The sequence below is a fragment of the Camelus ferus genome, chromosome 15, assembly GCF_009834535.1.
Source record: "Camelus ferus isolate YT-003-E chromosome 15, BCGSAC_Cfer_1.0, whole genome shotgun sequence".
Taxonomy (NCBI): Eukaryota; Metazoa; Chordata; class Mammalia; order Artiodactyla; family Camelidae; genus Camelus; species Camelus ferus.
The window spans coordinates 6,838,194-6,972,738 of record NC_045710.1 but is presented as its reverse complement, the minus strand read 5'-3'; the positions used below and the strand labels follow the sequence as shown (position 1 = coordinate 6,972,738).

The window sequence follows — 134,545 nt, the reverse complement described above, 5'->3', positions numbered from 1 at the left end:
TACGGTGGGGCACTGTATGCTTCTGTTCCTGGCTTGGAAGCCTCCTTCCACATTCATAACCAGTGCCTTACAGTCCCGGCGGAAGTCCAGTGGCCACGACTTCCCTGGGGTCTGGGGTGGGTGTCACAGGCCATCCGCCATCACTGCACAGTCGCAACTTTCACCGATGTCTGGGAGTCGTCTACTGTCTGAGAATTATTCTAGAGCACATCTATCAAGTTTCAGAAAAAATTTTTAAGCCTCCAATTCTGAAGAGTAAACAGAATTTCAGTATTATACAAGGAGAGCAGGGAGCATTTATTGAGTTCCTGGTTTATTCCTCAATACTGAGTTGCTTCACTTGTGCTATTTAATTTGATTCTTAGGACCCATGGAAGAGGCTTGCTGGGACAGCCTGTGACCCAGCCCAGGCTAAGAGCATCCCTGCGAACCAGCTCGGTCAGCACCGTCCGATCCGCGCGTAATGAGAGGGGCTCCAGCCTCCCCGCCAGCCATGCACACACACTTTAAACCATCTTGCTCTGTTTGAGTCTCGGTTCCAGGCTCAGATTCTGCTTGGTTCTGGTCCCAAGGGCCCACAACGGACTGATTGCTTTGTAACAGACGAACCAAGGCCAAGGCAGATGCCCATTATTTCTATTTTTACAGGTTTGTTTTAAGGTAATGAAATTGCCATGTGGTTTTAGGCACAATTGGATATCTGCTGTCCCAGATTCAATAGGTCCTGTCTGCATTACATCCCCACCTCCTACCCAGCCTGGCCTCCAGTAAACCAGGCAAGAACAGAACAGGCCTCTCTGTGAGTCATTCCAGCCACAGCAACAGCTGCCAGGGAGGCGGCCTCGCTCGGGCTGTTGTAAGAATGTGGCCTGATGGGCGGCAGTTGGGACAGAACCCTCACAGAGCCGAACCGGCAGGACAGAACCAGAGCGGCATTTAAGTGGAGGAAAAGGAGTTGGGGGGCAGGGGCTGGGGAGTCAGAGCAGGAGGGGAGGAGGAAGGAGAGAGGCAGAATCAGAAACCTGGGTTCCTGCGCTAGGCAGCAGGGACATCCATCATCTAAGCCAGTGTTGGTGACATTGAATAAACTCCACGGGCGCCACGTGGATGTCTAATATCTGTCAAGAGACAGTTGGAGAACAGGTAGACCTGCTGTACTTATTCAATGGTTATTCAAGTACACATCACACCTGAAGAGAGATTTACAAAGGTATCCTCCTGACAGTTATTTAATTAGGGCTCAGCTATAAATATGCACTCAAATGGTGGCTGAAATTGCATCTCCCATCAGAGCTTAATGGCACTGTTTCACTACAAACAAGGGTAGAAACTCTGACGGCCGCCATCACCAGCAAGACATCAGAGATGATGATGAGAAACTACCAGTTTGACAGAGAGTCCAGCAGACAGGTGGCTGCCCTGGGGACAGGGATAAGGAGGGGAGGGGTGACAAAGGGGCCTGGAAACTACTGATGGGTGATGGTCTCAGAAGCACACACACGTCTAACACATCCAGGTGTGCGCTTTGAACACGTGAACTTCGTGACCTTTCCATCAAGTTGAAGACGGCCAGCCAGCTGTCATGGGGGCTGAGCCCACTTCACTCCTGCTCCACAGTAAGCTGTCTTCAAACATTTTGTGACCCCAAATAGACTCGAGCATTCAAGTGTCTTAAAAAAAAAAACCGTTATATTGTTTAAAACTTGTATTAATGCAAAAGTCAGGGAGAGGAAGGGGAGCCACAGCTTTGCAGATATCCTCTGATGTGACGGTCAGAGCAGCTGGGAGCCCAGGGGTGTTTACTTCCATTTTACAGGAGACGTGTGGCAGCGCTGAGATGGGACAGAGCGTAAGTGGTGTCTGGTGGAGCCAGTCTGACAAATAGACTCCCCCTGTTTATTCCGCATCCCATGCTGGGAACTCCTTAGGGAGCTACAAAAGGCCGCACTGGCCCCTTGTTCCTACCAGCCTATTAAGTTCTGTAATTCGTGTCTGTCTTGCTAAGGCTTCGGCACACTGTGGTCGTGGGGTCAGCATAATCCTGCATTCTACCATTTTCATGTCACACTGTTTGTAAACATCTCCCCATGTTGCTCTGACTTACCACTTTGAAAACCTCCATAAACCCTATGGGGTTGTGCGTCATACTTCACTTAATCCTCTTGTCAGACAACAAGATGGTTTCCAGTATTTTGCTACCATAAGTTACGTTGCAACCAGCTCATCCTGCCCGAGACAGTGTTAGGTCGTAGATGAGAATACAGCCCTGCAGTCACACTGCCTGGGCTCAAATCCCAGAACTGCCACAAAATAGCTGTGTGGCTTTAGGTGGGTAGCTTAACTTCTCTGTGCCTCTGTTTCTTAATTTATAAGGTAGGGACAACAATAGCACCTTTCTTGGAGGCTCTGGGTGCCTAGAACAGGGAGGCCCAGCTCTGTTCACCCAGAGTCCTTGGTGCACTGCTTTCTCTTTTCAAGCAGAAACAGATTTGGTCCTTTAGAATGCTCCTCTGAGATGGCAATGTGCATTCGTTTTCCCATGGCCGCTGTGACAAATCAGCACAGACTCAGTGGCTTAGAGCAACACAAACTTACTATTTACTGTTCTGTAGATTAGGGGTCCAACACAGGTCTCAGTGGGCTCAGGGGAAGGCACGTTCCCTTCCTGGAGGCCGAAGGGAGAAGCTGGTTCCCTGCCATTTGCAGCTTTTAGAGGCCGCCTGCTTGGCTCACGGCCCTTCCTCCGTCTTCAGAGCTGATGATGTCGCTCCTCTCTCCGCTTCTGTCTTCGATTCTCTCTTCTGTTTGTAAGAGCACAAACTCACCTGGATAAGCCAGGGTCATCTCCCTGTTTTAAAGTCAGCTGAGTAGAAATCTTAATTTCATCTACAACCTTCATTCCCTTTGGCCACATGGCCTAGCGTATTCACAGGTCCTGGGGGTGAGGACGTAGCTCTCTTTGGGGACATCATTCTGTCTACACACTGATGAGGCTGGAAGCCTATCAATCACATGTCCCAGGCTCCCTCGCCTGGGTTCCAACTCCAGCCTGCCAGCAGGAGGCCCTGATGCCAGATCAGAAAGTGGGCAAAGGTGTAAACTCTCGTGCTCCTGGTGGTGGCGCTGGGTCAGCAGCAGCCCGGGTCCAAAAGCACTGGGGCGAGCTTGGACTGTGGCCCCAGCCCAGGGTGCTGATGCTTCCTTAACTCCGAGCAGCACCTCCTCCCCACTGTGCATCTCCACCTGGAAGTGGTAGCAGCAACCTGGTCTCTAGGGCTCACCCCCTCCAGCACCATTGTTACCAGCTCCTGCCCACAAGGCTGGGAGTCATACAGCCTCCCGGTCACCTGTTAAGCAGAGGTAACCACACCTCATCATGGGACTGCCGCAAAGATGAGATGGGGTGGCATGTAAGTGCCTAGTGCACTTAACACGTTATCGCCATATATGGTTTTAAGTTTTAGATTTTTGTTGGCTTTTGCTATACTAAGGATTCAATTTTCAATGATAGTCAAATACTCTTTTCCATTGAAATTTCTTCAATTGATTCCATTTTGAAGAAGCTAGCATCTCTCTGAAGTTGAGAGAAATATTCAAATCTATTTTTAGCACATTTCCCTCGAATTTTACGTCTTTAAAGTTATTTAACTCCTTGAAGCATCTGGAGCCTATTTTGGGAGCACGAAGTTAGATGTAGATCTAAATTAAATTCCACATCTCTATGCAATTAACCTAACTTCATTTAATAAATAGCCTTTTATTTCCCCCGTGGCTGCTGGTGCTTATTCTAGTGCATATTAGGTAACGGTGTCCATGGGGGCTCTGATCTGCGGATCCACACAGCCATATAAGGACACTCTGCAGGTCTGAGAGCATCGTTCTGCAGCCTTGGATGTGAATGGCAACTTGTTTGGGAGACTAATTCTCAGAGCACATGGTTTTCTGCCGAGCTAGGGCTTACAGATCGATTTCTTTTGTCTTTGGGAAGTTAAATTATTGAAGAAATCAAAGGCAGGTATGATTCACATCCTTTCATTGTAACCTGCCTTTTCTGCTTGGGTGGTTGCCAAATTCTATCTTTCCCCTTGTCACTTATAATTTTTATGAGACGCACTATCTTGGTAACTGTCTCTGATTGTAAATTTCCTCTCAGACTCTATGCACCTGCTCTGTGTGCAGCCTTGGTTCTTGTTTTTTTCAATATTCCCCCTCCCCTGCTACTCTCCTGATTTTATCTTCTAGTTTGATTATTCTCCTGTTTTCTAAAGCGACTTTAATTGATCAATTGTGATTTTTATTGCATGATTTTCTTTTAAATAATAACCACCATCCTGCTTCATTCTGATTTATTTGCTTGATGCTCACTTTTATTTCTTTGAGAAGAGAAGCCAGCAGCTCTCTAAACTCTTACCATCCTGTCTGATGGAAACGTCAGGGTGTGTAACTTTGGAGAGCTTACTGTTGTGCACCTCCGTGGGGTCCACACTTTGCTGGCAGCCATCACGTCTTTCTGCTCTGGTGGCTTAAAACAACAGAAATCTGTTGTCTCACAGTTCTGGAGGCTAGAAGTCTGAAATCAAGGTGCCGGCAGGGCCGTGCGCCCTCTGAAGGCTCTGGGAGAGGATGCTTGCTTGTCTCCTTTAGCTTCTGGTGCCGCTGGAAATCCTTGGCGTTCCTTGCCTTGCCACCCTCCTCCCCAAAGAACTCATCATGACTAAATCCATCTGCAAAGACCCTGTTTCCAAATAAGGTCATATTCACAGGTACCTGGGGTTAAGACTTCAGCATATATTTTGGGGGGACATGATTCAACCCACAGCAAGCACCATGTCACACGGCCACCCATAGCACCAAGGAAGCCCAGAAGACTGAAAAGCAAGTCTACTTACCTTGACACCCTAACATGTTCCCCTAATTAGGGTTCCTCTAGTGAGTAAAATTGAGGATCGTGCATCTCGCCGGTCATGCAGGGAAGCTGGAAGCTCAGTTCTGCAACCTCCTGTTTACCCAGAAATCAGACTTGTCTGGCCCTCTGCAGCTTTCTGGTTATGGACGTGATCCAGGAAGATCTCCGTGCAGCCGAAACCTCAGTGCCCAGGTACACGGGAGACCTCTCTGGCCCTCACTCCTAGAGCACCTTATGTTTCATATTTTTAACAGGTTTGATTTCTGATGTTGCAGCTTACACTGGCAGCCGAAAAATCCCAGAAATTAGTAACAGCAAGAAAAGCCTATTGTTTCTTATTGACAGAAAGGAGGAATAAAATGAAACACCTGATGGGAGGCAGAGGTGTGTGTTCGAAGCCCTTTTTCTAAGTGATCCAGGGAAAGCAAGGCAGTTGGGGCCACTGAGCACAAGGTGCAGCCCACCCACTCAGGAGCCCCAGGGGAGGCGCCCTTGCCCTCGGACTGTACCGCGTCATTACCACTGACAGCGCAGGGTGCAGGGCACCAGTGAGGCAACAGGAAAAGATATGTTCCTCCATGATTTGTTCTGTGCAAACTCCCACCAAAATCTTAAAATCGAGGGTTTCACTTCTTAAAAGGGTAAACCAGTCATTTGAAAATCTTAATTATGCAAAATAGCTCATTTTCTAAGTTGATTAGAGACAGGACTGGGTTTAAACACAAGCTCTACCCTACACTGGGGTGTATGGTAAGTTTCTTGACCTTAAACCTCTCTGAGCCTCCTTCCCGCCTTAATGGAACTGAGGTATAACTGCTCCTCTCTTGTAAGATTCAGGCATCATGTTCCCAACTGCCTGCCTGATGTCTCTGCTCAGATTCTCAGCAGCTTCTGTGTGTGTTTCTCTCCCAGCTGCCCCTGCCTTTGGGATATCAACGTCTGCCCCGAGGTCCGGGCAGAAGTCTACACGTGATTCTTCATCTCTCTTTCCCTCTCCTCGTCCACAGCAAGTTCTGTTAGGAGGAAGTTCAACTTCTAATAGATGACTGTTCTCCACATCTACTACCATAAGCCTACCCTTAATTATTAAGAGTCACTTTAAAGAAGGTAATCAATTAACTAAGGAGCATCTCATTGGCTCCCCTGGTCACTGCAAGAGCATCTCCACCAGTCTCCCAGATTCCTTCTCCACACAGCTGCAAAAAGTGATTTTTCATATGTTTATCAGACCACGTCTAACACTGACTTAATCAGCTGAGATCTGGCCCCTTCCTTCCTCTCAGTCTTTCCTCTCCCAGCTCCCCTCCCTGACTGCACACTCATCACAGCCATCTTCCCTCGGTTCTGTTCCAGCTTCGGACCTGTGCCTTTATCCTCCTGTTGCTCTGATCTCCTGCCCCGATGATGAGCTCAGGAGGGAAGGGATGGTGCTGAGGACGGTGACGGCTCCAATCTGATGAGTCATCAGGCCTGTTCTGGTGCTCCCTGCTCACGTTGAGTCATGAAATTAATGAGCAAATTAACTGGGAACTGATTATTCCACAAATAAATTATAGATTCAGCTTCTTTCTTTTGGCTTAAAGCCTTTGAAGTCCCACAACTTTTCCTGAGGAGAATGAAATGAAAAGAGACATTTGCAATTTTAATTTTTATGTCACTTTTATATAAAACTACAAAAGAAAGAATAGGAACTATCAACATGATCAAAGGAAATGGGAAAATTACAAAGAGGAGGAGCAGTACTATTTTGCCATTTTTTTACAGCCTATTTGGGAAGACGTGAATAATACATAAGAAATCTTACAGACTAGTTCAGGAAAACAGAAAGTTTGCACTTAATTATTGTGGATGCAGAATGTAGGTGGGATGGGAGTCCAGAAAAAAAATAAAGGTGCTTAGTCAGTGCAAAGAAGACAGTTCAGGGGAAGCGGCCAACCTACTCACCTCCTGTGAATTAGGAAACCATGAAACCAAACTGGACAGATGACATAGGAAGTAAGGGTTCGTTCTGAGGGTCTCCCCTCTTGGGTGATGTTTATGAGTGTTGTGACAGATATTCCAGTTTCCTGGAGTCTTCTTTGCTTACTTCTGACTTTGCGATGGTATTTCAGAGACTTGAGGTTGCTGGAATGTCATCTAGAGTCCTAGATCCCAGGATGTGGGCACGGCTTTCTCTTTCCCCCCTTTTGTGTAGTGAATTTCATTCTCAGACTTTCCCCTCTTCCTTTCTGCCCAGGGAAAGAAAGGACCCCTCTTACTGAAAATGAAATAGAGAAGTCCAAGCTGAACAGAAAGAGAAGTGTATTGCATGTGCACAGTCCGCTCAAGAGGAGAGCCTTGTGGACACAGGAGCACCTGGACTTTGAGGCTGGCTTCAGAGAGGGTCTCTCAACCCTGTGTCATATGCACAGCCTCATGGCAGTGGCCTCTTTGGAGGATGGTGGGTCACCATCCTTTAGGAGATTCATCAGATCCTCTAGGATGATGCCAGAAATAACAGATCAAGACCCCCAGCAGAGCAGAGGACTCACCCTTTCCTCTCTCTATCCATCATCCACCCACCCACCCACCCATCCATCCATCCATCCTTCTATGATCTACCTTCTTCCAGAAAAGAGGAGAAATCTTGTAAAGATAAAAATAATACTTCAAGAAAGATACGTAAAGTTAATAATAAGAAAGACACAGAAAAGGTACTATAAAGTGCAGAAAAGTAACCTGAAGCCAGGAGTGAGACTATTGTCCAAAATACATGCGTCTACATCCTAAGCACCTACTAGGGATAAGACGCATCCTGGCTCTGAGCTTTCTAGCGGCCAGTGGGAACAGGGAAACAGGATAACATGCTTGTTCCCTTGACTCTCAGTGTCTGTATGGTAAAAATAAACCCATCGCCAAGGAAAAGCATGGCCCTAACTGACTCCAAGACCAGTGAGAATTTTCCTGGGGCTTTTGTAGAAGAGGAGGGTTGAGGTTGAGCCAGGAACAGGCTCCTGGGCTAGTGAGAGATGCCAAACCCCTGTCAAGGGGAGATTGTAGTGCTAAGTTACTTAAACAAAGAGGCCATCAGACTGGGGTCTGTAGGGAAGGGATGGGGTCAGAGGACGGGGACAGCTCTGACTTGGAGAGTCCCAGGACTGGCTGTGGTGCCCTGGAGGGCCAGGTGGAGGTCTAGGGGTGTGAAGTTGCCCAGCATCCCGAGGTCGTGCTCTCAGCATGGTGGCCCTCTTTGGGGTTCACCAGCAGGACCATGGCAAGAGGCTGTATTGCCTTAGTAGCCCCACGTAAGAAACCAAAACCTAAGCCTGCAAAGCTCGGCTGCTGACTCGGGTGTTATGGGACCTTGCGCACGGATTCATAACTCAGCGTGTTCCTATTGTTTGTTACCGCTTCCCTGCCTCACATGGCTACACAGACATCTGTGTGTCCAACCATCCCCTTCCCCGTAGGAAGCTCTTCATCACTTCCTCCCTATGGAGCTCTTATTTCAGTTTCCTGATTAGCTCATCCCACAGTTCTGCTATAGTGCATCTTATTAAGAGGCTCCGGGGAAGAATGCAGGATGTCCCCTCCTCCCAGGAAACAGACATGGCTGCATCTGCAAAACGCACTGCTCTTTGGACAGAGGTCATTTGTGTGGGAGAGAGAAGATGGGGGCAGAGACAAACCAGAAGCCACCCAGCAGCCCTGGGCCCAGGTTCCTGCCCGAGGCTCACTCTCCCTCCTCTATCTCTTCAGAAACACGGAAACTTGCTCATCATTAATTGACATTTGAAGTTTAAAAAGAAATGCTCTACAAATCAAAGTTTATTATTAAAGTTCAAGCTTTAGTATTGTAACGGAGGGGATTTTTTTTAAAAAAAATTAAATTAAAATATGAAAAAAAGTAGGGCAGCCAGGACCGTCTGACTCAGTGACTATTGTTAACTACAGACCTTGGATGGGAAAAAAATGTCTGGCTGTAGATCAAATTATTTGTAAGAGAGAAACCTTTCTCCAAAAATACAACTATCAAAAATAACAGGTGAGGTCTTCCACTTTAAGATGGAGCAGACACAGTTTACCCTCTTCTTCCCACTAAGTACAGCTAAACCTCTGGATGTTAGATATAAAACAAACACAGAAATGATCTGAAAGGTGAAGAGAAGGAGGCAGACCAGCTAGGGACCTCAGAACTCAAAGGCTGTTGCCCCAGGATCATACCCCTTCCCCTCCCTCAAATGGAAACCAGTTACTCTAATCTAAGTTTCAGTAGGAAGCTGCAAAGAGAAAAAAAAAACAAAAAACAAGACCTGGTTAGAACCAATTCGGCCCAAGATGGCGGAAGAACTGACTTCTAGTCGACCTTGAGCCTCATCATACACTCACTGTAATACATTAGCATGCTAAGGGACACACCCACGAGCGCCATGACCCTTGATGGTTGCCATGACAACAACTAGACAAGCCCATACAAAGACTGAAAAGGAGCGCTCCATCAGTTCTGGATCCAAACCACACCCCTGTTCTTGGATGAAAGTCATGACTCTTCCTCCCACTCATTCCAATTCCCTCCCTTTTACCTCGAACCTCCTGTATATTTGATGTCTCCTCCTTCCTGAATTGGGTTGAGAAATTGACTTGTGAACTAGGTTCCCACTTCTCCATTCTTTGGCCATTGGATAAAGCCTGTACTGTTCTACTCTCTGCTTCGATTTTTGTTACCGGCTGTGTGAATCTGACCAGAGAAAGAGCCTCCCTGGCCAAGTCAAGGGGTCTCAGCTCGGGTACAGTCAACCAGTTCAGTAACAGAGACACAGCAGTGAGTTCCCTGGGCTCACTTGTTGCCTCACGTGTCCCAGACTCGGAGCAGAAGAGGCCAGAAACACCAGTGAGCACAGACAATGAAAGACCCAACAAAAGCCTGGTCTTTAGAGCCAATGACAAGGAAAGGGGCAGCCTGGCAGGATGGACAATGTCAGACAGTAATCCTCCAACTCCGGCAGATGTCACAAAAGACACGGTGCCCTAAACCTACCCGTCAGCAAAGGCCAGCTGAAGCACCAAACACCCCCTTTGTGGCTGTCATGGGCACCTTCCCTTCCTTTGGGGGGAGAAGGACACATTAGTTGTGGGGGTTGTGGGATAGGAAGACCTGAACCAGAAAACTCCACTTTACATCTAAGCAAGATGTTCTGGAAACAGAGATCTCTTAAGATTGAGCTCTTGGTTTGGGCCAGGCTTCCCTCAGGTCCAGCTCCGTCCCTCTGACCACAGCCCAGAACATTCTTGTGTGTCTGCTCTCCCCAGAGGAACCAGTTTGAGAGCTCTAAAGTGGAGAGGAGATTGGGTGAGGGCACGTGTCTCCCAGAGGGGAGGTCAGGCCGGGAGCCAGGCCCACTCGGTTATGAGTGGATGTTGTGAAAACCCACCCCCGAATTTTGTGACATTTACCCTTTCTGCAGCACAGACTCCTTGAATACTGCTGCAAGAAGGAGACAGGTGTGCATGAACAAAACCTGTGAGCTTGAGACAATTCTGAAGGCTGTCCATCAACAAGAAGGCTTTCTGGGTTTTGTTTTATTTTTCTTGTTTGCTTTCAAATAACAGAACAAATCAACAGATGCGTCCGGCAGATGATGCCCTCCCAGCATTTAGCAAAATATCAAGCAGCACTTGGGTGCCCAGCAGATTCCCTGGTTCTGCAGGCAGTCTTCAGGGATGCGGCTTCTGGAACCACAGGAAGAGTCGGAGCTTTGTCTCTCCACCGAGGGCCCCCCAGGAATGTCTGGTTCACCCCCTGCTCCAGACCACCTGCCACTGAAACTTCTTGGTCTCATCTTAAAGACACTCTAGTGTCTTCATGTGGACAACTGGGATAGGGACCGACGGTCTCCAAATGTCAGTGAAAATCTTTTGATTATGCACTTCCAATATATGTCTAGTTCTCATTGAAATATTTATCTATTCCAGTCCTCCTTTAGTAATACATTATGTACAAAAATGTAAATTAAAAATGAATCAGATAAAAATAAAGTACAAATGTACTGAGTTGGATAACATTCCCTCAAAATTCATGTCTGTCCCGGAACGTCAGAATGTGACCTTATCTGGAAATAGGGTCTTTGCGGATGTAATTAGTTAAGAAGAAGTCACACTGAAGAAGAGGGGGGCCCTTAATTCAACAGGGCTGGGATCCTCAAAAGAAGAGGAGAAAACATACACACACACAGGGCGTGGACCAGGGACACAGAGACTGGAGGGATGAATCTACAGACCAAGGAACACCAAGGATTGCTGGCAACCCCAGATGCTGGGAGAGGTAAGGCCGCGTCCTCTCTTAGCGCTGTCAGGGAGACAGCGGGGCCGCGCTGACACCTTGGTTTCAGACTTTCAGCCTAGCTGACAGCATCATGTTCTCTGGCGGCTTGTCTCCCCCAGCCCCAGGCATGGTCAGCGCTGACACCGTTCACAAAGATTCCCAAGCCAGAAGTCTGAGTGTCCTTCTGATGTCCCTGCTCCCGCAGCCTCAGCAAGTCCTGTTGCTGGTGCTTCTCTAACTCATTCCCCCCAGATCCTGAGTCTCTGTCTGCACTGATGATAATCACCTCCATGGATAACAGGAGTATCCATCTCTCTGGCCTCCAGTCGCGTCCTCCTATGGTCCATTCAACGCAGCTATAGGGACCAGTGACTGTCACTCACTCTCCAGAATATACAGGATGAAGTTCAACCTCCTAGCTCAGCAAGCAAGGACTGTGACAAATACTGTGGTTTGGCCACACAAAAGCTCTTTCCAACTCCCTGTTGTGTTTTATTTGTTGCATTCTTCTTCTCTAGGGTCTGGAAAGCTAGACACCTTCCTGTCAGAGGTGACCATATGACCCTGTTGTGGCCAATAAGATATAAGTGGAAATCTACTGGAGAGGGCTTTCACTCCAAATAAAAAAGACAAAGACTTGAAAGAATGAGGGGCTTTTGTTTCTTCCTAAGTGGAAAACCCATGTGATGTCCGGAAGTGCAGCAGCTATCTTGTAACCAGGGGGACAAAGTCCTCTTTGGTGTAAAGATGTAAGGATGGTGGAGGAGAAATGCAGAGAAAAGACTAGATCCCGTGTGGCTCTGTGGTGCAGCCACACTGGCCCTGGTTAGCTCGCCCTTGAGTTACATGACAAAGACAAACCCTTACTTGTTACACACTGTCAGTCATGCTATCTCTTGCTTCTAGAAATAGCTTTCTCAACCAGTGCTGGGACATTGTAGTTACTCAGTAAATGTAAGTTCCTTTCCCCTTCTCCATCTTGCTTGCTGCCTGACTTATTCATCCTCTCTGCTTTCTTAGGCTTTTTCTAGAATTCTGGGGGAAAGTTTATTCTGCTGGCAGACAACTGCATGGTAAACAGTAAGATCTTTGTAGGTGAGAAAATCCCTCTTTGAAGTGCCCTGTGTCTAACTCTTGACAAGGGCTCAGGAATGTTTGTGGATGCAAAATCCCAAACTGTTTACTCCCTTCTTTGGCAGAAGTCATCAACAGCACAGCCTTGGGCAGACATCTGTGTTTCACCAGCCCCCGACCCCTACCCCAGGAGTAACCCAAGCCATCTCACCAGCTGAGGGAGAGGGCCCTGGTCCTCCAGCTGTGTGCCTTCCAGCTGCCCCTGCAGGGCTGCCAACCAGCACTTCAGCTCCTTCCTCCCCCGTTTCCTGGCCCCAGCCCTCTGCTGCTTCTTACTTTCCTTCCTGGACGCCCACACCAAATCAGCACTTAAGCCCTGCTGATTTTACCTCCCGTGGCTCTGGGGTCTGTAGTCCCCGCTGCCGCTACCTTAGCTCCTCTGGCCCCTGCCCTACCCCACCTGCCACGGTACCTCCTCTCCCTTCCCTCGGAATCTGTTTCTTGTCACCCATCGTCAGCTCTGCAGCCTTTAAACAGGCAGCCCGCAAGTCAGTCATGCTCTGGAAACAGATTTTGATCTATGAAGCTGCCCTCACTGTATTTTACATATTTTAGAATATTATTTGCTAACATTAACAAACCAGATCTTTCACATAAATATTCCAATTTCTAGGTTCTTTTGAAAATTCAGAGGCTCTGCCAATGATGGGCTGAGATCTCTTACAGGAGAGTGGTTGGTGCTGAGAAGGAGTTGCCCCCTTGGGAGGAGCACGCGTCCTCCAGTTCCCATGACCCGCCACTCCCTGGCTCCTCAGACACGGACCTGCTCTGATATGAAGATCACCCCTACAGGCTCCACTAGCCATTGGAGTTTGCAAATTCTGCTTTGTAACCTTCCAGTACAACCAGCTGATAAGGCAATCCGGCTCGACAGGGCATTCACATGAAATGATCTTCGTTTTCCCCAGCCCCTGGTCAGATCCAGTCTCTGTGTTGGCAGATATCATAACTCCCCAGGACACTTTCATTCTTTAAAAGATCAGTCTGGTCCAGGGTTTTTCGCATTCACATTATGGCCCATTAGAGGCTCATGAAACCTGTTCTGTAAATCACAGCCTGCATTTTTGAAAAGAAAAGAAAAAAATAGAATAGGATAGAAAATAGATTGTTTTGTATGGAGCCGAGGGGAGAATTGTTTTGTGAAACTTGTAAAGCACTGGGTTGCGATATACATGTATTTCTTATTGTGGGTCCTAGTCTCTTGGTCTCTTCTCTTTAAAATGCCCCCCAACCCCAAATTCCAAAGAGCTGGAGAAGGGACATGGGGAGGGTGCAGGGGGAGTGAGCAGGGGGTCAGGCTTGCCCCCTCACTACGTTGGAGGTGAGGGTTGCTGTGTTCTCCTCCAAGAATGGCTCCTCCCCCAGTTCTCAAGGGCTAATCCCTCTGGGGTTGCAATGAATAAAACTTCTTGTTTTAAAAGCTGAGGTCTTCCACAGCCTGGGCTGGATTTTCACCACCCTTCTCCATGAAGGCAACCCTACCCTATGCCTTCCATCAGTTTATTTTGAATGTTAGTGGCTATTATTTGAACGAAGTCTTGGGCTATAGCAAGTTTGGGCAATGCTGGACTTAACAAGTAAATGAAATTCTTGTCTGTAGGGCTTCTCAGCCTAAGAATTCGTGACGTAGCAATCTCTGGAAAATGCTGTGGGAAATGCACAATTAGAGGTTAAACCTCAAGGTTCTTAAAATCTAAAAGAAGTTGGGATTCAAATCTTGAAAAGAGCCTGCAGATAAGTTGGTTTCACTCCTTCCCATCCACCCAGTGAAAAATTCTTCTTTATTGTCTTCATTCAACAAGCACACAGGATAATTTGACATTGATTCTGCCCTCGATGGGCTAACAGTCTACAGATGTCATTGGATGATGACAGCAGTGGCTATAATGTGAGTTAGCAGGTGCCCCGTCTCAAAGGAGAGGACAGGTCAAAGCCAGAGGGAGAGCTCCGGTCCCCTCGGCTCCTGTCCACCCAGGGGACCACTCACTGATCTGCAGACACCTGGTTTGTCTTTAAAGGCTGTAGGAGACACCCATTCATGCAGAGGGGGTGGGGCTAGGAGGCTTGGCAAAGGGAGAACCTGGCAAAAACAAAGCAACAGTGTCTGGGCCATTGTCACCTCTCAGAATGAACGCTTCCAGGGCAGACTGTAAATAGAAAGCAGAAAATACAGTCTGGACCAGATGTTGGAGAGCTTCCAAAAAGGTCCTCGAGGTTTAACACTGTTGGGCAAAAGGGTCCATGGAGGGTTTGTGGCAGTGACAAGGGACCAAACTTGTGCAGGCCAGAGCCACTGTCCTGTGGCCAAATAATGTTGGGACCCCTCCTTGCGGTGGCCCCGGGCTGCTGTCCTGTGACCAGCATCACGACAGGGCAAGGGTGGGACCAAGCCCCTGTGGGCCTCTGAAAGTCTCCAGCTGTCAGCACTGGAGCCTGGTCACAGCCACCACCCGCCAGTGGCCTTCCCCAAGGCTGGGCTGCCAAGATGAGCAGAACCCGCAGACGCCCCTCCCTTACGAATGGACACGCCTCCACGGACAGTCACCAGACACCTGTCGTGGTGACTGTGTGGCAGATGCTTCCTCTCTTGCCTGTAAAACAGCACGTTCTTGGAGAAAAGGATTCCTGTCCACAGGCCAAGCCAAATGCTGCGCCCGGGACCGGCTCAACCCGCACTTCCAAGAGGACTTCTCTGTTTCAGGGACTGAGAGCTCACAATGTTTGGGCCCAGAACAGCCCAGAGGGGCAGCTGGTGGGGACTGTCTCCCAGCCTGAGCACAGCATCCCCCTCATGAGACCCTCGGAGGAGCAGATGCTCCAGCCGGACTTGTCTCCCAGGAGAGAAGCTGTCTCGTTTCCTGGATTTCTGGTCTCCCAGAGCTGGAAGGGTCCCACAGCCACCCTTCAGTCTGGCTCCTTGCCTTGAACCAGAAAACATCTAAGGGACCAGCTGGTGCTGAATGCCGGCCCAGATCCAAGTGGGAAGCTGAGTGGAGGAGCCTGGGGAGGTGAGGAGACAGCGCTTGGTGGGAAGGGAGGGGAGCTGGCACCAGGAACACCTGTCCCCGGTGAAGCCCCAGCTGGGAGGTGCAGGCGGCAGGAGCTGGAGCCCAGGGCCAGGTTACATTAGCCCATTTTTAAGAGGAAGCCTGTGTGAGGTGCCTACATTGTAGAAAAACCACAGGATGTGAAATCAGATTGAATCTCTGAGATGTTTGCACCTCTAAGCCACAAATTCCTGTAAGTGGAACCTACTGAAAATCCTAGGGTTGTTTCAAGTTATTATTTCAATCAGAAGGCACTCGACTCCAAAGGTAAGAGCAATATTCTGAAATTTGAACCTTTATTGGTGAAATGATTATTGGGTTGAAAAACCTCATAAGGTCAGTAATCACTGTGAAATCACCACGTGTGTTTCATCGCTGAGCTGTCCCCTCACTTCGCATCTACTGAGAAATAAAAATAAGACTCTAAATCGGTTGTTCATATTATTTTATGCACAAATGGGTCCTAGCTTAGAAAGACAGTGACATCATCCCAGTGAGAAAGCGACAAAGTTCATCAGCAGATGGGAAAAGCAGAGCAGGGAAAAAAATCTCTAAAGTGGAAACTGAGGTCGCCTGATCCGAGAGGCCAGGAGGGAGGCTCTGCAGATGTGCCCTGCAGACACGGAACTGCCTGCCTGGCTGGGTCTCCTGAGGGCCCTGGGCCCACGTGCAGACCACCAGGCCCACATGTCCAGATACACAGGAGGCTGTTTGGACCCAGACCACTGAGTACATGGTTACCCAAGGGTGTTACCCAACCTGGCACCAAACACCTGGGTGTGGTTGTCACGTGAAAGTCACAACTTCCAGCTGGGATCTGTGTGAGGCACCTGGCACCAGGAGGGGCTGGGGGCTGTTGGAACCAGGACTACACAGACACTTCCCTGACTTGGAGACCAGGTCATTCGTTCCCTGCGAGCTGCGGTGGTAACTGCAGGCTTCCACTAGATGTAGTGCAAAGAACTCGAGTTCTGGTGCCTTGCTGGATTCAAATCTTGGCTTCTCCATTTGCCAGCTGGATGAGCTCAAACATGTGATCATGTACTTTGGGCCTGGGTGTTTTCAGTCATGAGATGGGATTAACAGGCGTGAGACCAGAAATACCGCATGTGACACGCTGAGAGCAGGGGCACCTTGTAGGCACTCAGAACAAAGGAGTATCGCTCTTCATCCACAGCGCCCAGAGAAAGATGCCGGGACTTTCTTTGGTGCCTACTAGAAACACATGGCAGACGCTGTCTGTTTGTCCTTCTGGGTTTCTTCCCTGTGTCTAATCTGTGCAGAAATTCAAAGCGAATAGACTTGATAGGCTCCTAAAACCCCTGTTAGGCACCAGTGACCGAGGCGTCCCTCCATTGCCCTCACAGGTCTGAATCTTTTCTGAATGCCTCCAGCTGTCGGAATGGGTACCAGGAGCCGACAGCCTGGGGATGGGCCGATGTGGAAAGCCTTGGGCCCTGGTGATGGATGTGACTTCTCAGGTGGGGCGGAAGCCAGCAGGTGGAGCCAGGGCCAGGAGCTGGAGGTAGATCAGCGGGTCAGTTGGGAGGATGAAGGACAAGCAGGGGTTCTCAGTCTTGGCTGCACATTGGAATCACTGGGAAGGCATTCAGAACTCTTACTGCCTGGGTCCCGCCCCCAGAGCTAATGAATTAATTGGTCTGAGGTGTGGCCTTTGTGGTAGAGTTTTTTAAGTTCCCCAGATGACTCTAATGTGCAGTCAACGTGAGATCCAGGATGCAGAGAGCCTGGCAGCTGGAGATAAAAAATAAGTGGTGAGGTTGGCAGCATCTGTCAGGCCTCTAGATGTGAGAACACCCAAATGTTTAAAGGACATAATAAGACCGGCTCCTGGAACACAAAACCTTAGCCGGAAAAGACTGGCAGGAGCCCCATTTCCTGGGATTTGATTGAAAGTTAAAGGGAGTTTGTTCTTCACACTGTGGGCTCCCCAAGCATCCTGTGCCAGTCTGAGCCCTGACCTCCCCGCACTGTAGTTAACTGATTATGTGTCTCCCAGGCTGCAGAGAGATTCTGAAAGGCAGAGGTGCTGCCGTTTATATATTATTAAATCTATACAATGCATTAAGCATCCCCGGTAACGCGCACCACGCCCAGCCCCGGTGGGTGTGTGGTGAACAGAGCAGATGCCATCGTGATGACTTGTTTGACAGGTTTGCAACCCTGATGCTTCCAGGTACCCCCTCCAGACAGAAGCTGCATCGGCCCTGTGCCTGGAGGGAAACAGCCTGTATCACAAATCAAGTAGTTTCATTGGGAGAAGAAGAGGAGCCTGGGGTCCCATAGGACCAGATACCCTCTCTGATTATTTGCCTAAATGAAGACTTTCTTTAATAAAAAGTAGGATTTCTAGTCACCATGAACTGTTTTAGTTTAAGCAGGACATTAAGCAGCTATTACATTTTACCAAGTGTTTCCTTAATCTGATTTCTTTTTTAATTTTTGGCTTGTGCTCATGAGCCACTAATTGCTGGGCCAGGGTGACGTTAGCAACCTTCCATTTGGGAGGGGAGGTGGTGGGAAGAAAAGGAACTTCGAACTGCTTTTCTGAGTCTGAGTTCAGTCTGTCAGCTTTGACCTTTCCATTCTAACTCAATGCCTATTCAACAAAAACCTTGACATTTAAAAAGGCGGCGCATCCAGCCCACATCTTTATCTTACAGGCCGACCACTTTTCAGAGCCTCCTTGTTTCAGAGCTACAGCCAAAAAAGTAGTTTGGCATTTCTGCTTCTTCTGTTCCCTAGCTTTCTGAAAAACACAGGGGAGACAGGAGGTTGAAAGATAAAAGTGTCTGTTATCCAATGGCCGTTCCCTGAACGTGTTTGCATTTGCTGGTGGGTGTCTGTGTGTGTGTCTGCACACAGCTTTATTTTGCTTTGAGAGGGGTAGGACTGCAGGTGTCAGGAAGCAAGAAGAGACAGGTGGAAACCTACTTCAGGACACCTATTTTTAGTTCAGGTTCTATTTAAGTGGAAGTGATAACTTCAAGCTAACCGGCAAGAGAAAATGAGTCTGTTTGCACAGTAATCGTTTTGCCTAAAAAAGGAGTAACCTCTTTAAGGTATTCTGAAGGCTGAGTGAAGGGAAAAGCAAAACAGGTCACTCAGAGAAGAACCTTTAAAGAAACAGGAGGCCCTCTAAGGGAATCAGTGGAGCCAGAAAAAGATCGGATGATGGATAATGAAATCTCTGACTGAGTCAGGAGCAGCAGTGGGACTGCTGCGTTATCTTCCTCTCACACGTGGGCTTTAAGTGCCCCAGCAGGGAAAATTACTCCTTAGGGAGACTGGTCAGTGCTGGAACTTATCACCACCCAGAGGAAGGCCACCACAGAAAGCCTGAAGCCCAGGGTCCACTCTGATCACAGTCTCTAAACTCCCGGATCCGTTGCTCTTGCTGCTGTTACAGCTGCACGTTGATCGCTTGGAGACAACACCCCCGCCTCTCTTCTGTATCCCTCCTCCTCATCTTTGCTTCCTCCCTCGCTGGTATGGGCTCCATGGCACGTTGTTAACCAAATTCTTGCCAAGACTCTCAACTGCCTTGCTCCCAACAACTTTCTTTCCAGGGAAAAACTCCCTCGCTGTGCAGGTTGATGTCCACAGGGCACACTCTTTCCAGCAGTCTGGCCTTTCCTCCTAGATGAAGGGTGACAAGAGAGCGAGGGTCTGCCTCGCCCACCTCGGGGACTTCCCTCGGCCTAGCCCAGTGCCTGGCACAGAGCAGGTGCTGGAAAGTGTGTGTTGAGAAGCTTCTCTTTTTTCGTAGCAAGTGGGCATCCGGGCAGAATTGACGAGTTCTTTTGTCTCTGCCAGTGTTTGCTGTATGGCGTGGGATCGCTCTCCCAGTTTGCTTGAGCACATCAGGGAAGGAAACACTGGCACAAGGAGGGTTAATGGCATTGACGGTGACATAGGATGAGCAAAGACAGGAGCATGGACCACTCGAAGACAACAGCCCAGCGTGATCATGGGTTGACTACATGCCGTAGGCAAGATGTTTTTGTGGGTTCTAAAGACGGTGAAAGCCCACCCTAGCCTGTCTCCAGGGCTCGTCATGTGGTTGGAAGGAAGAGGATGGGGGGGGGTGGGGATGAGACAAGCAGAGGCTGCACCAGAGGGGAGGGCAGGGCGCGTGTTCAAGTGAGAGCCCTGAACTGGGAGGAGGGCCCTGGGCTCCCAACGTGGCTCCACTGATTCTCTGGGTGATTCCAGCAAGTACCCTCTCCTCTTTCTACTTCTTTTTTTCCCCAATAAGATATGGAGTCGCCTTGGTCCCTTTTGGCTCTGACCCCCACAACTGAAGCCGCATCAACTGGGGAGTGGTCAGAACTTCTTCCCCGGGAATCAGAATGTGCTTGGATGGCATGGCTTTCCCTGGTTCCCTCCACCCGCTCCAGAAGGGAAACTTTCCAGAGTCTGAGGGGAGAGCAGTAGAGAGAACATTAAATTGACTTCAGCACGTGCTCTGCACCGGCTCTGCATTGAGGGCAGCATTTTGAGAATGAAAATCTGGAGTTTGGGGCCGAGCGAAGCAAGATGAATCTTATTTTTCTTTTTGGGATTTTCTTTCTGGCAGAAATATATGTTCTCTCCATCCCTCATTTGTAAAAGCAACCTAACAATAATAATTAATAATAATAATAATCGTAAGCATGTCATTGTGCTGTGGCAAGCACTGCGAGAAATTGCAGGAAAGCCCTGGAACACTCCAGCTGGGCAGCGAGTTCTCTGCTCTTACCTTCATCATCCCTCCTGCCATTTGCCTTCCCATCTCGCTGAGTTCTGAGAAAAGTCTCCTAGCTTTTCTCCCGGGCTTAGCCACTTCCATGACTTTTGCTTTGAATTCAATTGAATTAAAAAATATGTATTTCCTATTCTGCTATTGCGTCTCTTAACTTTCAAAGAATTGCACACAAGTGAATGCAACCTTGGCGGCCATATTATATTTCAAGAAAATTAAAAAGAAATGTTATTTGAAAATTATGGAAAATTGGCAGGTAATGGCGCGCAGCTCTGATTCACACTCAAAATAGATTCCCTAACTCACTGGAACGGGCTTGGCTGGGGGAGGGCAGGCAGAAGGATTTGGAAGGCAGAGGAATGCCTTGAAATTCGTCTCATCTACTTTTTGGGACAATTGAGAACCCCCTTCTTTCTTTTTAGGGAAAACATAATTTTAAAATAGTATGCCTCCTTTTCAGGAACATTCTAAAGCCATTGGAATAGCGGATTCTTTTTTGAAATGACCTGTGTTTTAATACTACGAAAAGAGCAAAACTTGAAACCCCCAATTTCCCAAAGATAAATGATAGTCGTTCATTACAAAAGCATTGACTGTTTTCAGCAAACGAGCGATCAGTTTGGGAGGAACTGTCATTTGTGAAAGTAATCATAATGTTCAACTTACAGCTTTTCAGTGAATCACAGTAAAGGACTACTTTAGCCCACGTTTAATATTTTCATGAATTGCTCACAACCTTGAGTGAGGATCAGATTTGCCTAAATGGATAATTTAGGCCCAGAAAGATCAGGCCTGCCAGGGAGCAGGGATGTTTTTGTGTTTTCTGTCGCGGGATATTGGATGGCAGCTCTCAGCCTCCTTCTGTGTGGAAGGAAAGATCGCGCTGGATTCTCCTCCTCTGGGTATGTTTTGCTTTGCCATCAATTTCAGGTTTGAGACCAACCTTTGAAAACTTGGTCATTTTCTCCCAGGCATCATGTCAACAAGTCTTGTACTTGTCACCTGGGGATAACAGAAAGAAGATGGAACTTCTGGCCCCAAACTGCCTTCCTAAAGGTCACTTAGCACATAGCTGATTCCCTCTGACAGTTACGCACCTTCTGACCCAATACTCTTTGCAATCAAATGACAAGTCATAATAGGAACAATTTTTAGAGTTTCTAAATAAGAGTGTCTTTAAATAACTTTCTAATGTTTCTTTCTCTATTTTTGTTTGTTTGCTTTGTCCCGCAAAGGTAATCATATATTTTAACGATTGTTTAGAAAATGCAAATTTAAAAAGGAAAAATGTAGAAATTGCTCCAAATCTTTCTACCTGGTGATAAACAATATGAGTATTTTGGTGGTTGCTCTGCGTGTGCGTGTGCATGTGTGTGTGTGTACACGTATTAGCATTAGGTCATCTATTCACCCAGTAAGTATTTATCAGCACTCATTTATCATATGCTTAGCCTATTTTTAAAAATCCTGCATTATATGGAATATACCTTTTTGAAATATAATATCCTTATATAACAGTAAATATCCTTCCATAACAGTAAACAACCTCTTTCAAAATCATTTTTAATGATTTCATAGTATTTCATTGGTGCAAGCATACCTGTTCGTATCGAAGCAAGGTGTTTCTTGAACTAATTAATGAATACTTAAACATTTATTACTTCAATATGGCTTAATATCGTTTCCTGCTCTAATCAATATATTATTATTTGTATTAATAGCATTATAATTATAACAGTAATGGGATCAACAATGAACATTTATTTGGTACTTACCTTGTGTCAGAGACCGATTAATGCTTTACGTTCACTATTGTCTCTAGTTTGCACAATAACCCTATGAGGTACCTGCTAGTATAAATATTACCTATCAGATCATAACATTCACCCTAAATTCTCAGTTCCCGTATGCACTGGGGAAACTGGACTTTTTTCTCTCGGTGTCTTTTAACTGTACTTCAGAGTCTTTGAATTGTGACTCTCTAAAGTCAGAGAGAGATGATAAAATACTGATTATTTTAAAAAGCAATGAATGTACATGGAAATATAAATTCAAACAGTACATAATACTGTATGTATTATGTATTTCAGAGGTTAAAAAAAAACACACATTTGCCTGTTTTTGTTTTGTTTTATCTTAATACTATGTTTAGGTCTCTCTTTGGCTTTATTAATTTGAAGCAATATTTATTGACTCCCATCCATGAAGGCTAATAACTTTGATCACTTTCACTGCCCCCCTACCTCCTTCCCTCAAATCCTCCTTGCAATTTTAAAGTAATATTTATACTTCCTCTTGGGTTACCTAAGAACCTAATGGTTACCTACATAAATTTAGACATTGCATATAAACCTTTATTCATCGATATGCCAATTATAGGAAGTGTCTGTTCCTCTCCCATCATGTGAGATGGCTAATTCGTGCCCCTACATGTCTCCCCACCTCTGCTCATTGCACCCACACTCCGGCTTTTTATTCTGCCATCGCTTTTATATTGTCATCCTTCAAACATTGCTATTCTGTCTTGTACTTCTAATTGTTAAAGTCTTCCCCGATTTTCCTGTGTGTTGAACATTGAAACCAAATAAACAGTGCCTATCACATAGCAATGGTGTAAATGATATTCAACATAGAACCGGTCAATAGAGAAGAAATAACAACTACATTGCTAATTCTGGGATGCTGAAAGGAAATATTCTAAATGAATTTTCTTTACTTACATCCTCTCAGTTGCTCAAAATCATGTCTGGTTTCATTATTGCTTTTGCATTACGAGATGGCTCACAATGCGTCTCACTTTCGGGTTTTCATGCCCTGTGTGGTCCCTTCCCTCACTCAGTAAGGGTTGGCCCATGTGACCAAGAAAATGTTATGGAAGTGACAGTGTGTTATTCTGAGGCTAAGCCACAGAAGACATGGCAGTTTGCTCCTGGACTTCTCTGGGATCACTCGTGCTAGGGGAAGCCAGCTGCCATGTTGTGAGGATGCTCAAGCCGCCCTGTGGAGAAGACCACATGGAAGGAACTGAGCCAGCATCAGCTCCCAGTCATGAGAGGGGGCACCTCGGAAGCAGCTCCTCCAGCCCCAGGTAAGTCTTCAGAAGACTGTGGCCCAAGCTGACCCTGAAATGCAGTTTCCTGAGAGACCTGGAATCAGACCCACCTAGCCAAGCCACTGATGTCCTGACTTGCAGAAACTATAGGAGAAAAAGGAATGTGTAGGATGGTATTGGCCAGAGGACAGACTGTGGCAGCCAGCCTCCCAGGGGGCCCCCAGTGAACTTCACTCTGTGATGTCATGCCCTTGGGTGGTCTCTGCCCACGGTGGAATACGCTGGCCTGCCTGACCCGTAAAATCCAGCAGGAGCGACAGTGTGTGACTCTGAGGGCCTCTCTTGCTCTGGAGGAAGCCAGTCACAATGTCATGAAGATGCTGCAGCAGCCCTGGGGAGGGACCCATAGAGAGAGGAGCTGAGGCCTTCCACCAAGAGCCAGCATCATGCTCCCAGCCATGTGAGCGAGCCACTGTGGAAGCGGACGCCCCAGCCCAAGGCAAACCTTCAGATGCCAACATCTCACCTGCAATGTGCCAATCAGAACCACCCACACAACTGCCCCCCATTCCTCACATATGGAAACCAGGAGTGATAACAAGTGTTCATCGTGCTTTTAAGCCACAAATTCCTGTGTAATTTGTGACGCCTCATAGATCAATAACACACCTTTCTATTTGTGTCGTGCCTTTTGGGTGAAGCTGATTGTCTTTGCTGGCGTTCAGAAAAGAATCTCCTTTTGGTGTTAACAGAAGAAACATGCTTTCTTCTGATATTTTGGCTTCTTAGTCAAATTCTTTTTGGAATGATCGGGTCTGGGCTTTTTAGTCTGGCCGCATAGTTATTGCCCGTCAATCATTTATCCAAGAAATATTTATTACTCCTGAGTGCCAGGCCTTAGGGATACAGTGGTGACTGTGGTGCCAGACACACAGGAGGTGCTCAGTTAATGATGGTTTCGTGGCCTGGAGGCAAGAAGAAGTGTCTGCAAGGAAGCATGTGTGACAAGAGCAGAGAGGAGGATTCCAAACCAGAGAAAATGCTGGTGAAGCGCCCTAGAGTGGGGTTTTTCAGGAGCAGTGATGAGGCCAGAGCAGGTGATGAAGTGAGGGGAGAACAGGAGGTGGTGAGGGCAGAGGGATGGGGTGGTGGGCAGATCCAGTGGAGCCACAGAGGCCACCCTAGGACTTGGGCAGTGAGCACAGGAACTTTTGCTGCACTGTGTTCACGGCTCCAGGAATGGTGACCGGCACATGACAGGTGCCTGTTAACATTTGCTGAACGATGGAATAAGCTGATACGTGATGTGTCTTTCCCAGTCTCTGCAGCAGGCAAACTCACTTCCAAAATCTATCTGCTTAGAAAAAAACGGGGCATGTGGTCATCAGGCTCCTCTCCCTGAAGTGCGGCATCGACTTCGTGGCTGTCCCTCAAGGGCCTTTTCAGACTTTTCCTATTAGCACCTACCCCTGTGAAACTTTCATATGACAGATTCACTGCCTATCTGCTTATGCCCTATGTCTTCACTCCGTGCTTCACACATAAAAAGAGTAAAAAATGTTCACCCTGAGAACCAATTTTGGCCCTCTTGGGGGTACTATCACTTGTGTTGGGTGATTTAACAGCAGAATATTCCAAAACAATTTTGAAAGAATATACAGTTTCAAAAACCAGAGCTGTGCAGCAGTGTTGCGGTAGAACAGGGAAATTAGTCCTCTGATTTGAGGACAAGTCTGAATTCTGTGCCATTAACCTTACTGTCACCCTTGTGCTGTTAGCCCCCTCCTGACAGTGAAGCTGAGCACAGAGCTGGCAAGTAATCTGGCCAGATTTCAGGGCAGCTCTATCCCAGGATTGCCCTCTGGGAGCATCTGTTCAGCCCTGGGCCTCAAGGACCACTCTGTGAGACAGGAAGCCAGGGTCCCGCCCATGGCAGGAGTCAGTTCACACATACAGATGGCCAGCATCTCAGAGCCCAGTGACTTCACACAGAGATGCGGGTCAACCAGGAGATCGCTAATCCTTCAACCTAAACACACCGCCTCCCCCTCCCCTGAGGTCCCCCTGATGCCCCAGCCAGAGACAACCCCCAAGTCCTGAGCCCAGCGTCGCCCTGACCACGCATCTGGCACGGTCATTGCCATATGACGTACTGGGCTCTTTCATGCTGTGTTTCTTCTTCTGGAGGGTGTGTGCTGTCCTCCCTGGCCCTGGCCCAGTGCTCCAAGCACAGTGGGCTGTCGGCTCACGTCTGAAGCAGGAACTGTGGGGCCCGGGCCAGTACATGGCAGTTAATGACTTCTCTGTCTACCTCTGAGAGAAGGTGCTAATTAGATACGTGGGGATGCAGGGAAGCCACACCTGACCCTGAGTGAATCAGGTTTAGATCATCCATTATTAAGGAACAACTGGACAGCTAATTGTCTGTGGAATACCCGTTGTATCAAATTATGCGCTGATTTGAAGGAACCGATAGCCGCTCATTACTGAGTCTTCCTGCGGAGGGGAGGGACTCTCGCTGAGTCTTTTAAGTGGCTTTTGGAGTCCCTGTCCAAGATGCTCCTCTTGGTCACCCAGGTCATCCCTGCAGCCCCGGGCAACCCGTCCCATCCTGCAGCCCAGGAAGCCCACCCCAGAGTCCCAGGGGTGAGGGTAGGCCAAGGGGAACGCGTGCTTCCTTCCTGTGGCGAGCTCTCTCATGGGCTTCAAGCCTTTGACCCATTGTCTTGGCCTTTTGGACCCATCACGTAGGATGGGGCCTCCCCTCTGTCTCATGTGAAGAAAAGCATTGTCATAGCCGCTGGCAGCAAGAGGAATAAGGAAGGAGGCTGGCTCGTCTGGGCCTGGGGACTCCAACTGTGGCAAAGCCTCTCGTTGGCTAGAGCAGCTCACCTGGACTGGAGCAGAGCTGGGTGCATGAGGGCTTGTGTGCCGCTGGGGTCCAGAAACACCAGGCAGAACCGCTCTGGCTGCCCAGGAGCCTGGCCCTCTGGTCTTGCCCTCAAATCAGCCCCCTTCCCTGCAGCTTCTCACTCGCCAGCCAGTCACGGAGGCTCCATGATGGTGCAGCCCCCTTGAACGTGCTGCGGGGCAGGCCCGCCCTTCAGACTGTGGGGCCTGGGACAAACAGGGGCTCTCACACCATGAGTCTAAATATTTAAAGGTTCTATGCCGAGCTAACAGACTGTTAGATAAAATACGTCCCATCCTATTACCTTGACCAGTATACCTTTATAATCTCAAAACAAGAAAATATGTGTGATGATACAGCTTGTATGCCTGGAATTTGGTAATCCATGGAAGATGTCGGAATATAATATTTTCTATGTCTGGCTGCTGATAGGGTGAAACTTTTCTCGCTGGGGGCCCTGTACATGCTCAGCCCCCTGCCTGGGATTCTGACCCTCAGTCTCTGTTGGGGTGGCTCCCCCTCACCTCGAAGTCGCACCCTGATCACCCAACTCTACCTCACCCATCACCTTTGGTCAAGTTCCTTCTTAGAACTGTTGGAAATAATAATACATATTTTTTTTTACCTGTTTGCTGGCTGCCTTCTCCACGAGGAGAGCTCAAGGAGGCAGGGACATGGTGCACGATGCTTGTAGCTAAATGCCCAGCAGCAAATACAGAGCCTGGCTGGTACTTAAACATGCATTGAGAAAATGAATGAATGAATGAATGATGGACAATCAGTGGTATGAAGACTTTAGAAATTGCTAGGTGAACAGAAAACTGGTCCAGAAGGAAAGCATCAGAAACTTAGGAGCAAATGTAAGCTGCTTAAAACAAGTTCTATGCTTTCACTGAAGATAAGAAGTGTGGGAAACAAACACAGAGAACAAACTTATGGTTACCAGGGGGTAGAAGGGGTGGGAAGGAATACACTGGGAGTTCGAAATTTGCACCCCTTGGGAAATGATGGCTATGTTAGCTGTCTTGATTGTGATGGTGGTTTCATAGCTGTGTACATCTATCAAAATTCATCAAATTGTATATCTGAAATATGTATAGTTGACTGTACAGGAATTATACCATAATAAAAGTGTTAAAAATAAAAATTAAATTTAAAAAACCATAATCCAATATATTGTATAGCACAGGGAATTATATAGCCATTATCTTGTAATAACTTAATGGAGTATAATCTGTAAAAATACTGAATCACTATGTCGTACACCTAAAACAAATTAGTATTACAAATTGACTATACTTCAATAAAAAATAATAATCTGAAAATAAAGAAGTATGGGAAAGAGAAAATCTGGAGAAGACATTGAGATACAGACTTCAGCGTAACACTTCCATGGTGGACAACGTGGGGACAAGGAGCGGGTGGCATCCCAGTGACAACTATTTCACTTCTTCTGGGAAAAACCCCAGTATCCTCCGATGGGCTCCCTGTAGCCATGGCAAGGGTATGTGCCCCTGTCTGCTGGACAGAATGATGGGCCTGGGGCTGTACACCTGTCCCAGGCTGGGTCCACTTCCCGACACCCTGCCCTTCTGCCACAGTTAATCCGTCCCGAGGCATGTGATCTGCCTAGAAAAATTGTGAAACTCTGAAACGTGGGCAAAAACTGATTGGAAGTCCTTTCAGTAGGCTGCTAGACATTGCCTAGGGGACAGTTTCGGGGTAACTCATTCTACAGGGGTCTGTGTCTTTCATTGTCTTTGATTATTATTCAACTTTTTAAAGATGAAAGTTCACTGTGGAGAGCTGACGTCGATGCAAGTTATTTCTGTTCATAGAAATGCAAATAGTTTTGTTCTGCCAAATTGCAATTGATTACCACCCCATGTGGAAGAAGACAGTTGTACATTTCTCAGCAAACTCATTTTTGCATTCCTGACTGCATGTAGGCACACATATACACACATCTCTCTCTCTTCTTTGGCTTCTTTTTTAAACTTGGCTTTTTTTTTCATCCTACTGGATCTTTCATTAATTAATTAGTTAAAGAAAATCTTTGACCTGTATCATTTCTTATTTCTAGAAGAGTCACAAGTTTACTCTTAAAAAGAAAAATCAGTCCTTTAAGGAAGGGTATATAGCTCAGTGGTAGAGTTCATGCTTAGCATGTATGAGTTCCTGGGTTCAATACCCAGTGCCTCCATTTAAAAAAAATCAAATAAATAAAAACCTAATTACCTCCCCAAAAAAAGCCCCCCAAATTTTCTTGTTCTTAAAAAAAAAATTAATCCTTTGGCAGATCTAAACAGAATTGGGGTTTAGGGATTTTGGTTGCCACATTGCCCTGAGGCAGTTAGAGGAAAATAAAACTGACGCTTTGGGAGAGTCAGAGATGAGAGAGAGAAAATTATGGAGGCTCTTGGCACCTGCAAGGTCTGGCCATAGCCCCCGCTTCCCTGATGGCCCGAGTCTTGCCAGCAACTCGGCTTTTATCTAACCTACTTCAAGTTGGATTTTCATCAACTGCAACCAAAAAAAGAAAGGAAAAAAGCCAAAAGAGGGCTTGCCAATGGAGCTCTCGCCTTGAGAGGTTGATAGAAGAAGACAGGTGGAGTTTTAAAATCCAACTTAATCTGCTTGAAAGTAATAGACAACAGACCCTGGAGGAAGCAAACCCAGGACCCACGGCATGCAGAAAGGGCAAGGAGAGAGGGATGTTTCTGCTGGCACTGAAGGGGCGAAAATCACTTGGAGTCTGGGGATTCATAACCTGGGGACCGGCAGGTTTGAGGAGGGAGCTCAGAGCCCAGGGCAAGATGGTCGCTGACGTTCTGAGGGCCTTAAACGTGCACGTGGTGCCGAGGGCAGTGAACGCCATCCTCTATCTGTGCCTAATGGACAGACCCCTCCCCTGGAAACAAAATACCTGGGCCTAAGGAGTTCCCAGCCAGGACAGACCACAGCCAGCACAACTGCCCTGCCCTGGACATATGAGTGGGTACCCACGGGGGCTTTATTGACAACTAAGCATTTTACACCCATCGTTGAAATGCAAGATGAAAGAGTGAAAGACACTGTGAGAGCCAGCCAGGTGCTTAAAATCCTGTTATTTTTAGAGCAATTGTGAATCTTTAAGAAGCTGCATCTTATCCCCTTGTAAAGACACCAAGTGATTCATGGGGTGAGGAAATAGTGGCCAAACGTTTCCAAGTTACTTTTTAAAATACTGTTTATTGTGCTTTGAGATGCCATTCCCTGATGCTGCCTATCATGGAAATTAGCAATGGAAGGGCAAGCGAACAGACTCTGAGTCCAAGAAACTTGGGTTTGAACCCTGGTTCTGCCATTAATCAGCTAAGTGACCTTGAGCCTTGGGTTCTTCATGCAGAAGATGGGCTGCCATGTGGCTATGACCAAGCACACCAGTGCCCTGGTGGGGACGAAGGTCTCCATGCGCTGCAGAGGTTGGACACAGCGGCCTCTGAAAGGAAATGGGGTCCCTGAAAACTCAGTCTTTCCTGATAGTCCCCTCTCACTTCAAGCTTCCAACCTGGGGGGCAGGCAGGAGGATATAATTCTTCAGGCACATCCTTTCTGATATTTTAACTTGAACTAAATTGACTCCAATCTAGAACAGGACCAGTTGGAAATCTATTCCAAGGGCTGGTCCCACGCAGCTGTGAACAGGAAACAGCCCCTGTGAGGGGATTTCAGAGGCGCCTTGGGAAGGCTGGCCCTGCCCCCGCGCCTTCTTCCAGAAACTGCACCTTCATCCCTTGGTCCTAAGCTCTGTCACCACCCCAGCTAGGGACCAGGGCACACCTGGAGCTGCAGCAGTTTGATTACAGCTCAGAAGTGACTCATCTCAGAAACGGCAGGAGCTTTAGAGCCCAACAGCCGGGGTGGGAAGTGTCTGCTTCACCCACCAGCTCCCAGCGGAGGGCGAGTCTCAGCTGCAGAAGGAAGAGTTGTGGCCGGGGCTCAGTGAGATGATGCACCGAATCACTTGCCATTTCCTTGTCTCCATTATTATTATTATTATTTTATTTAGGTGCTATTTCTCTGACCAGGCCAGAGTGACAGGGGCAGAGGACACCACTTCCTGGGGGTCTGAGAGGACGAGGGCACTGTGCACAGGGAGAAAGTTCTAGAACACGGCACTTGGCATTCTGGGAAGGGCTGGCCCTGCCAAGACCACATATCCTGGCACTTGGTAGGCCCTTAACGGCTTGTGTCTCCCTCGTCAGGGTTCCCAGCGTGGTGCCTGTCACGAGTCAGTGAGCCCACTGTGGGGGACAGAAGTGCCACACGCCCTGTGAGGAGGTACTCGCTTCCCCTTGTGGCTGATGAGCCCAAGGGCCCTTTCTCCCCAGACCCCACCCTGCCGCAGCCCCTCACTCACTGAGCCCCGGCCACCAGCGCCCTGTGAGCTGTGTGGGTGTCAATGACTCAAAATGTAGGCAGAACTGTAGAATGAGCATCAAGTCAAAGGGAGGTTGGACCTGAAAACAATTTGTACTCCTCACCCCACCCCTCCTCCCAGAGACTCAAGACCCGTCACAAATGGAGGAACGGCATTCACTTGCTCTTACACCTGAGAGGTGGCATCTTCGAAGTACAGTCTTCACCGGGGAGTCCCCGTTACCTGTGTGTGCTGGAACCACTTTCTCCTGGGACGCCCTTTCCTGATGTGTCTGCGGGATGCAGCACAGAGGACCAGCTTCAGGTGCCTTCCCTGAGCTCAAGGGCTGTGCAGTTCTGCTTGCATGACCCGCTGCAAAGGCCCATGTGGGTCCTCACCTGTCTCCCCACCTCCAGGCTGTGAGCTCCAGGCGGGCAGACCCCAGGATCGCACAGGGAAGGCGCTGAGAAAGGGCGAGCGCCCAGCACGTGGGTCTCTGTCTCTTCTCTTTCCTCCATCCTTCCCTCCCTCTTCTCTCTCTCTCTCTCTCTCTCTCTCTCTCTCTCTCTCTCTCCACCTGGAGCAAGTGTTCGGTCTCTCTGAGCCTCAGTTTCTGCGCAGAATTGAATGTAACGGTATCTACCTGTGCTCTCCTGAGTATTAGGTAAGACACGTGGGAAAAGGCACAGTTACACTCGTGAGTCATCCTCACACATCCGCTCCCACGGTCTCCTACTCGTACCTCCTGCTTCTGAGGGCGGCAGATTATGGGTGCACGTGGGGTCAGGGGAGCCAGTGGAGCAGGTCGGGCCTCCTTCTCCCGGTGGCTCCCTTCCTTGCTATCTAAGGCCCCTCCTTGTAAGCAGCACGGCAGGCAGCAGTGTGGGGGGGGTGACAATGGGCAGGTCATCTCAGCAGGCAAAGGGGCCCCAGAGTGGACAGGGCCCTCAAGGACTGTCCAGGACACACTGTAAACTGAGGACATCAGATCAAATGGAGGTGGCGTGAGTCAGGCTCTTGTGGACGGAGCAGAAATGTAAAGAGGCATCTCGCTGAGACGTCCTCACGCCTGGGTCGGGCTGTCCTGGAAGAGTCCCCGCCCCATGGCAGCGCTGACGAGGGATGGGAAATCAGGGCAAACGCTCTTGTCCAGGCCACTTCCTTTGATCCTGCAGCTGTGCAGAGAAGAAGCCCTTCAACCTCTGTTCTCTCCCCCAGGGTCATGGGTGTTAACTGACCGTTGAAGGGCAGGCGAGACTTTGGCCTGGGTGAGGTCAGAACACGCCTGGAGGGAAGACGTGACCTATGGACAGAATCTGGCTTTTTACTATGTTTCACCTCCTCCCACTGCAGGGGCAGAGGGGCTGCGTGGGGCCTCCCCAACACTGACTGATCGCAGGTGCCACTCTGGGAGACCTGTACGGAGTGTCACACCCTGCTGTGACCACAGGACTTTCCTCCTGAAAACTCTGCTCAGGATCAGAGTGTAACTGAAATAATAGTCACGAGACCTCTCTTTTAGGAAGAACTGCCTAGGCAGCTGCAGAAGCCTGCGGGCATTTGAGAGTGTGGACAGGGCAGCCAGGATGTGGTCACACAGTGGCTAACTCCAGGCGTCCAGTTAAAGATGCCACGAGGCATGCTGTGTAAGGTTTAAGTGTCTGTTGATTTCTGTGTCTAGACACAAATCAACCCAGACAAGACTCCTGGGCTGTGTGACTCCATGAACTGGCCTCTCTCTTTCTCAAGCCACATCTATCCTGCAGTCCCCTTCCTCTGCTGCGATGGTCTTTAGAAACTTCCAGTCTGCCCGTGTCCCCTCTGCAGCCGTCTCTGGAGCGTCCCCCTCACCCCGTGATGGTGGCCAAACCTCTCAGTTGAGCGTTCTAGGCCCTTGTCTGTCTGATAGGTCTCAGCTCACAGCACACATCACATCCCCAGGGGCTCCGGCCCTGCATCCCAGTGTCTTCTGCATGGTTTGCGGTTCCCTAGTCTCGGCTCAGAGCATCCATTGAGTCCAGGAGGCCGTTCTGCTCCAGCCTTATTCTGCAATGGGGCCGCCAGAATCAAAATCCTGTTCCCTGGTAGGAGGAGGCGGGGTGGGGAGGGATAAATTAGGAACTTGAGATTAGCAGATACAAACTACTATATATAAAATAGATAAATAACAAGGTCCTACTTTATAGCACAGGGAACTATATTTAATATCTTGTAATAACCTACAATGAAAAATAATCTGAAAAAGAATACATACGTTTATAAATGTATAACCAAATCACTTTGCTGTTATCAGAAACTAACACAACATTGTACATGAACAATACTTCAATTAAAAAAAACCAAAAAACCCTGTTCTGCCACTTCCAATTCATGTGACCTTTGTCAAATGGTGTCACGTGACTGTGCCCCAGTTTCCTCCTCTGTCAGCTGATAGGTAATACTAGCCCTCGCCTGATGAGGTGGGGAGAGGGTAAATGAATTTAAAAGTGTTAAGTGCCTGGACCAGTTCTGGGCACAAATGTTATCGACTGTTGCTCGTTAGTCTCAGCAGCTGATCCGGTTGCTCTTTCTTCAACGTCCAGCCTGAATTCTGCCTCCTCCACAACATGCTTACAGATGCCCTCACCAGGCTCCCGACCATGACCATTTCTCATTTCTCCCTCTCCCAGAGCCCATGGTCTGTGAGCCTCTATTTTAGCCTTATCACCATCTGGCTGGTCCTGGGTTATTTTTGTATGAATCTGACTCCCAAACTAAACTATGGGAAGGACCAAGCAGGCTTATCCCCCAGCACCTGGTGCAGGGCGAGCAGCCCCCAGCAGGTGGCCCAGAGGGCGGAAAGAAGCCAGGCTGAAGTGGACGGGGCAGATTGCACCTGCAGACATCGGGGCTCCCAGGAGGGAGGTGAAGAATAAGACACGTGCCAGGTGACCCTGGGCCCAAGCGAAATCCCGATGCAAGACCACTTAGCACAGTGCCTGACACCCAGTAAGGCCTGACGGGTGTTTCCTTCTTCCCTTCCTGTCTCCCATAAGACAGCCATGAAACCTGCAGCTTTTTTCTCTTTATCTTTTTTAAGGTCGTTCAAATTCAGTGTCAAGACCAAGGAATCTCAGGACCCTGAGTTGGCTCCCTGGGCGTGCCCTCTTGTGTTCTGCAAAACTACAAGGTCTCAGGAGAGTGATGAGGGCTGGAGTTTGTCTGAGGACCATGTGGGAACCCATTCCCCAAAAGGGGCAACCAAAGGGCTTCCAGGACCCAGACTGCAGGGAACCAGGAGGCCCTTCCCCCCAGTACTGGAAGACTCTCTGTTCCTGGATGTTGGAGGGGTGGCCAGGCCCAGTGGGAAGAAGTCTAAGGCAGGTTTGGGCTCTGTCCCTGTCTGGGATCCCCAGAAGCAACCTTGAGACAGGGCTCAGTTCGAGGAAATCATTAGGGAAGTGATCCCAGGAAACAGGAGAGCAGCGAGAACAGAAGAAGGGAAGGGAGGGCAGCAGTGAGGACACGTCACCAAGTACGTCCCCACTGTGGGCAACTGAGGTTCATCCTGCAGGACCCTGGGGCCCTTGCAGGACACACATCTGAGCTCTCACCCTGGGAGGGAGTGGGGGTATGTATCCTACTCCTATCAGTCATTGGTTGAGGTGCAGAGAGCTGGGGGTGTTAATTTGCCTGCATTCCTGGATACTGGCCGTGGCAGTCAGCAGAGTGCAGTGCCCTGGTAAGATCTGTGGGCTGGGCACCACTAGCATCTGTGAATAAGACTGTTGAAGCCCTTAAGATTGCTGTGAGGGAGTGGGCTCCCAGTGACTAGAACTATTTCCAATACAGCAGGATAGTCTGAATGTGACATATGACAATGATTAGCATATATAAGCCTATGATGTAGGTACAAAAACCGCCCCATTTTTACAGTTGAGGACACTCAGACACAGGAGGGTGAGTGACCTGCCCCAAATCACAGTGTGTCCAGCTGTAGAGCCTCAAGTCCCATGTGCTCATCTCTGAACCGCAGGCCCAGGCGAGTCAAACCACAGGGCCTGGAACTCTCCCCTTGGTCCGGGTTCTGGGCCGAGCCCTCGAGGCGGAGAACGCAGAGGCTGAGCCTGAACCTGACAAGGACCCAGGGCCCAGCAGCCCCGCGCCTCATTCCCGCCATCCCGGGATGTGGGGCTTAGTCCTGATCTGAACCGTGGTGGAAGCTTCTTGATTTTATTTCTTCTTTTGCACAATCTACCATAGCTGGAAGACACACTCATTTTTTGCTTATTTTTATACCAGCAAAAAGGCAGAACGAATGCGTTCATAAGCAATCTGGTGCATTCCGTTTCATTGGAAGATGCTGCCAGCCCCCAGTAGAGGATGAGGGTTGATGGTGTTTCTCTCGGCACCTGCAGCATCTTGGATGGTCGTGCCCAAAAGCTTTCCTTGTAATATTTTGTCACAAGAAATCACATGTTGTTCATGTTCGCCAGAAACGCAATGTTGTCTGGACCACAGTGCGAATGTTATGGTGATTTTTTTTTGCTTTGTTTTGTTTTGAAATGCTGGAAATCGTCAAAGTGCCTAATTCACTGTGTCAGACTTAGGAAGAAAGAGAGTTACTCCTTAGTGTGTAGCGACCTGTTTCCTTTTGTGACTTTGCCCCTAGCAGGAAGCACCATCAACAGCCCTTCACTGACTACGTTCTTAATGAATCTGTGGCTGAGTGTGGCAAATGGCTTTCTTTCCTCCCAAATGGGGAGGAAGTCTCAGAATTATGCTAATTGCCTAAGGCTTAATGGATAAATTTAAGAACAGTCCCACATGTCCAATGAGCCAGGACGACGCTGCCTAAAGGGACATATTTGGATGGGGTAATGTTACCCAAACTAAAAGCCCAAAGGAGAAATTAGCACCTTTGGAGGGAGTTAGACAAAAGGAGAGATGGAAATGGTAAAACGCTTAATACCTGTGTTTCTGGGGGAAAGACAAGAAGACTTGCTCATGCCGGCTGAGGGGCAGACTGTGGTGGGATTGCGGGTGGCAGAACTGGGGACATGAAACCTCCCAGGGATCCAAAGGCAGGGTGTAGAACAAACAACAAAAAGACAAACAGCCAATTAACAAATGGGCAAAGGATCTGACAGATGCTTCTCCAAAGAAGATCTGCAAATGACCAATAAGCATATGAGTGGAGGTGCAGCATCCTTAGTTATCGGGGAAATGTAAACCAAAGCCGCAATGAGGTATCACTTCACACCCGCTGGGATGGCTGTAATCAAAACAACAAAAAATAAGTGTTGATGAGGATGTGGAGAAACCAGAACCCTCACGCGTTGCTGGTGGAAATTAAAATGAGGCAGCTGCTGTGGAAAACAGCATGCAGTTTCCACAAAAATTTCAGCATACAGTTACCATGTGACCCAGCAATTCCACTCCTGGCATAAATGAAAACATATGTCCAAAAAAACTTGGATACAAAGATTTGAACAGAGTCCTTTGTAATAGCCAAAAAGTAAAAACAATCCACATGTATATGAACAGATGCAGGAATTGAAAAAGTGTGGTGTATCCATGCAGGGGAGTATTATACAGCTGTAAAGAAGGATGAAGTCCTGATACACACTACAAAAAGGATGAAACTTGACAACAAAAAAGGAAAAGGCCACACACATATTGTGCAATGTCATTTATATGAAATGTTCAGAATAGGCAAATCCAGAAAATAGATGAATGGGTATCAGGGCCTGGAAGGAGGGAAAAATATAGAGTGAATACTTAATGGGGTAGGATTCCTTCTTAGGGTGATGAAGATGTTCTGAAATGAGACAGTGATAATGGTGGCATAACACTGTGATTGTATTAAAGCCACTGAGTTGTATACCTTAAAATGGTTGAAATGGTGAATTCTATGTTATAAGAATTTTAGTTCAATAATAATTTTAAAACAAGGGCTGTATTCATCAGGTATAATTTGCAGGGCCCAGGCAAAATGAAAAAACAAGGACTCCTGTTCAAAAATTGCTAGGAATTTTAAGACAGGGCAGCAGCAGAGAGTTAAACCTATGTGACTGTGCAGGTCACACCTCCAGAGGCAGGAGCGGGCGCCCATCCTGGGAGCACCTGGGGTCTCTGCTGCGGGAGCCGGGATTCCCAGCTCCTTGGGGCATGGGTCTGCCCTTCTGGGGGCCCCGCCTGCTTCTTCCTCAGGCCCCAGCTCTGTCCCATGGCTTGTCTCTCTTTGGATCCTGTCACCATCACTTCCCACTGCTGACTGTGGATGTAGGAATTGTATGATCCAAAGCCTGAGGCTCCTGCAACAAGGGTGGGGTGGGACCACACCCCGTGGTTGGGACGGAGACTACATTTGGAATGTCTGCTATTCCCAAGGCATCACTCTCACGTTGAGTTTTATCCCCCTAAGAAAAGGTGCCTCTTTCTCTTGGATTCTAGGCAGCTCTGAGCTGTGGTTCTGTCTGGAAATCCCAGTGGATGGCAGGAGAATCACCATCAGAACCACCTCCTCGGACCAATGGCCCACTCCTCAATCTGCTTTCATCTCCAGATACAAATGATTCAGAGCTTTCTGTCAGTGCTGCCGTGAGAGCGAGGCCATGGCCTCTCTGAGGGGACCCGCCAGGACAGAGGGGACTATGGGGGCTGTGAGGACGGAGCCAAGCCATCCCCCTCCCCGGAGGAGCCCCAGCCCTCACGCTGACTCCTCGTTCCCTCCGAGGCCATCACTTCCTTCCGGCGCTGGCTTCCCACGACGCATTACCTCTTTTTTTGCCATTGCAGCCTTCCTGCCAGCTCCCACCCGACTCACCGAGCCCGGACCATGGCCACCAGACACTTTCTCTCCATGACTGTCCATCCAGACTTGACCACAGCCAACAAAGCCACAGCCGGGGAGACTGCGGAGACCTGAGATTCTACATCCCGCTGGGACTTTGGAGCCCATCTGGCCCCTTACTTTAAAATAAGTTCCCCAGTTTCACTCATTTTTCCCGAGTGGAGATTTGGTGACTGACGTGCTGCTTTAGCCCCTTCTGTCGGGGGTACCTGCACCCATAAACTGGCATTCTCTCCGCATCTATGACCTTTATGAACCGACGTCTCAAAGAGAACCTTAGGACAGTAGACTCAGCTATAGTCAAAGTGGAACATTCTTTCTCTTAAATAAAAATTGCTTAAAATAAAAATTGTGTCTTGTTGCAAAGTAATAAATATTCATTTCAGAGAAAAATAGAAAACGTTGAGAACCAAACAGTAGAAAATAAAAATTATTCCCTTGAGATTACTGCTCTCCTCATATATACAGTGTTTCTTTCTATGCATAAACGTACTAAAAAAATAAATCCAGGCTTATAATGAATACATTACTAATTTGTAACCTGCTTTTTTTAACCTAACTATGTACAATAACTTCTCTCTATTTTACTGAACATTCACCTACATATTATTCATATACATATGAATAATACACATATATGAATGATATATATACACATATATTCTCCTATTATTGTCTCTCTTCTATATTATTTTAATAATCACATAATATTCGAAGTGGTATGAAATCAATCCTCTATTTTGTCCACTTTTTCGGGTGAACGGTACTGCTACAAATGTCCTCACAGCGAAGACTATATATTCGTGATTATTTCCTTGGAATAAATTCCTAAAGATGGACTTACTGGGACAAAGGGTATGCAAAAATTTAGATTTTTCAAATGCATTACCAAAATGCCTCCATAAAAGTCATATCCATTTCTAGACTCAAGAGTAGTGTATTTAAGAATGCCAATTTCTCTGCACCTTTACTCACCAATTATTGCCAGCTGAAAGATAAGGCAAAATAGTACTTCGTTTGGCATATATTTGATCAATATGCAGTTGAATATGTATTCATATATTGGACAATTATATCTCTTCCTGTGTGATATCTTTCCACGCCCTTTTATTTTTCTCTTCTCGACTGATCTTTAACAGCTACTTACATTTTATGGCGGTTGAAGCTCTAACCAGCCTTACATATTATAAATGTGTTCTCCAAGGTTGTCGATTACTTTGGTCATATTTATGACCAGTTTGGGGAGGAGAGCTGTTCTCCTTTTATGATCAAATCTATCAATTTTATTTTTTATTTATGACCAAATATATCAATTGTATCTATCATTTATTTTTTGAGAGTTTCTACCTTTGGCATCACATTTTAAGAATCTTTCACCTTCACAGTATATAGATACTAAATCAGGTTTTCCCCTTGTACTTTAACAGGTTTTTTTTTTTAACACGTAATGTTTAATCCAACTTGACTTTATTTAGTTCTATGGTAGGAGTTTATTTTATTTTGTTCTACTTATTTGAAATGGAGATAGCATGTTTGAGGTTATATGTCTTTTTCCCCTCCAGCTGTCAGGTATCTTCTGCTCTGATCGCTTATCCAGTTTTCTGTTATTGTTTGAGAGTCAACTCTGGTTTATGCAGCCGATTCCCCCGCCCCCCACAACCCCCCGGCCCCAACCCCAATCTGATGCGAGCCACGGCACATGTTACGACCGACCCCCAGGAGGGCGCGAAAGGGGAGAAGCGACACCGTTTATTGCATGTTATCTATGGGTTAGCTTCTGTGCTTTGGGTCATTTTGGGGTTCAGTCTTCAAACAACCCAGCAAAGAGTTATTATTCCATTTTACGAAGAGGAAGCATTGGACTCCACAAGATCCCATAACTCACGACAGCACCACTTCAAGTAAATAGCAGAACTGAAGTTCAAATCCAATCCTCCCACTCTGAAACCCACAAAATTCACGACTTCACAGTCCAGCCTCTGGGGGTGGGGGGGGAAGGGGAGCAGGCAAACTCTCCACCTGGCGGGTAGACCCCTGGAAGGCTCCTTCCAGCCAGGAGGAAGGGGCTCATCTGACCCCAGAAACTGACATGGGCTGAGTGCTCCTCAAGACAGAGACGTGCCCCTCGGAAGAGGGAAATGTCATACTAAGGATGCAGCTTGTTCCTCAGACCTGACTTTCCTCTGCAGGAAGGGGGCATGTCTATAAATTCCTTATCATTGCAGGGTGAGAGAGAGAAATGAAATTCCAGTGGGGAAGTGAGAAAGATCGGGGAGGCCGTCTGCTTGGTGATTTTGTACCTGGTTCGTTCCCCTGGAGTCAGAAAGTTTCCACAGTCACTTTGCAATCTTCTTGGTGAATCCAACCAAGGACATGAAAACGTCCACGCATCCCCTTGAACCGGGCGATTAGCTGCTTTGATTTTATCTCTGATTTCACAGGGGTCCTTGCCCATCCCAGAGGTGGAACGCACAGTGAGGTCACCTTGGATTGTGGGGGGGGGGGTGAGCCCAGGGGCTCAAAACAGGTGAGATGCAGGAGTATCCTTCCCATTCAGTGAAAGATTGTCCTCAGAGCTGTATCTGCCGTATGGCTGCACATTTCCACGTTCTTAAAGCCCACGGTGATGAATGATGACGGAGAATTCCTATAAATGAGGAAATCTCCTTCTCAAAAAAGGGGGGCTTATGGATTTCAAGTTGGTAGAATCCAGTGCTTTTCCTTTCAGTCTTTCAGTCATCCAGTCAGTCAACAAAGACCCACCAATCTCTCCTCTGAACCAGGCTGTGGCCAGAGACCAATAATGCGTGGCTTCTGTCCTCAAGGAGCTCACAGGCTGGCTACCTGTGTACACAGAGATGCTGCCAAAAGCTGAGGGACAGGTGAGCAGGGGGAACTTGGGGTGGATGGCAGAGGGCACCCAGGCAGCCTGGGGAGATGGCCAGCCATCAGGAAAGGCTTTCTGAAGAGGTGGCCAATAGCAGCCCCCAGGGAATATGCATTGGGTCCAACGAATGAAATGCCCAGAAAGGGGAAGAAGGAGGGCAGGGCAGGCTGAGCCCTGTGGGTAGCAGCAAGGAAGCCTGTGAGGAGGGTGTGGTGATGAGGAGGGTGTGGTGAACTGCGCACACCCGGATCCCTGGGGCACAAGTCCAAGAGAGAGAGCGGTGGAGGTGAGGCTGGTCTGGTCCCCAGAGGCGGACCTCAGACGTGACTGAGGCTGACCAGACGGGAGCACAGAGGGGAGAATTGTAAGTGCCCCAGGGGAGAGAGGAACTTGGGAGGGGCTGGGGATGGTGGGAGGACACCTGCCAAGGAGGAAGCAGGTGTGGGGAGCTCCTCAGGGAAGGAGATGCATACAGGGACATTGAAAGAGCCCAGCTGGTAACCCTAGTGACCACAGCCAGCCGCGCCACTCCTCCTGCCTCTTCCCTGACACCCACTAAAATGGCCCCAGCCTCCATCCCAGGGCAGTAGGTGTCCCTGCAAGGAAGTCCTCAGACTTCTAGGGGGCTCAGATGGTCTCAGCATGACTCCTTGGCCAAAATTCCCAGCCACCCTGCTCATTCACCCTTTCCTGTAACCCTGCTCCCTCCCTCCCTGCCTCATCCGTGTGTGGGTGACCCCTCTTCCCCAGTCCCCAAAGCTCTGCTAGTTCAAGGGTGGTGAGCAGGCTTTTCAAACTCTTTCTTATACATTTAGAAAGATTATTTATGCGGATAGTGACTGAAAAAAAAAAAGTACAATGTGAGAGTTGTGAGTTAAGTTTTATTTGGGGCAAAATGAGGACTACAGACTGGAAGACAGCCCCCCAGACAGCTCTGGGGAACTGCTCCGAAGAGGTGGGAGGAGGTCAGTATTATATATGATTTTAGTGAAGGGGGCCCGGGCAGTCGAGTACACATTTTTGCAGAAAGTTGCTGCTAGTCTTCTGAAGGTTACTGCTAGTCACGAGGAGCAGATGTCTCCATTAATGATTTTAGTGCTTTTCTAGATGTGAGGAGATGCAAGAATTTGGGCTCATAAAATCTTCTGAAAATATCTAACTATGTGAAGTCCTGTTCTGCCAGTTTTTCCCGGAGCACAGAGCGCCTCATTCCTGAGCTCTGCCCTGAACTTTCAGGGCGTGGTGAAGGTCAGCAGCTGCAGTGGCTCATGATCGAACCTTTGTAGAGGCAGGTGGCACAGAGGAGAGAGAGGTCTGATCACCTCCCATGCCTCCGACACTCACCAAGTCACTTATTCAACCTTTGTTGAGTAAACACCCATCGGAGCTTGATATCAGGAGTAAAACAGACACCCGCTGTGCCCTTGGGAAGCTCCTGACCTAAATGTGGAGACAGAGAAGCAAACGTGTCCATGCTACCGTGGAGGAGGCTACGAAACGCGCCTGGGATGGCAGAGTGGGTAGCAGGTTGGAGTTGGTGCACGAGTCACTGGGAACTAATCACTAATCCCTCAGAAGATGCTTAGCCAAGGCATTAAATAAATAACTAAAATTTCCCTGGCAAAAAAGAAGAGCGACTGGCAGTCCAAGCAGGAGAAGCTGCAGACGTAGATGCACATAGAACATGGCGAGTTGGGGAGCAGAGGGCTCTGAGCTCAAGGTCCAAGATGTGAGGGGTGACCAACCGGCAAGGGGACAGGTCCTGGGGAGACCTGTTTGCCCACCATCTGGCAATGGCTGTACAGCTGAGGTGACAGGTAGGGATTTCCAAAGCCTGGAAAGTATCATGTCTATGGGCAGTAGCTGGTGGGGGCTGGGCGGGGCTGTGGGATCTACGAGAAGTTCCCACTGGCCAGTAGCGGAGGTTCAGGCTACCTGATGTCCCCAGGGGAGTTTGCCCAGAGCCGCTGAAGGCGAGGGTGCAAGGGGGCTGCGAACAGAGCTCTCTTGCAAAGAGATTTTCCAGTGAGACTTCGAGCACAGATGGGAGGGGATGAGAAGTCTGGCAGCTGGACATAAGAGCTCAGTACCTCCCCTCCACTCTGTGGGAGAAGAATGTGTCATGCGGCAGGAAATCCTTTTGGAAATTACAGGTGGCAGGAGAGTGGAAAGAAAACCACAGCCTTCTCTGTCCTGCTGGCTTTGAGAGATGCCCACAGCAGCTGCTCCCGGGGCAGCAGGCAGAGAGCAACTTAGCCACGAGCGGAGCTCTGATCGGCACGTGGGAGACAGGGGCAGAGAGGTGGTGGAAGAGGCGGGACTGCGGGGCGCTGGGGGGCAGGCTGAGGAGCAGGGCTCTCCTGTCCCCTGAGCGCAGCCTCAGGTCCCACCTGCTCAGGCCTTTTCTCCACTACCCGCGGCTGCACGGCCTCCAAGAGATTCTGGGTTCAGCATTCTTCTGTTGATTGCTGAGCCTCGTCTGCTGCAGCTCAGGATGTGCTGTTTTGGTTACATCACTCCCGCTGTTCAAAATCTTCCCTTATTCAACCTCCGATAATAAGAGTTGTTAGGAGCTCAAGACCTCTGTCTTAATCTGGGCTCCCCCAGCAGACCCAGAAACACAGGCTCAGATGCAAGTAGCTTATTGGGAAGGTGAAGGGAGCACTAGTGAGAAAGGAGGAGGAGACAGGACTGGGAGTGGCTGGACCCTAACCCCACTGGGGAAGCCCTCAAGTGGCAGAGATGTCCGATCGGAAGCGCGAGGGAGCTAGGGCATCAGTCTGGGCTGCTCCCACACAGGGCTGGTTCCTGGAAGCTGTGGTCTTCCCTGTGAGTGGTAAATGCACCCCCAAGAGCAGAGAGAGCCCGAGGCAAAGAAGGGCGAGTGGTGGCAGGGCACTTGGACCCCTGAGCCCTGAAGCCTGCAGGAGACACATGGGCAGGGCACCGAATAGTCTACACCCCGCGTGCTAGTGGGGTGATACTTCTGTTAACTCGTCTTGTGCAGCCCCACCTCAGAGCCCCTGCCACTGCTGTTTTCCACCAAAAGCAGGACCCTTTCCTCTTGACCAGATCCAACCACCTCACCCCCAGGAAATCCACTATAATCCCTCCTCTCTTTGAGCTGATGTAGTACTTTGTGTCACATTTTCTTTTTTGTCTTGTTATTTAACTGAAAGGCAGACATCAAGGAGCAGGAGAGAGAGTATGGGCTGCCTGTGAACCCGGGTTGGTTAGGAATCCTGGCTCCATCCCCTTTTAGCTGTGCAGTCATTACTCATCCACTTAGAGCCTCAGTTTCCTCAGCTGTGAAATGGGAACAATCTTACCTGATTTGCATGATTGTTTCAAGGATGATAGGTGGCGTAAAGTCCCAAGCATTGTGCAGCACGTGGTACACACCACACAGGTCCATCCTCACGTGTCCTGTCTTCCTCAGTGGGACACTCCTGTGGGGCAAGGGCCATCTGTTTTGCTCCTTAGACTTCTTTCTCTCCACTCCTAGAGCTTGATAGTGTAGCACTGGGCACTTGCCTTCTGCCCCTGCCACACCCACATAGTCTCCCCCCACTTCGTTTCTGGAGGCTAAGTTGCTGCAGAAAGCTGTGTGTCCTGATCAGCACTGAATGACCATCCATCATGATATCAGAAGGACTGCTGGCTTAATGTCTAGAACCTTCCTCATCTGGCAGACCCCAGTTAGCACTGGAGCGGCTCTCTGACAATAGCCAAGCCCCAGATTTTCTGGGAGATCTGAGATCGTCATGTATATGGTGGCCACTGGTGTTGGAGTAACTTCTGAACCTGTCGCCTCCCCCAGTAAACAGGAATTGTTAAAAGAAGCTACATCTTGAGAAGTGTACCCGGATTCGGTGAGATACTTCATGTAAAGAATTCACAGGAAGCCTGGCACAGAGTGGGCCCTCAGTAAATGCTCACTCTGGTGACTGATACTCTCCTCCCCAACCTCGTCCTCATCCCCATCACTAGTGTGATTTCACACCTACTCCCTCTGCTCTGCCTTCTCACAGGATTCTTTTGAGGATAAAATCTAATAATCAGCATGGGAGCATTCTGAAAAGATACATAGAGTTGTGTAAGCACTAGCTAAAAGGCAGAGATCTGATTCAGTATCCTGCTGTGTGACCTTGGAAAAGTTACTTCCCTTCTCTAGGCCTCCATCTCAAAGTCCTCAAACTCTAATACTGTTTGGGGGTTTATTTCATCATAAATCTTGCCCTCTGGGTCGAGCAAGAGACAACTGATAATTCCTGCTGCAAACAATCTGTAGTCAAGTCAGCCACCACTTCAAGCCAGGAAAGGCCCATCGCACAGCCTGAGCTCTCAGCCGTGGGCTCCTTGGGAATGTGCCAGACCTCTGCTGGGATAATTTCCTTTAGGCCCAGTAGGAAGCAGATCCAGCAGGGCAAGCATCACTGCCACCATCCCTCCCACCAGGCCTGGTACCCACAGGCCAGCTGTGTGTGGCTGCTGGAAGTCCAGCCTCCAGATTGGTTAATAACAGGAAACTGGCTAAGGGCTTATAAGCAGGGAGATGGCTTTCTGTGGCTGGTGGTGTTTAGCATTTAAAGAGCATTTAGACAATAAAAAAGATGCCATTTTTGCCTTTTGCATGAGCAATGTTGTTTAATCCTCAAGCTTAGTGGGGGTGTGAAAGTGATACACCACAATAAAAAATTGAAGAATAAAAATCATATCATCTCAATAGATGCAGAAAAAGCTTTTGACAAAATTCAACATCTATCCCTGATAAAAACTCTCCACAATGCAGGTATAGAGGGATGACAACTCAATGTAATAAAGGCCGTATATGATAAGCCCACACCTCACCTCATACTCAACAGTGAAAAGCAGAAAGCCTTTCCTCTAAGACAAGGATGCCCACTCTGAACATTTTTATTCAGCACAGTATTGAAAGTCCTAGCCACAGCAGTCAGAGGAGAAAAAGAAAGAAAAATTGGAAAGGAAGACCCCAAACTGTCACTGTTTGCAGATGACGTGTTACTACACATAGAAAATCCTAAAGATGCCACCAAAAACTACTAGAGCTCATCAATGGATAGAATAAATTTGCAGGATACAAAATTAATATAGGGAAATCTGTTGCATTTCTTTGCATTAACAACAAACTATCAGAAAGAAAAATTAAGAAAATAATCTCATTTACCATTGCATCAGAAAAATAAAATACTTGGGAATAAATCTAAGAAGGTAAAGCACCTACACTTGTAAACTGTAAGACATAGATAAAAGAAATTGAAAATGACACAAAGAAATGGAAAGATATACCATGTCCATGGATTAGAAGAATTAATATTGCTAAAATGACTATACTACCCAAGGCAATCTACAGACTCAGTGCAATCCCTATCAAAATAGCAGTAGCATTTTTCACAGAACTAGAAAAAATAATTCTAAAATTTCTAGGGAAACAACAAAAGACCTTGAATAGCCAAAGCAATTTTGAGAAAAAATATGAGAGCTGGTGGTATCGCATGCCCTCACTTCAGACTATACTATGAAGCTACAGTATCAAAACAGTATGGTACGGACACCTAGATCGATGGAACAGAATAGAAAGGCCTGTAAATAAACCCACATACTAAGGTCAACTAATCAATGACAAAAGCAAGACTATACAATGGGGAAAAGACAGTCTCTTCAATTAGTAGTGCTGGGAAAACTGTTTTTTTGTTTTGGTTTGGTTTGGTTTTTCTTAGTGGAGATACTGGGGATTGAACCCAAGACTTCCTGAATGCTAAGCATGTGCTCTACCACTGAGCTATACCCCACCCCTATGCTGGGAAAACTGGACAGCTACACATAAAAAAAATGAAATTAGAACATGTGCTCACACCATATACAAAAATAAATCAAAATGGATTAAAGACCTAAATGTGAAACTGGAAACCATAAAACTCCTAGAAGAAAACACAGTCAGAACACTCTTTGGCATAAATCATAGCAGTAGTGTTTAATCTGTCTCCTAAGGCTAAAGAAACAAAAGCAAAAATAAACAAACGGGAACTAATTAAACTTAAAAGCTTTTGTACAATAAAGGAAACCATCAACAAACTGCAAAAACAACCTACTGAGTGGGAGGAAATATTTGCAAATGATATAACTGATAAGGGGTTAATATCCAAAATATATGAACAGTTTATACAACTCAATTATCAAAAAAAAAAAAAAAAAAACAACTGATTAAAAAATGGGCAGAAGACCTGAATAGATATTTTTCTAAAGAAGACATTCAGATGGCCAACAGGCACATGAAAAGATGCTCAACATTGCTAATCATTAGGGAAATCAAATGAAAACCACATGAGATATCACCTCACACCTGTCAGAATGGCTATCATCAAAAAGAACACAAATAGCAAATGTTGGCAAAGATGTGGAGAAAAGGGAACCCACACTGTACACTGTTCATAGGAATATAAATTGGTACCGATGCTAAGACAACCTAATAGAAGCTCCCCTCCTTCTGGTTGGGGGAAGGGTGCATTCCCTCCAGTTACCTGAGGATCTCGACCTCTCAGAAGAACAGCAGAACTCAGTCCTCTACTTTTCAACCTCCGTTCAATCCTCATCTGTGGCCTCGTGTCCATCCCCTTCTCTGGCAAAGGTCCCTGCCAACCCCACCATGACCACCACAACAAGTTCTCAAAGTCTTCTTGTAGCTGGTGTCCCTTCTGCCCTTGACATCCTCCCATGACCTCGTACTCCTGGCCCTGCTCACTCCTGGTCCTCCTTGTGCTCCCTGACTGCTTCTCCTGGTCTCCGTGGCTAGTACCTCTCTCCTTCCAGCCCCTAAACACAGGCATCCCCAGGAAGCTCCTGCTTAGTCTTCCCACTCTTTCTGGGAATGCCATCCATTGCTGGGGCTCCAAACACCATCCCTGGTCACCAGGGATGGAATGAGTCCTGGGGGCTGGGAGACAGAGATTTCAGATTATCCAAAATCACATGGAAGGAAAACCCAAGCAGCTCTCCATTATCTGCCCTTTAGCGCTGTGCCATGGGTGAGGTCAGCGGAGGTCAGAGACTTGTCTGTGCCCCTGGCAGATCCCTGATAGCCCGCCCCTTCTTCACCACTGCCACGGCTTCCTGACCGGTCTCCCTTCCGCCATTTTCACCCTCTTCCAAGCCATTGTCATCTTATCTTAAAAATCCTTCTTCTAACCAATAATTTGACCTTGTCACGTTCCTGCTTTAGACTTCCCAGTCACTCCCCGTGGCCCTCAGGATGGAGTTCATCCTGGCAGGAGTTCATCCTGGCAGGAGATCCTGGGTCCTTCATGACGTGGTCCCTGCTGATGCAGCCCCTCCCAGACACACACACGGTCCCTCACACTCCCCGTGCTCAGGCCATCTTCTGCTTGCAGGGCCCTTGCAATTCATCTCAACCACCCCCCATCTGTGATGTGCCCCAACAGTCCCTCCCCAACCCCAGCTATTGGTGAGGGTGTGAGCTCGCACACCTGGACATGAAGTGTGGTAACCAAGGCAAACCTGGGATCACGTTTAATGGATGAAGAAAATGAATCTCAAAGAGATTGACATACTTGGTGAGCCCCAAGCCCTGGGCCATAGGCTCCAGGATTTAGGACGGTCCAGAGAAATCCCAGCAGGTTGGTGTTTATTTTTGCAGAAAATAGTGGAAAGGCTGGTTCCAGTAATTACCATTTCTTCTGCTCTCGGAGGGGCTGCTATCTTTAGCAAAGTAATTACTAATAAGGTTTGCTCAACAGCCAGTGTAATCACTAGAGAAAACCATCTTTAAGGACTTATTCTGCCCAATTTGAGGCTTGATGTCACGAGAGACAGTGTTCCGAGAGACTGGTTGTGGGATGTGGATGGTCAATGCAGGGCGCCTCCTGGGCCGGGCAAGCCTCTCTGTACCTAGAAAGCAGCCATTCCTCCCCGGGGAGCCTGTGTGGCCAGAGAGGGGCTGGCAGGTGGGCATGAGAGTGGCCAGAGCGGCCACCATCACCTCTAACAGGGCAGCTTTCCTCCCTGTGGGACCATTTTTGAATTTTCTTTCTCATGAACCCTTCACCTAATAGCAAGATGGCATTCTGGTTTAAATCCCAAATCTGCCACGAGGCTTAACTTCTTGATGTATAAGATGAGGACCGTAACCCATGCCTTTCAGGGCGTATGAGAACAAATAATCAGTGGGTGCAAAGTAGTCAGCCCAGTGCTAAGCAAACAGTAGGTGCCCAATAAGTGTTTCCCCCTGTTACAGATTGAATATTTGCACCACCCCCATTCATATGCTGAAGCCCTAACCCCAATGTGATGGTTTTTGTGTTTTTTGGGAGGCAGAGGTAATTAGGTTTGTTTGCTTATTTTTAATTTTTTTTAATGGAAGTACTGGGGATTAAACCCAAGACCTTGTGCATGCTAAGCATGCACTGTACCACTGAGCTATATCCCCCCACCTTATTTTAATTTTTAATAACAAGCATATATCATGTTTATAATAAAAGAAAAGTTTAGCAGAGTCTTTCTGACTGAGCTGACCAGAGGCCTCTCCTAGTGCCCCTGTTTCTTTGTGCCGAGGGACTTGTCACACTTCCCTGTACTGGAGAGAGTCACCAGGGTAGGCTGGCACTCCATGCGGCAGCTCAGGAGATGGAGAAAAAAGACAATACAAGCAGATGTCCAGAAGGCGATGGTTCCCAGCTGCCTGCGGGCAACCAGCTTTTAATCATTTTTAGTAAAATCTATTCTGCTCTCCTTGGCTCATTATTGGGGTTCAGGACTGAACACAGGGCTGACGGGTGGTGCCTTCTGCGTCGCTGGTCACAGGCAGTCGGTACAGCCATGGAATGCTTGTCTTGTCTACTGCTCAGAACCAAATGGAGATGACTTACTTCTTATAACACGTTCTTATTTCCCCCCCGGAATCACTTCCATTGATCTGTTTCTAACAGCTGGTGCAGGCATTCTTTTTTAGTTACTAATGCAAATCATAAACATGGATTTAAAAATTTTTTTAAATACTTGGAAATATTTTTACGTCCCCAACTGGTCCCCTGATGGAAGAAAGGCCAACTGTCTTCCCGTCCGGCTTTCTCTCTGGTGGGGCTCAGAGGAAGGAGCTGGGGACGGGCCGGATTCTGGGGCCACACACACTCTGACCTGGGAGGACCCCTTGCCCTCTGGACCTCAGTATAACCCAGATGCAAGAAAAGCAGTGAGTGGAATCAACTCTGCCCGCCACCTGGCTGTGGAGAAGGCCGCTGGTCAGCCCTGCTCAGCCAAGGACCTGGTGGGGAGACACCCATGGACGCTAACCTGGTAAGGTGGGGACATGGAGGCTCCTGTGTGGCTCCAGGGTCAGACCTGAAGGGTTTGAGAACTGCTCGCCTCCAGTAAGCTGTAGGACAACTCCGCTCCCAGGTTCCCATCTGTAAAGCAAGGGTGGTCGAAATGATACTTCCTCGGGGACTTGTTGTGAGGACAGGAGAGGTGGGGGGCTGCAGGGGTGAGGGGTGGGGTTGATGCATATCTCATACAATGTACTGACTGGAGCTCACTGGTATTAACTGTCGGCATCCGGGGAAGGGGGCGTAACCTCTCTTCATGTCTTGTCTTGTTCATCTTCTGTCATTTCTTCTAATGTCTTTGCGGCAGAGCTTTAAAATCCATGTCAACACTTCACCTTAACAAATGATGAAAAGACAGCACCTCTGGAGGGTGAGCCGAGAGGGAGGTGTTCTCTCTGGCTGCTTCCCCTTAGCGACACTCGGGACCTCAGTCACCTCAATCCCTGGTCCCTTCCTAGCCGATCAGGACCAGAGCTCCCAGCGCAGGCCCCTGTGTGGTCCTGCTCTCACCCTGCCTGCCGGGTCGCTGCTCCTTCTCACCACTGGGTTCTGGTCTTTGGCTCCAGGCAGACCCCTTAGCTTCCTGCCCGAGGCTGGGCGCTGGCAGGAAGCGCCGATGTCGCTGGGCTCCTCCGCTTAGAGGGGGATCCAGTTCCATCAGTCGGGGGTGAGCAGAGCCCACAGACATTTCTCTTGGGCCCATAATGTAGTCCAGGAGGGGAAAGGGAAGAGAAGGGGCCAGACAACAGGAGCGAAGTGACCTCCTCTGGCTCGAATACTAGGCCCTGTTACCCTAATTCACACCAACCTGGGAGGGGGGCGTTACTTTTCAGCTCAGGGAGATTAAGTGATCCCTCCAGTCTAGCAGAGTCAGTAAGTAAGAGTGGGAGCCAAGGCCTTGCTCTGAAGGCCTTGTTCTTTCCACCAGACTGTGTTTGTCCAGTAACCCAGAGATGGCTGGTTCAAAGGACCAGGTACTCAGCCCCACGCCACAGCTTTGTTTAGTAGCAGGAAGCTTTGTGGGTACACAGATCAGACAGTCAGCAATTTCTGGGACAGTCTTTATTTCAAATGATCTGTCTCATTGTCCTCATAATCATCGAAGGATGTCTTGGAAATCCCAGTCCCAGAGTCTCTCTTCTACCCATAAGTCACAGAGGTTTATCACCAGCCCAGAGCCCCAAACTTTGGCTTAGGGCTCTGAGCATCTTGAAAGGCAGGGATCTTTTTTTCCATTTGGGATGAAGTAGCCCCCCAGACACATGATGTTTGTCTCCTGCCTCCTCAAAGGCAGGCCTCTGGCCTCATTCATCTCAAAACCCCTAGACCAGGGCAGGGTTACCCAAGGTGTGCTAGAATCTCATGAAAGACCATTACTCGTGGGTGATCCAGCAGAGAGTGAGTGATTAAAGTTGGATGTCAAGAAATAATTCCACATGCGTGTCCAAAGGAGCTACAGAACCAAGAAATTTAACAGTCTTCCACCCCACCGGAGGAAAGAGACCTGTGTTTTCACACACCCTGAGGGGATTCTGACAGCAGCTCATTTGTGAGAATGCTGCCCTCTGGGGCTCCCTCATGCACGTGGCCAGAGCACAGCCTCCATCTCCAGCTGCTGAGTTGATGATGCCAGTCCAGGCTGGGGAGGAGGTGCCATGGAGAGTGTAAACCACGGGGCCAGGGGCCCAGAGGAAGAGAGACTCAGGGTTTGAAGATGGGATTTGGGCTGATTCCTGAAGGATGTGAATGAGGAGCCTGTGGATGTGGGAGAGGAAACAGGATGGGGACAGGGGTCAGAGCAGGACCGGCTGGAGGGCCAGGAGAAAGGGCAGAGCTTTTCCCTGTGGGTAACAGGAGACAGGTGTTCTCTGTGCTCTGACAGCGCCTTTGCATTTCAGCCCTTTCTGGGACAGGACTCCCCCAAGACCCTGCGCTGAGTCTCTGTTGTTTGCTCTCCTGGAGCCTTTGGAAGGAAGAGCTTGGATGTCCAAGTGCAAAGGCACCTTACCTGTGGACTTGCCTCTGCCAGAATCTTGTTTCACAGGCTGGACGCAAATCCCCAGGCCATGGAGCTAAGAGGAGGCACACCCAGGCCAGAGGGGGCTCCGCAGTTCAGAGTCATGGAGAGGGGGTGGGGCTCCGCTGCTGTGAGAGAAGGTGGGGGGGGGGTGAGTGGTGGAAGGGGTGGGGCCTACCAGTTAAGCCCCTCCTACTTCCCTAGCACCCCTCCCACTTCCCTAGCACCCCTCCCCCTTGTCGCACGGACCATCCCTCAGTGTCGGGGTCCCTCTTTGTGGCTTTCATTATGACGATATCTTGGCATGCAGGACCCCAGACCTGCAAAGACCCCGCCGACCCTGCAATTACAAGGTCGTCTCTCAGTTTCTGATTCCGCCCCCTCCGTAGCAGTGATCTGCGTTCCAGCCTCCAATTCGGCCTCGTTCATTCCACAACTGCTGCTTAGCGCGGATGCTGGGCCACGCTGCCCACGACATGTGATCCGAGACATGCACGCCACCCACCTCCCCGCCCCCCAAATTCCTCTCCTGAGGTCCGGTCATCTATAGAAAGAATGATCAACAAAGGTCCAGACACTGGGATAAAAGAAAAACAAAAACTCAAACGATGAAAAGGTCTCCCCCAGCCCTGCCAGTCAGTGCCCATGAGGTTGGAGGGCGGAAGTGTATCCGGCATGTTGATCGTCCTTGGCCCAAACAGGTTGCCGGGGAGCGGAGGAGGCCCGGAAAGGATGGCAGCCTTGGCTGATGTGGCTATATTAAGATCAGTTACACTGTGCAACAAACATTTGAATCATTCTCAGAACCCTAACTGCTTGGATTTGAATATGCATGAGAAGCTGCCCAGAAATGACTAAAATACATACCTACATATATTTAGTCAAAAAGACAAACAGCTCTGGGGTGAAGAATAACAAAAGGCAATTTTCCACTCTGGTGAAGGGGTGTGGGAAGAGGACAGGCCTTGCGGAGATTAATTGATGAAGACTCATTCACAACCAGCTGCACAGATCCCGGGGCCACATGAGCCCTTTCATCCTCACCACAAGCCTGTAAGGTAAGGAGTGTTTTCCCCATTTACAGATGGAGAAGCTGAGGCTTTAGGAGTTAAGCTCATACCACTGTTCTCCAGGCAGAGTTTGAGCTGGTGTCTCTGGGCCCAAAGCCCTACCCTTTCCGTGCAGACTCTGTCTCACACACTGAAAAGATCCCACTCTGACACGCTGTGGTTCTTCAGTTCAGGCTCTACAAAAACAATGCTTTTTAAAATTAATTAATTCAATTTTGTAAGATGGAGGTACTGGGGATTGAACCCAGGACCTCAAGTATGCTAAGCATAGGCTCTACCACTGAGCTATGCCCCCACCCCCAACAATGGTGACCTCTGCTTCCTGAACTTCTGCACAAAGGGACAGAGTCAGATGGGGTTGTGAGCAGATATCGAAGAGGAGCAATGAGGAAAGAAAGATTTCTTGGAAATTCAGTGATAATTTCAAAAAATTCAGACAATTCAAAAAGTTCTAATTAAAATCTAATTTAAAAGTTAGTGAAATGGGCGTAGCTGAACATCAAATCAATAATACAGATGATAAAGCCTAGGAAATCATCAAACATAGGGCAGGAAGGCAAGAGAAAATAAAACACATGTGCACAAAGCAAAGTTACTCTTAATACACATGTAGAATTGGTCCTCAATTTCTAGTAAGAGTCCTCGGAGGGAAAAAAACCAGAGGTGCAGGAGAGAAAATAAAGCCGCAAGAGAAGCAAATTTTTCTGGGCTAAAGAAAAGACTTGAGTATGACTGAAACATCATGCTGCACACCAGAAGTTGACACAACACTGTAAACTGACTATTCTTCAATTAAAAAAATTTTTAAAAATAAAATTAAAAAAAAGAAAAAAACTTGAGTCTCAAAGTGAAAAGTCACGGCCAAGTGTTGATTGAGAAAAGCTTAAAAAGAGGCATGTTTTCTAGGAGAAATTTCATGTCTTCAAAGATGTAGAGAAATCCTAAAAGGCTCCTAGAAGAGTGAAAAAAATCAAATGACCCATAAAGGAAACTAATTTCAGGCAGATTGTCCAGTCCAACTCCTAGTCCCCAGCAAGGGCAAAATAAGGACATATTCAACCACACACAGGCTTAGAAAGTTAATCATCCGTAGACCTATCCTGAAAGACACACCCAAGGACATACCTCCAGCAAAACAAAAACAGGATCCAAGAAAGAGGATGACATAGTAGCCAAGAAACTAAAAAACTGTACACCAAACCCAGGAATGTAATATAAAAAAGATCACAAGATGACAACTGTGACACGGACCTTGAGGGCAAACGAAGCAAATTCAATCAGAAAATCTGAAGACTCTGAAAAGAATGTCTCCAAGAGGAAAACACGTTCATCTTTAGTAACTACTTGTAGGGAAAAAGGGGAAAATCCTAGTGACAATGAGGAGGCAAACCGAAACATGAAATATTAAAAAATTATGCACTGCCCCTTCACCTAGTGGCCTCAGATTCATCTCCTTCCCCGCATCTGTGATGAAAAGTGGTTACATAATCATAATATTAAAAATACTGGTTATTGGTTTAAATTTGTTTAGAATCAGCTGACTGTCAAAACACAGAAGTAATTAGTCACAGAAAAGGGTGTATGTGTTTTCATGGCAAGGCAGAAATCAGAGGCCTGGGGGCCAGAGAGAGGGCAGTCAAGGGGGGAGGGAAGGCAGAGGGAACCACTTTCTAGAGGTCCTAATCTCACCTTTGTGTGATCAGCAAGAGATGCTGACCAGAGCCGATGTGTGAGAAAGAGAGGTTTATGTAGATTATAGAAAGCAATCAGGGTAACTGCAGTGCTCGCTTCGGCAGCACATGTAGTAAAAATCAGAACGGTACACAGTCGATCAGCATGGCCCACGTGGAAGGATGGCACACAAATTCATGAAGTTCCGTATTTTGTGCCCCTCCCCAGCGTCCGTACACCCTTTGCTGGTTGACCCCCAAGCCACCACCCACCAAAAAAGAGTAACTATAGAAGAAATATTTTAAACGTGCCTGGCAGAGATTGGGGTTACTGGGAAATGTTATTGACATAAGTAAGTAAAATGTCTGTTTCCTAAGGAGGGACAGATTCTTTCATTCAGTCCTATGAGGCTGATGTAACCCTGATACCAACATCCGGAAAGAACGGCAAAAAACAAGAAAACTGTAGGCCAATCTCACTTATGATATGGAGGCAACAGTCGAATAAAACAGCAAGTGGAATCTGGCCCTGAATTTAGAGAAAAATGCCTTATGACTACATAGGTTTTAGTCCAAGAATGCAAGAGCATGTTAACATTAGGAAATCATTTAATCTTTACATCCCCACCCTGATACATTAAAGAAATATAAAATGTCTGAACGTCTATCATTTCTGTGGATGCTGAAGAGGCATTTAATAAAATGTAAATGTTCGCTCCTGATTTTTAAACATCTTTTTGAAAGCTAGGAATAGAATGAAATTTTCTTAACTTGATAAAGAATGTCACCCAGAAGCAGACAGCAAACAGACCCGGGAAAAGATGCCTAAATCCACCTGCACCAGGGAGCCCAGGCCACACAGTAAAACAGGACCAAGCTGGGCTTGATGGAAGGAATGAAGGAACAGAACTGTCCTTTGCAGCTAATACGATTTTTTTAAATTTATAAATCAATGGGAAACAACTGAAAAATCATTAGAACTAATGAGAGACTTCAGCCAGGCAGTGGTCCTCCAAGCGTGCGCCCTCCAGCTTCCCGGGCTATAGGTCGGCCAGGCCTCCGGGGTTCCGTCTTCCCTGAGGGGAGCTGCCTTGTGTCAGTGCAGGGCCCTGGGATTCCCCTTGAAATGCAGGTGCTGCCTCAGGACATTCCGAGGGAAGATTATGGATTCACAACCAGAAATGCCGTTTAAGACCCACTGTAAGCAGAGAGGGGACAAGGGGCTGGGAGAAGGGGCCGCAGATGTTAAATATAATGAAACAGTGCCCTGCCTGTCTCCCAAGTAAGATGCCACATTCTGTGTACTCCCCAAACTTGAGTTCCCCCACTTTGAAGTGAGGCTATTCCCAGGAGCAGCAGGAACAACGAGGCCTGTGGGTTGGGCTGTGGAATCCACCTCCCCTGCCAGGCCCTTTCAGGCTGTGCTCGGGGAAAGGCTGCTGTAAATCTCCCCTTGTTTAAACCGCACTGGGCGGGCGCTGGCTGGGCTCTCAGAAAACCCGCAAGCATCAGAGCGCACAAGGCCTCCGAGGTCACTCAGTTCACCCGCGGGCACGGCCTCGTGGCTGCATGGACTGGGCCAGGCAGTGGGCCGGGAACTTGGCGGGACTAGGTGGAGGTTGGTCCCAGCCGGCAGAAGCTCACTTTAACGCCTTCTGACCACGAAGCCTTCCAGCCTCCTGTCGAGGACTTGGATCAGGTGCTCGTTCGGTCACTGTAAACATTTACAGAGAGCTTCTCTGTGCCGCTGATCCGATGCTAGGCATAGCTACAGAGCCAGGACGTGGTCCCCACTGCCAAGACCAGACAGCCCTGCACAAAATGTAAAGAAGAGAAACTCTAGGTCTGGCCTGGAGTCAGGTCACCCATGGCATAGTGACATGCACAAGGTGGGTCACAATAAGTTCATCCCACAATATTTGTTACGAAACCACTGTGTGCCAGGCACTGCTCTAGGCCCTGAGAGACACACCTGGGACCCAGATACAAACCTGCCCTTGAGGGGCTCACAGCCCAGGTCGCTGTCCCCCAACAAGCAGCAGGGAGGAGAGGCTCAGACAGCAAGGATGTCCATCCCCAGGGAGGGACTGACCCTTTTTGGTGGGAAATCCTGGACAAGTTGATTAAGCTCTCTGACCTTCGGTTTCCTAGAAAATGTACTAAAAGGTCAATTATCAGGAGAGACTGGTCTCTGGCTGTGCCCCGGGCAGCCAGTTGAGAAGATATTCGGAGTTCTCGCCTCCCACGTTCCATGCCGGTCTGGTCCAGGAGCAGAGTGTGGCTGGTGCTCCTGGGGATGGAAAGTAGAGCTGTCTGCAGTCCCTGCCTTTGTTGGCTGTGAACCACGCTCATGGGAAAGGCAGGAAACTAGAGAGGGAAAGAGTGGCTTCAGGGTGCACCAGCATCTCCCTCCTTTCAGTTAGAAGGCAGGCTTTGGTTTGCTTTGGCTCGCCTGCACACACTCACATCCTGCACTTGCACTGTGCACTTTGTGGGAGCAGAATGAAGTGTGCGCCTCACTCTGACTGTGAACTTCAAGGCTTTAAAAGGCCAGGAGGTTTCAACGAAGGTTTGAAATGAAGTCTGCAAAGTGCTTTCAGGCAGCCAGCCCTGGGCTCTGCTCCAATGCCCTGGCTCACTACAGGTGCGAATAATGGGGGAGCTGTTCTTGGGGCCACCTTTCAGTCTAATTTCTAAAACCTCAGCTCCGACTCTTGGCTCAAACCTGTAGCCAGGAATGGGTGGGCGTGAGTGGGTGGGCAGTGGACAGAGAGGGCAGGCAGGTGAGCACCGAGACAGGATCTGGGCTCTGGTTCCGACTGCTGCCAACCCAGGGTGACTTCAGGCCATCCTGTGACCTCCCCAGGGTCCATTCTCCTGAGTGAAGTGAAGTGAGTGACTCCAAGATCTCTCCAGCATGGTTTCTGCCCCCGCAGAGCCAACATGCCATGCAGGGGCCAGCCTCAAATCTGAGTGGGAAGGACGGCATTGCAGCTGGGTCTGGACCCAGGTGTAGAAGCTGCCAGTGGAAAAGTGGGAGTCCCCGTGCACAGGCAGGGAGCCCCAGCTCTCCAGTGTGTGGAGTGGAAAGCGCCGCCTGGTCTGGTGTGATGGAGGGGTGAGGGGCTGGGGGCACTGAGAGATGAAGCCAAAGGGGTATCTGGAGCCATGTGGTGGCAGCCTTGAGGGCCAAGCCCAGCAGTTTAGACTTCACCTCCGGTTGGGGAGACAAAAAAGGGAGGGAGAGACGGGCTCTGGCTCACACCTCCCACTCCTACTCAGGTGCGAGGCGCAGACAGCAGCTTAGGGGCTCCAGTTGACCTGCAATCTGGCTGGGCCACCTGGGGCTTGCGGTCTAAGGCCAGGTCAGAGCCGCCCCACCAAGTCTAGCAGGGAGCCAGGTAAGTTGAATACGGCAGAGACAAGGACCTCTGGCTTCAGGCGATGGCTCCCAATGGCTTAGCCTACACGTGCACCAGCAGAAACCAGCCTGTGTGTTAATATTTCCACCTTCTTCTCAATCTGGCTGCCACCACAGAGGACAGGTTCCCTTTCCCCAGCCAAGCCCCTGTTAACAGTTTTGCATCCGGAGACAAGATGTGGCTGCTGGCAGCTCCCGTTCAGGGTGGGTTTCTCCTTCCCAACCTCTCCCTGGGAAGGGACCCAGAGGCTAAGCTTGTTCCTCAGAATGTGATGCTGCCCTGCCAGGCTGTGGGCACCAGGTCCAAGCTGGAGTCGCATACTGACTTCTCTTTAGCTGTGTGACCACAGGCACACAGACGTGACACACAGGTCTCACCTGAAGCCAGACCAGCCATTCCCTTCAGGCCCATTGTTGACAAAGGGAAATAAAGCTATGGCTATGGCAGCCAGGCTCCAAGACTGGCTGGCTGATGGCAAAGGAATATATGTATGTGTATAACTGAGTCACTGTGCTGAACATTAGAAATTAACACAACGTTGTAAATCAACTATACTTCAATTAAAAAAAAGAATCATAAAAAAAACCCCACAATGAAATATCGGAGCATAAAGTCTCCTAATTCTTATTTTTGTTTTTTTTTTTCTCCTTTTGGAAACCCACAGCATCCCTGTAACTACTTCTTAGGCTGCTACAATCAGAGGAAAGCATTTAGGGGGAGCTTCTATCTCAGATTATGTATATGGCCGACATCCCCTTTTAAATCTGCTGCCAGACACGTTCCCACCAGCACAGAGTGTGGTGCACAGAGCTGTCTTCTCACAGGCAGAAAGGTGGGAGGCTGTTCTGGGCACACCTGTCCCTCGTCTCCCTGGGAGATGGCAGGAGACTGGGGAGATATTGAATTATCCTCTTGGGAGGGAGGAGGACCAAGCAGCCCCTTCCCAGCCAGGGGGAGGGGGAAGCAGGGGCTCCCGCCTCAAAACCATGCCCCACTCTGTCCTGTCATCAGCTGGAATTGCCTCATTAGCAGGAACACTTTAAATCAGCCCATCCCCATAACCCTGGGCACTTGCTAGGGTCTTACCTGCCTCTGTCAGGTTTCCTCAGGGAGCGTGGGTGAAATAATTCCAGGTCTTGCCATTTTCATGGATTTTTTTCCCCCACTTTCTGGGCATTTCATTTCATGGTTGTGTGTGGTACCGCCAAACCCCAGATGGTAAGTCTTCAACTCCAGACACCTCTTACAATTGCCAGAATGGATCCTGAACTCAGCATGGCCTGAGCATCTGGTCCAAAGCTGCTTGCCCCCAAAAATGTTTTCCTCTTCCTTCTCTTTCTTTCCTTAAAAACACCACCACCAGAACCAGTCCATCTGCAGTGAGGCCTTCCTCGGAGATCAGATGATGACATCCTGCACCTTATTAGGAAGCTCGCTGAGTTCTGATGGAGGCCAGGAGAGCAACACTGTCTGGCTCCGGATGAGTGTGGGCTGTGGGCTGTGGGCACAGCTCCTACCTCTGCCACCAAGGATCAGGACAGCCACCACCAGCCTGTTGCTTCTGCTCTCTGGGCCTTGGTTTCCCCATCTGTGAAACTGAGGATGACTAGCTCACTGCATTATTTGTTTTTACACACACACACACACACACACACACACACACACACACACACACACACACACGGTCCTGCATTCACAATTCTCTATTTTGGAAATGAGTTCATTGTGTGCTCCCAAATTTATGAGACTTAGAATAAGCTTGACCCCTCCATCTGGCTGTGACCTTCAGACCTTTAATTAAGCCCTCTTCACTCAACTCTACAAGATTTGGAGCCACAATTTTCCTGTCAGTTATGATGCAGGAGCCCAGGGAGGGGGTAGACTAGATGATGCCTATTTTCCTTTTAACCTGGATAGTCTGTGATTCCAAGAAACATACCTTCTTCTCTCTCCCTCTTTCAATAGAAATGAACAGGTCATTGGAGGTTTGTCAGAGTCTCCTGAGTCAAAGAGGCTGTTAGGCGATGGTCCCAGGAGGGGGTTGGGGGAGGGGTGGGATTTGATAAGAGGAAAGAAGGGAAAGGAGACAAAAGCAGCAGGAGCAGGAGCAGGAGCAGGAGCAGACCAGGAGCATCTCTCAGATTGGGAGCCAGGACCACGGAACCTCAAGCGGGAAACCAGGAGTTGGGGGTTCTTGGAGGAAAGAAGTTGGAAGGCTGTGACCCCAAGGCCTTGGGAGACGGACACGGTCTCGCCTTCTCTGGGGTGGACCCCATGCTGTGTGTCTTTGCTCACGTAGCCCCCCTGCTTTTGCTTCTAGGGGAGTGGGTCCCACTCATCCTTCAAGGCCTGACTTAGGGATCATTTCCTGTAACCCACAGGGTTGGCACACTTTTACTGTAAAGGGCCAATAATAAGCATTTTTGCCTCTGAGGACCATGTGATCTCTGTCACAGCTCTTCAGCTCCGTCATAGTAACTTCAGAGCAGCCAGAGACAACCTGTGACCAAGGGGTGTAGCTCTATTCCTGTAAGAATTTATTTGAATTTCAGGTATTTCTCATGTGTCACAAAATGTTCTTCTTTTGATTTTTTTAAAACCATTTAAAAATGTAGAGGAGGAGGGTATAGCTTAGCATGCATGAGGTCGGGGTTCAATCCCCAGTACCTCCATTTAAAAAAAAAGAGATACAAAAAAGTAAAAATGTATAAGCCATTCTTAACGCATGAACTGGACAAACACAGGTAAGAAGGACAGTTGGCAAGCTCCTCCTCCAGCCTCTTGCTACTCAAAGAGCAGTCAGTGGTCCGGCAGAATCAGCCTCATCTGGGAGCTTGTAGGAAACACAGAATTACAAAGATTTACCCAGAATTACAGGAAATTACTCAGAGTGACTGATTCAAAGTCAGCATTTTAGTAAGATCTCTGGATGACTCGTGTGCACTTTAAAGTTTAAATGAATACTGATGCTTGGGGGGTTCACCTCGGCATTCTAATGTCATAGGCGTGGATGCAGCCTGGACACTGGGATTTTTGTTAAGCTCCCCCGCAGGTTCTGAGGTGCCTCAGAAAGATTCCCCAGGGAGGGAGGGATGCCCTTCCAACCTGGTTCCCAAAGTTCTCTGGTCACTCACCCACAATCAGGCATGCCACTACATAAGCATGTCATGCTCTGAGTCCCTCTGAGTCCGGGACCCTGCCTGATCCTGATTCACTAGAGAGACCACTCAAACTGCTCACCATCTTGGGAGTCAGTCTTCTGCTTAGGGTGGATGAGATGGGCTCAGAGTGCTTTTGTAGCTGTCAAGACACTCTCCCCTGACTCCAGGAGAGCAGAAGACAAGGTGCCTTCTGGCCTCTCTCCAACCCCTGAGCTTCTTCCCTGTTCTGGGCTCAGAGCCCTCCTGCCAGCACCGGCTCGGGGTTTCCCAAGGACTCTGGGGGCAGGGGGACGAAGAGAGGTGACTTCACCCCATTCAGTCACATTCAGCAGGCCCCACTGAGCCCCAGGGTTGCCCACCAATCCCTCTTCCCAACACCTCTCCTCCCTCCCACTGGGTCCCAAGCCCCGGCTCCACTCTGCCTTCGATGGTCACCTGGCCTATCACTTGCCTGGAGAAACGAGTGAGGGAGGAGGCCGAACAGTGGCTCAGGGCCCCGAACCCCACAAGGACAGCTCTGATTCTCTCCCAAGTCCTCCCTCCAAGGTCCCCTACAACACCAAATCCTGGAAGGGGCCCCGAGAAACCATCCTTCTTCATTCACATGGGAAAACCAGGGACCAGGGGAGGAAAGGCCTGCCCAAGGTGGTGCAGACCAGAGACCATATCTTCTCTTCCCCCTCCTAGTCCTCCGCTTCCCCCCAGAGGGCAACTCCCTCTGCACCAGCTGGCTCCAGAGGGGAAGGAAGAGCAGAACTCTGGGGTTAGTGGAAGGTGAAAAGTCAGAGAGAGGGGACTGCTGGGTTCAGCTCTGTGCCAAGAGGACTGCCTTTGACTAAGAACAGGGTGACAGTGCCCCACCCCCACCCCTCCCCCATCTGCACACCAGCCCAGCCTGGTGGAGGGCAGAGTGGGCAGCTGGGCACCCGCTCCCAGCACACAGTAATAGAAACACCTGCCGTTTACTGGGCAGTCATGGTGTGCCAGGCACTGTGTTAAGCACTGTGATTCCCTGAGGTAATTCTTCCACTTAATAAATGATAAAAATGAGGATCAAAGAAGTTAATCAGCAGGCCTAAGTTCACACAGCAGGTGAGGGAGTGGTGGGGGAGGAACAGTAGAGAAAAGTGTCTAAGCTAGAAGGCATCTCAGAGATTGCTTCCTCCTTCCCTGGAATTCAGACCCAGGTCTGTCTGACTCTGTTCCCGGGGATCTCAGACCAGGCTGGCAGTGTGTCGCTGGGGGCGTGCTCAGGTTTGTCCATGCAGCTGAGACCTCAGAGGTAGTGGTTCTAAGAGAAAGGATGAGCTGGAGGACAGTCATGTCTACCCCAAGGAGGCTCACCGCCTCTCCTGGTCTGTAGAACCTCCCCTTTGTGGGCCCAAGCACATGCCTCTGTCCCAAGACCTCCTCACAGAGAAAAGAGAGCAGGATCATCAGATGTGGGACTGAATCCCTGCCCTGTGTGACCTTGGGCCTCAGTTTCTTCTTCTGTAAAATGGGGATACCTATCTAGCAGGGTTGCTGGAAGGAATGGAAAGAAGTTTTGAAAGGGGCCTTGCACAGGTGATAAAGAAATGGTAATTACGCGGCTGCATGGTGTTCCCTGTTCCGTGAACTCTTCCCCTCCTGGGAGCAAGCTTTCCCTCAGAAGGAAACAGAAGGCACAGAGCCTCCTGGAATGTGGCAAGGCTCCTTGTGCTGAACCCTGTGTACAAGCCCTTCTTTAATTAGCTCTCAACTAAAAATAACCCCCTGGGCTGGCTGCACACCTACCTACCTCCCAGGCAGGCCTGAGCAACATCTGGGATTTGGGGGTGGGGTGGGGTGGGGTGGGCAGCCAGCCTGTGACAGAACCTATGACACGGGCGGGTGCAGAGGGCAGGAGGCTTTATTGAAGGAGATACAGAACCGGGTGAGAACTGCCATCAGCCAGACCATGGTCTCCATCACCCCACGCTGCCCATGACTCGTGGGCACCCCACCCTACCCTTGGGCCCCTGGACAGCTGGCAACACAAAGGGATCTTACCCAGCCTCATCAGAGGTGCCCAAGAGGGCCTTCAGAGTTCTGTTCAGGAGAGGGTTGGGGGACAAAGGACAGCCCCTCCCTGGCAGTCACTGGCAGGCCTGTGGCACCGTTCCGTCCATCCATCCACCGGCCCAGTCCGTCTGTGTCCGGGATGGCCCTCATCATTTGCAGCTCTGGAGCCGGGTCCTATGGTGCTTCTCCTCGGTCAGCAGGGGGATGAAGGTGTCACTGTGGGAGATCTTCAGCCGGCTGCTCCAGCTTGGCACCTCCTTCCCGGGGGGCTCTGGCGAGAGGTTGTCCAAGTCACCGCGGGAGCCCCCTGCCTTGCCCTCGCCCGCACTGCTGGAGGTAAGCTCCATCAGCTCCAGCTCATGCTTGGCAGCCGTTTCCAGGACTCGCTGCTTGTTGTAGTACCTGACAAAGTTGTTGATAATGGGGTGGATGGGCAGAGCAATCGCGATGACCCCACATAAGAAGCTGATGGCCGCGTTGAGCTTGCCCAGCGTGGTCTTGGGGTAGATGTCACCATAGCCGACCGTGGTCATAGTGATGATGGCCCACCAGAAGGACTGGGGGATGCTCTTAAACAGGGTCTCAGGGTGACTCTGCTCCATGGTGTAGCCCAGGGCGGAGAAGACAAAGATGCCCACCGCCAGGTACATGAGCAGCAGCCCCAGTTCCTTGAAGCTGCGCTTGAGGGCGTATGTGAGAGTCTGCAGGCCGGAAGAGTGGCGGGCCAGCTTGAAGATGCGGGCGATGCGCATGATCCGCAGGGCCTGCACCGCCTGCTGCACGTTGGTCAGCTCCATCATGCGGGCGCCCAGGTGTGTGAGCGTGAGGCTAACGTAGAAGGGGAGGATGGCCAGCACGTCCACGATGTTCATGAAGGACAGGGCGAAGTGCAGCTTGTTGGGCGAGGAGAAGAGGCGCAGCAGGTACTCCAGCGTGAACCAGCCGATGCACGCCGTCTCCACGTTCTCCAGCGTCGGGTGCTCCACGCGGTTGCCTTCGGCGTCCAGCACCTGCAGCTCGGGGATGGTGCCCATGCACATGACCACTGACGAGATGAGAATGAGCAGGAAGGATAGCACGGCCACCACCCGCGCGGGACACGAAGACTCGGGCTTCTCCAGGAACTTCCAGACGCACTTCTGGCAGCGCCGCCAGCGGCCTTCGGCCGTGTCCACGCCCAGGTCGTCCAGGATGAGCTGCACGCGGCGCGCGATCTCCTCCAGCTCCTCGCGCTTCTCGCTCAGGTGGCTCTTGCAGCAGTCGTCCAGGAATTTGAGGTCCACCTTCCAGAAGTCCATCTCGTTCTTGAAGCAGATGGGGCAGATGCCCTTCTTCATGTGGACCTCCCCAAAATAGTACACCTCAATGACACACTTGAACGCGTCTGGGTCCCTGTCGAAGTAGAACTCGCGCTTTCCGGGGTCGTAGTCGTCGCACAGGGAGAAGATGGTGTCGTAGCCCCCCGCCAAGCAGTTGATTAGCTCCGCCAGCCGGGTCTCAGGGTACTGGCTGAGGAGGTCTCCGTACAGCACCTGCCGCACGCCCCCCACGTTGACGACGATCTCGATGTCGTCGTTCGCCCGGGAATCCTGGCTGCCCGGCTCCGGGAGGCTGCGATCCCCGGCCCCGTCCATTCTCCCGGCGTGTGCCCGCGCGGCCTCGGCTCTGCGCCCTGCCGCCGCCACCGCCGGGGGATCCCACCGGTGCGCGGCTCTCGGGGAAGCCCGGCCGGCGCCCGCCTGCCTGGAAGGGCGATCACAGCGGGCAGCAGCGGGCTGGGGCGCGCCGCGGGTGAGGCATGCACCCGGCGGCGGGGCTCCGGGCGGGCATCCGGGCGCCGGGACGCACCGGCGGGGGGCTTTCGCGGCCGCCGGCCTCGCCCGGAATACTCACCCCGGCTCCCGGGCGGCGCGACCTGCCGCTTCGGCTCGGCCTCTTGCAGGAATGGGGTCCCCTCGTGGGCGAAGGGCACAGTCCTCCACCCTCGAGCACGCAGGCAGCGGCGGGCTGGTCCCGGAGCCGAGCGGGTCCCCTCGTGCGCCCGCCGCGCGAGACGCGTCCCGCGGCTGCCGGAACCACGCAGTTCGCCGAGGTGTGCGGAGAGCGAACTTGGGCTTCCTTTGCCCGAGCCGTTTCTAAACACAATAGGAATTCCAGCCTGACGTCAAGAGCTTTTCAAACTATACCCTCTTCTGGTGAAATTCTGCAAGGCACGCGCGGCAGCTGCAGGGGAACCGGTTAACCCTTGGGCAGACGGGCACAGATGCGTGCAAGCCGCCGCCGCCGCCGCCGCCGCGCGACCGTCCGGCCCCGCCGGCGCGGCGGGTCACCCAGGGGCCGGGACCCCGGGCTTTAAAGCGGCAGGCTGGCTCTGGCTGCAAAGTTTCTCTCTTCCTGCTGTATCGAGAAGATCGATGGTGAAAGAACACGGCCGCCTGTTGCTCCGCCGCCGGAAAACGTGCCCACGAAAGCCCTTCAGACGCTGGTCTGCGTCCTGGGCCCCGCTGATCCCGCCTGGTCCTTGAAGGTTTCCTACTCGCCCTAATGCCGCTCTGCGGTAGGTGGCACTTTTCGCCTTCTCCTGAGCACTGTCCAATGAGGACAGCCAGTCCAGCCTCCTGTAGGAGAGACGGGACCTGCCCAAGGTAACAGTGAAATGGGGGTAGAACCCAGCTTGGCCGCCTCTTAATCCAGGGCTTTCCACTGTCCCGGCCGATTGACACACGCCAGTTAGCAGGTTGAGATTCTGCCGTGAAGTCCTCGCTGTCCACCGCTTCCCATTTCTTTGCAGCCCACCACCACCACCACCACAGCATCCAGAGCCTTGAGCCCCCGCGGCTTCTGCCTCCCCAGCCCCCACTCTGTCACTGAGGCCTGCCTCTCATTCCCACACAACATCCCACACCCTCCAGTCTCTTCCAGACTTTCAGTCACAGCTTTCAGGCACTCACATGCCGGAACCATTGCAACAGCTTCCATCAGCAGCAGCACCATCCTGCACACTGCCAGTTATTGAGCACCATCTCTGACCTGGGGACTAGATTTAAAAAGTATTCTAGAGAGAGGATTGATTAGGCAGAGCACAGAGGATTTTTAGGGCAGGGAAACTACGATACTCTAGCAATAGATAGATACGTGGCATTATACATTCATCCAAACCCATGGAATGTACACCACCACTATAAACTTTGGCGAACATCTGAAATGGACTTCGGCTGATAATGATGTGTCGGTGTAGTTCATCAGTTGTAACAAATGTACCCTCTGGTGAGGGATGTTGATTGTGGGTGAGGCTGAAGGAATGGGGGAAAGGGGCTATGTAGGAACTCTCTGTACTTACTGATCGCTTTTGCTCTGAACCTTAAACTGCTCTAAAAAACAAAGTCTATTAAAAATAAACTCTGCTGTCTGTGTCACCGACAGTACTTTTTTTTTTCTTTAATGAGTTGGTATAAAACTGAATATGTTAGAATAGATCACACAAAGATAAATACAGTTTGGTGAAACTTCTTTTTACAAATTTTATTTTGTTTCCATTAAAAATCAGCCTAAGAAATTGACTCAGAAAGGTTGAGTGAAAAGAACACTTACTATAGGCGCACCATGAGCTAAGCGCTTTCTGAATGCTTTGCACTTGTCTTATTGAATCCCCACCGCACCTCTCAGAGGAAACAAGGTATCAGGTAACTGCCAAGATCACTCAGCCAGCAGGTGGCACAGTTGGGGTCAGAACCCTGATAGTCTGCTGTCACAGCCCACAGGCTTCGCCCCTCATGTCCTGGTCACACAGCTGGAGTGGTGGAGCTGGGATTTGACCCCAGGCAGATTTTCTGTCCAGTATAGTGCAGCACACCACCGACACACACCCCATATTGGTCTTCCAGTCCTCACTCATGTTACTTCCCTTCTCAGTTGTCTTCAGTACAACTAGGGTCAAGTTCAAATTGCATCTTACTCTAACCATAATGGGTTTAAAAATGCCCATTTATTCAATATTTATTGAGTTCTAATGGCAAGTGCGTGTGTACACACACATACCCTACTCTGCTTAGGGGCAGGGTTCATACTCTCGTGGACAATATATTATGTATAGCTAAGAATTAGTTTGCAGTCCTCACTGTAACAGAGGGGTACAGGGAAGGAGTGGTGGTTCCTGAATTTTCCTACAGAGGGCGCCAAGGAGTATCCTCAGGTTTAGACGCCTGAGAAGAGGTTGGAAGAGGGAGAAGTTGCCTTTGCTTGGAAGCACAGTGTTTTTTGGCTTAGGTGTATATTTGGGTGATGGTGACCCCTCAGGCAGGTAGAGCTCCCTTCCCCTCCCAACCAGCCATCCCCAAGGTGCTGCAGGAGCCCAGGAGTTCACAGGCATATCTCTGGCTCACCAGCGCTGGAGATCTCGCCTGGTTTGCCTGCCTCACCTGGGGGAGAGCAGCCTGCTCAGAGGAAGGCACGTGGTTGGTAGCCCCAAACATGCTGGGTGAAGCTGGAAACAGACCACTCAGAGCCTAGAGGGACCTGTGCAGAGTATGGACTCTAAGTCAGCTTTTCAGACCTCAGGTGACCGCTCAATAGTTGGCTGGTTGTGCAATCCATGTATTGAGTACGGAGCAGCATTTTTATTGAGATAGTATAGAATATAAGACATCAGAATACATCAGACATGCTAAAAATAAGTATGGCTTTAATCTCTTCACAGTAGCCAGAGGTTGACTCCAGCTCCAGCATGTCCATTTGGCAAATCCCAGACCCTTACAGGGAAGAAGACTGGTCCTGATAAAGGTGGGAAAGGAGAGGAGGCAGATGCAAAATACAGCAGAGAAATTGTCCTCAAACAGCCCAGAGCAGAGCAGGAGCTTGCTGACAACAGCAACGTGAGAGAGAGACAGCTGTGTATCACAGGTCCAGGTGAGAGAGGCATTTGAACTTGGAGGGCCGGTAACCAAAGGAAAAAAAAAAAAAAAAAAAGGCAAAAGGCAGGCAGGAAGACTCCTGCTGGAGGCCTGAGACCAGTCTGAAGCCAGAAGGCAGAGGAGGAGGAAAGATGAGAGACAGGCAACACAAAATCCCTCTCTGGGAGGAACAGCCAAGCATCACCGAGAGAGGGGAGCTGGCTGGCAGTCACTTGCCCCTCCAAACCTGCATGCCCCATGCCCCAGACTCCTAGACTCCTTCTCAAACCCTCAAAAGCCTCAGAGCCTTGGCTACTGACATGCCTGAGCCCCAGGCGCCCTCCCCCTCTTACCCTCTAAACCTCACTCATCCTCCCCAGCCGCCTCCGCTCATCTGGACAACACTTAGAGTTCAGGTCTGTGGATTCCTCTTGATCCAGTGCTCTTCCCAGGCCCATATCATCTCCTCTGCTATGGACTGAACTGTGTCCCCCCAAAAGTCATGTGTTGAAGCCATAACCCCCAATGTATTTGGAGATAGGGATTTTTAAGAAGATAACTGAGGTTAAATGAATTGAGGATCTAATCTAATAAAATTAGTGTCCTTCTAAGAAGAGACACAAGAGATCTTTGCCTCTCTCTGCACATACTCACCAAGGAAAGGCCCTGTGAAGACATAGCAAGAAGGTAGCCTTCTACAAGCCGGGAAGAGAGGAGTCACCAGAAACCCTAATAGGACTTGGATCTTGGACTTCCAGCTGCCAGGATTATTTCCTTATGGCAGCCTGAGCAAACTAAGACATCTTCCTTCCTCCCTCACACCTGCCAAGTCTTCCCTAGACCTCCCCCTCCTCCAAGGCTCTGGACACAGCCTTTCATCATCCGACCCCTAGACCCTGTCTGAATTTTGTGAAGGCTTAGACTGGGATACCATAGGTAAAAAAAAAAAAAATCTATTTGCGCCTTCTCACTGAAGGTCATTGATGCATAGAAATTTGAGCCAGGAGCCTAGATCCACTGAGAATTTCCTGAAGGATTAAACCAGGGGGGAAAACTCTGGACTTTCAGCTAAATGTGGAAAGTTTCTTGCTGTGCTGTAGTCTGTCCTGCATAGGATTTTTATTAGAATTACACATTTCATTATGTCATAGGGGGATGGGGGAACCTCATACCTATTAGACACCAGAAGCAGCAATTTGACTCATGTGAGTTTTTCATTTAAATAAGGAAAGAAGAAAAAAAACACAGTCTATTTAGGCATTGTAAGAAGTGATTGAGCTGTATTTTTCTTTATTAAATATGTATTTTTATTTGCTGAACAATAACATTTGGGGCTACAAGAATGCTTAAATTCCATGGCGCTAATTAAAACTAGCACATGTGTATCTAAGCGATTTGTCTAGACAACAAAAAAGGCAAGCTGCAATCTATTCCCTTTTTATGGAATAATCAGGTCTGGGCAGTTAAAATTTCTTTGTGTTTAATAATTCCTTTCATCAAGATTCAGTTCCGTACTTCACTGGAAATTCACATTTCATTATTGCTTTGCCCCTATCAGACAACGAGCTGCCCCCAGGGCCCCGAAGAGTTGATTGACCAGAAGCCTCAGCTCACCTCCTCCTGTCTCAATAAACTGTCTGGAGGTCAAGTGCAGGAGGCTGTGTTGGATGGAGAATGGGGCAGAGAAGAGAATGATTTAAAATAGATTCATCAGGAAACTTTTTTTTTTTTTTTTTTTTGCTGCAGCAACAGAGTTTCTTTTTTCTTTTCAATGCCTCAGTTTTTCTATCTGCAGAATGGACATAGTGACCTTTCCTTCCTGAGTACAAGATCTCATAAGGGACAAATAAAACAGGGGGTGTGAATAGACTTCACAAACTATAAGATGCTGAAAATGTGAAGGCAAAGGGAGGAAGGAGGAAGGAAGGAGAGAGAAAAAAGGAGGGGAAACGGGAGGAGGAGGGAACAGGAGTTTGACTTCCTGGGTCTGGTCCCACTGTGGGCCCGTCCCTTTATGTCCATACACCTCCACTCCCTGCTCTGTTCAGCTGATTTATCCAGCTCGGGTCATGGGTGGGAAGCTGCGTATGTGCCAGAGCCGCCTCACATCCCAGATGTGTAGAAAGAAGGCAGAGACTTTGGATGCACTCATCTGCCCTGGAGGCTGGGGCTAGGACCCCACTCTGGGCCTGAGATGAAGTTGCTTTGATTTTTCTTAGAAAAGGAAAATGCAGTTAGAACGCAAAGGGGGCCTCTTATGCTTCAGGCCCTGCTGTGCGGAGTGGAACAGTCACTATGGGAGGGGTGGGATGCTGTTTGCTTTTGTGACTGCTTTTAAAAAGAGCATAAAAAGAGAAGAACACTCTTTGAAAAACCAGTCCTTTAGCATCTTCCTTTTCCTTAATTGCAAAATTAATATATATTTGTAGTAAAAATTCAAAATATGTGAAAGCCCCATATTTGCACACCCAACATCCCTATTCCCCCAAAGTCAGTGCTGTCCGTAGTGTATTTGTTCTGCTACTGTGTAATGAACTACCACAAATTCAGCAGCTTGAAACAGCAAACATTTGTTATCGCGCAGTTTCTGTGAGTCAGGAGTCTGGCCAAGGCTTAGCTGGGTCCTCTGCTCAAGACCTCACAAGGCTTTGCAGTAAAATATGTTGGCTAGGGCTGGGATCTCATCTGAGGCTCAGGACCCTCTTCCCTGCTCATGTGGCAGAATTTATTTCCTTGCAACTAAAGAACTTTTGAAGGCTCCCCAAAATGAAATACTTAGGTATTAAATCTGCAAAAAAAATTTGTACAAGCTCTGTATGAGGACAACTACAAATCTCTGATGAAAAAAAATCCAAGAACTAAATAATTGGAAAGGTAATCCATGTTCATGGACAAGAAGACCCATTTTGTCAAGATGTCAATTCTTCCTAAATTGATCTGTAAACTCAATGCAATCCCAATCAAAATCCCAGCAAGTGGCATGAATAGACACCTCACTAAAGAAGAAATGCAAATGGCAAGTAAACATATGAAAAGATATTCCACATCCTAGGTCATGAGAGACTTGTGAATTAAAACCCCAGTGAAATACCACTACACACCTATAAGAATGACCAAGATCCAAAACACCAACAACACAAAATGCTGGCAAGGATGTGGAGCAGTGTTCATTGCTGGTGAGGGTGCAAATGGTACAGTCACTTTGGAAGATAGATTGTCATTTTTTTACAAAATGAAACACTCTTACCATATGATTCAGCGGTATGCTCCTTGGTATTTACCCAAATGAGTTGAAAACTTATGTCCACATGAAAACCTGCATACAGATGTTTATAGCAGCTTTATTTGTGATTGCCAAAACTTGGACACAACCATGATGTCCTTCGATAGGTGAGCAGATATGGTACATCCAGACAATGTAATATTATTCAGCGCTGAAAAGAAATGAACTATCAAGCTATGGAAGGAAATGGAGGAAACTTAAATGCATATCCCTAAGTGAAAGAAGCCAATTTGAAAAGACTGCATCCTTTATGATTACAACTATATGTCATTCTGGAAAAAGACAAAACTATGGAGGTAGTAGAAAGATCAGTGGTTGCCAGGGGTTGGAGGGGTAAGGAATCAATGAGCAGAGCACAGAGGTTTTATAGGGCAGTAAATGTCTTCCATATGACACTAGAATGGTGGGTACATATCATTATACACTTGTCCAAACTCATAGAGTGTACACCACCAAGAGGGAACCCTAATGTAAACTTCGGACTTTGGGTGATAATGATGTATCAGTGTAGGCTCATTGACAGTAACAAAGGTACCCTCTGGTGAGGATGTTGAAGGATGGGAGTCTGTGCCTGTGTAGGCTCAGAGGGTACATGGGACCTCTCTGTATTTTCCCCTCAATTTTGTTACAAACCTAAAAGTTCTTTAAAAACCTTAAGCTTATTCATTTTTAAAAAGTAAATAGCTAATGATTTTAAAACAAATCTATCTGGGTGTGTATGTCCAAGTCCAGTGGGGTTTTTTGTTTGTTTGTTTAACTGAAGTAGAGTTGATTTACAATGCTGTGTTAGTTTCTGGTGTACAGCGTAGTGATTCAGTTATACATATATATGTATATATTCTTTTTCATTATAGGTTATTACAAGATATTGAATATAGTCCCTGTGCTCTACAGTAGGACCTTGTTGTTTATCTATTTTATATATAGTAATCTCAAACTCCTAATTTATTCCTCCCCTTGTCCCTTTCCCCTTTGGTAACCATAAGTTTGTTTTCTATGTCTGTGAGTCTCTTTCTGTTTTGTAAATAAGTTCATTTGTATCTTTTTTTAGATTCTACATATGAATAATATCATGTGGTATTTTTCTTTCTCTTTCTGGCTTACTTCACTTAGTGTGATAATCTTTAGGTCCATTCATGTTGCTGCAAATGGCATTATTTCATTCTTTTTTATGACTGAGTAGTATTCCATTGTATATATACACCACAATTTCTTTATCCAGTTATCTGTCTATGGACGTTTAGGTTGCATCCATATCTTGGCTATTTTAAATAGTGCTTCTATGAACATTGGGGTGCATGTATCTTTTCAAATGGAGTTTTTATCTTTTCTGGCTATATACCCAGGCATGGAATTGCTGGATCAAATGGTAACTCTATTTTTGTATTTTAAGGATTCTGTTTTCCATAGTGGCTGCACCAAATTGCATTCCCACCAACAGTGTAGGAGGGTTCCCCTTTCTCCACACCCTCTCCACATTTATCATTTGTGGCCAGTTCAGTGTTTTTCACTGAACTTAGTTGCCATGGAGGAAATCTGATTCACAGCCCAGCAGAGGGGAAAGGGAATCTCAGGCGTGGAAGCAGCCAGTGCCTCCTTACTGCCATGGAATTCAGCTGAGGGCCTGACACCTACACATGGTTAAGCTGCTCAGAGCCCTGCCCTGGGACATATTTGACCAAGGCTTATCTCTGGGTGCCCCCAGCTCCGTATCTACTCCTGGTCAGAGAATGGGAAGCAAAGGGGGCATTATGGGGTCAAATGAGGAGAAAAAGGGCATGGCGTGGGAAGTAGAAGGTGGGGGTGCTGAATGTGAACTGAGAGCAGAGTGGGAAGAGGGATGAAGAGAGGGAAGGGGGATGGGGGTAAGCAGAGAAAATTCAGGAACATCTTCTCAGGTTTTTGAAGAAAACGTCATGTCAGGAAGGACTTGGTAATTACTGTCATTTGTGGGATGTTTTAGTACAAGAGAACCAAATAATTATGATATCATGAGCTCAGTGCCTTACTCTAAATCAGTATCCAGTCATGAAATGTATATGGCTTACGTGTTCTCGGGAGCTTCCCCTGCCTTAGTCCCACCACAGGTTGCACAACAAAGCCCTTTGGGGAATAGAAATTTCTTCTTCGTGTGGTTATGACAATCAAACAGGACTTTACGTGTATATACGTGGACCCTGGGTGGTGCCAGGTTTCCAGGGAGCATGGGGCCCCCGAAACCCAGAACTGGGAAGAAACAAATTGTTTAGGTCAACCTTCTATCAACTGTATCCCTCCAAGCAAGCATCAGTCTTCGCTTGGATGCCTCTAGTGGTGGGGAGCTCATGACATGCAGGGAGCAGGGAGTGGTACCATATGAAAACTCTTGGGAAGAAAAGAGGCCTTTTTTTAACTTCTGAGAGTGAAGTCATTCCATACCTGGGGCCATGAAGGCAACACTTATCTAGGCAAGAGTTTGGCTCTCTGGTCAGAAAACTAAGCTTTGAATTCTACCTCTGCCATATTCTAGCTGTGTGACCTTGGACATGTCACTTTGCCTCTTTGAGTCTCAGTTGCCTCTTCTACAAAGTAGAGACAGTGCTCCCTAGACCTCCAGCAGACGGTTATGCTCAGCAATAAAGAAAGTACATGGTGAACTGGGATGTAAAGAATTGCTATCATTTCACCTATTTTTCACAACATTGGGATTGAAATGGGACCTAAGAAATCAGAATCAAACTGGTTTGTTTCCCAGTGCCAATATATAAGTAGTTTATAATGTCCCAACGTCCCTGTCTATAAAAACATGCTAACAGTCAGACAGAGGAAGTAGCAGGAAGAGGTTAGGAATTGGGGAGATGCTTACATCCAGATTTTGTTCACTCATCTTCGTCAGTGCACCAACACAGCATCGCTCACTGCGTTCACATCTCTAGCTTTCTCCCCACCTCCCCTTGGGTGCCGTAACCGTGGATATAACTCAGGAACAGCCAGATAGAAGAGAGGCACAGGGCCAGCCAGATATGTGGGAAAGGGCGCAGAGCCTCCGTGCCCTCTCCGGGTGCACCACTATCCCAGCATGTCAACCTGGAAGCTCCCTGACTTTCTCCCTTGGGATTTTATGAAGGCTTCATTACAAAGGCACAGTTGATTAGATCATTGGCCACTGGTGATGGAACTCAATCTCCAGCCCCTTTCTCCCCTCCAGAGGTCTTGAGGTGGGACTGAAAGTTCCAGTCCTCTAATCACAGGGTGGTTCTCCTAGCAACCACCCCCCTTCCTTAGGTATATCCCAGGAGTCACTTCGCTGACATAACAAAAGCCACCTTTTCAAGCCCTCAATACTTAGACATTCCAAGGGTTTTAGGAACACCATGCCAGGTTGAAGACCAAATATTTGTGACCTTATTTTGAAAGAGGGTCTTTGCAGATGTAATCAATTTAAGGTGAATTATGAGTCATGCCGGATCCTAATCCAATATAACTGGTGTCCTTATAAGGCTCGTGTCACCATTTCCACCCTCACCTCCCAATGCCAGGATGGGGGACTCTTCTAGGAAAGGCTTCTAACACCGGCTTCTCTCCTTCTTCTGTCCAAGTCATCCAACAACTCTGAGTTGGCATGTAAGTCTATAAACTGGACATAACAGAATAGAAACTATATCATAAGGATGTTGTCAGATACCTTGAAGATCGTGAATGTGAAAATTCTCAAGACCCGTTTTGTTTTTGTTACCATTATGGCCTTGTCAGTCTATCTGTGTATGATCAACTTTGGCATCTCTCAAAATTGAAACAAAACCCCAGTGACATGTACAACTATGTCCCATAAGACCACAACCTTCTCAGCAATTCATTTGCTGCTGGATATTTAATTGATTGCAGAGCTCCCTAAAAATAATTTATCATAAACAGAGCCTCTAAGGAAATCATTCCCTTGTTTTGCTTTGTACAAAATAGCTAGGGAGATAAAAGTAACAAATAGCCCCTTTTACCCACAGAAGATTCTCTTGACTCAAGAGGATCAAAGTAAAATGTCCTTCCCAGATTTGGCGTTAACATGCGTGGCTATGCATCCATTATTGAACCGGTCTCCAAAGCTCATCAGGCATCTGTTGACACCCTTGCTGAAATCAAACATGTAAACTCACAGGCATTAGTCCAGATAAACACCACCTGCCTCTTCATTTTCTAAGATGGCTTTTTAATCCCTCCAAGTTGGAAATGTTCTTCCTAGACACCAAACTGCTTCTTGAGAAACAGTGTTTGTGATGCAAGCGGAGACCCCCTCCCATCCCAGCCCACTGCTTTGACAGGTGTTAATTACACTCTTGATCAAAGAGAAACATCTGCACCCTTCAGCATGGGAGGCGGTGGCAATTTGCAGCTCAGCAGGCAGTGGATGGGAAATTGCTGGAGACACTTGCTGGCCACGTGGGAGCCATCGCTGGGGCTCCCCATCCCTGGGGCTCCCACCCTTGGCAGATAGGCAGATCTGCTCCCCTCGTGTCCCTGGAAGGACAGGCTTCAGGAGGGAGCCCCCAGACTCGCCAGCTTTCCTCCTCTCCATGTGCCATTTTTCCTTCTCTTTCCAGAGTCAGGTCTGCCGAATGGTCACCCTGCACAATCCTCAACTGGCCATTCTGAACGTCTTTTCCCAGGTTTGTGGCATTCTCAATGCTGACTTCACATGCTGTCTTTATCCATCCCACTTAGATTTCTCCCTGGAAATACTCATGTGTTTGACTACAGGGTGCTGCCCTGACCTTTAGACCTCCTGGCCATGTTGTTCAGTGGACAGAATACAGGCTCTATGACCTTTTTTTTTTTTTAATTTTGAAAAAATCTGATTCCAAAATACATCTGAGGAATTGCCCACTTGTACTCGGGTGACTTTTGACAACTGCCTTGACTTTCTCCACCCAGACTCAGGTGAACCCTTCTCAGCCAGACAAGAACTTTCCTGATGTCCCCACAAGTCAGCTGTCTCTACCCCAAGTATTGCTCCTTGAGAGTAAGGATGAGGTGGACACATCGGCTGTGCCTCTTGCTGGCTGTGTCACTTACCCATGGGACTCGGTTTCTCATCTATCACATAGGGCCTCTACTTCCTAACCTCTAGTCTGGGGTGCTCCTGGGCTCTGAAACACCAACGATGAATCCCAGTGTTATGGACCACACCTGCTCCCCCAAATTGTATGTCCAAGTCCTAACCTCCAGTATGGCTGTATTTGGAGATGGGGCCTGTAAGGAAGTAATTAAGTTTAAATGAGACCTTAAGAGGGGGTCCCTGAAAATATTTGCAAATGATGTGACTGACCAAGGTTTAATTTCCAGAATATATAAACAGCTCATACAACTCAATAACAACACAACAACAACAACAACAAAACCAATCCAAAAATGGGCAGAAGACCTAAACAAGCAATTCTCCAACGAAGGTACACAAATGGCCAACAGGAAAAAATGCTCAGAATCACTAATTATCAGAGAAATGCAAATCAAAACTACAATGAGGCATCACTTCACACCAGTCAGAATGGCCATCATTCCAAAGTCCACAAACGATAAATGCTGGAGAGGCTGTGGAGAAAGGGAGCCCTCCTACACTGCCGAAGGGAATGTACTTTGGTGCAGCCATTATGGAAAACATTATGGGGATTCCTCAAGAAACTAAAAATAGACTTGCCATATGATCCAGCAATCCCACTGCTGGGCATATAGCTGAGGGAACTCTAATTCGAAAAGATACATGCATCCCAATGTTCATAGCAGCACTATTTACAATAGTTAAGACATGGACGCAACCAAAATGTCCATCAGCAGAGGACTGGATAAAGAAGTGGTATAATTATACAATGGAATACTACTCAGCCATAAAAAAGAATACAATAATGCCATTTGCAGCAACATGGATGGACCTGGAGATCATCATTCTAAGTAAAGCCAGAAAGAGAAAGAAAAATACCATATAATATCACTCATATGTGGACTCTAAAAAAAGAAAAAAGAAGACACTAATGAAATCATCTACAAAACAGAAACAGACTGGCAGACACAGTAAACAATCTTATGGTTACCAGGGGAAAGGGGGTGGGAAGGGATACATTTGGGAGTTTGAGATTTGCAAATATTAACTACTAGATATAAAAATAGATAAAAACCAAATTTCTTCTGTATAGCACAGGGAACTATATTCAATATCTTGTAATAACCTTTAATGAAAATATGAAAACGAATATATATATATATATATATATATATATATATATATATATATATATGATTGGGACATTATGCTGTATCCCAGAAATTGATGCATTGTAACTGACTATACTTCAACAACAAAAAAAAAGTGGTTCCATGATCCAATAGGATTAGCATCCTTATGAAAAGAGACACCCAAGAGAAGCACTATTCATTCTCTCTCTCCTTGTCTCTCTCTGTCTCTCCCTCCTCCTCCTCTGTCTCCTTGAGTGAGCACAGAAAAAAAGCTAGGTGAATACAGAAAGAGAAATGGCCGTCTGCAAGCCAGGAAAAGGGCCCTCACCAGAAACCCAATCATCCAGAACATTGATCTTGGACTTTCTAGCCTCCAGACCTGTGAAAATATAAATTTCTATTGTTTAAGCCCCCAAGTATTTTGTTAGGGCAGCCCAGACTAAGACAGATGATACTCAGTCTAGTTTTGCAGAGAAGAAACAAGTTCAGAAGGGTGACATGGAGTCTGAAAGGAGGAGTGAGCAATTAACAAGCAGCTGGGGGAAGGGATCACTTTTCATCCAGAAATGCAAGGGCTTAGAGGTACAGACAGAGGCTGGTGCGGTCAGAGAAGAGGGCAGTGCCTGGGGTAAGAACCTGGGGTGCCATCCTAAGGCAGCCATATGCCTTGAATAAAGAACTGGGGCATATGGTTGGGCATGAATATGTAAATGAGCCTAATTCTGGGAAATCCAAATTATGAGGGTGCAGCCTCTACACAAGGAGTGGGTGGCACAGCCTCAAAAGACCTCAGTCCTGAGAAGATCAGTGGAATCCACGTCACGAGCAATACCTGAGGTTCTTTTCACCGAGCGCATATCACAAAGACAACCAAAGAGGTAGAAACGCTGAACCTCACGGCAGAATGAACAGAGCTTCCCGAGCCATAAATGCAGGATACAAAATCGGCTTCCCCCCTGTTCACAGCTAATCTCTCCTCCGTGGTAACTAGGATATACCACGTCATTTTCCTCTTTCTTCCTTCTGTTTTCTGTGTTAACTGCGAATCTACTTTTTCATCTCAGGAAGATCCACAGGCAACATCCCAAGGTTCCACGCTGAAAAATGATGGAGAAAGGGTTCTTAGCATCTTTGTCCTCACTTGTCTTCCGTTGGCTGATTTTTCTTGTCCCCACTGGCCCTGTCTTTTTCTGCCCTTGAAAAAATGTCTGAAGGAACAACTAATCTCCCAAGCGAATGGGCACCTCTATTTCTCTGGGCAGCCATGGCGAGAATCTTGAGTGGGGTTTAGAAGAAAAAGACATCTGGGCTATTTCCCTAAAAGCTTTCCCCAATACATAAAGTCCTTTAAATGATAATTGCTGACTTGGTCTGGTTATCAGCCACCCCCTCCACCTCCCCAGCAGCTGGGCTGAAAAGTTATCTGCCAACTGGCTCCGTGGAGCTGGCTTTTAACTCTTCCAACCCCAGTCATAGCGCACGTTTATCTATCCGTGCATGCACACAGAGATATATTTAACAGTATGTGTGAGACGGAGGGCCTCATAGGAAATGACCCCTGCCCTCAAGCAGGAAAGATGTGTGTAAATATGTGAAAAACTTATGTGCAAAGCAAGAGTTCATGGAAGAGAGAATCCTTCAGACAGAGGTAGCTCAATCTTTATTAAAGCTATCACCCCCTAGCCCATTGGGTGCTCACGACAGCTCCAAGAAATGCTCGGGGCAAAGATGGCAGAGCAGAAGAGGATGGAGGGGTTAAGCTACTGGGATTCTCAGCAGAGAGAAGGAAGATTGGTCTCTCAAAGCCATCAGCAGGAACAACCGTTTCATCTGTAGTCTTGGCAGACTGTCTGTGCCAAAGAAGCAGCTTAAACAAATAGACCTTGATTTTGATGGTTTTCAAATGGGAGCCGTGTTGATTTACCCAGTGTCTGACTTTTGCAAAAATCACACCATTTGAGCTCTAGAGCACGCTATTCCCCACCTCCTGGGGTAAATTGACTTTTAAATGAATGCAGCGAAACACTCAAATCTCTGTAAGGAGGATGAAGGCTAAGAAGTGCACCTCCCTTTTACACATCCATGTCGGTTTCTGAAGAGGTTTCTGTGACTTTTCAGACCAGAAGTGCTGAACCCTTTCCTGCTGCAGCAGGCATGAGAAAAGCCAGTGGGGCCAGATACTGGTGAGAGCGGACTCAAGGCTGAGAAGCTGGGACGGGGCTGGCTCTGATCAGGGACTCAAGGAATACCAAGAAAGCCACCCTTTCTCCTTACTTACCTTGCACACATAAAGAGGAGAGAGGAGTGAGCACTTGGAGTGCTGTCCCAGCCTGTGCCTGGGGACTCCTGGGCTCTCACAGCGAGGATGCTGAACACTGTATCTATCCATCGCCTATCCGTCATGGCTCCAACAAACATTTTGCTACCGAGTCCAAGCTCATACTGCTCATCACACAACAGGCTCATAAATCAAGGGACGAGTTGTTGGGGCAACGAATAGCGACTGTATTCAGAAAGCCAGCAGACTGAGAAGATGGTGGACTAGCGTCCCAAAGAGCCATATTGCCTGAGTTAGAATTCAGGCTTCTTTTATACTAAAAGGAGAGGGAGTAAAGTCAAACATTTCCTGTTCCGGTCAGCCTCCAGAGGGGAGGTGTTAATTTCTTCCTTCTTGCAGTCATTCACAGGTGGGCCTGGTCAGGATGTTGCCGGTGAGCTAAACAAAGTTATTTTAGCTTAAGGCTCATTACCTGGAAGGCAGGTTTCCCAGAGATGGGCCATTATGTATAATTTAAGCTTATAGGCAACATCCCTTTAGTGATTATCTTGTAGGAAAAGCAATAGAATACAAATGTTAAAGTAAAAGAAACACCCAATGTGGAATCAGATTTGTGCTTCTCTATTACAGTTTCTCAAGCCCCTCTCACCTCGCTCCCACTGCTACGCTGGATGCTGTTCAGGAGGAGCTAGAAATGAATCTGATGAGGCTCCTGCCTTCACGGACATCACACATACACACATAAGGACATGCTAGTGTGACACCCAAAGAGCAGTCTCTTGAAAACTTTTGGCTGGACCACTGGCACCAAAGCTCGATGAAGTCAGACAGACCCAGGTTCGAAGCCCAGCTCTGCCACTTACTAGCTTTGTCTTCCTGAGCCTCAGATTTCTCAGTGGGAAGTTTCCAAGTCAAGTAAATGAAACTGAAAACAATCCTGGGTGTGACATCTCTGAGCACACGGTGGGTGTTCAATAAATGTTAGTTCCCAACCTCCGTCCCGTCAGCCTACAAGATGGAATGTGGAGACGGGGATAGAACAGGTCCTGATGGGGGCGGGAGAGACCCCTTCCCTTTACCTGTGCGTGTCACTCTTCTACTCCGCAAAGGAAGCTGCTGGCCTGCTCCCGCCCAAACCATTCCACTTCTGTGCTCCTTTTGGCTTCTCAGCCTCTATACCCGGCACCCAGATGCATGGTGGACATCAGTACGGGTTCCATTAAATAAGGTCCTTCCAGCTTCTCCCAAGTCAGCAGCAGCTCTGCATCTTCTGGTGGCTGTGTTGCAGCGTTCCCTTCTCAGCAATCCTCATGTGTTTTTCAGGATATAGGTTCACCTGCAATAAAGATCCAAACACATGAGAGAGCAATAAACTTCTACCATGTAGACAATCAGGGAAGGCAGGGGTCTTTTGTGGGCATTTAGTATCCTCAAGGCCTCACGCTAACAATTATACGTGGTGTCTAACTTAATCCTCCTAACAATACTGGAGGAGAGGGTGTTGTGGACTGAATGTTTGTATCCCCCCCAAAATTATGTTTTGAAGCCCCGACTCCCAGTGTGGCTGTATTTGGAGATGGGGCTTTTGAGGAAGTAACTAAGATTAAATGAAGTCATAAGGGTGGGGCCCTGATCCAACAAGGTTAGTGTCCTTATAAGAGGAGGCACCAGGGGGCTCACACTCTCTGCCACGTGAGGACACACGAGGAGACTGTCTGCAAGCCAGGAAGGGAGCTCTCAGCAGGAACCAAACCAGCAGCACCTTCACTTTGGACTTCCAGCCTCCATCTGTGAGAAAACAAATTCCTGTTGTGTTAAGCCACCCAGTCTACGGTATTTTGTTTTGGCAGTCCAAGCTGACCTAAGGCAGATGGTAGTTACTCTAGTTTTACAGGTAATAAAAATAAGTCCCAAAACGTGACATGACTTGCTGAGGTCACATAGCCACTCCCTGGTAAAGCCAGGATTTGGGCCCGGGTTTGCCACACCTCCCCAAGGCCAGTGCTCCCTGTACTGTCCCCAGCCACCTCTTTTGATGGCAACATGCTTTGTGGCGAAAATGTGGTTAGAATCCTGCAGTTTAATGTTTAGGGCAGGATTTCCCAAAGAGAGTCCTGGGAGCCCTAACTCTGTAAGATGTTCTATGGATGCAGTTGTGTCTTCCAAATAAGATGCCCTAAAGTTCTAACCCCCAGGACCTTAGAATGTAACCTTATTTAGAAATAGGTCTTTGCAGATGTAACCAAGTTAAAATGAGGTCATTAGGGTGGGCCCTAATCCAAAATGACCAGTGTCCTTTTCAAAAGGGGAAATTTGGACAGAGACAGATGCACACAGAAGGAAGACAGTGTGAAGAGACACAGGGAGACCGCTATGAGGATGGAGGTGGGAGTGATGTCTCTACAAGCCAAAGAATACCCAAGGCTACCAGAAGCTGGGAGAGAGGCGTGCAACACATCCATCGCCACCACCTTCAGAGACAGCATGGCCCTGTCAACACCTTGATCTGCTCTCCTGTTGATGATGGGAAGGCAGTGGGAATTCAATGTTAACTCCACTCAGTCACTTCCATTTCAAACTTTGATTCTCTGGCATGTGTGCTCAAATTCGGGCTCTGCCTTCCCCGCCTCCTCCCTAGAAGGACATCTGTGTGCAGAGGCAGCTCAAGTCCAGGGGGACAAGGCGGGCACTTGTCCTCCCCATTCTCCAGCCATGCTGCCAGGTCCTCACGCATCATGTCCTGGCATCCACGGGCTCCTCCTGTAGGCAGGCCACATGTGACATCGCCACCACCTCCTCATCGCCCCACCCCCAAGCCTCTTCTGGTTTATGACCCTCCCATCGAGGCTGCTGGGCACCAGCGACCTCTCAAGGGCATCTCCCAAGCAATGCTGGGGTCTGTGGAATCCTGTGGGCAGACACCTCACCAAGGAAGATACAAAGACAGCAAAGCATGTGAGAAGATTCTCAACATTACACATCATTAGGGAATTGCAAATCAGAACCGCAGTGAGACGCCACTTCATACCTATCAGAACGGCCAAAATCCAAAGCACCGGTAACACCAAGTGCTGGCAAGGATGTGGTGTAGCCGGAATTCTTATTCATTGTTGCTGGGAATGCAAAGTGGTACAGACGCTTTGAAAGACTGTTTGGTGGTTTCTTACAAACTAAACATACTCCTGCCCCATGGTCCAACAATTGTGCTCCTTGGTACTTACCCAAAGGGGTTGAAAACAAACATATAAACCTGCACATGGACGTTTACAGCAGCCCTAGTCATAACTGCCGAAACTGGGGAACAACCCAGCTGTCCTTCAGTGGGTGAATGGATAAATCAACTGTGGTGCATCCAGACAATGGAGTATTATTCAGCACTAAAAAAAAAAAAGAGCTATCAAGCCATAAAAAGACACGGAGGAAACTTAAATGCATATTAGTAAATTTAAAAAGTTGGTCTGAAAAAACTACATACAGTATGATTCCAATTTATGACATTCTGGGAAAAAAAAAAAACCCAATGGAGACAGTTAAAAGACCAGCGGTTGCAGGGGGTGGGGGGATGGGATAGATGAACAGGCAGAGCACGGAGGGTTTTCAGGGAATTGAAAATACTCTGTGTGATACTATAGTGAAGGATATATGTCATTACACATTTATCCAGACAACAGAATGTGTACCAAGAGTGAATCCTAGGTAAACTATGAACTTTGGGTGATTACAGTGTGTCAATGTAGGTTTTCCTTGGCAAAAAAATTTAAAAGTGTACTATTCTGCTGGATGTTGATAATGGGAGAGGCTATGCATGTGTGGAGGCAGGGAGTATGGGGGAACTCTCTGTATCTTCCTCTGAATTTAGTTATAAACCTAAAATGCTCTAAAACATAAAGTCTTTAAAAAAAATAAAGTCTATGAAAATAAATAAATAAATAAATCAGCAAACCTGGGCACTGATACAGGGCATCTATGAAAAGCCTGCAGTTCACATCATACTTAATGGTAAAGGGCTGAATGCTTTCTCCCAAGGATTGAAAACAAGGTGAGGATGTCCACTGCCACTACTCATATTCAGTGAGATCCGAGCCAGTGCAATGAGGAAGGAGGAGGAGGAGGAGGAGGAGGATGGGGAGGAAAAAGTCATACAAATAGGAAGAAAGTAAACTGCCGTTATTCACAGATGTCAGGACTGTCTACATAGAAAACTAAATAATCTCCAACAAAAGCTACCAGCTTAGCAAGACCACAGGAAACAACCTCAATATACAAAAAGTCGACTGTATTTCTATATACAAGCAACAAACGATTGGAAATAGGAATATATATGCGTATATAACATAAATATAAGTATTTACAATAGTATGAAAAGCATGAAATACTTAGTGATAAAACTTTTAAAATACGTAGTTTTCGATATGCTGAAAACCACAAAACACTGATAAGTAAAATCAAGAAAGGCCTGAATAAGTGGGAGATACACCATGTTTATGGATCAGAAGCTTCAGTACTATTAATAAGTCAGTTCTCCTAAAATTGATCTATCTATGTAGATTCTGAGTGATGCTAATACAAATCCCAGAAGGTTCTTGTAGAAATCAACCAACAACTTGTTTGGAAATGCAAAAAATAAAATAAAATAAAACAAAATAAAATAAAATAAAGTAAAATAGTCTAACAATGTTGAGAAAGAAGAATAAAGTAGGAGGAATCACCCTATTGGATTTTAGGGCTAAATATAAAGCCACAGGAGTCAAGACAATGTGGTATCAGTGAAAGAAAAGGCATATGGATCAATAGAACAAAACAGAGAATCCAGGAGAAATATATATGGATGGTCCTTTGACATTTTACTGAAGTGAAAAGGTAATTTGTGGAGAAAGATTAGTCTTTTCAACAAATGGTGCGAGGACAATTGGATATCCATACACACAAAAAAATAAAGAGAACCTCAACCACCCCTCACACTGGATACAAAACTTAACTCAAAATACATCATGGACTTAAATGTAAAACCCCAAACTGTAATACTCTGAGAAGAAAAGATAAAAGAAAACCTTTCTGACCTGAGAATTAGGCAAGGTTTTTTTTTTTAGATAAGATACAAAAAGCAGTAGTAATCAAAACAGGAAAAAAAATTAAACAGCTCTTTGAAAGACACTTTAAAAATGAAAAAGCAAACCATAAACTGGGGAAAATATGATATGATATGATAAAAAAATCCAAAATATGTCTAAAATCTCAAAATTCACCAAAACAAGCCCATTTTAAAATCAGGCAAAATATCTGAACACTTAAGTGAAGAAGACATATGGATGGTAAATAGCACGTGAAAAGATGTTCAACGTCATTAGTCATTCTGAAATACCAATTAACCCCACGAGATACCACCATGCTCTATAAGAAAGGCTAAAATCAATAGATAGATAGACAGACAATATTAAGTACTTAAAAAGATACAGACCAATTAAAACTCTCATGCACAGTTTGGGAGTTTCTCAAAAAGTTCAACACACCCCCACCATATGATCCACATCTAAGTATTTACCTAAGAGAAATGTAAGCACATGTTGGTAGAAAGAGTTGTACCTGAACGTTCATAGAAGCTGTATTGGTAAGAACTCCAAACTGGAAATAACCCAGATGTTCTTTAACGGGTGAATTGATAAATAAATTGTCTTAGGTTCAAGCCAAGACTCAGCAATAAAAAAGAATGAACTACTGACACACCCAATGGCATGAATGATTCTTAAAAGCATTATGCTAAGAGAAAGAAGCCCAACGCAAAAAGCTACTATATGACTTCATTTAAAAGCCGTTCAGAAAAGGGCAAAACTCTAAGAAATCCAGAGGCTGCCAGGGGCTGAGGGTGGGAGGAGTGACTGACTTCAAAAGGGACAAGAGAGAAAAGAGGAAACTTTGGGGAACGAAGCAAATTTTGTCTGGATCATGATGATATTTACCCAACTGTGCACATTTGGCAAATATCACAGAACTGTAAACCTGAATTTTATGATACATCAATTACATCGTAGAATAAACTTGACTTAAAATTTTTATCACGATTACACATTCAGATAATGTTCTCTCTTTTTAAGCAGAAGTGTACCATTAAAAGGGAGAAAAGAAGCATCATTTATGCAAATTTCTTCTGATTAATACGTGACTAAATACCATATTTTTGCATAGAGAGAGCTATAAATAAAGACATATATCACACTCACATGGTACGTTGTGTACGTGGCACCTGACAGGGAATGTTCAGAGTCGCTGCCCCTGTAATAGTCCCTGCACAGAATCGAGCTGAGGAAAGTGGTGGTGAGTATTAATTCTTGCTTCTCACCCGTGTCCCTCGCCGCGGCGGGGGAGGTAGGCGCCGCCACTGTTATTAATCTTTGCACGTCATAAATGCAAAGATGAAGTTAAAGACTTTGCTAAAGGTCACATGGCAGGTCGGTGGCAAACCCTGAACTTGGATCCACGTCTTTTTACCATAGGGAAAAATTGTAAATTTTTCTTAATCTTCTCCCCAGAGATGACAAAGAGAAAAACGTCGGGCAGGAATGATGGGTGGCAGCCTAGTTGAGGGGAAAATCCATGAGCAGGAAGAAAACCTGTTTACAGACCTGTGGGCTATTTTGAGTGCTTTCCACAGACCAGCTCAGTGATGTGACCACGCCGCCCACGTCTCTGCTCGGCGCCTGCCAGGTGGCGTGGGCACAGGTGACAGGAGTGGGGACACACCAGATGCTGTGCATCTGTTCCTTCTTGCCTCTGACCAGTTGTGAGGTGGAAACAGCCCCTCTGGGGACAGGCGACCTGGACCCCAATCCGGCTGCAGCCCACATCCACCGTGGTGTCCTGGGGCCCAGGAGAGCAGGGCAGCCTGGAACCTTCTCTTGCGGATAAGCTGACTCCCGCGTCCCTGCCCTGTGGACCTTCCCTTTCCCCCTGGGGCCCCAGGGGGAGCAGAACTCCCCTCTAGGCCCCAGGAGGCTCCCCTTCCCAGGTCCCCTCACCCCTGGGTGGGCCCCATCTTGTTCACCCCCGGCAGTGTCTCCCAAAGTGAGTTCCTCTCTCCTCCAGCTCTGTGGGAAACTTAAGGGGCATTTTCAAAAGAGTTCTGAGGAAAAATAAAACAGTTCTGTGGGAAATTCTGGGCTAAACAAAGTGTCACGGGTTGGAAGGTTCTCCAGGCCTGCCCCACTGTCCTGGGCCCCAGGATACCACCGTGGACGTGGGCTGGAGCCGGACAGGGGTCCAGGCTGGCTGTCCCCAGAGGGGCTTCTTCCACTGGTGTGTCCCCAAAAGATACGTTGAAGTCAGAATGTGACCTTATTTGGAAACAGGCTTTTTATCGATGTAATTAGTTAAGAAGTAGGGTAGGTTCTTAGTCCAGTGTGACTGGTGTCCTTACAAGAAGAGGAGAGGGGCACTCGCAGGGAGAAGACGACCCAGCGATGACAGCCACGACGAGGCCGCAGCTGGAGGGCCGCAGCTGCAGAGCAGAGAACGCCAAGGATGGCCGCGTCAGAAGCCCGAGGAGGAGGGAAGGACCCACCCGGGTGGGTTCCACTGGGAGCCGGGGCCCTGCTGACACCTTGATTTGCGACTTCCAGCCTCCAGAACTGTGAGAGAATAAATTTCTGTTGTTTTAAACCACCCAGTTTGTGATACACTGTTACGGCTGCCGGGAGAAATTAATGCACAAAGTTTAAAAGAATTCTGTACTTCTCAGACTTTTATAAGCTCACCTGCAAGAGTTCCCAAGAGGGAGGAAACAAGCCTCATTTTCTCCGTGTGTTTTGCCATGGAACTCTCTTCCTCAAAAAAGTATTGTTCCATGAAAGGATCTTTGGGAAATGGGGGCTTTCAGGACTTGTCTGTGACACCCCAGGCAGATGACACAGAATGAGGGGCCAGGCAGGGTCCACACAGCCTAGGTGCCCCTCCAAGGAAGGTGCTCTGTCCCACAGGCCCACAGCCCGGTCCCCCCAGAGAGCCCTGCTCCTGTGCAGGGAAAGAATGAGTAAAAGCAAGAGGCCCCTGATTGGCAGTCATGTTGTCCTCCTGACGGGTGACTGACCCCCTCCAACGCCAGGGCTCCCCTCAAAGGGAGGCACCACAGGACATTTGCTGGCCTCTCTGGCCTCATCTCCCACCCTCCTTACCCCTTGCACACCAGTGCGTTAGTTATACCAAACTAAAACATGCTGAGCTTTCTCTCCTCCGGGCCTTTGCACATGCTGCCCTTGTGGTCTAGAATAACCACCTTTTCCCACTCCAAACCCACCCTCTGTCCCCTGGGTGGATTGCCGCTCATTCTTTAAGGCCAAGTTCAGAGCCTAAGGAAGTCCTGCGCCAGCACCTTACAGAGGGCCCGACTGCAGTCCTGACATGCGGTCTCCAGCCTGCAGTGGGACCCAGTGGAGAGAGACGGGCCTCAGAGTCCCCAGGCCCAGTTCAGGGTGGCCTCCTCACTCTGACCTTGGGCCCTTACTTTACCTTCTCCAAGTTTCTGTTTTCTCATCTATCAACAGCACCTATTTGTCAGACTTTTGTGAAAATAAAATAATGTATTAAAGGTGCCAAACATCTAATCAAATAAATAAAACAGTACCATTTTTATTACGGTGTCTGTCTAGGGGCATGTCTTGCCTGCTGGACCATGAGCCCCTTGAGGGCAGGACGGTGTGCGTCCTTACTCTTGGAGTCCAGGTCCCTGGCACAGCCCTGATCACAGAAGCCAGGTTTCCAACTGAACCAGATGGCCCCCCGGGGGCAGAGCCAGCCGCAGTGTGTGTTGTCAGCCCTCCTTCTTTCTGTTTCACCACCCTGGCTCCCGTGACTCAGTGCAGCAGCAGCAGCACCCTCTGGGCCACTCCGGAACCATCCTCCGCACTTTCCCCACCACAGAGAGCCGGGCAGCCAAGGATCACAGGGTGATGGTGAGTCCTGGGGACTGAATTCGCTGCCGGGGGTCTGCCCCAGCACTCCCCGTCTTCTCCACACCCACCTCTCCCCCATTAGCAGAGCAGAGCAGGCAGCATTTCCTCCCTCGGAGTGTCCTTGTCATTTATTGAAGCAAGCTGAAAACTGCTGAAGCGGATCCTGCTGAAAAGAAGGGCCTGGGCAGGAGGTGGGGTGAGAAGCTTCACTGTGGCAGACTCCACGCTGCGGGGGGGGAGGCGCCCTCCTTCCACCTGCTGTAACTCTTTCCCTTTTCCAAATTTATATAGCATACTCACACACACACACACAAAAACCATGCATTCACTAAACACATCTTGAGCATCTTCTGTTCACCAAGTTCTGTGGAAATCATGGGGACAAAATAAAAGTTTTAAAGTCCTACATTTAAGAAATCTACTAGTGAAGGTACAAGCTAAATGGCTGGCACTAAAACTCCCCAAATACGACGGCCCAAACCATAAGTGAATTTCTTTTTTCTCTTTTGGAAAAGATCAGAGGTGACTTCTACTCCACAAGGTATTTCAGGGAACCAGGTCCCTTCTGTCTTTTTTCTTATTATGGCATAACTTACATATAATAAAGTACAGAAATCCTGCAGCAACATGGATGTTACTGGAGAATGTCATTCTAAATGAAGTAAGCCAGAAAGAGAAAGAAAAATACCATATGAGATCGCTCATATACGGATCTAAAAAAAACCATAAATACAAAATAGAAACAGACTCATAGACATAGAATACAAACTTGTGGTTGCCATGGGGCGGGGGGGGGGGGTGGTGGTGGGAAGGGACAGACTCGTATTTAAAAATGTAGAATAGATAAACAAGATTGTACTGTGTAGCACAGGGAAATATATACAGGCTCTTGTGGTGGCTCACAGCAAAAGAGAATGTGATAGTGAATGTATGTATGTTCATGTATAACTGAAAAATTGTGCTGTACACTGGAATTTGACACAACATTGTAGAATGACTATAACTCAATAAAAAAAAGTTTAAAAAAATAAAAAAGTACAGAAATCTTAAGAGGGTGGATCAATTAATTTTTATATATGTATACACCTGTGTAACCACCACCCAGATCAAGGTATAGAACATTTCCAGCACCCAGGGACCTCCTGTCTTATTGCTTTATCATATGCTAGGATGTTATGTTTGTACTGTGGTCATATCATTCACTCAAATCATCAGCTGCATGTTCCAGCCCATGGGAAAGGCAGTGGGAGCCTGGCGGGGGGAGTGGCGAGGAGGTGGAGGACGTGGCTCACAATTTCCTAATAAATTTGTGACCTATAAGTTGCACACATCACTTCTGCCCATACTCCACTGGCTACCTCTTAGTCATATGATCACATGGGCCGCAAAAGGAGCTGGGGAAAACTGCCTCTATGTGGGTAATCACGGATACCATAAAAATTCACGAGGTTCTATTACTAAGAAGAAGAAAGGCAGAAGGGATTCCAAGATGTCAAGTATGCAGTAAACACCCAGACATACCTGGCCCTCTGGAGCCTGTTTATTGAGGGAACGCATGGAGCAGCAGCAGGAAATCAGAATCTGAGCAGGATGGACCCTGGCCCCTGGGCTGTGAGGTTTTTGAGCTGCATGATTACAGGGGTACTGGCTCCTCCCTGGCCTGATCAGAGGCTGGGATCCAACATCAATATGATGCATGGGGTTCTGGCTCCATCTCAGCACCCATGGCTAGGAGACCACCAGCCCCTCAAGTGTCATTATCAGGGGGTGGGGCTGAAGCCTTATACTGCAGCTTTTACAACATGGCCACCTCAGGAATCTGCCAGAATTGACTGCCTCAAGCTCTTGGCTTTAGCTAGTCTCCACAAGTTTTGCAAGAGACCAACTTACAGACAACCAGTCTAGGATAAATCCACCCCTACCTGTAAAGATTACAAGTAGCAGGGAGGGTCACAATAGGCTCGCGCTCCAGCAGTGCCAACAACCAGCTAAAGCAAATTCAGCGTGATGGACACTCTAATAGAAGCCCGGGAGTGTCCTATATGGAAAGCCATCAGTGCAGAGAGGAAACACTTAAAGTGAGTCATAAGGAAAGAGGGAGCCCTTTAGTGCACAGGGGAAAGGATGCGGATGGGAGGGGAACATCACCGACAAGCCAGCAAAAAGTGTGACAGTACGTATGATAAGTCCCTCAACAAACAAAGATCAAACAGACATCGCGGAAGAAACACAATAAAAAGAAACCGATGGTAATCTAGTTTTATCATAGCAAGCATTAAATTGACCTGGCATATGGGAAATTCACCAGATTATATAATGTTCACTGCCTGATATAATAAGTAAGCACCCAAGTTGTCTAGAATTATATCTTCCAAAAGTGCTACTTGGCATATACTTGGTTTTAAAATTAAAAGGAATCTAAAATTATAAGCGAGATGGGTAGAATTTGTCCACTATAATATCTTAGGAAGTCTTAGCAACCTATGTCACGTTAGGGGTAGCAAGAAATAATTCTGAACAGCATCCTGCATAGAACCACGTAACAGGTAACTAGACACCTAACCACACCTTAACTCTGGTAACATATACATTACTCAGGATTTAGTCTAAATTTCTATGTCAGAGGCCCCCAAATATAGTGACTTAAAATAGAAATGTGTTTCTCTTTCACATAACAGTCTGAACGCAGGCAGTGGACCAAGGCTGGCAGGTGTCTCAGCTCAACGAGGTCACTTAGGGACCCAGATTTCTTCTGTCATGTGCTTTGCCATCCCCTAGGCTGTCATCAGTGTCCACACAGTGACCACTGGCTCCTCAGAACCACCTCTACATCCCAGCCCAGGAAAGGTGGAAGGAGCGAGCAGGGCAAGCAATTTATATGCTTAAAAAAGTAGGTAAGTCTTCTAGATGAGACAAACTATTAATCTAAAAATAATAATCTGGTTTAAATAATAATAATAATTTGGAAATGACATGCACCACTTCCTCTCACACCTACTGGCCAAAAGTTGATCACATGGACACAGTTAGCTGCAAGGTAGGTGAGAAATGTGGTCTGGGGTGGTTGATTGCACGCCTGGCTAAAACTCAGGGGCTCTTATTGCCCGAAGGGAGAAGGGCAGTTAGTAGCCTCTGCCCCAACATCTAAATACAGGTGATCACAGGGATAGACCAACCGAACAGCAAAGGAATAAGGAGCTCACTCAGGCAGTGAGCTCACCAGTCCTAAGGCTTTCTAATTCTTTCAAAGAAGAAATCCATTTGTGCTGCCCTTCAATTCTGGGTAAGGAGGAGAGAGTGTTAGAACAATTCAGGGAGGCCTTCTATAAACTCTCCAGGCAACAGTTCACATTTCTACTCCATTAACCCCTCTGCCAAGATAAAGGTCTACTTATGCAGGTAGTCAAGGTGACAGGCTTAGGTCCCTGCTTCCAGTTTCTGCCAAATCTGGTTTATGTTTAAACCCAATCAGTCTGCCTCAGACCACCTAACCCATCCCACCTGTTTTGCAGACCATGAAACTCTCAACACCACCAAGAGGACAGAAACTTGCAATCGTGGCGGGTAGATAGTGCCAGCAACTGAGGCGCCTTGGTTTCCAGGAACATGTTTGTTATAGATGGATCGGGGGTTAAGGGGTGGCTCTGTGACTCACAGAGACCCAGAGTGTCTGCCCAAAACAGGAGATGGTCTAGAGCGAGCTCATAGCAGCAAGCTGAGCTGGCATTTGAGGAGATGCCAGGGACTTAGGGCAGAGATCTGCCACTCTCCCACCCAGGGCACCTCTCCTGGAAGGGATGAGCCTGAGGCGCCGGAGGGTAACCCCCCTGGAGGATGCCATCTGTGCAGCAGCAGGAGTGGCAGAGGCCCCAGCCAGGTGAGCCTGGACCCAAGACCACAGACACGAGCCTTTGTAATAATCTGGTTCATGTCTTCCTTCTCCCTAAAGACGCTAAGCTCCAGAACAGCAGGGGTTATGCCTGTCTATTGCACTGATATATCCCTAGTACCTGGCGCATAGTAGGTGTTCAATCTTTTTGACTGTCATCCCCCCAACTCAGGCCTCATCTGGAGCCATGGTGCAAGAACATTTATTGGGTATTTGCTACCTGCCAAGAACTGAACTAGGTAGGTATTTCCCCACATGGTATCTTAGAGCCTCTTAACTTTGACAATTAGGTATTACCATCCTCCCTGGGATGGAACCCAGCCCAGGGGCCCCTCCTAGACACCATATTCTAGCCTCAAGATCACAGATTTCCAGGATGGAGGGGCAGAGGCAGGCCTTAAAGATAGCCCCACCTCTTTAGCATGCAAAGTCGACCCCTTGCTTAATCCTTACACAAGCCCTGGGAGCTATGAGCCTCGTTCCCCCATTTTATAGATGAGGAAACAGTCTTGGAAGGGTTAATAACTTTCCCAAGCCCCTCCGCTACAGGCAGCAGAGCCAGGTTTTGAACCCAGCTCATTCTGACTCCAAAGCCCCAGCTCCTCCCACTTACACGGACTCAATATTTAACCTTTGCTGTGGACTGAACTGTGTCCCCCATCAAAATCCGTGTGTCGAAGCCCATGCAACTAAATTGGAGATGGGGCATTTAAGGAGGTGATTAAGGTTAAGCGAGGTCATAAGGGTGGGTCCTGACCGTATAGGACTGGTGCCCTTATAAGAAAAGGAAGAGACGCCAGCATCCTCTCTCCATCACATGAAAACCCAGCAAGAACGTGTCCACCCACAGATCAGGAAGAGGGTCCTCAACAGAAACTGACCACGCTGGCACCCTGATCTCAGCTATCCAGCCTCCAGCACTATGAGACAATAATTTCTGTTGTTTAAGCCACCCAGGTTAGGGTATTTTGTTACGGGAAGCCCGAGCAGACTAAGTCAAGGTTCTCCTAATACCAAATAGCTCAGAGCCAAATGGAAGAAGCTCCTCAGGGTCCCTTTCCCCGTTGTTCAATATTTTAGGGGGAAAAATAGCTTTAATATCTCCCAAGGACATCCTAGAGTTTACAGAAGAGCTGGGAACTGCCATAGGACCGGGACCTGCTGGTTTAACTTCCTCATGAAGAATTTAAGGGGGCACAAGTACTCCCAGAGCTCCCAGGATTTCTTAAATTAGCAATTCTCCCCAATCTGAAGATCCTGTCTTATAAATGCCTGGCCCTCATCACCCCCTCCTTAGGGGGCAACCACCTGCTCTGTCTGGAAAACGTCTATTCTGCCAAGAATCCCCACACCTTCCCAGTTAACACAGAGTGTTCAGAGCATCAAGGAAGGAGACTGGCATCTCCTCAATTTCCCAGAGAGGAAAACTGGCCTTCTGGGGTGGGGAGGTCCCCAGACTTGCTGAGTCACAGTCCTTGAATGCCTCTGGTCTTCCCACGTGAAAACCACAGCTTCCAGGTCAAAGCACAATGCGAGGAAGTATATCTGAATCAATTGCGTTAAATAAGTGAAACAGTTCACGGGCAAACAATTAAATGCAAAATGACAACTAAATAATTAGAGCGATTTGAGCACCGTGTCAGCCAGAGAAAGAAATAACACAAAAATCAGGAGGAGGAGGGCGGGAGGGAGGAAGGAGAAGGTAGAAAAAGAGGAGAAGTGCATTCTCCTCTCTCTGTTTACCTGAGGCTCCTACGGTCCCCCTTCCAGTCCATTCTGTCTGGCAGTGGGTGATGGAGGCCATGGGCCAGGCACTGGGCAAGGGGCTGAGACTCAGAAATGAATCTGTCAAAGCCCCCTGGAGGCTCACTACAGTCTGTCCCATCGCCACTAAACTGTGCTGAGCAAAGCAGCCCCTGGGAGTGGAGGGTCTTGTCCCAGGGATGAGCCGGCAGTCTGTCACCATCAGCACATGACATGAGTTCAGGGTCCTCGAACAGTCACACCCTCCCGGGGACACGCCAGGTTTGCCTCTGAATTCCAAGTTATTGCTTCATCATTTACAAAGCACGTCCACATCCTGTGTCTCGTTTAAGGCCTCATAACACCCTTTAGGAGGTATTGTGACCAGCTCCATTTTACAGAAAAGGAAAATAAGGTTCAGAGATGCTAATTAACTTGCCCAAGGTCAAGAATCTAGCGAGTCACCAAGCCAGGTTTGAACTCAGATCTTCTTGGCTCTAAATCCAGTGCTCCTGTCACCCTTCCAAGCTGCCTCCCAGTCCTGCGCCCACACCCTCATTTATACTCACACACACGTAGGCCTAACTTGGCACAGAGTCTAGACAAATTTGGAGCAGGGCACAACTCAAATTCATCCCGACTCTGAGCATGTGAGCAATGTGTGCCCTTGGGAGGAAACGATCTGCACCTGTTTCCGGGGGCAGGGATGTGGGGGACGAGGAGTGGATCTAAAACCAGTGATGTTACGCCTGGAAATGAGCCTTGTAAATCACTGAGCAACCCAAATGTGGGTTAATGCCAAGCTTAAGGTGGCTTGTTGTGTGTCTGCCAGCAGGAAACAGGACTGGAAGCCCAAGTTCACGCCACAAGACCCCCTCAGGCTCTCACCAGACTCTGCCTGGCAGAGTCCCCCACCCCAGTCCCTTCCACATCCCACCACATCCAAAAGCCTCCATTTCTCCATCAACAAAAATATAGCTTAAAATGCATTTGATGATTCATAGCACAGAATAGAAAGGCACCCCAGCATCCTAGCAGGTATTGCTTCTGCCAGAGCAAATCCTCATGGCTTTCAGCAACATCACACACTTCTTCAAAAGTAAAAGATGATTTTGGCTTTCTCAGTAGATGTTAAACCAGAAATGGAGTCTTCAGATCTACATTCTGAAGTGTTTCATAAAGCATTCCTCTCGGAATAGAAATGTGTTTGCTTTTTACCAAAATGCATGAACTCACTCATTTCTGAGCAACTTGAGTGATCCTATTTTGTTCATGGATGTGGTACCAGGGGTAACACATGAGATTTAGATGTAATTCTCTTACAAATGCCCCCCACCCCGATATCTAATTATTCCATTCAAACCCAAGTACATTGTCTTCTAAATTTCTAAGTGGTTTAATAATAGAATTGCTTCATTAACTCTGACACATGCTTTGGAATTAAGAAAAAAATAAAGAAGGGCTAGAAAATCAAGCAGCTGCAGACACGTGCATTTCTGAGTTCTAAACACTCGTGGAACGCCATGACTGGGAGCCCTTTGGCTGCAGCAGGTCGTAAAAGGATTGTCCTACCGTCTCTGCACCTCCCACGCCAGCCCCTCTCCTTCCTTAAAGGTGGAGCCCACCCTGTCACTCCCATCCATTCTCTCCTGCTTTCTTCCCCTGAAGAGGGAAATGGGGCTCCACCTTCCTGGAAAATAAAGGCCCAGAGCCAGGAAGTCGTTGGGGAGTCCTCTGTCCTGCCCCCACATCCGTCCTATGGTCCGTGACCATGACCCTTTTAGATTTCTTCTCCATTTCATGCAGAGAGACCCAGACCCCATGCTGAGGATCATTGTGTCTCTTCATTTTGTTTGCACTGAAAAAAACAAGAACCCAGAGAGGAGAAATGACTTGACCAAGGTGATGTCAACAAAGGGGCCAAACCAGGACTGGGACTCAGGCGTTCCAGCTCTGCATCCCCTGGCAGCCCGGACACCCGATGCCTCCTGATGGGCCTCCTTCCTGCATCACCTGTCCCGACCACAGTCTCAACAGTAATGTCTCACGCTCCCATCTGAACCCCTTCAAAGCCTTCCTAGGCCAAATCAAGTCCCCAGCCTTTCACTGGGCATTCAGGGACCTGAGGATCCACACTAACTCTACCCTTCCCACTACTCCTGACATAAACTTCCAAATAGGTTCTCCTCCAGCCCACCCTGCCTTCTGCCTCCCCTAGTCTCATCCCCTTCCAACTCAAACAACTGGTCAGCACCCCTCTGCCCTCTGCAGCCCCTCCCCAGCCAAGTAGTCCAGACAGCACAGCTCTGGATCCCCAGCAAATTCCGTGGCCCTCTGTTAGCAGGCAGAGCCCTCTGTGAGTGTGCCTGCTCCCCACTGGGCTGTGGCTCTGCCTGGGTGGGAGCCACATCCTAACTATTTTTGTGTGACATTCCCTTTGGGCCCAAAACTTAGCACAAACCAGACATTTAACAAGCAGGCACCTAATAAACGTGAATAAAGTGACAGTCCTTTTTAAGAGTGATGGTTTTCTCCATGTTAATTACACTCCCCCCAAACTGTCACTGTGGTCATTGTCTGCACTGTGAAGGATTTCCAACTGAAAGAGTTTCCAAAATAAGCCTCCCCTCTGAAGGTGTTGAGGAGGACAACACTTGTACTCCAAGCTGTGGCCCTTCTTCAGAGAGTCACCACGGAGTCCCCTGCAAAAGGGGTACAGACACCTCCCACTAGAGATCGCTGAGTCAAGAGAACCAGCCCTTAGATAAACAACAAGTTTCTCCTGTGTAGCACAGGGAACTATGCCCAATATCTCGTAGTAACCTATAATGAAAAGAATATGAAAATGAATATATGTATGTTCATGTATGACTGAAACATTATGCTGTATGCCAGAAATTGACATGTAAACTGACTATACTTCAATAAAAAATAAATAAATAAAAATTTAAAAAAAGAGAGAGAACCAACCCTGCTCCCAGTGACTTCCCCACTACCTCTACCAGGTAGACACTGGACTTGGGGTGGGGGAGGTTGAGAAATGTCCAGGACTAGGGAGCTCACAGGCCAGTAGAACTAGAAGGACACACCTGAATAGAGCTCAGCTGCAAAGCAGGAGGCCGTAGGCACAGTCGAAGGGGACCCAAGATGCTACTGGAAGGAGGGGGCCTGGCTTCGAGGAGAGGAGCCACTCAGAGCTGGACCAAGGGCTTCCCACCCTTCCACTCAGCCATCACCAGCAACGTACCCCCTTCGTGGCCACCCAATGGGCTCTATCACATGCAAAGGGAGGCCAGGCACAGAAGAGAGGCGTTTCTTCGTGGTAATTTCTTTTCTTAGAGAGAAACATCTTTTCCAGAACTACTCCTCCAGCAGACTTATCCCACCTCCGCTGGCCGAGACTGGGTCACATTCCACATTTAAACAGTCACTAGCAAGCGGAATAGACTTACCATCACATTCCAATCAACCTTAAGTGCCTGGGGGACCCCAGGAAGCACAGGTTCCCCCCAACCTGAGAAAAACTGGGGTTCTACCAACAAGGAAGAAGGGGGCAGTGGCAGCATCAGCTACAAAGGTGGAACCTCAGCCCAACACACTCAGACCTTCGCAGCTGACTTGATCTGGCACATCCTCTCCTGCAGCGTAACGCAAACTTAGCAGTGAGAGGCAGTGTCTGGGTGTATGTAGAATGAGTTCTCATCAATGGCCTCAGAAAACCTGAATTTTTCCATTCAGTTCTGATACTTGAGAGTCACCTGGCATTGGGCAAGTCACTCAACCTCTCCAAGCCTGTTTTGTCATCTGAAGAATGGGGATTATAACCCTTCACCAGCTACGGCGAAGATCAGGTGAGGAATGGTTGTGTGTGCTCAGTAAAACCTTATTTCACATAAAGGGCCGCCTCACCTTCTCCTCAAAACAGTGTTTTACACTTTTATATTTTTTAGATGATTGTGATACAGGATGCAGTTGGCTGACTGGCACCAATGGTGGCTATTTTGGGAGGAGTGGTTACCAAGGAACATGAGGCTCTGGTAACCTTGGCAACCATAGGTAAGCCAGAATGATGGCGCATTCACGTTCTGTATTCCATTCTCATCTCCTCCCCACAAAGCTTGGCATCTGGTGATTTATTTGTCAGAGGAGGCATCTGCCAGGGCCGAGCAGAACCTAGCACTGGCCTGGCTAGACTACTTTTAGACAGAATGGGCCAGGTAGGCACTAGAAAGACACAGACAACTCCCTGCTTCTGAGGTCTCTGTGGAAAGTGCCCATTTTCTGCCTCGTGGTCCTTGGCATCATCCCATCCTCACTCCAGAAGTCCAGACCACACCAAACACTGTGTGCAGGAGCCAGAATGATACAGAGTGGACCCTGGTTAGCCGTGACAGGCTCAGAAAGCAGCAGGCAAGGCTGCCCAAGAAGAGGCAACAATTATGCTCTCTTGTAAACTCAAAGTATTTGAACCATCATTTTTATCGAGTAGATATAGATGACATTAGCAGATATAACTAGATATAGAAGCATATTTATAACCAATGTGTAGGGTGTAAAGACTTCCAGTGCTCCAAGTGCCCACATGCCCACAACCCAGCTTAAGAACCAGAATGTGGCTGAAACCTTCGCAGCCACCTGTGCCCTCCCCATCACATGCCACCCCCACATCTGGGTACCTCCATTGCAAATAGTCTATTTACATTTCCTTGCTGTGCTTCAGAGTTTTGCCATATTTGTATTACTGAAAATGTATTTACTTTTGCATATTTTTGAACTTTACTTAAATGGAATGATATAGACTCATTTTTCTCCCACTGCTTTTTTTCAAATATAAATTCCTGAGGGAATGTGTGTGTGTGTGTGTGTGTGTGTGTGTGTGTGTGTGTGTCTGTGTGTCTGTGTGTGTGTATATATGTGTGTGTGTATATATATGTGTGTGTGTATATATATATATATATATATATATATCAAGCTTATTAAATGTATTTTTCAAATTTTCTACATTCAAACTGAATTTTTATCTGCTTTCCCTATCAATTAATGAGAGAGTTATAGTTAAATCTCCCAATCTGATGGTAGATTTGCCAATTTCTGCTTGCAGTTTTTGTCTTAAACCAACTTTTGCTTTACATATTTTAAGGCTATATTACTAGGCAAATACAAGTTTAGAATTCTAATATCTTTCTGATGAACTGAGTCTTTTATTATTATGCAGTAATCTTCCATCTCTAGTAATTCTTTAACCCTAACCTCGGTTACCTGCAATTAGATTATAGCTACACCTGTTTTTGATTAGTATTTGCCTAATATTTTCCATATACTTTTACTTTTAACAAGTCTGTATACTTACAGCTTGCCTGTTTTGTTTCATATTTATTTTTACTTTTTATTATGGAGGAGTCCACACAGGCATAAAGTAGATGAAATAGTATAATAAATCCCAGGTAACTCTCCCCTCGTCCCAGCAACAATCAATGCCCACTCTTGCTCTGTCCACACTGCCATCACTCTCCTACCTTCTACCCACTTATTTACATATTATGAAGGAAATTCCAGATCTTACGTTTTAGACATGTCTTATAAATAGCAGATAGCTAGTTTTGTTTTTCTATGCCATCTAAATTTTCTTCTTATCCATTTATTCCATTTACTCTTCTTTCAGTAGACAAGCTAAAGCTTTTACTGTGCATACTTAATAAAAGCTGAAGATAATAATTTCATCTTCCTTCCAAACAATAGAACCTTATAATTTATATGCGGCATTTTCTAATATATTTGTTCTACCTCCTTTTTTAACCTCACAAATTAGTAATTATTATTGCTGCTGTTGTTTTGACAGACTCAAAGGTTGTTTGGAATTTTGGGGAGGGGGAGGTAATTAGGGCTTTATTTATTTACTTGTTTATTTTAATGGAGGTACTGGAGATTGAACCCAGGACCTCATGCCTGGTCCTCTCTACCACTGAGCTATACCCTCCCCCTGAAAGTTGCTTGGATTTATCCATGTTTACTAACTTCTTTGCCCTCCATCTCTTTACATTTCAGATCTTCCATCTAGGATGAATCCTCTGCTTTTAGAATGTACTTTAGTGAAATTGTATATGCGATAAATTCTCCATTTTGTTTATCTCGAAACGTCTTTATTTTACCCTCATCCCTGTAAAATAATGTTTCTGCATATAAAACTCTAGATTTTCAGTTATCTTTTCCAGTTATATATTACAGATACAGAGGGCACATTGAATGTACGCTATCTTCTGGATTCCATCATTGCTATAAAAAGTTGGCGATACTGCCTTTCTACAAATAGTGCTGAAAGCAAAAAAAAAAAAACAAAAGAAAGAAAGAAAGAAAGAAAGAAAGAAAGAAAGAAACCCCGAGGCCTCCCAAAAAGGAAGTCAAAGCAAAGCCAAGAAAGCAGTACAGAAAAGGTGTCCTAAACCACAAACAAAAAAAAAAACAAAGATGAAAAAACAAATGGAGGAGACTTGTTCCATGTTACCCACATTCCAACAAGCCCAGGACACTGCCACTCTGAAGGCAACGCAGGTATCCTCAGAAGAATGCGCCTCGATGATCGACTTCACCCAAATGCCAGCATCAGGTCCCCCCTGGCCACACAGTCGGCCAGCAAGATGGAGACCAGCAGCACAGCAGCATTCTCCATGGACGTCAAAGCTAACAAGCATCAGATCAGATTAGCTGAGAAGAGGCGGATGCTCATGTGGCCAAGGCCATGCCCTTACCTGGCCCGCTGGACAGAAAGGCACTGGAACTGGCCCTGACTCTGAGGCTTTGAGTGTGGCCAACGAAACTGGGGGATCGTCCAAACAGAGCAGAGCTGGTGAGTTCTAAATATAATAAGACTTTCCACAATCCAGGAAGAAGGAAGAGGAGAAAGGAAAGGAGGAGGAGAAAGGGAAGAAGAAATCTCTTAGTATAAATTGTCATTCCTTTCAAAGTAATCTGGGATAAGTCTGTTGCTTTCAGTGTCTTCCTGTCTCTGGTGGCCGGCACAGTCAGTATGACAGGATATGATCTCTCGTTTATTCTTTACAACAACCCTATGAGGAAGGCAAGACAATTATTATTCTATCGCCGGAAAGATTCGGAAGCTAAGGCTGAGGGGTCAAGGTTTAAAAGGAAGAGAAAGACTAGAATGCATTTTCAACCATGAAATGTCCTGCTCTTTATAATAAAGGACCAATCAAGAAGTGGCTAAGTTAGATCTAGATTATTTTGGAACAAGAAGCAGAGAATACATTCTGAAATGATGTCAGAAACATCACTGAGGCAGCCAGGCTGGCCGTCAGGGCCCCACATTTGTGGCAGGGGAGTTGAGACACTAGAGAGGCCAGTTCTCAGCTTCTCAGAGTTGGAAACTCCAGCTGCTTATCTCCCAACTGCTAACACTCAGGATCTTGAGAGGCTGATTGGGATGATAAGAAAGGATTTCCAAGAATTAATTTGTAACTCAACTAGAATGACTACAGGGATCAGACAGTCCAGAGCAGTGATCTCCCAATTTTTTTTAATAAGCCATCCATCAATAAAATATTTAGCGTATGCATCCTCAATAAACATGCATTTAGCTTTTATAAATGTCTAAGTAGTGAATAAGATTAAACTACCACATTATGTACACTCTAACCAGTAAACTGAAAATAGAATGTTAGAACAGGATGGAAAATAAATATAAATGGAGGTTCCAATATCTGTCTCCACTCCCCAGTGAATCATCCTGTCTCCCAAAGCAGCAACAATAAAACAGTAACAGCAGAGTTCCTGCTGAAAACCCTACTGGATACAAATATTTTCTTTACATCTGAGGAAACCAAGGATCAGGAAGGTCACAGCCTTGATCGATTTCACACCTGGTGGGTGACACAGCCAGGACTTGAACTTGAGTTGGTCTGGCTTCAAATCCCAATGTGTGACACAGCCAGGACTTGAACTTGAGTCGGTCTGGCTTCAAAGCCCAAGTGTGATCTTTTCACTCACTGTCTTTTCCCCAGCGTCAGGGGCAAGTCAGCTGCAAATAGAAGCCTTAGCAGGAGTGGAATCACTAATGTTATTGTCATCAGTAATTATAAGCTGAAACAGCCATGACTGCAATACCATATTTAATTTTCGTAAATACATGGTTTTTTTATTGCATATGAATAAAAATGCCCATTACACTAACCAGATACCTAGAATTAAAAAATAAAAAAATTTTAAACCACCAAAACATCTACCGGTATATAATTACTCACTGCCTACAGACTATATTTTTTAAAATAGTCACAAAGAGCAGGAATAATTAAGCTGGCATTATTACTCCATTATTCGATCACCATTGTGTTTCAGTCACATGATGAACAAATTTCCCTCCTGATTGAAACTGAAATGCCAATAGGAGTTGGATTTCAGGGTCAATCATGGGAAAATATGAATTGGAAGTGGGGGTTTTGATTAAACAAGCCCAGAAACTGGCAGTTTACAGCATCAGACATTGGCATGCTGTCCCAAACAATCTACGAGGTAACAGCGTGACTTCCCTAGGAGACAACTGATTTGATGCAGCTGGGAGGAAAGTCAAGTCGAGATTGGAAACACTGCCTGGTGCTTCCTCCCCTAAAATCAACCTGGAGAAATTACAGAGCAAGAGAAACACAGATCAGAGGAGCAAACAACAAGAACAATGAGATAAAAAAGATTTAGAAAATTGAAGAATGGCTGAAGTGATTCTTGGTGTCAGAGCTGGCTCCCAGACGTCACCCACACAGCCTGTCGAGAGGAAGAAGCCGAGTCTTTTGCCCACCTGGGCGAAGGGGAACATCACTTCCCAAAGGTCTGGCAGTTTCTCGGTGGGGAGGAGACATTGTCAAAACCCACTGAGAACTGGAAGCTGATTTAAGGCGGCTCTTTTTGAAGGAGGAAAGCTCAGTTAGGACCGGGTAAGGGTCGTGACTCAGCAGTCCAGAGTCGGTGCAAACAGCAAGGTGAGGATTCTGAGACAAAGAATTCAGAGACTCTCAGGGCACAGACTGGCTCCTAATGTTTTCCACTGAAAAGCTGATGAGTCTTTCTGGACATTGCTGTCAGAACAATCCAGCAATTACCTGGGCTGAAGACTCTTGGAAAAGGGAAGTTAATGAACACAGAAAAATAGCGCAAGTCAAATTAGTGTAGGCAATAGGTGTGGTCCTGGCCTAGCAGAAGGGTAGACTTTTCTGTTCCTACTGGTCGGAGTGGGGCTGGCGCTGGGGTGCTGCAGGACCACCAGAGAAGGCAATGGGAGGGTAAGTTAGGGCACTTGTAAGTTCTGCTTTGGCCGCCATTCTGCCATCCTTGAAACCGTCATTGCTGGACCATCAGGCCAGGCACCTGCTCCTGGTGTCTGTGAAATAAGCAAGCCATTAACATGATCTTTGCTGGAATGAAGGCATGAGGCAAAACAGGTGAGGACAGACCCTCACCTGTACATGTAAAAATGGTTATAATGGTAAATTTTACGTTATGTATATTTTACTGCGATTTTTTTTAAAGCATCCATCCACCTATCCCCATTGAGACAAGACCCTATTCTGCCTGTAATCTGAGGGTCCCTAGGAAGCTACAGTGTCCCTGATGGGTCTGCCCCGAGCCCTTGGACCATAGGGGACTATGGGTCAGTTGATCAGGAAGGGGCACAAAGGAACTTTGGGAAGTGATGAAACTGTTAAATGTCTGATTTTGGTGATGGTTACATGAGTGTCTAAATTCATCAAAAGGACATACAGGTATATTATTTATATGTCAATTACACCTCACTAAAGCTAATTTTTTTAAAGGGGATAGAGGAAACAAGACTGGCCAAATGTTGTTAATTGTTGACATTGGTGATGGGTACATAGAAAATCATTCTATTCTATCTACTGTCATCTGTATTTGAAAATTACCCTAATAGAAAGTTTTTAAAATCGAAGGACCCATCATCCAACTTCCCTTACTCCACCACTCACAAAGACACTCCACAGTGGGACTGAAAAGTCAGGGTAATAGCTCCTGACATTTACACATTACTTACAAAATATGTTTCACTAACCTTAATTCATTATTCTCATGAGAATCCAGGGCAGCCATAAATTATCCTCCCACCACCACGTGGGAGCTCGAAGGGGCCCATGAGAAGTGACTTTCCCAAGATCACACAGGCTGGGCAGCGGGGCCAGGATCCATGCCCGGGGCTCCGGACTGGAGCAGGTGTTTTCTCCCACAGCCCCTGCTGCCGGGCTCCGGGCCCCGGGCACAGCCACCACGCAGAGACTTCTGCCTCGCCCAGGCTCTCCTGAGAAAGTTCCAAAGGAGCTTCCGGCAGGGCAGTTCTCATCCAGATCAGCAAGTGGGGTTGGAGTTAATTGCCTGTTAGTTGCCATGGTTATGTCTTAGTTCCCCTTGAGCCCCCAAAAGAGGCAAATAACAGTGGGAGGAAAACGTCGCAGAAGGGTCAAAAATGCTCCCTGTTTGCAGAACACGTCAATTGTCTCCAGTTTCTGAGAATGACTCTACTTGGAAACAGTCATCAATGTGCAAAAGGAACACCATTTCCTGGCATCCTGAGCCACAAGCCCTGAGTCTGGAGGTGTCGCTCTGTAAGTAAGAAACCAAAAGCACGCTGGCCCCCTCTCCACACCTGTCTCATAAACGGATTTTGAGGATTAAATGGGTAACACCTATAATGTGCTTAAAATGACAGATGGCTGACAGTAACCCCCAATATTTTAATTAATATTACGATTTCAAACACACATCTAGGCCTGAAGACCTTCTGGCCCCAGTAGGAAGGGCTGCCAGGAAGGCCCAGGTGTGGTGGGACGGTTGTCACACAGCCAGAGGCACCTGGCAGGCCACAAGGGCCCCCCTCCCCAGGCTTCACTGGGCCCACTCATCGCCTCTCCACTGTTGGTTGATTTCCTGAGACCAGCATCCTGGCTTCCAGGGTCCACCTCCTGGCCCTCTGGCCACCTCCTCTCACCCCAGGCCTCTCTCAACCTCCTTTACTTCTCCACACCAGCCTAGACCACACCACCACCACCCCTAAAATGTTGCTTTTTCACAGTGGACCTCAGTGGCCCATTAAGCCCAGAGCAACTGAAATATTGGTTCCTCTTTCTTCCAGAACCGGGAGACCTTAATTTCCTGACTATGTTATAAAGCAGGGCATGATGACCTCCCTTCCTTCTAGCACAGCAAAGAAAAGATTTTATTTTTTGGTCTCCTATTAAAACAGGCTGAACATTTGTATTCTGCCATAATTTCATCACCTTCCCTGCTAATGAGAGCGCCCCCTGGTGACTAATGAACAGTTAGGGTGGCAGCAAGCAGTGGGAAAAGATGTCCCAATAGGTGGCTGGGGACAGGACACCACCGCGTCCTAGGTCAGTCATTTGAGAATCAGGATTTGGGCTGAGCAGAGATGGGACTGGAGAAATAATGGAGTCTTGTAAGAGCAATCTGGCAGGAGAGAGGACATTGGGGTGGTCCGGAACCAGCTGGTGCTTCAAGGCCACTGCCCGGGAGCCCTGTGGCTGGCTGAGGGGGCTGGCAAGGAGGACTTGGAAAGAAGCAGGGACCAAAGGGCTATGGCTGTCCTAGGGAGCAGAATTTTGGTCAACTAAGGGAGTCAGCCAGTGCTCCCTGGAAGCTTTGAGTTCTAGCAATGATACCCGAAGTGGGGCCAGACCCACGCACCCTCCTGGCCAGCAGCAAGCTGCCACCTGAGTCCTGCTGACAGTGTCAGTGGAGGCTGGGATTCAGGGCCCACAGCAGCTGAGGATGGATGGATGAACACCCTTGTCTACAGTGGGCAGCTCAGAGCATCCTTTCTCTGTATCCTCAGGGCACAGGCAGACACCCTCTGGGAGTCTGCTGATTGGATCCAGTTTCTGGCATCAGTCTTTGAGGCATACTCACCTCATAATGAGACCCTGCCTTCTCTTTCAGTTCCCGTCTCTCAGAGGTCTGGCCTGAGCCCCCACCTGCCAGGCCTGGATAGAAGCTAGGTGTTTATGTGCTTGCTTGTGTTTCTTCCTTGCCTCATTCCATAAAAGGATCTGAGATAACTTTCCACAATATGAATGAGATAAAAAGTGGATACATTTAAAAATCAGGGCGTTGGATAACAGTTTGGCAGTTTCTTACAAACTAAATATATTTCTATCATGTAATCCAGCAATCACGATCCTTGGTATTTACCCAAATGAGCTGGAAATATGTCCACACAAAAACCTGCACATGGATGTTTATAGCAGCTTTCTTCATAATTGCCAAAAGTTGAAAGCAACCAATATCCTTCAGTAGGTGGAGTACATCCAGGCAGTGGAATATTATTCAGCACTAAAAAGAAATAAGCTATCAAGCCATGAATGGACATGGCAGAAACTTAAATGCATATTACTAAGTGAAAGAAGCCAATCTGAAAAGGCTGCATGATGTATGATTCCAACTACATATATGACATCCTCGAAAAAGCAAAACTATGGAGACAGTAAGATAAGTGGGCATCAGGGGTTAGGGAGTGGGGGGGTCAATGCGAAGAACACAGAAGGATTTTAGGATAGTGAAGGCTAAGCTGTCTGATGCTCTAATGTTAAACATGTGTCATCATACGTTTGTCAAAATGCACAGAATCCACAACAGCAAGAGTAAACTGTGGATTCTGGGTGATAATGTGTGTGGATGGACGTCCATCATTCGTAACACATGAACCCTCTGCAGTGGGCTGTGGATAACGGGGGAGGCAGTGCATGTGAGGGGGCATGGGGTTTATGGGAAACCTCTGTACCTTCCTCTCAATTTTGCTTTGAATCTAAAACTGCTCTGAAAACAATTTATTTTTTTTAAGTCAAGACAATGAAAAATACAAGTAAAATAGGAAGATGATGTCTGAGGGAAAGTTAACAGGTGCATATTCGGTTACAAGATCAGGGCAATGATTCCTAAGAGCAGAAATAGAGAAACTCAATCAGTTAACATGTTTACTGTCCCAGCTAAAATAAACCAGCTAGTCCTACCAGCATATCTGCATTTATAGATCTCAAAAATACAGAAGGCTGAGCGGAAAAGCAAGTTCGAAACATCGTCAGCGATACCACAGGTAACATTTCTACACACCTTCTGTGATACTGTGTATTGCGTAGGGAAGCATGCGGTATAAATTATGAAGCCATGGCAGGGAGGCGTCCCAGTACATGACAGTCGTCGCCTCTCAGGAGAGATGAAGGGACAGGGCTGGGAAGGAAAACCGAAGGGATTTCAAATTTTCCCTGGAGTTGTTTTATCTCAATAAAGCAAGCAAAAGACAAGGTCTGAAGAAACATGAAACGTTAGTATCTGTTCCTTTGGAACGTGAGAGTTATTAGCCTTTGCACTTTCCTGCATTTACAAGAGTTCAAAATAATGATTTCCAACTTCACAATAAAAAAAAAAAGACCCTGTGCAGAATGGTAAAACCGAGCCAGCTGGTCAGCAGGTGGCTTCTCCTGGGGAAAATGTCTCACACACAGGACTCCTGGGATGCAGTCAGCAAGGGTCCCGATGACCAGGTGCCTACGGTCAGCACAAGAGCCAGTCCCTTCCACATCTCTCGGGACCAACCGAAAGCAAAGCAATAAAAGCAAAGGAACTAGAGAGAAAAGACCTGAGCTTGACCCCACGCAAGGCCATTTTATATTATTTCATATAATACCCAAGAGAACCAGGGGGCGGCCTGTCACGGCCCCTCCATCTGCGAGGATCTGCAGGAACAGCAGCTACACCTTCGTAAAGTTCTCCCAGCCCGCAGGGCAGAGCTGCCTCCCCCTCCTTCAAAGCTCTCATCCCACGCCCCTGTCAGAGGCGGCCTTCTGTAATCACAAGGGACAAGGGGATGGCCAGCGACAGGATGACGACATTGCAAATTCACCCTGATTTGCCCAGGAAATGCCCCCTCCCTCTTGCCTATACAAAGACCTTGTCCCTGTCATGTTGTTCTTCATTCCATAGCCATGGTTAGGTGGCCCCTGTGCCAGGCCTAATGCCAGGGACACTACCTTCCTAGGCTTTGAGTCCCGGCTTTGCCAAAATACTGTCCTTGTAGGACCTGTGACCCGCCACACCAGCCCACACCTGCGTGCTTTGCTGAGGCTGCCTCAATGGTCGGGAACATCTTTCCCCAACTTCCACTGGGCTGACTACTCCTCGGGCTGCATGACCCAGCTCAGGCATCACCTCCTCCAGGAAGTCTCTGGAAATTGCTCAGCTCTGGGTTTGGTTCCCCTTATCCTAGCTTCTTCCCTCTAGTTTGTTGCATTTCCTCCAAGGAATCTGTTTACTGGGTTATCTCCTCCACTCAGCTCTGCGACCTCAAAGGAAGAGAGCAGATCCTGGCATCTCCTGAGCCTGGCACACAGAACCCACCTAGGGATGGGAACTCTTCGAAGAGGTGCCTGAGGCCAGCCCTGCCTCAGAGACCAGCTCGCCGTCCATCTACTGCGAGATGGTGTTAATGGAACAAATACACGTGGGGTGGGCTAAGTGCTCTCCTTTAGGCAATGCACAGTGCCAGGAGGCAGCACGCACAAGGGGACGGAAGTGTTAGGGGTCTAGTACCCCTCCCCTACTTTCTGTGCATCATTGAGAATGAGCTTTGGGTCGAATCAGCCAACTGATGCGGGAGGATCTGCGGGTGGGGGGGGAGGCACTGCCAGTGTTGTCTCAGGAGAGCATCCAATCCCACAGCGAATTCTTAAGAACACTCTGCAATGCTTGATTTCCAAGGTGGCGAAGTACAACTCACAGCTCATTTCCCTGCTGGGACCCTGCTCACGTCCTGTCCCCCTTCAGGTCACCTTTGAATTCACGGAGGTCACTCTGGCAAAGCACTTAAGTTCTATTAGTGTAATAAACGCCTGTCATCCCCTACCTGGAAATTTAGAGGAAAGGCAGGGTAATTTTTACCAATCTCCTGAGTACCTCTAAGGAGGAAATTGGCTGACAAACCCATGCAGACATTCTAGAACACCGTGTTCTTGTGTAATTTGGTCTCACTTTCTAGAACACTTATCCCTGTTGAGAACACGCTGTTGCTAGGTTACGACCAATGAGTAAACACCCTGACTTTCTATTATTGTTTCATAGAATCCCAGCCTCTGTCATTTTATTAAAATGGCTCTGCTAAGGGCACCCGTGACCTCCTAATCGTTGTCTCTAAAGGACACTTTCTAGTCTCTTCTCTGACAGATCTGTCACACACAGACTTGGGCGTTTATCTCTGTGACCTCTAGAACATTCCTGTGCCCCTCCCCACAGTCTGCCCCTTAAATACTGCTGACCCCCAGGCTCCTCCAGCGGGGCCGGGATGGAATGAGGCAAGGAGAGCCAGGCAGCAACACTGAAGGAAGCCTACTCTCCAGACGAGCGAGTGCGGGGCTGTGCATCTCAGGCCCCCAGCTGGCCTCTCCCCTCTGATCAGGCACGCTGGTCCAGGCTGCCCCATCAGCACACAGGACTCACCCCCCGCACATACTGCTCCTAATTCCCAGCCTCAGGCCCACGTGTCCACCTGCCTTCCGATGTCTCCACCCGGATGCTCTCAGCTCCTCCAAAGCAATCTCCCTCCCCTTCCCAGGAGACTGCATCTCCCATCTCAGTTAATAAGGTCACTTTTCTCCCTCAGTTACCCAAGGGAGAGAAGCGGACGCCATCTCCCCACGCACACATCTACCACCTGGGAGGGCTGACTTTATGCACTTCTCCAAACCATCGCTTCCCCATCACCCACACTGTGACCGTCTTACATCAGACCCTCACATCTCCCTCCTAGACTATTGCAATAATGGCCTGTTCACTTTCCTTGCCTCCAACCGGAGAACCCACCTCGCCCAGTCATCCAAGGCTCAATGCATTCCTGCTGTAAATAATATCCTTGTGCGCGGGAATTGGTGCGTAGAATGACGTCCCCTCCAACGGAGGACAACTGGGCGATACTGATCAGCAATCCCACGTCAGGGACCTCATTCTCCACACACACTCCTACGTGTGGGGATGTTAACTGCAGCACTGTTTTAACAGTAAGACAAGGGAAGCAAACTCGATGTCCATTCACAGGGAGAACATTGAATACAACACACTGGGCCCATGGAACAGTTTACAGCCGGAAATCCCAGGGCTGCTCTCCCCGTACTAACGCAGGATGACTCACAAGGCCGAGATATACAAAGCAAAGAACAGAACAGCGTTGTACCAGGTGCTGCCGCCGTGCTAAAAGGGGGGATGTATTCATCTACGCTCTCATGTTCAGATTCTGTCCAGAATGAAACACGAATACTGGGGAGAGCGATGGATTTTAAGACAGGGACTCAGAGATAAAGGCCAGGGGAGACTTGTCGCTGTATACTTTCTGCATTGTCTAAATTGTGTATGTTGACCACATTTTCCCTTTGCAAAGAAAAATATGTTCAACCTGTCTTGCCCCCTGCAGCCAGCAACCTTTGCAAAGTGCAGATCTGATCACATCATGCCCCCCATCTCAAACTCTTCAGGGGTTCTCCGTGATAGGGTGTCTGGGATGGTCACAGTTCATACCCCACGGTGGGCGAGCTCGTCTCCACTCCTGCCAGACCCTTCCCTCGTCTGCCATCAAGAAGCCAGAAGAGGAGTGCGTTACTTACCTCGACTCTTAGCTTGTCGGGGACGGTAACCGGGACCCGGTGTCTACTCCTGTTGCCTGCGCCTGCTGACCCGTAGCCACCACGCATGAATGCATCTCCATCCACGTCGGCCAGCCTGGTGTCCAGATCGGCAATGCCTGCTGGGAGCTGTAATGCCTGGAACTCGGCATCCGATGACCAGATGCCGAGTGATAAGACCATTCAGGGAGGAGACGACTCCTTCAACACCTTCTTCAGTGAGACAGATGCTGGCAAGCATGCGCCCAGGGCAGTGTTCATAGACCTGGAACCCACAGTCACTGATGAAGTTCACACTGGCACCTACCACCAGCCTCCACCCTGAGCAGCTCATCACAGGCAAAGAAGATGCTGCCAGTAACTATGCCCGCGGTCACTACACCATTGGCAAGGAGATCATTGACCTAGTCTTGGACCGGATTCGGAAACTGGCTGACCAGTGCACAGGTCTTCAGGGCTTCTTGGTTTTCCACAGCTTCGGTGGGGGAACTGGTTCTGGGTTCACCTCCCTGCTGATGGAACGTCTCTCTGTCGATTATGGCAAGAAGTCCAAGCTGGAGTTCTCCATTTACCCAGCCCCCTAGGTTTCCACAGCTGTCGTTGAGCCCTACAACTCCATCCTAACCACCCACCCCACCCTGGAGCACTCTGATTGTGCCTTCATGGTAGACAACGAGGCCATCTATGGCATCTGTCGTAGAAACCTTGATATTAAGTGCCCAACCTACACAAACCTGAATAGGCTGATAGGTCAAATTGTATCCTCCACCACTGCTTCCCCGAGGTTTGATGGAGCCCTGAATGTCGATCTGACAGAATTCCAGACCAACCTGGTGCCCTATCCTCGCATCCACTTCCCTCTGGCCACATATGCCCCTGTCATCTCTGCTGAGAAGGCCTACCATGAACAGCTTACTGTAACAGAGATCACCAACACTTGCTTTGAGCCAGCCAACCAGATGGTGAAATGTGACCCTCGCCATGGCAAATACATGGCTTGCTGCCTGTTGTACCATGGTGACGTGGTCCCCAAAGATGTCAGTGCTGCCACTGCCACCATCAAGACCAAGCGCAGCATCCAGTCTGTGGACTGGTGCCCCACTGGCTTCAAAGTCGGCATTAATTACCATTCTCCCACTGTGGTACCTGGTGGAGACCTGGTCAAAGCACAGCAAGCTGTGTGCATGCTGAGCAACAGCACAGCCACTGCTGAGGCCTGGGCTCGCCTGGACCACAAGTCTGACCTGGTGTGTGCCAAGCGTGCCTTTGTTCACTGGTATGTGGGTGAGGGCACGGAGGAAGGAGAGTTTTCTGAGGCCCGTGAGGACATGGATGCCCTTGAGAAGGATTATGAGGAGGTTGGTATAGATTCTGCGGAAGGAGAGGGAGAGGAAGAAGGAGAGGAATACTAATTACCATTCCTTTCAGCCCTGCAGCACGTCCTGCTCAGAGCTTCAGCTTCAGCATTGGCTGACAGGAGTGAAAAAGCTTTCTGATTAGATTGTCTTCACCTTCAGCTGTGATCATGTATTTTCCATGTGTTCCTGTAAGATTTTCCTATCATGTCTCAAAAGTAAAGGCTTTAAGAAAGAAAGAAAAAAAAAAAAAAAAACCAGCCAGAGGAGGAGGCCTTCTGCAGGAAGAGGTGCTCACGGATGGCAGAGGTTTCCTCTTCAAAGGAGAAAGCCTGCCATTTTCAGAAGGCAGGAAGATCTTTAAGTGGTAAATTGAGAGAGTCGGCTGAAAGCCGGATTGCACCCTTGTAGAGATGAGATCTGCTCCGGGGCGGCCTGTGTGCACAGGGTCATGGGCTTTCCCGGAGCCTATAAAGGCCGGGTTCTAGTCCCGGACCTGGGAGAAGTGTTTGAGGTCAGTGCCTCCCCGGGCCTGGGGGCACAGAACGCAGTGTACCCATGACCAGGACCACGAGGTCAGCAGAGGGCTAAGTGGTCAAAGGAGGACAAAGTAGTGGCCAGCAGGGGTTCCGGACCTCCATGGGGGAGACGTCAGGATGGAGCAGAAGGAACGCAGGAGGCAAGTGGATACCTCCTCTTAGCAGCGTGACTTCAAGCATCTTATTTAACGTCTCTGAGCCTCTATTTACTTACCTGTGCAGCAGGGGTGGTAATAACTTCGTGGATTAAGAAGACAGATGACAATAGGGGGGACACAGATCACATGGTTAACTACTGTTTGGTTTCATCCCTATCACAGTGTTTTTTAAATGCAGTCTTGCAACATCACAGAACTTTGAAAAACTGTATGGGAGGCACACTCTTGCCCTTCATGCAATTCCCCATATTTCTCGCTCCTAACTGTACCAGTTGTCGCTTTATTATGTCTCAGTTCCAAATTCACCCTGTTTGTCTGCCTTGGGGACACTGGAGCGGGACCCTGGAAACATGTCCCTTTGCCAGCTGGTGCAATGTTAAGCTCTGCCCGTAGAGGGCGCTGGAGGAACATTGCACAGCTTCTCTTCCTGCTCCCAGGACAAGGTTGGTTTTTCCACCAGCAGAACCCGTGTGCAGGAGCTGAGGAGCCGTGATGGTCCTCCTCCTCCTCCAGCCAACCTCACAACCACCCAGCAAGCCGCTTTCACTCCTATGGACTAGCTCCAGCCTGCTCCCCCAGCCCAACAGGCTGGCCCCGGAGACCACTCTGACCCCCACTCTGGCAAGGTTTCTCACCACTGTTATCCCTTCCTCGTTTCCCCGCCCCCAACCCCAGAGAGGGCACCTGTTCCCCACACCTGGTATTCCTGTGGTTTGTGCCTTCCAAGCTGCTTTTGCCCTTTCAGCAGCTAACCACCTGTTTTAGTGTCCTCAGGCTCCATAACCAACTGGCAGCTTAAAGCAACGGAAATTTATTCTCTCACAGTTCTGGAGACTTAAAGTCCAAAAATCAAGGTGTCCACAGGGTTCATCCTTGTGGAGGCTCTGAGGGAACAGCCACCCCACGCCCGTCTCGGCTTCTGGTTTTGTCAGTTGGAATCCTCAGCTTCCCTTGGTTTGTGGCTGCATTCCTCCCCCTCTGCCTCTGTCATCACGTGGCGTTCTCCTGTGTATCTGGGTCCAAATTTCTCTCTTCCTATAAGGACACGAGTCCTATTGGATTAGGGCCCATCCTAATGACCTCATCTTAACTTGATTACATCTGCAAAGACCTTATTTCCAAATAAGATCACGTTCACAAGTGCTGTGGGTTATCAGGGCTTCAACCTAGCTTTTGGAGGTGGGGAGACACATTTCGACCTATCACATCACCTTTACTAGTTGATCATTCTTTTTACTACATTTCTGCCGTGCAAATTACAAATGTGGTTTCTGTCTCCTGACTCACACAAGTGACCATAGCTCCAACCCACTCACTTCTCCCTGCTCACCCGTCTGCAGCCCCATCCACAGCCCATTTTGCTGCTTAAAACCTTCCAGAGACTTCCCCTCTGGGATAAAATCCATGCTCTGCCCCATGGTCTCCTGCTCTCACTCACCAGGCTCCAAGCCCCCTGGGCTGGTTTTATGCCTTGAATCAGCCAACACCATCCCCATCCCAGGATCTCAGCTGGTGCTGCTCCTTCGGCTAGGCTGCTCCAATCCACCAAGACATTTGCCTGCCACCCCCTGGTTCAGGCCTCTGCTCAGCACCTGCTCCTAGGAGAGGCCCTTTCTGAGCAGCTAGACAGTCCTCCTGGTCACCTTCTGCCACGTGGCCTCATTTGATAATCTCCCCCCATGTATCTATACCTAAGATCCTGTGTCTGTAAAATGTGAACCAACCCCTGGGACAAGGACTCTGGCTTTGTCCTTGCCCACTATCTCCAGCACCGAGAACAGTGCCTGGCACATAGCAGGTGCTCAATAAATGTTTGAGGACTGACTATTGACATTTTAGAGTTTATTAGAATTGGAGTCTGAAGAACACTGTTAGTCCTCACCCAACATTTTAAAAAATCAGATTTTTTAAAAATTACAACAACCTGAAAGGAACTGTGCATTTTGTGAGTTTTCTTTTTAAAATTCAGCATCTTTGTTCTCTCTCTCTCCTCTATGTTCTGGAAAATGCCGAATAGTCAGACCTGCAGCTGACTGACTTTACATTCTACTTCAGACAACTTTTGTGACCCTGTGTGACTTCCAGACAAGGCCAGTCATGCCGAGCTGAACGTTCACACAGGCCTCTCTAGGAGCAGAGCCAGAAACCAGAAGGTTTTCCCACTATCGGTGCTGGCTTCTGAGGAGCAGCCCTTCAAAGTGTAGGGAAGATGGACCCAGGGGTTGCGAATCTGGCTTCGTTTGCCAGTTTGTTGCCTCCTGTGTCCTTGGGCCACACCCTTCTCCTCCTGGAAATGAGTCCATGTTCCCTACCTGGGTCAGGTCCAGAGACCCCGCTCTGAGGGAAGCGTACACTGCAGAGAAGTCACCTGTAATCTTGTAGTGTTCCAGCTGGGATAAGTTTACTGCCAATTAAGCTGTTTCCTAACACAAACGAATATAATCATTAAGAGAACAATTTTGATGGGCTAGCATTTGCTTAAACTCCTGGGAACTGTTCACAAGACACAAACATATAAATGATGAAAGCAGGTTGGTTGGAGCCTGTTTCCTCGGGGGGGGTGGGGTGTGGGGCCCACCCAGATAGGACTCCTGCAGGAGGCCTGCAAGGTTTCCAAAAGGAGCTTCCTTGCCGTGGAGCCCCTGAGAGAATCCACAAAACTCCGCATGGGTGTTGGACCCCAGCAAGGATGGGTCTCGAAGAGATTCCATTCCTGCTGTCATCTCTTTTGGAAATCTAGGGAAGCACATCCGAGTGGTGGGAGGGCGGCCGGCTCTGGACCAGACAGCCTCCCTGTGGACCTCGGCGCCCACATGCACGTGAACTTTCTGAGCCTCCGTTTTCCCTCTGTGACATCGGGGTTACAATCCCCACCTTCCAGAAGCACAAAGATTAGCCATACTGTATGCAGAGTCCCCGGCACAGAGCGGGCTACCAAAAACGGTGGCCCCAGTTGAAACTCAAAAAAAAAAAAAAAAAGCCTAATTTTAAATATTCCCGGTACACAGATATAGACATATTATGAAATAACATGCAAAAGGATATGATTTCTGAGACAAAAGCCAAGACATGAAAGACATTTCCTATTGGTCCTGCTCCCCCTCCGGTGGCCCCGCCCACGCCGTGCGTGCCTGTGACGTCAGGAAGCAGCTGCAGCAGCAGGGGCTGCACGCGCTTCGCACCAAGGACCCTGGTTCAAATCCCGGGTCAGCCACTCGGTAGCTGGGAGTCCTTGGGCAGGTTACACAACCTTCCTGTGCCTGGGCTTCCTTGCCTCTAAAACGAGTATAAGAATAGCACCTGCCTCACCCAATTGTTGGGAGGATTAAATGAGTCTGTATTTGTGAGACACAAGCGTTTATTAAATCATCATCCGCACCTCCCGTCCCAGCCTTACCCAGGCTCCATCTCATTTTTTTCCTCCCCTCATTTTTATGTCTCTCTGATTACCTCACCCCAACCCCACCATCTTGTCAAATTAAATTATCTTTACACGCTGTCCTCAATACCTTGGGGAACTCAGCAGGGCATAAATAAATAATACACGCCGGTTTTCCATTCCCCGTCACCCTCCCTGGGTATTTAGTGCGTCTTTACGAGAATGTCCATCCTGGGAAGGGAGTGGAATCCACCATGGGGGAGGGGGCAGCGTGCTGGTGGCGGCACAAAAGGGAATGGGACAAGGAGGTGGGAGGGGGTGACAGAAAGAAGAGGCAAGGGACAGAGCCAGGTCTTTGATCAGATCAGGCTGCCCCCAGAAGATTCTCCTTCTCAGCGCCAAACCCAAGCAGATTCCATGTTCTATTGTTTAAGAGAGGTGGGATTTCCTTGTTGTAAGTGAGACAGATCATTATTACCATTATTAATTTCTAAAGATGGGGAAACAGAGCCTCAGAGACAATCTATTCCTTTTCTGTGCACACAGATCACTAGTGTGGGTGGAGGCGCGGGCCCGGTGGGCTGGTCCCAGGTGGGGTCCCCCCAGCCCTGCTTGCTACATGGAGGGCTTCTGTGCAAGACACACATCCCTTCTTCGTTATATAGAGTAAGCTGTTTATTTCTCTTTTTGATCTCCATAGAACACAAGTGGGAATAAAAAGGCACAGTGTTAAGAAAATGTTCTGCCATTAGTGGCAACAGTGATACAACCTTGTGAATATAAGAAAAACCACTGAATTGGACACTTTAAAAAGGTAGATTTTGTGTCATGTGAATTATATGTTAATTAAAAAAAAAGCTAAAAAGGTTTGATTAAAACCATGGAGCCCCAGGAGGAGGGTGTAGCTCAAGTGGTAGAGCATGTGCTTAGCATGCATGAGGTCCTGGGTTCAATCCCCAGTGCCTCCTCCAAAAATAAATAAATAAATAAGTAAATCTAATTACCCCCCACAAAAAAACCCATAGAGCCCCAAAGCCCCAGTTCCCTTCTACACAAGGATGCTGCAAGCCTGATGTCGAGATACCATCCACAGCTGCAGCTGCAGGAAGAGAGAGCCTTAAAGGAAGTGTGATCATCCGTCATTCAACCACAGGGACCTTGGCTTATACTGGATTTCTGGGAGGGACCCTTGGCAAAAGAGGGCTAGCTCCCCTCTTCCATTCCATCAGTGACAAAAGAAACTTTTAATTTATCAAAGAGATCAGTCAATGGTATAATGAGTTCTCCATGAGTGCTCAGGACAAGGTTAGTATTTGTTACCAGAAAAGATGCAAGTTTGCCTCCCAAAGGCAGCAGGTGGAGGTGTGTCTTCAGCTGAGCTGGGTACATGTATCCTCCTTTCGGGCTCTAACTTGAGTCCCTGGGATACGGGATGACCCAAACACTGGTGAGAGTGGCCGCATCACCCCCCACCTTGGAGGCTCCTCGGGGGATCAGATACGTGGGACAGAGAGCTGACTCTCGGGCCAGGGTCTCCACTCCCTCGGGCAGGGCTGCTGGTCCTATTCAGAGTGATCTGTTGAATTCAGTGTGGTTGATTTTGCTGGGTGTGGAGACAGAAATGCCTGGAGGGAAGGGGAACCCAGGCTGGGCCCCAGAGGAGGCTGAGGTGCAGGTGAGGGGTTGGGAGAGGGGGAGGGGTATGAATTCAGGGCTCACCCTGAGCATCCTTTACCTGTAAGGTGAGGGTTTTGATTTTAGGGCCTCTGAAGTTCCTTCGACAGTAAAGTAGACGACTTCTCCATCCCACACACCAGTTAGTTCGGATTCAAGAATCTGAGACTCCCCCTCGTCTAGGCTAACTTCTCATCCAAGTGCCTAGTCCTAGACTGAAAGTTTTTTCAAGACACAGCCAGTTCTCTTCTCCCCCTGAGCCGTGAGGACCAGGTGGGGCAGCAGTGATAAGTCTCCACATCTCAAATGTGGACACATCCCAGCAGACAGCTCTCCCGTGTGCTAGTTCCTGGCGCTGCCCTAACCATGCATCTCACACTGGGGGCTTGAACAACAGCGGCTGATGGCCTCACAGCTCTGGAGGCTGGCAGTGTGCTACCAAGGTGTCAGCAGGGCTGGTTCTTTCTGAAGGTTCCTCTTTATAAGGACACAGTCACACCGAATTAGGGGCTCACCTCCTCCAGGATGGCCTCATCCTAACTAATTACATCTGCAAGGACCCTATTTCCTAAGAAGGTCCCATCCTGAGGTGCTGGATGTTAGGACTTTAACATGAATCTGGTTTAGGGACACAATTCAACCCGTAACACCCTGCTTGTGGATTTCTGTCCTCAACCTCAAAATGTGCAGGCTGGATGCAGGGCCGGCCTCCCAGGCCCCTCTGCCATCGCCGTGGGTATCTCAGGTCAGCCTCACCTCTGTGGCAAACGGGACCGAAGAGGGACCCCCTGTCCTGTTCTCTTTGTGCAAAGAAGCCAGGCTTTTAAGCATTATTTATAAGATGGGGTTTGGCCTCTCCAAATGCCAGGTTTTAGATGCTGCTTTTGATTTTGCCCCACCTCAGTGTGAGAATTAGACGAGGTGAGGCAGGAAGCAAGATTTTGTTTCAGCCACTGTTGTCATTGTCCATAATGACAGACGCTCCCTGTCACTTAATGCAGACCTCTAAGAAGTCCTATCTCAGAGAATCAGCCAGAACAGGAGAAGACAGGCCAAGGAGCAAGTAACACATTTCCCTCACCTGGGTTAAGAGGATCACCGCCGGCTCGGACAACACCTTACATGTTCCAAGCGTTGTTGCAGCCGATACTTAAATTGAGGGCTGAGGCTGTGGTGACACTCGGGGTGGAACCCAGGCCAGCGCTCTGGACCAGTGTCCTCATGGGTCCAAGACTTGTTCACCAAAACGTTTGCCTGATTTCGCTCGCACAGAAACGGATTTAAATGCGCTTGGGAGCCCGACTTCCTGTTTCCCGCCTGCCCCCCGCCCGCGTCTCCGAGGCCCCGCGCGGCCTCCGGGGCTGCCCGCAGCGCCACCTGCTGGGCGATGCCGGCCGCGCGGCTCCCCTCCCGCCGCTTCCATCTCAGGCCTGAGCCGCCGGCATCCCGAGCGCGCGGAGCAAGCGGGGCGGAGAGAAGCAGGTCCAGGATTGCGGCCAGGCAGTGAGAGACGGAAGACGGAATCGCTTGATTCTTGAGGGCCAGCGTTGTCAGGAACACGAGCCCTGGAGTCCGACTGACTTGGGCACGTCGCCCGCCTCACTCACCTTCCAGCCCCGTGACCCTGAACCTCTCACGTCTGAAGTAAAAAGAGGGCTTCTCGGCTCAGAGTGCTTGTGAGGCTCACGTGACATGATTCAGGTAGAGTGTGAAGTGGCAGCTTACCCTGAATTAAGTGCTCAGAAAACACAGAAATATTGGTAGTTTCATAAACACATGCTGCAAAATTAATTCATTCAACAAACATCTTCTGAACAGCCAGTATATGGCAGGTGTTAAACAGTCAAACAGAAGGAGAGAGACCTACCTCTCTGTGTTTATGAAAACGAAGGACCAGGCGGGCTCCCCTAGGTCACAGGACCCCCATCCTTCATCCAGTCAACACCTGACCGGGACTGTCCAGGCCACAGACCCCACCCCTCAGAGCCCCAGTCTGGAGGGGCGAGGGGTCAGTGCATGCATGGAGCAGGACCACAGAGCAGTGCCTGCCAGGGGTCTGTACCCAGGCTCCCAGGAGCGAGAGAAGCCTTTCAGAGGAGGCACACAAATCTAGAAGGTTCCAGAATGTTCCCTTTCCACTGAGTCTTTTTCTCTCCAAAGCACACAGCAACATCCGTGGCCCACATAGGAATAGAGCTTCCCTTTGATCTAGCTCGAGATTTTTACCTTTTTAATCTCTGAAGCCTGAATGGGGACTGAATTGCTGCCTCCTTTTGAAATCATGCAGCTGCTGCCGCCAGAGAAAAGATAAAAATGCACTGGGGATTTTTCTTCAGACCTGCCTCGTACGTACTGTATAAGCTATTGGCGTTTTCAACAGAATTTAGAAAACTCATAATGCCAGGTTTAAGTCTTCTTCAGAAGTTTAAGGATTGGGGGAGGAAAAGGAATTTTAGAATTCCCTTTTCTCTCTGGCATCGTCAAAAGATAAGCGGGGCGGGGTGGGGGGTGGGGGGAGATAAGCGAAATACAGAGAAGCCCTGGTGAAGGCTGGGAGAAAGGAAAGGTTTTCCACCACGAGTGCCTGCAGCTTCTGATAAACAGACGCCAGCTGCTGCTCCAGAGGCCTGGTACCCAGAGTTCCGCTTTGAGACACTTGTAGCCTCTAGCCCTGGGGACATCATTTAACCTTTCCAGCCTCGATTTCCATACCCACTTATACTGGAGAGCCTGCTGTGTGCTGGCACTTTGCCCGGGGAATACACGTGGGCCTGAGTCCCTGCCGTCCCCCACGGCAGCTTTGTCAGTGTGAGTAGGATGTATCACTGTTCGAGGGGGTCTGTGCCAAGTACATGGGTATTCAGGAAACCTCTGAGAAGAGCCCCAGGGATGTTCTGAGCAGACCTCAGTCCCCATTTACCTGGCAGAAATCAGGGAATGAGTCCTCCTAGGGCTCATGACGTCTCAGGGCTACTGCCCTTGTCTGTGACACGTAGTACCCACCTGTAGGATTGAGGGAAAAACCCCAGGGCACGTGCAAGCTCAGAGAAACAGCACAGAAGCCCTGAGAACCTGCCTCCTGGCCATCCAGATCCCAGGAATCCCAAAAAGGGAGAAGGTGGTGGCAGTTGTGTGGAGCTGGGAGAGAAGCGGAGAAGGTGGGTGGTAGAGGGGAGGAACCCTGAAACTCCCTCCGGCAGGAACCAGCCTGGGCCAGGTCTGGACCGAGACCAGACTGGCATTCGCCCCTTTTGCGAAGCTCGCCTGAGCACCGGGGCGGGGCGGGGCGCTGGGCGGGGCGCTGGGCGGGGCGGGGCGGGCTGCAGCCTCCAGCCTGATCAGAAGGCTGTCAGTGAAGAACCTGAGTCAGCACCTGGTGACACATCCCATCCGTGCAATGGGGAGGGCTGGCGGGGGTCTGTCCCTGCCCTGTGTCTGGAGCTGTCCCATAAAACACGGTATTTGCAGCTGAGAGTCAGGGGCTGTAGCCACAGTGCAGGAAGAGGCTCTCAGTCCAGAGAGGGAATTCGTCCCCTCTCCCCAGGCAGCGTGACCGGGGGCAGTGTATTCTCTGCAAGCTGAGTGACCGCAGAGGTGGGACAGCCCATGCAGATCAGCCAGGTCAGGGGTTTCCACAAGTCCAGAGGGTGCCCTTTCCGTAGAGTAAGGGGGCCCCTGGAGGTGGGCGGAGCTGTGGCCCTGGTCCCAAGGGTCAAAGGAAGACTAATGGAGGGTGGGGAGTGGTCACAGAGCCAATCCATCTGAAGCCTCGCTGTCCAGCTTCAAATCAAATACCCCTCACACTTCTATGGCAGTAAATTCATCTGTGGCTCCAAGTATTAGGTTGAAACTAACCCAAGCTAACTGTAAGTGAAAGGAATCCCAGAAAGAAAGAAATTGGTGGTGGGATAGTTTCAGCAGGGATTTGAGGCAGAGTGGCGCTCCCCGCGCTTCCCCAAGGGCCTCTGAGTTTAACAGGTGGGAAGGACCACCCCATGGCTCAGGGACGGTGAAAGGCGGGTGGACACCCATGCAGGACAGAGTTGTTACTGCCTGGAAGGGGCCGAGAGGTGAGTGGGGAGGAATGGGAAATTCTCCTGAAGAGCTGCTCTGACTGGTTTGTGCCCAGAGGACACCACTCCAGCACATCCATTCACCTCTTGAACAACCAGCTGACCGAGGTAACACTGTGTAATAGACCCAAGTTCTGGTCTGTTCTGTGAGGTCTGTCTCTGAATTGAGGCTACATCCTGCATATTTACTTGGACTACTTTCTCCATTTAACTTAATTTAGATATCTTTCACAATATCTCCTTGCCTCTCTGGGCTGGATTTGGGATTTCAGAGTGAGCTCACGGATACTCCTTTCAGAAAACAATCTAGAATAATTTACGATCTCTTGGAATGTGCTCCCGGCAACTACGAAGTGGGAAACGGATTGCACCGTCCAGCGCGGGGACTTAGCGCCACCTGGTGGTCTTTTGAATTATATCTGGTAGCCTCTTAGGCACGGTAACCAGGCAGCCACGTGGACTCGGCTGTGTAGCCAACGGGCCCCTGAAGTTTGATTTATGCCACTGCATGTGGCCAGAGGACCATTTCTCCCAGCCTCTAATTTTCAGATGAATCCACAGTCAGATTTTCAACGTTATCGCCAAATGAGATTCAACATTTAGTCACAAGGAAGTATGTCAGGGTAGAAAAAAATGAAACGTTCATGAAACTACTTTGGACCAGGTCACACCACTTGGAATATACGATGTAGTATTAATTTTTTAAAACTCTACAATTATCTTGTGATGAGCACAACTGGATAGCATAACATTTTTTCAATTTAAAGCATTAATTCTGATAAAAGTAAACATGTAAAATACATCATAACCTTGTACCCCCTACTCTGACATGTCTGGTTTTTAGTATGTTAAAAAAATAAAATATTACAACTTTGTATATCAACTATATTTCAGTAAAAAGTTGTTTGAAGTTAAAAAAAATTGTACAGTCTATCTTAAACAAAATCTGAAAATATTTGTCAAAAAATAAAATAAGGAAGGGGCTTGGGCCTCTCTCAATGTCTGGGAAGCTCTGGAAAGTTCTGGAAAGTTCTGGGGAATGGTGGAATGGAAGAGAACCAGAAGAAGGTGAAGCAAGGAGGTAATAGTTCAGGCCTGAGATGCTGGAAACTGGGCAAGGCCAGGATCTGCAAGGATGGAGCAGAGAAACGCTACTCAGGTTTCAGATTCATCATGACTTGGCGATTGATTCTGTAAAAGGAAAAAAATAGTTAACACCCCCTGTGCTTGCTAATGAGGGCAGATCCTGGTACTTACAGGATCTTCTGTTTGGAGAGCAGGAAGTTAACATCCTTAGTGCTATGGCTTTTGGCAAAGTTACCAGTAGTATCAGGCAGGGAAGCTGTGGGGACAAGAGCCTGAAGAAACAGGGCAGAGCCCAGCTGCTCACCCAGGGAGGGGAGATGGGATGTGAAACTCGGACGTTCCAGAGGCTGCAGGAGCCGGTGGTCCTGGGGGCTGCCCAGGCGGGAGTCTCCACAGGACAGGGCTCTGGGTACCAGGGGGCCCAGAAGACACCTGGGAGAGATTTGGTTCTGTCAGAGCAGAAGCTCAGGGAAGGCAGAGTCCTGCAGAGGTCAGCATAGCAATGGAAAATGCCTGGGGCCCCAGGCCCAGGTTATAGCCTGTACCTGCATCTTTTTTCAGCCAAGGGAGGAACACAGCTGTGAGGCAACAATGGCCAACACTCCCAGAAACTGGAGGGATGAGTGTTTCATCCTTCGGGGGAGGAGGAAGGGGCTGGGTAGCACACTACAGCATCCGCTACAGCTGGAAACCAATGACGTCTGCTCTAAGGGGCTGCTGCACAAGTAGAGATAAGCACTGGAACCGGGGTGGTGGTAGCTGTGTGGGAATGGGGAAAATATCAACATATTTTTAATATGGCTTGGTGCTTGAGTTACCAGAACTTGCTGATGGATGTTGGGAGTTGGTGCTGGAAAGAGGGTTCAATAAGATTTTTGTCTTGAGCAATGGGATGGATCGTGGTACCATTCATGCAGATGGGAAAGTGTCTGATGGGCAAGTAGGTACTGAATAAAGATGTGGTCCCTTCTTCTTAACCTCCCACTTTTTTTCTGAAGATCACGTAGAACCATGACAGGGATTTAAGGGAGGAAACAACAAGGTTTAGAACTAACACCCTGGAAGACCATGAATTCAGAACTTTAACCTCTGAGAAACAGAAACTTGAACAAGGTGATCTGCACAGACCATCCCTACTTCTGGAGAACTGAGTCACAGCACATTATCTGTCATAGTCTAGCCCCAGCCCAGATTAGCACAGACTAACCCAAGGCCCTGGAGCATCCTAAAATCAGCCCCAGACCAGCCCCAGGGACGCAGGGCATAAACACTTTCCAGGGCTCATACTAACGCACCAGCTGGAGACTGACCGTCAGAGGAGCTGCGCAAAGGGGAGGCCTTGCCTCTGCCCTCGGGAAGCTCTGCTCCCCGCTCCTCTCCGGAGACCGGATAGAACAGCCATATCTAACGACAAAACCTCAAACTCTGAGTAACCACCATATTTTTTGGTTTTAGCTTTGCCCAGAAGCCCTGCAAATTGTTTAGGAAGAGCCAGGCCAGCACATCAACCAAACGCCACTGGGTTGATACCTGAACCACCTGTTTGACTTGTTAGAGGCCGAGGGTGGAGCTATTGTTTGATGACAGGCCTCCTTAGGAGCGCCTCCCGGATAAGGAGCAGAGGCCCAGCTACTCTGTTTGCTGAACGACACTGACAACCCTTTATCACTGCCCTCAGCTAGGATCCTCAAAGCCCTGGAAACGCTTACAGCGCTGCAGAGAGAAGGCGCTTCGCTCTCTAGCACTGCTTCCGCTCTCTGAGTGTTTGCTCATTTAACATCAACTCCGATGTCCCTGAGTAGGAGGGGACACCCATCTGCACAGCCAGAGGCCCCCAGGGGAACTGGGGACCCGCCCCGCCCCGCCCCTCTTTCTCTTCTCTCTACCCTTTTGGTTTCCCAGTTATCATTCATTTATCCAACTCTCATTTAGTGGGTTCTTGCCTTGTAGGGGGTACTCCGTCCGCCCCCATAAGGAGCTACAATTGATTGACTGACTCTTGCCCTCCACTTCTGACAGGACAGCGGTAGAGAGGGAGGAAGAAAGGTGAGGTGAGCTGAGGGGGCCCTGATGAGGCCGTGATTAATTCCAAGCAAGAGGAAACAGAGGGGAAAGGGGGGCTGATTTCATCAGAGCTGTAGAGGATGGGCGGTATTCCAACAGCAGAAAAGTGAGAAAGGGCAAGCCAATCTGTGAATAAATTTCCAACTCCTGAATAAAATACACCTCTGATGGCTCTTTTAGAACATGGCCATAAAATTCTTTGACGCTCTTCTCATTGAGAGGCAGGTCTAGTCCCTCCCCTTGAATCTGGGCTCCGTGATGCTTGGCTAATGTCAGTTTCCCGGTCCAGGCCTTAAACTAGCAGCCTCCTCTTCCTGACACTTAGGATGCTCGCTCTTAAACCCAGCTTCCAGACCAGAAAGGAACCCCCAACTAGCCCATGTGGAGAGATACAGGGAGAGGCACCCATAGGTGTTCCAACCAAGAGCCCCAGCTGAGGTCCCAGCCAACAGCCAGCAGTAAGGTCTAGACACTGAGTGAGTGAGCCTGGAGGTATTTCTAGTCCCCAGCCCCCAAGCCACTCTGGTTACTGCCATGTAAAGAATTTTTGGCCTGCAGTTTCTTCTTCTGTGAAACAAGAACTGTGATCTCCCACTTGCAGGGTCTGTGTGAGGATTAAACAAAGCAAAATATGTGCTACAGCCCTTCCCATAAAGACCACCAGGGACACAGCGGCAGATGAACAAAGTTAGGCGCAGTGGCTTCCTGCAACGGGACAGGGTGGGGGCACTTTAGAGAACCTGGGAGAGCTCTCATCAAGGGAGAAATGGGATGACTGCAGGATTTGGGAGAAGGGTAGAGTTTGGGTAAGATGTAAATGAAGCCTTGTTTCAATGGGCTCAGAGCAAAACAGGGCTGTGTATGATGTACGATCAGGGCTACAAGTGAACTCAGGGTCCAAGTTTCTTGGAAACTACCAGGTTGAGGTAAATGGGTTCTGCTGCACTCAGGAAGGCCCTGGGTTGGAAATCCAGGCTGCTTCTCAGTGTCACAGTGACTCAGACCCTCCAGGCGAGACAGGGATGTTCCATCCTTGAAGTGCTGATCTCAAACAGCAAAGCTTCTGGCAGCCTGTGCCTTTGGGGATCAAGGGTTTTCAGCTCTGCAGCTCTTTGCTGATCGGCCAGTGTTTTACAGGCTCACCTGTGTGAGTACCAGGCACACCGCCTACATACAGTGAATGTTCAATTATGGTTTTCCCGTTTCCCCACCTCACTCTCCTCTTCTCTCTCCCTTTCAGCCCAATCTGCTTCTCTGGCCCGATCCCTGTCAAGGAAAAGTCCAACCACCACCATGGCCAACGCACCCGATAAGCAGAGGAAACTCTTAGAGTGAATGCTCCATCCGATTCACAACAGCCCAAAGATGGAAGCAACTCCAGTGCCCACAGGTAGACGGATGGATGGACAAATGAACTGTGGTCTATACATGCAATGGAATATTATTCAGCCTTGAAAAGGAAGGAAATTTCGGCACAGGCTACAACATGGACAGACCTTGAAGACATTATGCTAAGTGAAATAAGCTAGACACAAAAGGCCAAATGTACGTGTGATCCCACTGTAGGAGGTACCCAGATTCACAGGACAGAGAGCAGAAGGGTGGTTGCCAGGGGCTGGGAGGAGAGGGGAATGGGATTTGTTATTTAATGAGTTTACAGTCTCAGTTTGGGAAGATGAGAAAGTTCTGGAGATGGATGGTGGTGATGGTGAAACAACGTGAATGCCGTGGAACTATACACCTAAAAATGGTTAAAATGGGAAGTTTTATGTTGTATATATTTTACTACAATTAAAAAAAAAAAAGCCTCTCCCCACTTATCCTTACTGAGAGCAAGACCTTGCTCTGCTATATTCCGAGCCTTGGAATGAAGGAGAAATCCAGAGAGGAGCATCCCTAGGAAGACGATGGCATCCCCCAGAGGGGTCTACCCCCGTCCTCTCCACTTGTATGTTGGCCCCAAATCTCCACCGTGAAACATTAAGCCCTATGTTAGTCAAAGCAAAGCTAAACTGTAGTGACAAGTGATTTCAAAATGCAATGGTTTAAAGCTGTAGAGTCTTCTTTGTCTCCAAAGTAACAGCGGGGACAGCACTGATCTTCATGGTCACTCCAGACTCAGGTTTCTTCCAATCATTGTTGTATGTCCCAAGGGCACTGAAGTGGTCTCTTAGTGGCATTGCTGTCACTCATGAAAAACCACGTGGGCTTCCTGAGCAGGAGGGAAAAGCAGAGGGATGCCCAGCAGCCTGGAGTTGCATAATGTGTGTTTGCATTTGTGAGTTTTATCCTTCATGAACATCAGCGGAGAGCTTCCAGCGTGAAGGGTTGGAAAGGTGAAGCAGTCTGGGCGGAGGCAGCAAGGTCTAGGGGAAAGAGCATGAATGTGACACTCAGGGAACTTGGATTCTAGTCTTCGATCTGCCATTAACTAAGTTGAATGAATATATTTCCTAAAAGCCTGTGATGGGCCACGCACAAGCCCAGAAGTGTCCTGGGACTGAGGTCACTCACGTGACCTCTCTCCCTTGCTGGTCACTTCCATTCCTGCCCCCATAAAATAGAAGTTTGAATTCAAGATTCGCTGAAGCCTTCCACAACCCTGTGACATCTAACTCTGTGACGTAAAACTTCGCCCTCTGTGATCTTGGGGAGTGAAACGAATGGGACAGAAAGAAGAATTCCTGAGAGAAAAAAGCCCCAGTCACTGAGGCAGTCGTCCTGCTAAGAATACATGACTTGACTCTAATCACAAGAAAACAGATAAGCCCAAATAGGGAAGGCTGTATCAAAATAAAATGGGTCAGAAGGACTGTATTTCTTCAAAATGTTGATGCCATTAAAGGCAAAGAAAAAATCATGGAAATATTCTAGATTAAAAAAGGTTCACGAGATTCTGGGTGAGGAGAGGAACAGAGCATTGCTGGTTCATTAAAGAGTCAACAAGATAAAAAAAAAAAAAAGAGGTTCAAGAGAAATCATGACTTAATTAAACACTTCACTCTAGAGTGGAGCCCATAAAAGGGTAGGGGGATTTTTTTTCAAAAAGGACCTTAATGGACCAACTAACAAAATGGTATATTAGATGAAATACTGTATCACTGTTACATTGACTAAAGTTGATATTTGTGGTTTGGTTGTGTAAGAGAATAACCACACACGCACACACGCACACACATACGTACAAAGAGAACAAGTTACAAAGCAAATGTGATAAAAGGGTCCTAACAGATGATTTGGGGAAAGGGGTTTTTGGGAACTTTCTATGCTATTTTTATTCTTGCAACTTCTCTGTGAGTTTGACATTGTTTCCAAGTAAAATTTATTTTAAAATTTCTTTCTAAGTCCTTAAACATCTACCTCACCTGTGAGATTCCCATACTTGGAAGTTTATCCTTTTGAGAACTTTAGAAATGAGCTGTTGTAAGCACTTCCATGTACTGCGGATAGAACTGGAACTTGATTGAAGGTATCTAGAAGACAATTTGGCTGTGTAAATCCAGAGCCTTAAAATAGTCACGGACAGGTGAGCAGTTGTGAGGTGCAGCAAACACAGTGAAACATGACTGTACCACTTAGGAGGATATACAAGTCTTCACTGGAAAATTCTTTTGGCATTTTTATATACGTTTGAAATTTTTAATAATAAAACATCAGGAGGTGGAAGGGCTCATGATTCAGTGAGTGAAGCCTGAGGAAATAGTCAGCGATGCAATTAAAAAAAAAACAAACCTATATTCCAGAATGTGTGTGGTGGACACCAATGGCCTCTCTTCTTTTCTGGGTGCCGCCCTTCTCCCTCAGTCCCCGTGGGGGTCTCTGCACCATGCTTCGCCATCCCATGGGCAGCATTGATGCCACTGGGCATATAACCTACACTGATCAGGATTCTGTCTCCAGGAAGTTGGAATTTGGCTTGTAAATTTGTGTTCGTTCTTGGCTGCCCCATTAAGTGGGGAATATGTCAAAACTTAAGAGCTGTGCTGTAGCTGTTCTGGGTTGAATTGTATCCCCACCCCCACCCCCCCCGAAATATGTTGAAATTCAAACCAAGTACCTTAGAAAGTGATCTTATTTGGGAAGAGGGTCTTTGCAGATGTCATTAGTTAAGATGAGGTCAAACTGGAGGATGGTGGGCCCTTAATCCAACATGACTGGTGTCCTTTTAAGAAGAGACACAGATGAACAGGGAGAACGTCATGGGATGATGGAGGCAGAAACTGGAGATGCATCTGTGAGCCTGAGAACACCGAGGGTTGCCAGAAAACAATCAGAGCCGGAAGAGGCAAGGAGGGATCCCCCACAGGTCTCAGAGAGATCACCACCCTGCTGACGCCGGGATTTCGGACTTTGAGCCTCCAAACTATGAAACAGTCAATTTCTGTTGTCTGGAATTTGTGGTACTTTGTTATGGCGGCCCTAGTGACCAGCACAGAGGCCGTCCTCCGCCATGTGAACCCAACAGAAGAAGGAAGCACACGCACTAAGAGATCAGGCGTGAGTGAGTGAGCGTGTCAGTCAAGGATGGTCACTCTCTGCTTCCAGTCTCTTCCAGAAGACCAGCTCCATCCCTGCCCTCGGGCTCTGTGAGATGCCCCCCTTAACTGACAGGGCCCTTACTCTGGTTAAGCCAGCTTGAGTCACTCGTTGCTTATATCCAAGTTCTCATAACGAGTGCCGAGTGCCGTGGTCAGTGCAGCCTCACTTATAATAGCAAAACAAACAAAGGAACCAACAAAATAGCTGACAACAGAGAACCGGTTAAATAAATGGTGTTACATTCATAAGAAAGCCTGTTAAGCGGTCCCACCGAAACCCACGTTATTAAAGAGTATGTGCTCCTGCACTTCACACACTTTTCTCTAAGCATTTTTTTTCTATTCACATTTTCCCCTGAAATATGCTGCTTCGCCAACTGAATTACAGTGAGGTCCTTCTCCTCTGGGCCTAGAAATTCGTTCTTCTCCCCAGATGTAGGAATTTCATTTCTCTCACCTGCAGAGAGCCCCACACGTCCCTTCTCTCCCAACTCAAGGACACTGCCCTTCTTCCGCCCCTGGGAGCACCTAGGCCCATCACCGCTTCCACAAGGCGATGATGATGGGGTCTGTCATCTTCCAGGTGGAGAGCTGACACCAGCATCTCCAGGTCTGATGTGCTGGGGCAGCAATCCTGCTGAGATGGGGCCCTTAAAAAAAGATGGCCCTCCATGACCAGGTGTTCTCTGTTCCAATTTTCCTGCTCCTCTTGGAGAAACACAGGGAAAAACAATCACTCCCTGCTAAATACTGCAAGGCACTGGCTGTCCTCCCAGGCTGTGGAATGAACATGCAGTTTCCCCAGATGTGTTCCCTTCGATAAGCCTGCTGCTCCTACAGCCTGTACCAGGGATGTGGGTCACTCATTTCTTTTTTTATTAAAATAAAACACATATTAGCGATGTCATTATGCCAGGTACTGTCCGAGGTGCAGCCACAGGCCCCAGGGAGCACTTGTCCAGCAGAGAGGCCAGAGAAGAAAATGATACGTTATACTGGTCTGATCCAGACAAGCCTCTGGCACAGTGGGGCTCAGAAGACTGACTTCTCTTTGTGCTTATTTGATGATGGTGGTAACATACACATAAAATAAAATTGACCATTTGAAGTACACAATACAGTGGCATGAAGGACACTCACACTGTCATGCAACCATCACCATCATCCACCTCCAGAACTTTTTCAACACTCCAAACAAAAATCTCTGTACCCATTAACTCCCATTACTCCTCCTCCAGCCTCTGGAAACCTCTACTCTACTTTCTGTCTTTATGGATTTGACTAATTTACATACTTCATACAAATGGACTCATACAATTGGTCCTTTTGTGTCTGGCTTATTTAGTACACACAATATACTGTAGGTATATTAGTATATATGCTTTTAAGATTCATCCATACTGTAGCATGTATCCAAATTTTATTACTTTAGAAGATTGAATAATATTCCATTGCACGGATGTACCATTTTCTGTTTATCCATTCAACCATCCATGGACACTTGGGTCATTTCCACCTTTTGACTACTGAGAATAATGGCTGTAGTGAACATTGGTTACAGTGTTTAAGAAAACTGATGTATCTGTTTGAGACTCTGCTTTCTATTCTTCGGGGTACATACCTAGGGGTGGAAAAACATGGTAACGTTATGTTTAACTTTTTGAGGAACTGTTATACTGTTTCGAGTAGCGACTAAACCATTTTACATTCCCACCAGAAGTGTACAAAGATTCCAATTTATCCACATTTTTGCCAACTCTCATTATTTCCTGGTTTTTTTTTTTTTCCACAATAGTCATCCTAATGGTGTGAAGAATAACGTTTGTCCTGAGTTTGGAAAGACACGTGGAACTAATTAAACAACAGTGAGGAGAGAAGGATGCTCCCAGCAGAGCCAGCAGTACATACAGTGTCAGGACAACGTGAGAGTTCTGGGAACTGGGAGTAGAATGGACGACTGGGGAGACCAGGGAGGAGGGTGGGGCTCCAGAGAGAAGCCAGTCGTGGCGGGCCATGGGGGCTGGGCCCAGGCAAAGAGACACCCCTGAGAGCAGCCGGGAGCCCCAGGACAGCGCGGAGTGAAGTGCCTGGCCTGGAGGCGGCCAAAGTTGGCAGGGGTCTCTCCTGCTTCTCTTACCACCTGTGTGCCCTCAGGCATGGTCCTCAACCTCCCTGACGTCAGTGTCCTCTGCGGAAAACAGGGCCATGACTGTGACATCATCACCGGATGGCGGCCAGGCTGTAACAAGACAATCCATGGAAAACACTTCATATAGCATCTGACCCCGGGAGAATGCTCCCTGAAGGTTAGCCACTGTTATCAAGGGGTGCTAATTATCCTAACAGTAAAATGATAATGGTGCATCCATTTGGGGGGAGACACTGACATGACGCTTGTGGGCCCCTAGCCAGGATGAAAGAGGACCAAGCCGAGCCTCCCTCCTCGGTGAGCTCATGACCGGTTGCAGGAGACTAGCCTGGGCTCCATGTTGGACTGTGGAGCTGCCGAAGCCGTGACAATCTGCGGTGGACTTTGTACATTTTCTGCCAAATGTTCCACTCACACTCCCCGTGATGCTCCTCCCTACGAGAAAATGGTGCATTGCTGTTGCCAACTAAACTGTGTCCCCTCAAAATTCATATGTTGAAGCCCAACCCCCCAATGTGACTGTATTTGGAGACAGGGCCTTTAAAGGGTTAATTAAGGTTACATGAGGTCATAAGGGTGGGGTCCTAATCCAGTAAGACTGGTGTCCTTATATGAGGAAAGGCCATGAAAGGACACAGTGAGAAGGTGGCCTTTCTACAAGCCAAGCAGAGAGGCTTCAGGAGAAACCAACACTGTGGCACCTTGATCTTGGACTTCAGCCTCCAGAACTGTGAGACAATGAATCTCTGTTGTTTAAGCCACTCGGTCTATGGTGTTTTGTTATGGCGGCTCTAGGAAACGAACGCCATCCCCACTAGTTGGCACGTGTCCTGCTTGGTCCAATAGACATGAGTGGGAGTTAGTGAGGTGTCTCCCCAACAGAAGATTTAAAAGCCCGTGTGTGATTGTGCCAGAGGCCCCTCTCCCCTCTGCTGTGAGAACAGCGCCGTTCCTGAGAGAGCTGCCCCATCACCTGGGCCCCAGGGTGAAGCTGATGTGGAGCAGACCTGGGAACGACCCCTGACAGACAGGTAGGATGAGTGAGAAATAAACCTTCATTGTTTTAAGCCACTGAGATGAGCATTGTTCATTACTGCAGCATTACCTAACCCATCCTGACTGTTGCAGACTCTTTTTTTTTTTGAAGACTTTTAAAAATATTTATTAAGATAACAAATTTATAAATTGAAAGACTCAGAGGCACATAGTTTTTTTCTCCTCTCTGAACCTCTTCTTACATATAAAAGAGGCATGAGAATGCCTGCCTTGTTCAGGGTCATTATTCCTTCACCCTGTACGTATTCACTGTGGGCCTCACTGTCCTCACAGACTTCACAAATAAGACAAAGGAAGCCAACAAATTAATTATTTCAAATTGAGATAATCACTATAGCAGGCTGGATAAAGGGCCCCCTAAAACGTCCCTGTCCCGACCCCCAGAACTTGGGAATATGCTACATTACATGGCAAAGGAAAATCCGGTTTGCTGATGGAATTAAGCATTGCTGATCAGCTGACCTGAACATAAGGAGATTACCCAGGATTATCTGGATGGGCTCTGTGATCACAAGGGTCCTTAAAAGTAGGAGATGGAGGGTGGGGAGGGTTACAGCTCAGTGGTAGAGTGCGTGCTTAGCATGCACAATGTCGTGGGTTCAATCCCTAGCACCTCCATTTTTTTAAAAAAATGTGGAAGATGGGGAGAAGAGAGAGCAGAGAGGTGTAACATGAAAAAGACTGGCTTTGAAGATAGAAGATGGTGACAACTTTAGAAGGTGGGGTCAGGAAAGGCCTCTGAAGACTTGAAATGTAAGCAAATCCATAAAGGATGAAAAAGGTGGGTAGAGTTGTTTGGGCACAGATTTCTAAGCTAATGAATGTCATGTGCTTGCTTTACGCCAGATCCCTAGGAAGCAACCAATGTGTAGTGTAATTATAAGACGTGTGTGTGTAGTTTTCAGGAAAAAGCCAGTAGCTGAGAGTGAAGGCCACACACTTTCCAGCCCCCGTGCCTTTGCTCCCGCCATGCCCTCTCCCTGGAGAACCTTTCTTCTCTTTCCCTGACTGGTAGGACCCTCCCCTGGTGTCAGGAGAGGGAAGGTGAGATGCGACTCCAGTTCCTTCCTCCAGGCTTTCATTTCATTCACTTCTGAGCAAATGTAACACACGTGAGAATGTCCCCCAGAGGCACTGATTCTCCTCGCCCCACCGCCTTCCTCTCCTACTGCCGTAGGAGGGGCTGCAGGAACTCGGGGGTGAGGGACACAGGCAGACAAGCAGCAATCAGATAACCCAGGATCGGGGGCTGGAAGTTCTAAGGAAATGAAAGGAAAAGAAACACCCAGTTCATTCATCAACATCCCCACCCCCACTGAAAACAAATTCTGGGGGCAGCACAAAGAAAGTCATTGTCTGTTATTCATTTATTATTAGAATAATTATTATTAACTATACGGAGCATGGTGGGCATTTGAGTTACTAAGTCTGCTCATTGTCCTAGGAAAAAAAAAAAGAACAAAAAACCAGGGTCTCTGGACAGTCTTTTCTTGCTCCTTAAATCATCTATTTTATCCTTTTCTGGTCAGTGATCAAGCCTCTGAAGGCAGACCAACAAGAGGAGCTGCTGTACTTC

The 134,545-nt window shown here is 48.1% G+C and overlaps 1 protein-coding gene, 2 long non-coding RNA genes, 1 other non-coding gene and 1 pseudogene across 4 annotated transcripts; 2 read left to right on the top strand and 3 right to left on the bottom strand.

Moving 5' to 3' along the window:
- Positions 1 to 49,594: 49,594 nt before the first annotated feature.
- On the bottom strand, positions 49,595 to 59,001 carry LOC116668840. Its single transcript, XR_004326034.1, has 3 exons — positions 58,865 to 59,001; positions 51,608 to 51,744; positions 49,595 to 49,680 (listed from the first exon to the last, which is right to left on the bottom strand). It is a non-coding gene; the product is annotated as an uncharacterized LOC116668840 (long non-coding RNA).
- On the top strand, positions 54,467 to 54,574 carry LOC116669095. The gene has a single exon (XR_004326480.1). It is a non-coding gene; the product is annotated as a U6 spliceosomal RNA (small nuclear RNA).
- A 3,811-nt stretch (positions 59,002 to 62,812) lies between the features above and the next one.
- KCNF1 (potassium voltage-gated channel modifier subfamily F member 1) lies at positions 62,813 to 65,417 on the bottom strand. Its single transcript, XM_006191864.3, has one exon. It carries the CDS (start codon positions 64,614 to 64,616, stop codon positions 63,132 to 63,134), a length of 1,485 nt encoding a protein of 494 aa, XP_006191926.3. The 5' UTR covers positions 64,617 to 65,417; the 3' UTR covers positions 62,813 to 63,131.
- Positions 65,418 to 77,458: 12,041 nt separating this feature from the next.
- LOC116668887 lies at positions 77,459 to 119,305 on the bottom strand. The gene is made up of 3 exons (XR_004326117.1): positions 119,085 to 119,305; positions 81,314 to 81,421; positions 77,459 to 80,969 (listed from the first exon to the last, which is right to left on the bottom strand). It is a non-coding gene; the product is annotated as an uncharacterized LOC116668887 (long non-coding RNA).
- Positions 110,867 to 112,510, top strand: LOC102515817 (annotated as a pseudogene).
- Positions 119,306 to 134,545: the final 15,240 nt, after the last annotated feature.

What these genes read in the sequence shown, in the direction of transcription:
- KCNF1 (XM_006191864.3), bottom strand. Translation starts at nt 64,616, where the DNA reads ATGGACGGGGCCGGGGATCGCAGCCTCCCGGAGCCGGGCAGCCAGGAT.